At 44.0% G+C, this 138,716-nt stretch overlaps 5 protein-coding genes and 1 long non-coding RNA gene across 9 annotated transcripts; 4 read left to right on the top strand and 2 right to left on the bottom strand.

The window, feature by feature from the left end:
• The first annotated feature begins 12,604 nt into the window (after positions 1–12,604).
• Positions 12,605–16,313, top strand: LOC115116432 (NSFL1 cofactor p47-like). Of its 2 annotated transcripts, none has more exons than XM_029644930.2 (9): positions 12,605–12,745; positions 13,513–13,616; positions 13,803–13,880; positions 14,319–14,484; positions 14,652–14,747; positions 14,880–14,989; positions 15,184–15,321; positions 15,637–15,807; positions 15,911–16,313. In XM_029644930.2, the coding sequence occupies exons 1-9, from the start codon at positions 12,644–12,646 to the stop codon at positions 16,071–16,073; spliced, it is 1,128 nt and encodes a 375-aa protein (XP_029500790.1). In that variant the 5' UTR covers positions 12,605–12,643; the 3' UTR covers positions 16,074–16,313. The 2 variants fall into 2 exon arrangements, with proteins under 2 accessions (XP_029500790.1, XP_029500789.1); XM_029644929.2 differs by having other exon boundaries at positions 12,613–12,745; positions 14,877–14,989.
• A 1,104-nt stretch (positions 16,314–17,417) lies between these two features.
• On the bottom strand, positions 17,418–22,281 carry LOC135562812 (uncharacterized). Of its 2 annotated transcripts, none has more exons than XR_010460124.1 (2): positions 20,541–22,281; positions 17,418–18,659 (listed from the first exon to the last, which is right to left on the bottom strand). It is a non-coding gene; the product is annotated as an uncharacterized LOC135562812 (long non-coding RNA). The 2 variants fall into 2 exon arrangements; XR_010460123.1 differs by having other exon boundaries at positions 17,418–18,646.
• A 2,244-nt stretch (positions 22,282–24,525) lies between these two features.
• On the top strand, positions 24,526–40,651 carry LOC115116433 (sodium-dependent lysophosphatidylcholine symporter 1). Of its 2 annotated transcripts, XM_065005204.1 has the most exons (14): positions 24,526–24,770; positions 24,879–24,998; positions 25,819–25,943; positions 26,192–26,324; positions 30,541–30,619; positions 35,256–35,419; positions 35,774–35,864; positions 35,980–36,101; positions 36,229–36,312; positions 36,417–36,500; positions 36,606–36,718; positions 39,025–39,168; positions 39,475–39,651; positions 40,079–40,651. In XM_065005204.1, the coding sequence occupies exons 1-14, from the start codon at positions 24,684–24,686 to the stop codon at positions 40,119–40,121; spliced, it is 1,566 nt and encodes a 521-aa protein (XP_064861276.1). In that variant the 5' UTR covers positions 24,526–24,683; the 3' UTR covers positions 40,122–40,651. The 2 variants fall into 2 exon arrangements, with proteins under 2 accessions (XP_064861276.1, XP_064861277.1); XM_065005205.1 differs by lacking the exons at positions 30,541–30,619; positions 35,256–35,419 and having other exon boundaries at positions 24,530–24,770.
• Positions 40,652–40,749: 98 nt separating this feature from the next.
• On the top strand, positions 40,750–47,244 carry LOC115116435 (peptidyl-prolyl cis-trans isomerase FKBP1A-like). The gene is made up of 5 exons (XM_029644932.2): positions 40,750–41,101; positions 41,321–41,368; positions 44,546–44,658; positions 45,562–45,709; positions 45,848–47,244. The coding sequence occupies exons 1-4, from the start codon at positions 41,065–41,067 to the stop codon at positions 45,688–45,690; spliced, it is 327 nt and encodes a 108-aa protein (XP_029500792.1). The 5' UTR covers positions 40,750–41,064; the 3' UTR covers positions 45,691–45,709; positions 45,848–47,244.
• A 1,326-nt stretch (positions 47,245–48,570) lies between these two features.
• Positions 48,571–77,134, top strand: LOC115116436 (syntenin-1-like). The gene is made up of 9 exons (XM_029644933.2): positions 48,571–48,736; positions 56,924–56,975; positions 61,989–62,100; positions 68,695–68,789; positions 72,839–73,003; positions 73,695–73,870; positions 74,395–74,566; positions 75,774–75,865; positions 75,951–77,134. Exons 2-9 carry the CDS (start codon positions 56,925–56,927, stop codon positions 76,003–76,005), a joined length of 918 nt encoding a protein of 305 aa, XP_029500793.2. The 5' UTR covers positions 48,571–48,736; position 56,924; the 3' UTR covers positions 76,006–77,134.
• Positions 77,135–77,558: 424 nt separating this feature from the next.
• LOC115116438 (syntaphilin-like) lies at positions 77,559–115,558 on the bottom strand. Its single transcript, XM_065005203.1, has 8 exons — positions 115,426–115,558; positions 97,549–97,668; positions 93,701–93,799; positions 91,078–91,197; positions 86,640–86,750; positions 83,988–84,140; positions 82,215–83,604; positions 77,559–81,962 (listed from the first exon to the last, which is right to left on the bottom strand). The coding sequence occupies exons 2-8, from the start codon at positions 97,596–97,598 to the stop codon at positions 81,552–81,554; spliced, it is 2,334 nt and encodes a 777-aa protein (XP_064861275.1). The 5' UTR covers positions 97,599–97,668; positions 115,426–115,558; the 3' UTR covers positions 77,559–81,551.
• Positions 115,559–138,716: the final 23,158 nt, after the last annotated feature.

Here is a 138,716-nt window from a genome sequence, read left to right as displayed (position 1 = left end):
GACCAATAGCTGCTTGTAGATTATCCCTCACCTTGGTGTCATGAACCAAGTCACGCAGAGGGAGACCAGTGAAGGACAGGATGTCTGGGATCCTTTCTAGACTATTCAGACATTTTTTGAAGCCTTCAGAGTCTGGTTTGGTCATGGAAACCTCACCCATCCAGCCATCCCCACCTGTTACCTCAGTGCTGTGACTCAGGAAACCCTTGTCATAACCTGTAATACTGTCTTCATTATTAAAGACCTTTGAACCCTGCCCACTCAACACATTTAACAACCCCATGCCATCAGACAACCCCATACTAAGACATGTCTGCACCTGGGACACAGACACCTGGTTCAGGGTGGCCAAGCAGGTGCGGATTCCAGTCACCCTCTTCATCCTCCCCCCAAGGTCCACCAGGTGAATGTAGTGGGCTCCATAAGTGTCAATGAACTGCTGGTACGGGTCACTGCTGTTGGACGTGAACTCCTTTGGGAGAGAAGCTATGTTGAACTGCTGGTACGGGTCACTGCTGTTGGACGTGTACTCCTTTGGGAGAGAAGCTATGTTGAACTGCTGGTACGGGTCACTGCTGTTGGACGTGTACTCCTTTGGGAGAGAAGCTATGTTGAACTGCTGGTACGGGTCACTGCTGTTGGACGTGTACTCCTTTGGGAGAGAAGCTATGTTGAACTGCTGGTACGGGTCACTGATGTTGGACGTGTACTCCTTTGGGAGAGAAGCTATGTTGAACTGCTGGTACGGGTCACTGATGTTGGACGTGTACTCCTTTGGGAGAGAAGCTATGTTGAACTGCTGGTACGGGTCACTGCTGTTGGACATGTACTCCTTTGGGAGAGAAGCTATGTTGAACTGCTGGTACGGGTCACTGCTGTTGGACGTGTACTCCTTTGGGAGAGAAGCTATGTTGAACTGCTGGTACGGGTCACTGCTGTTGGACATGTACTCCTTTGGGAGAGAAGCTATGTTGAACTCATTTGGGATCTAGAATGAAGAAAAAGGGTGCTGTGAGGGTGGGTGGTGTTGACATGGTACTGTGAGGGTGGGTGGTGTTGACATGGTACTGTGAGGGTGGGTGGTGTTGACATGGTACTGTGAAGGTGGGTGGTGTAGACATGGTACTGTGAGGGTGGGTGGTGTTGACATGGTATTGTGAGGGTGGGTGGTGTTGACATGGTACTGTGAAGGTGGGTGGTGTAGACATGGTACTGTGAGGGTGGGTGGTGTTGACAGGTTAATGTGAGGGTGGGTGTTGTTGACAGGTTAATGTGAGGGTGGGTGGTGTTGACAGGTTAATGTGAGGATGGGTGGTGTTGACAGGTTAATGTGAGGGTGGGTGGTGTTGACAGGGTATTGTGAGGGTGGGTGGTGTTGACAGGTTAATGTGAGGGTGGGTGGTGTTGACAGGTTAATGTGAGGGTAGGTGGTGTTGACAGGGTATTGTGAGGGTGGGTGGTGTTGACAGGGTAATGTGAGGGTGGATGGTGTTGACAGGGTACTGTGAGGGTGGGTGGTGTTGACAGGGTAATGTGAGGGTGGGTGTTGTTGACATGGTACTGTGAGGGTGGGTGGTGTTGACATGGTACTGTGAAGGTGGGTGGTGTAGACATGGTACTGTGAGGGTGGGTGGTGTTGACATGGTATTGTGAGGGTGGGTGGTGTTGACATGGTACTGTGAAGGTGGGTGGTGTAGACATGGTACTGTGAGGGTGGGTGGTGTTGACAGGTTAATGTGAGGGTGGGTGTTGTTGACAGGTTAATGTGAGGGTGGGTGGTGTTGACAGGTTAATGTGAGGGTGGGTGGTGTTGACAGGTTAATGTGAGGGTGGGTGGTGTTGACAGGTTAATGTGAGGGTGGGTGGTGTTGACAGGTTAATGTGAGGGTGGGTGGTGTTGACAGGTTAATGTGAGGGTGGGTGGTGTTGACAGGTTAATGTGAGGGTGGGTGGTGTTGACAGGTTAATATGAGGGTGGGTGGTGTTGACAGGTTAATGTGAGGGTGGGTGGTGTTGACAGGTTAATGTGAGGGTGGGTGGTGTTGACAGGTTAATGTGAGGGTGGGTGTTGTTGACAGGTTAATGTGAGGGTGGGTGGTGTTGACAGGTTAATGTGAGGGTGGGTGGTGTTGACAGGTTAATGTGAGGGTGGGTGGTGTTGACAGGTTAATGTGAGGATGGGTGGTGTTGACAGGGTTTGTTGTTTTTGTTAGCAATGAAGAAATGTGAATTATATTGCACTGGTAGGCCTCGTCATGTACTGTGAATTTACATTCCATTCTTAAATAATCTTGTCATGCAGTTTATGTGCATGAGTTACACTGATCACAAACTGATCATTCAGACATGACCTGACCTGTAGTGAGAGCAGGCAAACTGGTGGAAGGTGAAGGAGGACTTGTCTGTCTTGAAGTACGAGGATGCAGCACTTTGCTGCCCACCAGCTGCAACCCTACATCCTTCAGGTTGAGCCCCACCTTCCAGTCATTCTGTATTATAGAGGTGGAGCTCTGTACAAGAGAGCGGACAGGTGTAAATGAGGACCAGTGAATGTCCTTCCTACAGTTGTTTTGGGATTGCCAGGCCACCATGTAGAGAGGGAGTTTCTCCAGCTGACTTCCCATAAATGGCTTATTACATACAGTGCATGAGTTGGTAGTTGGGCTCCCGAGTGGCGCAGCGGTCTAAGGCACGGCATCTCAGTGCTAGGGGCGTCACTACAGACCCTGGTTTGATTCCAGGCTGTATCACACCGGTCGTGATTGGGAGTCCCATAGGGCGGCGCACAATTTGCCCAGCGTCGTACTGGTTAGGGTTTGCTAGGCCGTCAATGTAAATAAGAATTTGTTCTTAACTGACTTGCCTAGTTAAATAAAGGTTCATAAGTAGTTATAAACATCAAGCACATAGGCCCCTTTGCTCTGCAGAGTCACCACATCATAGCCCTCCCTAGCTAGTTTGTAGCCAGGCACAAAGAGAAGAGAATTACATTATTTTGAGGTCCCTGGGTGACAGGTGAACACTCCATCCAGTTGAGAGAGAGCCAAGAGACCCAGGAACACCAGGGGAGAGAGGAGGTTTGATGCTGTTATTATTGTCACTCCTGATTGGTCAATCTAAAAGAGATGATGTAATAACTAAGGTGATGGATTCTGTGTGGGTTTGTAGAAATGGTACAAACAATTTTGTTGGAAAAGTACCAAAACTGTACAATTAGAACAAATGTGAATATGTACAGTCTAGAAAATGACAGTTTGTTTCGTAGTCAATACACTAACATTAGATCAAAATGTATTTCGTTTTATAAAACGGGTTGTTTGGATCCTGGATGCTGATAGGACGAGCAGCGTTCCAACCCGTGCTGTATTGGCTGTCAAAGACACACCTATGACTTGCAACAGCTCCATCTGAAATGTATCACTTCGCCTCGATATGAATACCATGTTCATGTTCCTATCCAAATAATGAAATCAAATGTATTTATATAGCCCTTCTTAGATCACCTGATATCTCAAAGTGCTGTACAGAAACCTAGCCTAAAACCCCAAACAGCAAGCAATGCAGGTGTAGAAGCATGGTGGCTCTGAAAAACTCCCTAGAAAGGCCAAAAACATAATCTCTTGTATTTATCTCAACTTGCACATTAGTTTCCCTTGCTTCCAGCCTAGCATTTAGTTTGGTACAGCGGGCTAATATAAGCCTAGCATTTAGTTTGGTACAGCGGGGTTAATATAAGCCTAGCATTTAGTTTGGTACAGCAGGCTAATATAAGCCTAGCATTTAGTTTGGTACAGCGGGGTTAATATAAGCCTAGCATTTAGTTTGGTACAGCGGGGTTAATATAAGCCTAGCATTTAGTTTGGTACAACGGGCTAATATAAGCCTAGCATTTAGTTTGGTACAGCGGGGTTAATATAAGCCTAGCATTTAGTTTGGTACAGCGAGGTTAATATAAGCCTAGCATTTAGTTTGGTACAACGGGCTAATATAAGCCTAGCATTTAGTTTGGTACAGCGGGGTTAATATAAGCCTAGCATTTAGTTTGGTATAGCGGGGTTAATATAAGCCTAGCATTTAGTTTGGTACAGCGGGGTTAATATAAGCCTAGCATTTAGTTTGGTACAGCGGGGGTTAATATAAGCCTAGCATTTAGTTTGGTATAGCGGGGTTAATATAAGCCTAGCATTTAGTTTGGTACAGCGGGGTTAATATAAGCCTAGCATTTAGTTTGGTACAGCGGGGTTAATATAAGCCTAGCATTTTGTTTGGTACAACGGGCTAATATAAGCCTAGCATTTAGTTTGGTACAGCGGGCTAATATAAACCTAGCATTTAGTTTGGTACAGCGGGGTTAATATAAGCCTAGCATTTAGTTTGGTACAGTGGGGTTAATATAAGCCTAGCATTTAGTTTGGTACAGTGGGGGTTAATATAAGCATTTAGTTTGGTACAACGGGCTAATATAAGCCTAGCATTTAGTTTGGTACAGCGGGGGTTAATATAAGCCTAGCATTTAGTTTGGTACAGCGGGGTTAATATAAGCCTAGCATTTAGTTTGGTACAGCGGGGGTTAATATAAGCCTAGCATTTAGTTTGGTACAGTGGGGGTTAATATAAGCCTAGCATTTAGTTTGGTACAGCAGGGTTAATATAGGCCTAGCTGTCTAATTGTCCGACATCGATCTCTGTAGTATCATACCACCAAAACCCCTGACATTTCCTTCCCTAACTATAACATTTTCCACCAAGATAGAACTGCCAAAGGGAGTGGAGTTGCAATCTACTGCAGAGACAACCTGCAGAGTTCTGTCATGCTATCCAGGTCTGTGCCCAAACAGTTCAAGCTTCTACTTTTAAAAATCCACCTTTCCAGAAATAAGTCTCTCACTGTTGTCGCTTGTTACAGACCCCCCTCAGCCCTGGACACCATATGTGAATTAATTGCCCCCCATTTATCTTCAGAGTTTGTACTGTTAGGTGACCTAAACTGGGATACGCTTAACACCCCGGCCATCCTACAATCTAAGCTAGATGGCCTCAATCTCACCCAAATTATCATGGAACCTACCAGGTACAACCCCAAATCTGTAAACTCGGGCACCCTCATAGATATCATCCTGACCAACCTGTCCTCTAAATACACCTGCTGTCTTCGACCAGGATCTCAGCGATCACTGCCTCATTGCCTGCGTCCGTAATGGGTCTGCGGTCAAACGACCACCCCTCATCACAGTTTAACGCTCTCTAAAACACTTCAGCGAGCAGGCCTTTTAAATTGACCTGGCCCAGCTATCCTGGAAAGATATTGACCTCATTCCGTCAGTAGAGGATGCCTGGTTATTCTTTAAAAGTGCTTTCCTCACCATCTTAAATAAGCATGCCCCATTCAAAAAATGTAGAACCAGGAACAGATATAGCCCTAGGTTCACTCCAGACCTGACTGCCCTTGACCAGCACTATAACATCCTGTGGCATACTACATTAGCATCGAATAGCCCCCGCGATATGCAACTTTTCAGGGAAGTTAGGAACCAATATACACAGGCAGTTAGGAAAGCTAAGGCTAGCTTTTTCAAACAGAAATTTGCATCCTGTAGCACAAACTCCAAAAAGATCTGGGACACTGTAAAGTCCATGGAGAATAAGAGCACCTCCTCCTCAGAATAAGAGCACCCACCTCCTCACTGCACTGAGGCTAGGAAACACTGTCACCACCGATAAATCTACGATTGTTGAGAATTTCAATAAGCATTTTTCTATGGCTGGCCTTGCTTTCCACCTGGCTACTCCTACCCCGGTCAACAGCACTGCACCCCCCGCAGCAACTTGCCCAAGCCTCCCCCACTTCTCCTTCACCCAAATCCAGATAGCTGATGTTCTGAAAGAGCTGCACAATCTGGACCCCTAGAAATCAGCTGGGCTAGAAAATCTGGACCCTCTCTTTCTAAAATGATCCGCCGCAATTGTTGCAACCCCTATTACTAGCCTGTTCAACCTCTCTTTCGTATCGTCTGAGATCCCCAAAGATTGGAAAGCTGCTGCGGTCATCCCCCTATTCAAAGGGGAGACACTCTAGACCCAAACTGTTACAGACCTACAAAAAGATCACCGACCATTTCGAATCCCACCATACCTTCACTATAAAATCTGGTTTCCGAGCTAGTCATGGGTGCACCTCAGCCACGCTCAAGGTCCTAAATGATATCATAACCGCCATCGACAAAAGACAATACTGTGCAGCCGTATCCATCGACCTGGCCTCAACGGCCTTGGTTTCTCAAATGACTGCCTCGCCTGGTTCACCAACTACTACTCAGATAGAGTTCAGTGTGTCAAATGGGAGGGCCTGTTATCTGGACCTCTGGCAGTCTCTATGGGGGTGCCACAGGGTTCAATTCTCGGGCCGACTCTTTTCTCTGTATACATCAATGATGTCTCTCTTGCGGCTGTTGATTCTCTGATCCACCTCTACGCAGACGACACCATTCTGTATACTTCTGGCCCTTCTTTGGACACTGTGTTAACTAACCTGCAGACGAGTTCAATGCCATACAACTCTCCTTCCGTGGCCACCAACTGCTCTTAAATGCATGCTCTTCAACCGATCGCTGCCCACATCTGTCCACTACTAGCATCACTACTCTGGATGGTTCTGACTTAGAATATGTGGACAACTACAAATACCTAGGTGTCTGGTTAGACTGTTAACTCTCCTTCCAGACTATATTAAGCATCTCCAATCCAAACTTAAATCTAGAATCGGCTTCCTATTTCGCAACAAAGCATCCATCCCTCATGCTGCCAAACATACCCTCGTAAAACGGACCATCCTACCGATCCTTGACTTCGGTGATGTCATTTACAAAACAGCCTCCAACACTCTACTCAGCTAATTGGATGCAGTCTATCACAGTGCCATCCGTTTCATCACCAAAGCCCCATACACTACCCACCACGGCGACCTGTATGCTCTCGTTGGCTGGCTCTCGTTTCATATTCGTCGCCAAACCCACTGGCTCCAGGTCATCTATAAGCCCTTGCTAGCTAAAGCCCCGCCTTATCTCAGCTCACTGGTCACCATAGCAGCACCCACCGTAGCTCCAGCAGGTATATTTCACTGGTCACCCCCAAAGCCAATTCCTGCTTTGGCCGCCTTTCCTTCCAGTTCTCTGCTGCCAATGACTGGAACGAATTGCAAAAATCACTGAAGCTGAAGACTAATTTCTCCCTCACTATCTTTAAGCATCAGCTATCAGAGCAGCTTACAGATCATTGCACCTGTATGTAGCCCACCTGTAAATAGCTCACCCGTAAATAGCCCATCCAACTACCTCATCCCCATATTGTTATTTATTTTATTTTTATTTTATTTTTTGCTTCTTTGCACCACAGTATCTCTACTTGCACATTCATCTTCTGCATATCTCACTCCAGTGTTAATTTGCAAAATTGTAATTATTTCGCCACTACGGCCTATTTATTGACTTTCCTCCCTAATCTTACTTCATTTGCACACACTGTATATATACTTTTCTATTGTGTTATTGACTGTATGTTTGTTTATTCCATGTGTAACTCTGTGTTGTTGTTTGTGTCACACTGCTTTGCTTTATCTTGGCCAGGTCGCAGTTGTAAATGAGAACTTGTTCTCAACTGGCTGAATAAAGGTGATTTTTATTTATTTTGAAATACTGTATGTGGAAATGTCTTATGTCCGTCCTATATGTAGTGTTGGTACATGGAATATTCCTCAACTGCACATATCATAAATTGCTATTGCAAATAGAAGTATTATGTTCAACAACTGACATTTTCAGATATTAATTTGACAAACACACTTTGGTGCTTACAATTCATTCTCTATTGTCATAGATTTAGTGGGCACTGTCATCTGGGATCTTTATGATATGACTTTCTTTAAGCACGTACTGATGAAACTGGCACTTAATATTTTTTTCTTAAAGTCTACAAACACTACATTTATTCACTCTGTGATAGGGTTGGATCCTATATGCTACTTGTATTACTGTCCTGTAAATGGTTCAGTGCCTATAACTTAGGCTGTGTGTAGAATGGAGCATAAAGGAAATTACCTCTACTAATAAATACTACTAGATTATAGTGATAAGGAAAACAGCATACACATTTGGCTTTTGTATTCATTTGCCTATAACTAATCATAATTCCATTAGTTTTACATAAAAAAGAGAATACTTCAAAATGAGAAGATGGAAAAGACGACTGGGTGGACATAAAGTGGAAAGGAGGGGAAATAACTCCCACCATGCAGCAGGACACCTTCAGCTGTGGGGTCTTTGTAATGCAGGCTTGATAGTTATATTTTCAATAATGAATGGTTAGCTGTTATGTGACAATTAGGTCAAAAACTCTATTGGATTTTTTTGGTATAGATGGCCAAGGAAGTTGCACAGAACTTCCCCAACATCCCAAATTGATATGGAACCTTCAAAAACACATGGAGCAACTGCGAAAAGAAATGTCTGAGGATATACTAAAAATGTCTGGTATGTAATGACATTTAATTCAAAGTAAATGTAAAGTCTTTATTTTTATGTAGTTGTGTGGGACAGCCATGTGTTCAGTTCATGCCTATGATTTCAGAGTTCAACAAAGCCAACAACTGCTTCATGTGTGCCACTGATAAAGAACCTGGATGTGGCCCAAAGACTGACTGGGTTAGTAACTTTATTTAACATGTTTATAATCTTTTGACAACAGTGACGGCGTGTAAGACAATTTATGATACAACACAATGGACGGCTAATTCGTCATTCGTCATACCGCATTGATATCTGATTTTATTTATAACGTGTTACGCTTGGTTTTGTTTTGATTGAATGTTTGGCATGCCAACGGTGGTTCCATGTGCTGTGCCTAGGAATGAAGACAAAAGAGTTCACCAGAGTAAAGAACAAAAACTGGAAGTGCAGTATTGGTTGTTGAAAATGTATGCTATACCCCATCCACACTGAAGAGGCTCTGACATGTACATCAACCAGGGACAAAGAGAAAGTTAACACTGTAAAATGTTTCATACTTAATTGAAGTTAAGTGTCTGTTGACATGTTGGAAAAGATTAAAGGTCTACAATTTGTTTAATTTGTCAATATGACATTTTTATTCATTGATTTACTGGCCACCATGACTGTGGTTACATGATCAGTATATGTATTGACCAGTAAACCCACTGCAGCCTACCTCACCAGCTCACTCTCCATCCCTGCTTTGGACAATTAATAGCATGACTCTCGTACTTTGCCCTTTTCCTTTATGGTTGATATTAACGACGAAAGGAGATATTATCTGTCTCTCTCCTATTGTGTACCACTGTTAAATACTGTGGAAAAATTTAAAACAGATCTGCAAATTTGAAACTATGAAAAATGTACGTTTCACCTCATGATTTTACAGTACACAAACAAGAGTGTGCAATATAGAAGGGTTGTCAGCAGACATTAGGTCACATGACCAAGGAGCTATTGGAATTCTACATTTTGACAAATTCATGTAAAACCATGTGAGATGAAAATGGACAAACTAAAGGGTGTGCAATGTGTGTCTATGCCATGGGGTTAGATACAACCAGTTTTTAAAGTGTTAGGAGTAATGGTTAAAGAGCTATTGACATTGGACAAATGTTGATTTGTCACTATGTTGACGGTCCCTAACTGCGGTGGACGTAAGGAAAACTACAGGCGAATATCCGTCGAATATCCAATGTGAAACTGTTTTTACCTCGGCGGTGTCCAGACGAGACGAGACAACTTTTTCTGAGCCAGTCGAAATCAAGCATCAACATCGTTATCATGGACATATCCAAGTAGATACAAATATATTTAAAAAAGTGTACTGTAATCCTAGGTTCAATGTTTGACCTGACTGAGTTAGCTAAAGTTGGCTAGCTATCTAGCAAGTGACAATAACGTTATCCGGCCTGCATAGCAACCATTTAGTTTAGAACGGACGACCAGGCCTTTTGCATAGCAAACATTTTGTTTAGAACGGAAGACCAGGTCTTTTGCATAGCAAACATTTGGTTTAGAACGGAAGACCAGGTCTTTTGCATAGCAACCATTTGGTTTAGAACGGAAGACCAGGTCTTTTGCATTGCAACTATGCAAAATGAATTAATGACGTCTGTAGCAACTTGACCAAAAGAACCAACAACCTGAATTTTGTCCGGACTATATCTTCTGGTGGAAGAAGTTTGACTTGTCAGAATAAGGTTTTAATGAAAACATGTCATTCATTGTTATTTTATTTTAATATGTTGTAAAACGTTTTATTTAAGCATGATAATGCCCTATAAGCTGATATTTGGAGGATATATTTGCACAGGTGTTGCAAAACGTGCCAATATTTCCTCCAAACACCAGCTTATCGGGCATTATCACTTATATACAACTTTTAGATGAAGTTGTAAAGACTATAAACTAGCTTCACTTCATTTCGTTGTACCTTTTTTTCAACTGACATTTCTTTGTATGTATCCATAAAAATGATACCCGCTGATTAATGATTTCGACTGGCTGATAAACGTTACCTGTCTGTCTCGTCCCGACACCTACACATACATTACTATGGGACCATTTGAATATTGAAACAATGTTGCAAATGTCAGAGAGACAGACAAGATTTATACAAATCTCTGCTGTTGAAAACTAACTGTTAGTCTAAAAGAATTGTGAGATAATGTCTAGATACCTTTTTATAGTGGAGAACAAGTTTGTAATTTGCCAGGCTGGGCTGATGAGACAGTGGTTTGCCCAGTCAGATGGAATAGGGGCGGCAGGGTAGCCTAGTGGTTGGACTAGTAACTGAAAGGTTGCAAGTTCAAATCCCTGAGCTGACAAGGTACAAAATCTGTCGTTCTGCCCCTGAACAGGCAGTTAACCCACTGTTCCTAGGCCGTCATTGAAAATAAGAATTTGTTCTTAACTGACTTGCCTAGTAAAATAAATAAAAAAAATTAAAAAATTGAGTAAATAGGCATTATAAGGTCATAGATTTTCAAAATGTCTCTTCTCTCTCATGGTAGCCAAAAGTCTTCATGAAATGATCTATTTTTCCGCTCTCTTATATAGTACGAATATGAAAGTACTAAACACATTACACTAAAGGTGCATCAGAAAACATTGTGTAACTTGATATTGTTATTGATAATAACGTCTTCCTCATGGTTTTTGAAAGATATGATACATAGCCTAAATATTTGAAATTATTTAGCGCTACTCTTATCTCACCATTACAACCCCAAAAACATTAGTTGCAGGGATATATTAGATATTGTTTGTTTACATTTTCAACAAGAACAAGAAGCAAAATAGACTAAGATGCATAATACTTTACTATTATCACAGACACCTAATCAAAATAAATACTGCTGCATCATGAGTCCAAAGGGTACATCATCTCATATCTAGTTATAAAGCCAAATCATAAACACAGATTAAAATGAGCAAACATGTCTATTGATGTGAAGGCTATGTAAAACTGTTGTCAATATAAAAATGCCACTCCGTAGTACATTTTAGTCATTTAGCAGAGCTCTTATCCACAGCGACTTACCGGAGCAATTAGGGTTAAGTGCTTTAATGAATGATTTATTGTTCTACTTGGGCAACAGGGTTGACATATCGACCCGCTCAGTTGACTGTTAGATGTTAAATGTTTATTTTGAAAAATAATATTTAAAATGGAATAGTTTTCCAATTTTAAAATTAGTTATCAGTTACAGAGCTGACCTTTAAACCTGGGGGACAAATTTAAATGAATCACATCAAATAAATAATAGTTTTCTGAAACGACTTTGTTAAAGCAAATAACTAGGGCTTTACAACGACGGTGAAAATATTACTATAAGTGAGACAAACATGATTCCTGTAGGCTATCAGTCATAAATTGTGTTTAGGATTTGTGTAATGCTGGCTCAGGTGTTTTAAAACCTGTGTAGAAGAAAACAGGAACAGTAGTGTTTCTTAAGTCCTCACGGGGCGAGCACTAGGGTCCATTCATTATCCTACCAATCTTTATACTGGATGAGTTAGTGTTTAAATGTCCACGTTATTAGAAACAATGAAAACATTTAAATACAAATTTCCCAAAGAGTCTTGAAGAATATCACTTATAAATGCCCAAATTGGCTCAGTATAACTATTGTAACCCATCAGAACTCAAAATATAAGCTTGTTTTAATTGTAAATAAACATCAATATAGCTTCAAAACATAGTTGTTGATCCCATGTATTGTCAGTCCTTGCATCATAGCTATGAATTTGAGAGTGGTTACACTTCTCCACTCCAATCCCTCAGCTGTTAACAAAAACAAGTGGCGGTGTCTGAATTGTTATTTTGCAAATCCCAGATTACCCCTTTGCTTAGGCAGAAAATATAGGTGTATTTGTTATGGTAATACAAAAGAAGAAAAAAATGTTAGATATAAATGTCAAATATATGTGAAATATTATTCCTTCAAATCAAATGTATTTACTTTGTGCTAAATACAACATTTCATTAAAAAACATTTCTCGCAGATAGGAACCACAGTTTGCTCGGATAGGAACCAAGTTGGTAGTTGTTTCCCCAGTTGAGGTCGGTGCTTTCATTGAATGGGCATATCAAAATGGCGGACCAAGAAGTCTCGGTGAGGGAGTTCGTTGCTGTTACAGATGTTGATGAGGAGAGGGCCCGTTTTTTCTTGGAGTCTGCCGGCTGGGATTTGCAGGTATGTACAAGTTGTACTAAATGGGATATTTGATTTGAACTCACAACGATATACGAATGACAGTAGTTAGCTAGCTGCCAGACCACCACTGCTAGCCGGTACTAGATAACTAACGAAGCTAGTTTGTAACGATTTGTGCAAGTCACTCTTTCTCACGACAAAAGCTTGAATGACCATTGTTGTCTATCTACCATATCTACCAATGAGTTTACAATGTTTTACTACCACTGTCTAATAGTTAGCTTGGCTAACGTTAGCTAACTTGCAGATAGAATTGTTCAGCAGTTTTTTTTAAATTCTTTTTTAAATTTAACTAGGCAAGTCATTTAATAATGTCTCTTCTCTCTCAACCACAGTAATCTAATAACAAATTCTTATTTACAATGACGGCTTAGGAAGTTAACTGCCTTGTTCAGGGGCAGAATGACAGATTTGGTCAGCTCAGGGATTTGATCTGGCAACCTTTTGGTTACTAGTCCAACTCTCTAACTACTAGGCTACCTGCCGCTCCAGTTAACCCAGTTCAGAATCATAACTAGCTAACATTAATCTTCATCAAGTGACTGAGATGATAGCTAATTTATCAGATTTTCGCATCCTATCTACTTTCTAGTTTAATAACATAATTTTTAGTTAGCTACCTTTTAAAAAATTTGCCAAGTTCACAATTAAACTCTAGCAAAGTAGTTGGCGATCAAGTTTAGACTGTTTCTAGACCCTGACATCTTGATGTTTGGATGACATGGCGTTTTGGTCTGTTTCCTTAGCTTGCCCTGGCCAGTTTCTTTGAAGATGGTCCTGAGGATGACATCGTGACACTTCCTCAGCCAGAGAGTGGTGGATCCTCTGTGCCTCGTCCTACGGGGCCCAGGTACATAGCTAACTAACTGACCTCCGTATATCTGTTGTTAGTCTCGGTATAATTTAGGATAGGCAATATCTAAGTCATTTCAGTGTTTCTCTTGTCAAACTTAAAATAAAATAAAATCCTATGAAGCATTTCATGTTACATGATAGATGTTGATGGTTCTTTTTTGTGTGTTTCTGTTGTGTAAAGGAGTGAAAAGAGGGTGACCTCCTTCAGAGATATGATGCATGAGGAAGTAGATGACAGTGATGAGGAGGAAGGGCAAAGGTAGGTTTGACTATACTTATGTGACTTTGGGGTATTTTCAATGAATTTGAAAATGAATTGTAGTAGTCTATGTGCATTTTGGACAGTAGTGTAGTGAGGCTCTAGGTCCCAGATCTGTTTCTGCCTACTCCAGTGTCATTGTCAAGCCAAACAGCATGACAATTCCATGAGGAGTTGGCAAGAGAGCAGAAACACAGAAACCTACTGGTACCCAGGCTAGTGATCCTCCAGAATGTTTATGTAATTCGGTTCTCTGTAGGCTGGTATTGCTTTCTGCTGCATCAACAGATTCTTCTGGGTGGGTCCCTGTGTTATTGTTTTCATCGTCCACACAATTGCAGCACTGGTGTTGTAACCAGAAGCTTGGACTGGATCCAAAATCCATGTTGTGTTGTTTCCCCTCTTCAATGGCCACATCCTCCCTTGGCTTCCCACCAGGTTCTTTGCTGGGGGCTCTGAACGCAGTGGGCAGCAGATAGTGGGACCCCCCAAAAAGAAGAGCTCTAATGAGGTGGTGGAGGACCTCTTCAAGGGGGCTAAGGAGCATGGGGCTGTACCCGTGGAGAAGGCTGGGAGGGGCCCAGGAGAGCCGAGTCGAGCCAGGGTATGAAAAGCTTCTCAGTGATACGTTCTGCACCGGGATCATTCTTTTTTAATTTACTGATCATATGTATGTGTTATTAGCCCTGTGTTTTGGGATTGATGGATCCAATGGTGTATGATGTTAGTTGTCATGTTTTTCAAACTCTTATCTCTCCTCTTTCCCTCTAGCCCTTTATTGGTGGGGGCTACCGGCTTGGTGCAGCGCCTGAGGAGGAGCCTGTTTACGTGGCTGGGGAGAGAAGAGCAGCTAACAGCCAGCAGGATGTGAGTGTTTGACAGTGAATTTTTTTTGTTTATTTTTTTTGTATTGCTCGTATACATTAGATCTCAGAAAAATACATTTACTTCAGTTTACTTCTTTACTTACTTATGTATTTTCTTTACTACGTGCTGAAGGTGCATATAGTCCTGAAGCTGTGGAAGACAGGTTTCAGCCTGGATGACGGTGAACTCAGAAACTACAGCGACCCTGGAAACGCCATCTTCCTGGAGTCCATCCGCAGGGGGTGAGTACACTGTTTGTACCGTATCCTTGTCATACTATTTATATGACGACAGCTCATGTCACACATCACCATTTTTCTCAATCCAGTCTAAATGCATTTATGGCACTGGACAGCTGGAGGCTACATGTCCCTCTCTGAAGTCTGTTTTCTTATTGCTGGAGCATTGTAATAACAGAAGTCCTTCGTCCTTTCAGGGAGATTCCTTTGGAGTTGAGGCAGCGTTCCCGAGGGGGTCAGGTCAACTTGGATATGGAGGACAATCGGGATGAGGACTTCTCCAAACCCAAGGTTGCCTTCAAGGCATTCGGTGGGGAAGGACAGAAACTGGGCAGGTGGGTGAGTTCTATTTTAATAGAATTCAACACAGAGGAAAGGAATGAAATGGTCCCCCCCTTTTCAGCACAATGCTTTAATAAGGTGACTGTTACACCTTATTACCACAAGGTGGTAGTAAGGGGTATTTTGGCACAAAGTGATATTGTATTTGATGGACTTTTGAAGTTAAATTGCTGGGTTACATTTAGATTTTTTCAAAACTTGATATTATCTTCTGGGAAAATGTGCACGTATAATATTTTCTTCAAGTTTATTTAAAATACAATATAATCACAATAAATGTCTCTTTCCCACCTCACCCTTCCATTCAGTGCCACCCCTGAGCTGGTGTCTGCTCCGTGTATGGGGGACCAGGATCTGGTAGCCAGTGAGACCCAGGCCATCGCCTCTGTGAACCTGGACGCCTCCCAGCCTGTGACCAACATCCAGATCAGACTGGCCGACGGGGGGAGACTGGTGCAGAAGTTCAACCACACTCACAGGTCAGTGATGAAGCCATGAAGCTCTACATCACCCCCTCAATGAAGGGCATGTCCAACCCCATATTACCTACTTTCTCCTCGTCATTTCTCTTCCCATCCTCAGGGTGTCAGACGTGCGTCAGTTTGTGGTGGGAGCTCGCCCTTTGATGGCGGCGACAGAGTTTGTGCTCATGACAACCTTCCCCAACAAGGAGCTTACTGACGAGAGCCAGTCGCTGCAGGATGCCAACCTGCTCAACGCAGTCATTGTGCAGCGACTAAAGTGATGGAGCCCCCTGGTTGCCAAGCTGGTTCACAGCTCTTTTACCTCCTGGAGGAACGAGACACCATGGACTTATGGACTTTCTTTTCTTTCTATAGTGATGATACATTTTCCCTCTTCGGCTGTTTGCGAGGGGACGTGGGGAGCGGATAAGGCTTTTGATGAAAGACAGATCTGGTGGTAAAACCTGTTTAGAAAGTAGCAGTTGAACATGCACAGTAACAATAAAGCTTTCTTAACAGTTTCAGAGATTGCTTTAGATGTTTATAATACTGTCATTTTTGTTTTGTTCATCTTCCAATCATCTCTTCTTTGGCTCAACTCTTGCTTGCTTTTTCCACACAAGTTTCCATCATCTCAACTGAAAATGTACCCCTGCATCCCCGACGTACACCAATATCCTGCTTCCATCAATTCACAACAAACCATCAACAACAAAAGACAGAATGGTTTTATTGAGACTTTCTTTTACCAATATAAACTGGGTGTATAACACATTAAGGACACCTTCCTAATATTGAGTTGCAACCCCCCCCCCCCTTGCCCTCAGGACAGCCTCAAATCATAGAGGAATGGACTTTTTAATTTATTAAAAAATATATTATTTACAATGACGGCCTACCCCAGCCAAACCCAAACCTGGACGATGCTGGGCCAATTGTGCGCCGCCCTATGGGACTCCCAATCACAGCCGGTTTTGATACAGCCTAGAATCAAACCAGGGTCTGTAGTGATGTCTCTAGCACTGAGATGCAGTGCCTTAGACCGCTGCACCACTTTGTTGACTTCAATACTTCCCACTGTTGTGTCAAGTTGGCCGGATGTCCTTTGGGTGGCAGACCTTTCTTGATACACACGGGGAAACGGTTGAGCGTGAAAAACCCTGCAGGGTTACAGTTCTTGACACAAACCGGTGCACCTACTACTACAACCCGTTTGATTTAATATATTAGGATCCCCATGGCAACGCTAATGGCGACAGCTAGTCTTACTGGGGTCCGAGACATAACGAGAAAGACATCACAATTGACATTTAAAAACATAAACATGTAATGTGTGTGTGCATCTATCAGTTACACATACTGTACATGTCAGTACATAAACACAAGTGGGTCACATTTGGAGAGAGGCGTTGTGCTGTGAGGTGTTGCTTTTTTGAAACCAGGTTTGCTGTTCACTTGTGCTATATAAGATGGGAGTTCCATGCTCTCATAGCTCTGTATAATTACTGGACGTTTCCTTGAATTTGTTCTGGACCTGGAGACTAAAAAGAAGTGTGTGTCAGTGCTTTGTGTAAGTTGACTTTCCAACACAATGCTTCTTATAAAAACAAGAAGTGACGCAATCAGTCTTTCCAGAGCATCTCTTTATTACGGACAGAACTCTCCTCCATCTTTACAACCATTTAATTTATATGTTTTGACCATGACCGTTTACAATCGAAGGTAACTAAGTGAATTTTTTCTCAACTTGTTCAACAGCCAGTCCATTCATTACCAGATTCAGCTGAGGTCTAGAACTTAGGGAAGAAGAGAGATCACGACACGGGAAGAAGAGAGATCACGATAGAGAAATACACAGGAAGAAGAGTGATGCAGTCAAAGAAGTGAAAGCAACAATGCTCTTAGTTTTAGAGCTGTTTAAGACCAGTTTATTACTGGCCACCCATTCCAAAACAGACTGCAACTGATGCGTATATCGATGAATAATCAGGATACATGGGCACACATGCTTTGTTTAATGCCAGTGGCATGTCATTGGTAAAAATAGAAATGAGTATAGGACCTAGAGAGCTGCCTTGCGGTACAGCACAATTTACATGTTTGACATTAGAGAAGCTTCCATTAAAGAAAACCCTATGTTATATTAGATATCTCTTAATCCACGATATGGTTGAAAAGCTTGAACACATAAGTTTTCTCAACAACAGGTTATGGTCAATAATATCAAGGCTGCACTGAAATCGAACAGTACAACTCCCACAATCTTCAAAATGTCTTTCAACCAATCATCAGTCATTTGTGTCAGTGCAGTACATGTTGAGTCCCCTTCTCTATAAGCATGCTGAAAGCCTGCTGTTAATTTGATTACAGAGAAGAAGCATTGTATTGGTCAAATTAATTCATAAAGCCCTTCTTACATCAGCTGATGTCACATAGTGCTGTACAGAAACCTAGCCTAAAACCCCAAACAGCAAGCAATGCAGGTGTAGAAGCACAGTGGCTAGGAAAAACTCCCTAGAAAGGCCAGAACCTAGGAAGAATCCTTGAGAGGAACCAAGCTATGAGGGGTGGCCAGTCCTTTTCTGGCTATGCTGGGTGGAGATGTTCAAATGTTCATCGATGACCAGCAGGGTCAAATAATAATAATCACAGTAGTTGTTGTGGGTGCAACAGGTCAGCACCTCAGGAGTAAATATCAGTTGGCTTTTCATAGCCGATTATTCAACTGCTGTCTCTAGAGAGTTGAAAACAGCAGGTCTAGGACAGGTAGCACGTCTGGTGAACAGGTTGAAACTGGAGCAGCAGCACGGCCAGGTGGACCTGGGACAGCAAGGAGTCATCAAGCCAGGTAGTCCTGAAGCATGGTCCTCCGAGAGAGAGAAAGAAAGAGAATTAGAGAGAGCATACTTAAATTCACACAGGGCACCAGATAGAAAGGATAAACACTCCAGATATAACAGACTGACCCTAGCCCCCCGACACATAAACGACTGCAGCATAAATACTGGAGGCTGAGACAGGAGGGGTCGGGAGACACCGTGGCCCCAACCAACAATACCCCCGGACAGGGCCAAACAGGCAGGATATAACCCCACCCACTTTGCCAAAGCACAACCCCCACACCACTAGAGGGATATCTTCAACCACCAACTTACCATCCTGAGACAAAGCCAAGTATAGCCCACAAAGATCACCACAGCACAACCCAAGGGAGGGTGCCAACCCGGACAGGAAGATCACGTCAGTGACTCAACCCACTCAAGTGACGCACCCCTCCTAGGGATGGCATGAAAGAGCACCAGTAAGCCAGTGACTCAGCCCCTGTAATAGGGTTAGAAGCAGAGAATCCCAGTGGAGAAAGGGGAACCGGCCAGGCAGAGACAGCAAGGGCGGTTCATTGCTCCAGAGCCTTTCCGTTCACCTTCACACTCCTGGGCCAGACTACACTCAATCATAGGACCTACTGAAGAGATTAGTCTTCAATAAAGACTTAAAAGCTGAGACCGAGTCTACGTCTCTCACATGGGTAGGCAGACTATTCCATAAAAATTGAGCTCTATAGGAGAAAGCCCTGCCTCCTGCTGTTTGCTTAGAAATTCTAGGGACATTAAGGAGGCCTGCGTCTTGTGACCATAGCGTACGTGTAGGTATGTACAGCAGGACCAAATCGGAAGGATAGGTAGGAACAAGCCCATGTAATGCTTTGTAGGTTAGCAGTAAAACCTTGCAATCAGCCCTTGCCTTAACAGGAAGCCAGTGTAGAGAAGCTAACACTTGAGTAATATGATCAAATTTTTTTGGTTCCAGTCAAGATTCTAGCAGCCGTGTTTAGCACAAACTGAAGTTTATTTAGTGCTTCATCCGGGTAGCCGGAAAGTAGAGCATTGCAGTAGTCTCACCTAGAAGTAACAAAAGCATGGATACATTTTTCTGCATCATTTTTGCAATGTTACGTAGATGGAAAAAAGCTGTCCTTGAAACAGTCATTTACATTTACATTTAAGTCATTTAGCAGACGCTCTTATCCAGAGCGACTTACAATGATATGTTTGTCAAAAGAAAGATCAGGGTCCAGCGTTACGCCGAGGTCCTTCACAGTTTTATTTGAGACGACTGTACAACCATCAAGATTAATTGTCAGATTCAACAGAAGATCTCTTTGTTTCTTGGGACCTAGAACTAGCATCTCTGTTTTGTCCGAGTTTAAAAGTAGAACATTTGCTTTTATGTCTGAAACACAGGCTTCCAGGGAAGGCGATTTTGGGACTTCACCATGTTTCATCGAAATGTACAGCTGTGTGTCATCCGCATAGCAGTGAAAGTTAACATTATGTTTCCGAATGCAATTGTCAAACGCAATTGTTTCCAACAGTTTTCTAAGAGCTGGCAGCTGATAGGTCTGCTCTCAGAACCAGTAAAGGCCGCTTTACCACTCTTGGGTAGCGGAATGACTTTGGCTTCCCTCCAGGCCTGAGGACAAAGACTTTCCTCTAGGCTCAGATTAAAGATATGACAGATGTGAGGAATGGCTATAGAGAGCTGCCATCCTCAGTTGCTTTCCTTCTGCACTGAACAAAAATATAAATACAACATGTTAAGTGTTGGTTTCATGAGCTGAAACCGGGGACACAGTTTTGTGACACAACATCACAGATGTCTCAAGTTTTGAGGGAGCGTACAATTGGAACGCTGAATGCAGCAATGTCCACCAGAGCTGTTACCAGATAATTGAATGTTCATTTCACTACCATAAGCAGGCTCCAATGTTGTTTTAGAGAATTTGGTAGTACGTCCAACCGGCATTACAACCGCAGACCAGGTGTAACCACGCCAGCCCAGGACCTCCACATCCGGCTTCTTGACCTGCAGGATCGTCTGAGGGGGAGAACTCAGTCAAATCTGTGAAATTGTTGCATGTTATGTTATATTAAAAAAATATATATCTTGATTTGTTTAACACTTTCTGTTACTACATGATTCCAAATGTTATTTCATAGTTTTGATGTCTTCACTATTATTCTACAATAAAGTTAAAACCCTTGAATGAGTAGGTGTCCAAACTTTTGACTGGTAACTGTATATTTTGCATAAACACTCCACCCTTAGGATTGTTCAGCATGTCAACAACCATTTCAACAGTAACATCTGTTAACCCCAATATCTCTTTTGCCATCTCCACAATAACCTTCAACCTGGTATTTATGCTTTCCACAACCTGAATCGTATTGATAGCCTTACTAATAAAAGCTATGATGTCAACTTTATTCATTATTAAAGTGTTCTTTGACACCACACATTCATGAACAAGATTTCTGAACAGTCCTTGAAACCATGACAGGACCATCAGAAGCATCAGTCTTACAGTAGGTCTACTTACTACAGGTACATCCATGTCAGCTCCATCAGTCTGACTGTAGGTCTACTTAATACAGGTACATACATGTCAGCTCCATCAGTCTGACAGCAGGTCTACTTACTACAGATACATCCATGTCAGCTCCATCAGTAGGTCTACTTACTACAGGTACATCCATGTCAGCTCCATCAGTAGGTCCACTTACTACAGGTACATCCATGTCAGCTCCATCAGTCTGACAGTAGGTCCACTTACTACAGATACATCCATGTCAGCTCCATCAGTAGGTCCACTTACTACAGCTACATACATGTCAGCTCCATCAGTCTGACAGTAGGTCCACTTACTACAGGTACATCCATGTCAGCTCCATCAGTAGGTCCACTTACTACAGGTACATCCATGTCAGCTCCATCAGTCTGACAGTAGGTCCACTTACTACAGGTACATCCATGTCAGCTCCATCAGTAGGTCCACTTACTACAGGTACATACATGTCAGCTCCATCAGTAGGTCCACTTACTACAGATACATCCATGTCAGCTCCATCAGTAGGTCCACTTACTACAGATACATCCATGTCAGCTCCATCAGTCTGACTGTAGGTCTACTTACTACAGATACATCCATGTCAGCTCCATCAGCTCCATCAGTCTGACAGTAGGTCCACTTACTACAGGTACATCCATGTCAGCTCCATCAGTAGGTCCACTTACTACAGATACATCCATGTCAGCTCCATCAGTCTGACAGTAGGTCCACTTACTACAGGTACATCCATGTCAGCTCCATCAGTAGGTCCACTTACTACAGGAACATCCATGTCAGCTCCATCAGTAGGTCCACTTACTACAGGTACATCCATGTCAGCTCCATCAGTAGGTCTACTTACTACAGATACATCCATGTCAGCTCCATCAGTATGTCCACTTACTACAGGTACATACATGTCAGCTCCATCAGTCTGACAGTAGGTCCACTTACTACAGGTACATCCATGTCAGCTCCATCAGTAGGTCCACTTACTACAGGAACATCCATGTCAGCTCCATCAGTAGGTCCACTTACTACAGGTACATCCATGTCAGCTCCATCAGTAGGTCCACTTACTACAGGTACATACATGTCAGCTCCATCAGTCTGACAGTAGGTCCACTTACTACAGATACATCCATGTCAGCTCCATCAGTCTGACAGTAGGTCCACTTACTACAGGTACATCCATGTCAGCTCCATCAGTAGGTCCACTTACTACAGGTACATACATGTCAGCTCCATCAGTCTGACAGCAGGTCCACTTACTACAGGTACATACATGTCAGCTCCATCAGTAGATCCACTTACTACAGGTACATACATGTCAGCTCCATCAGTAGGTCCACTTACTACAGATACATCCATGTCAGCTCCATCAGTAGGTCCACTTACTACAGCTCCATCAGTCTGACAGTAGGTCCACTTACTACAGCTCCATCAGTCCGACAGTAGGTCCACTTACTACAAATACATCCATGTCAGCTCCATCAGTAGGTCCACTTACTACAGCTCCATCAGTCTGACAGTAGGTCCACTTACTACAGGTACATCCATGTCAGCTCCATCAGTAGGTCCACTTACTACAGGTACATACATGTCAGCTCCATCAGTCTGACAGTAGGGCCACTTTCTACAGGTACATACATGTCAGCTCCATCAGTAGGTCTACTTACTACAGATACATCCATGTCAGCTCCATCAGTAGGTCCACTTACTACAGATACATCCATGTCAGCTCCATCAGTAGGTCCACTTACTACAGGTACATCCATGTCAGCTCCATCAGTCTGACAGTAGGTTCACTTTCTACAGGTACATCCATGTCAGCTCCATCAGTCTGACAGTAGGTCCACTTACTACAGGTACATCCATGTCAGCTCCATCAGTAGGTCTACTTACTACAGATACATCCATGTCAGCTCCATCAGTAGGTCCACTTACTACAGGTACATACATGTCAGCTCCATCAGTCTGACAGTAGGTTCACTTACTACAGGTACATACATGTCAGCTCCATCAGCAGGGCCACTTTCTACAGATACATCCATGTCAGCTCCATCAGTCTGACAGTAGGTCTACTTACTACAGGTACATACATGTCAGCTCCATCAGCAGGGCCACTTTCTACAGATACATCCATGTCAGCTCCATCGGTCTGCACTGTAGTTCTACCAATCTGTTTTATGGCCTCTGAGTATGATACATCATGACTGATCCTTTATCTCTGATCCCCTCTAGCCTCTCTCTGTACCTGCCATCCACCCAATGCTGCACTGTGTACTCCCTCCTCAATTACAGCACTTAACCTTCACATTGCTTCCACATTCACCATAATCATGTTCTCCTCCACACTTGGCACATCTTTTCTTTCCTTTACATTGAGCAGCTACATGTCCCATTCTTTGCCATTTAAAACAATGCACTGCATATGGGACAAATTCTCTAACATTGAAACTAAGGAATCCTATCTGTACTTTTCCCGGCAAGACTTTCTCAAACCTCAGCATCACTGATAAGCTTCCACTTCTTTGACTGCATCTCTGTGTATTTCGCTATCGTGATCTCTCTTCTTCCTGTGTATTTCTCTATCGTGATCTCTCTTCTTCCTGTGTCTTTCTGTATCATGATCTCTCTTCTTCCTGTGTCTTTCTGTATGATGGTCTCTCTTCTTCCTGTCTTTATCATGATCTCTCTTCTTCCTGTGTATTTCTCTATCGTGATCTCTCTTCTTCCTGTGTATTTCTCTATCGTGATCTCTATTCTTCCTGTGTATTTCTCTATCGTGATCTCTCTTCTTCCTGTGTATTTCTCTATCGTGATGTCTCTTCTTCCTGTGTATTTCTCTATCGTGATCTCTCTTCTTCCTGTGTATTTCTCTATCGTGATGTCTCTTCTTCCTGTGCATTTCTCTATCGTGATCTCTCTTCTTCCTGTGCATTTCTCTATCGTGATCTCTCTTCTTCCTGTGTCTTTCCACTACCGGCCATTCCAGCCCTTGACCCTCATCCTCCCACTCCATACCATCAGAAGTGACACCCATATTGTTTGCATTCCAGCACAGCTGTTGCTTCACAAAGCAGGCTAACGGTCTTGTGGTGCAGATGAGACCCGGGTTTGAACCATAGCCTAGTTGGTCAACTAATCTGCTTTAATATGGAATGCTGTTTGTCTATTAGTACATTATAGTGCTATTTCTGTAGGGTAAGCCCATTAAAACGTTTATTATTTTTTATTTTAGTTGTATGCAACTTTTGTACTCCAGCCATAGTAATCGGAACCTTCTGGTGGTGTTGTCATCTCAACAAGGAGTGGTTACTGGTGGTTTCACAATATTCCGAAAGACATAGCATCAATACCCTGTGTTGAATATCACCGCAAATTGCAAACCGGCTTTAAACCGATGCGAGCATACGCCACTCACTCTATTGAAGTTCAAATCGCTTACTAATAATACCATACCACGTAAAATTATAGTTATTTTTAAGTTGTGAACGAGAGAATGGCACATACCACGGTGATCAGTGATGGGTCACCCTATGAGGACAAAAATGAGTTGGCTACAACGAAGGATGGAAACGCAACACTGGTAATGTTATTTTGCCCGTTATTTTGTAACCTTTCTCAATTTGTATCCACCGAACTTCGGACTAATGCTAATTGAGCAGGCTAAATAAACCATGTAATATTCTTGCAGAAAACCAGAGGCATTCCTTTCTCCAGGAAGATAAGTTATGCAGTTGGTGGCATGCCCTATCAGATGACGGCCAACGCAAAGGGATTCTTCTTGCAGATTTTCCTGCTGGATGTTGTACAGGTCAGTGCTGGGGGTCGGATGAGGTCTGCCTGGATGACACTGATGTTTAACCTCAACTATTGATCTGAGATGGAATTTTGTAGAAAAGATTTACTTCCCCCGCCCACCCATATTAATAATGAGGATTATAATGTCAGTGTAATCAACAAGGATGGTAGTAATATATTGATGTTGTTTTTTTCTTCTGAAGACTATTCCAAGTTGACTGGAATAGTGTCCTCAGTTCAATTCTTATAGCATGTTTTGTAATGCCTGTAGTGTGTGTGTGTGTGTGTGTGTGTGTGTGTGTGTGGGAATGCAACTATTTGCATTATTACTGTACCTCTCATCCCTTCTCCAAAGAAAGTTGTTTGTATAATGCAGAAAATGATCAAATAATTAATCTGCCTCGAACATCATGGCTGAAGTTTAGTTATTGGCATCAAATGCTCTTTGTTGAGTTGTTTAACAAAAGTTATTTCATAACTTCCCCTTTATGTGTAGCCTTGGCTATAAACCCCTCATTAGTACCTCCTAGAAATGCAATGTAAGATTCTACTACTTTAGGCCGACTATACCAACCAAACAGCACCGTATATGATGGTAATAGCATAGTGTCTATTTTAGATTCTGCTTTTGTTATATATATTTATTGGTGTGGTATTGCACTCAGCCCTCATCCCATGATGCAACAGAGCAGCCACCCTCTGTAATTTAACAACACTGTCACCTCCATTACTTTAGTTAGTGAGTTCTATTAACACCAGGCAGAGGCTCATTTCTTAACAACCCCACCACCTTCACCACTACCCAGTAATGATTATTTATACTGCACCTCTAGATGGGGGCCTTCTATGCATCTCTCATCCTCTTCCTTGGCCGGGCATGGGATGCCATCACTGACCCTCTGGTGGGATATATGGTCATCAAGAGTGGTAGGACACGCATCGGCAAACTCATTCCCTGGTTAGTGACTTCAGAAGAGCAACGCCCATAATATCTGCAGCCCCCCGCACCTCTTATTCAGAGGGGTTGTGTTAAATGCGGAAGACACATTTCAGTTGAATGCATTCAGTTGACTAGGTATCCTTTCTTTCTTCCTCTGCACACCACATCACTGATTTAGGATACATTCTGATGATAAAACACGATTAAACTGCCCATGATTTCACCATTCAAGTAATGTGCGATATTCCCTCCCTTTCACCCCTCAGGATCGTATTCTCCATGCCTCTGGGCGTCCTGGCCTACATCATGATGTGGTTCACGCCTCAGGAGTCCATGTCTCCCTCCTCCAGTTTCTTCTGGTTCTTCATCTGGAGCTGCCTCTTTGATGCCTTCATGACTGTAAGCTCAAATTAAATTAAATGTTATTTTGTCACATGCTTCGTAAACAACAGGTGTAGACTAACAGTGAAATGCCTACTTACGGGCCTTTCCCAACGATGCAAAGGAGTAAAAAAGAGAAATAATAGAACAATTTTTTTTTTAAATAACACAAGAAATAAATACACAATGAGCAACAATAACTTGGCTACATACACAGGGTACCAGTACTGAGTTGATGTGCAGGGGTATGAGGTCATTGAGGTAGATATGTACATATAAACTGCATTTGGAAAGTATTTAGACCCCTGGACTTTTTCCACATTTTGTTACGTTATAGCCTTATTCTAAAATGGATTAAATAAAATTTTAAAATCCTCTACAATCTACACAAAATACCCCATAATGACCAAGTGAAAACAGATTTTGAGATTTTTGCAAATGTTATATGTAACAACTGAAAAACCTTATTTACATAAGTGTTCAGACCCTTTGCAATGACACTCGAAAATGAGCTCAGGTGCATCCTGTTTCCATTGATCATCCTTGAGAAGTCCACTTGGAGTCCACTTGTGGTAAATTCAATTTGAATGGACATGATTTGGAAAGGCACACACCTGTCTATATACAGTGGCTTGCAAAGTATTCACCCCCTTGGCATTTTTCCTATTTTGTTGCCTTACAACCTGGAATTAAAATTGATTTTTGGGGGGGTTAGTATCATTTAATTTACACAACATGCCTACCACTTTGAAGATGCTAAATATTTTTTATTTTGAAACAAACAAGAAGTAAGACAAAAAAACAGAACTTGAGCGTGTATAACTATTCACCCCCACCAAAGTCAATACTTTGTAGAGCCACCTTTTACAGCAATTACAGCTGCAAGTCTCTTGGGGTTTGTCTCTATAAGCTTGGCACATCTAGCCACTGGGATTTTTGCCCATTCTTCAAGGCAAAACTGGTCCAGCTCCTTCAAGTTGGATGGGTTCCACTGGTGTACAGCAATCTTTAAGTCATACCACAGATTTTCAATTGGATTGAGGTCTGGGCTTTGACAAGGCCATTCTAAAGACATTTAAATATTTCCCCTTAAACCACTCGAGTGTTGCTTTAGCAGTATGCTTAGGATCATTGTCCTGCTGGAAGGTGAACCTCCGTCCCAGTCTCAAATCTCTGGAAGACTGAACCAGGTTTCCTTCAAGAATTTCCCTTTATTTATCACCAACCATCATTCCTTCAATTCTGACCAGTTTCCCTGCTGATGGAAAAACATCCCCAAAACATGATGCTGCCACCACCATGCTTTACTGTGGAGATGATGTTCTTGGGGTGATGAGAGGTGTTTGGTTTGCACCTGACATGTGTTTTCCTTGATGGCCAAAAAGCTACATTTTAGTCTCCTCTGACCAGAGTACCTTCTTCCATATGTTTGGGGAGTCTCCCAGATGCCTTTTGGTGAACACCAAACGTGTTTGCTTATTTTTTTCTTTAAGCAATGGCTTTTTTCTGGACACTTCCGTAAAGCCCAGCTCTGTGGAGTGTACGGTTTAATGTGGTCCTATGGACAAATACTCCAATCTCCGCTGTGGAGCTTTGCAGCTCCTTCAGGGTTATCTTTGATCTCTTTGTTGCCTCTCTGATTAATGCTCTCCTTACCTGGTCTGTGAGTTTTGGTGGGCGGCCCTCTCTTGGCAGGTTTCTTGTGGTGCCATATTCTTTCTATTTTTTTAATAATCGATTTAATGGTGCTCCGTGGGATGTTCATTTAATGGTGCTCCGTGGGATGTTCATTTAATGGTGCTCCGTGGGATGTTCATTTAATGGTGCTCCGTGGGATGTTCATTTAATGGTGCTCCGTGGGATGTTCAAAATTTCTGATCTTTTTTTTTATAACCCAACCCTGAACTGTACTTCTCCACAACTTTGTCCCTGACCTGTTTGGAGAGATCCTTGGTCTTCATGGTACCGCTCGCTTAGTGGTGTTGCAGACTCTGGGGCCTTTCAGAACAAGTTGTAAGGGTTTTCTTCTGGTGAAAGAAAAGCGGACCAAAATGCAGCGTGGTGGTTATTCATGTTTTTAATAAAGACGACTATACATGAACAGACTATACAAAACAAGAAAAGTGAAAACCTAAACAGTCCTATCTGGTGCAAACACAGAGACAGGAACAGTCACCCACAAAACCCAACACAAAACAGGCTACCTAAATATGGTTCCCAATCAGAGACAATGACTAACACCTGCCTCTGATTGAGAACCATATCAGGCCAAACATAGAAATAGACAAACCAGACACACAACATAGAATGCCCACCCAGCTCACGTCCTGACCAACACTAAAACAAGGAAAACACATACGAACGATGGACAGAACGTGACACAAGTGTATATATACTGAGATCATGTGACACTTAGATTGCAAACAGGTGGACTTTATTTAATTCATTATGTGACTTCTGAAGGTAATTGGTTAAACCAGATCTTATTTTGGGGTTTCATAGCAAAGGGGGGGGAAATACATATGCACACACCACTTTTCCATAAAAAAATAATAATTTTAAAACAAGTTATTTTTTTCACTTCACCAATTTGGACTATTTTGTGTATGTCCATTACCTGAAATCCAAATAACAATCAATTTAAATTACAGATTTGTAATGTAACAAAATAGGAGAAACGCCAAGAGGTGGTGATAATAACTTTTGCAAGGCGCTGTAAGGTCCCACAGTGCATGTCAGAGCAAAAACCAAGCTATGAGGTTGACGGTATTGTCCGTAGACCTCTGAGACAGGATTGTGTCGAGGCACAGATCTAGGGAAAGGTACCAAACATTTCTGCAGCCTTGAAGCGCCCCAAGAACATAGTGGCCTCCATTATTCTTAAATGGAAGCAGTTTGGAACCTCAAACTCTTCCTAGAGCTGGCTGTCCGGCCTAAATAAGCAGTCGGGGGAGAAGGGCCTTGGTCAGGGAGGTGACCAAGAACCCGATGGTCCCTCTGACAGAGCTCTACAGTTCCTCTGTGGAGATGGGAAAACCTTCTAGAAGGACAACAATCTCTGGAGCACTCCACCAATCAAGCCTTTATAGTAGAGTGGCCAGACGGAAGCCACTCCTCAGTGAAAGGTACATGACAGCCCACTTGGAGTTTGCCAAAAGGCACCTAAAGACTCTCAGACCATGGGAAACAAGATTCTCTGGTCTGATGAAACCAAGATTGAACTCTTTGGCCTGAATGCCAAGTGTCACGTCTGCTGGAAACCTGGCACCATCCCTACAGTGAAGCATGGTGGTGGCACCATCATGCTGTGGGGATGTTTTTCAGCTGCAGGGACTGGGAGACTAGTCAGGATTGAGGCAAAGATGAATGGAGCAAAGTACAGAGCGATTCTTGATGAAAACCTGCTAAGGACCTCCGACTGGGGCCAAAGTTCACCTTCCAACAGGAAAATGACCCGAAGCACACAGCCAAGACAATGCAGGAGTGGCTTCGGAACAAGTTTCTGAATGTCCTTGAGTGGCACATCCAGAGCCCGGACTTGAGCCCAATAGAACTTCTCTGGAGAGACCTGTAAATAGCTGTGCAGCAACACTCCCCAACAACCTGACTGAGCTTGAGAGGATCTGCAGAGAAGAATGGGTGAAACTCCTTAAATACAGGTGTGCCAAGCTTGTAGCGTCGGGTGCCAAGCAGTTTCCGTAACAAGCGGCGATGCAGCCATTCAAGATTCTCTCTCTCAATGGTGCAGCTGTAAAACATGACACATCTTTTCAGCCTCCTGAGGGGGAAGAGGCGTTGTTATGCCCTCTTCACGACTGTGTTGGTGTGTTTGGACCATGATAATTCCTTAGTGATGTGGACACAGAGGAACTTGAAGCTCTTGCCCTGCTCCACTACAGCACTGTCAATGTAGATGGATGTGTGCTCGGTCCTCTGTGGCGACTACTAAGCTAGTAGCCACAATCTATTCCATTTTGCAAGCGGTGCTTATAATGTTTAGGTGCACCCAACTTCTAACAGAACTATGGTTACAGCCAAATACTCTACCGTTCTTTGTGCATTGTTCCTGTGGTTAAAGTCCATCTCTTCCCTCTCCAGTGCTATCATGTCCCCTACTCTTCACTCAACATGTTCCTGTGGTTACAGTCCATCTCTTCCCTCTCCAGTGCTATCATGTCCCCTACTCTTCACTCAACATGTTCCTGTGGTTAAAGTCCATCTCTTCCCTCTCCAGTGCTATCATGTCCCCTACTCTTCACTCAACATGTTCCTGGGGGGTGATCAGAAGGACAGAGACTCTGCCACCGGCTACAGTAAGGCATCCTCTGGAGTTAAATCACTCATCAGATATTGTTTCAGGTTTCCCTTGGAAACTATGATTTCATTTAATTTTAGCAGAACTTCCCGGATTAAATTATTAGTAAACACATTCTTATGATAATGATGATGGTACAACCATCACTGAAACTCTTAATGTACTCCGTTGTTGTGATGTAGCCTATGTAGTGGTTATCACTATTATTATTATTTGTATAGAGACGTAGGCAGGCCAGACAGGATGTCAGTTTCATGCCTGACTGCTGAGGGTTTGGTTTCCTGGCAGTGACTGACTCTGTTTGCTGTGGACGGGGTGTTTGCTGTGAAAGCAAGCTAAAGTTAACAGGTCAAGGATCAGAGACACAGACACATTTCCTGAACTTCAGTGTAAAAAAAAAAAAGACGCCTAATTTAAGAAGTGTTGTGTGCATTAGAGATAATATAAATACTGGCTTGGTTTCAGTCTATGGACAGTATGCCTTGAATGGCAATTCTGCCACTTTTCAACCTCATATTCATTATCTCCAGCACCAAACCAGTGTCTGAAAACAGCAGTGTTTCTAAATTCAGCAAAAAAAGAAACGTCCCTTTTTCAGGACCCTGTCTTTCAAAGATAATTCGTACATATCCAGATAACTTCACAGATCTTCATTGTAAAGGGTTTAAACACTGTTTCTCATGCTTGTTCAATGAACCATAAACAATTCATGAACATGCTCCTGTGGAATAGTCGTTAAGCCACTAACAGCTTACAGACGGTAGGCAATTAAGGTCACAGTTATGAAGATTTCGGACACTAAAGAGGCCTTTCTACTGACTCTGAAAAACACCAAAAGAAAGATGCCCAGGGTCCCTGCTCATTTGTTTGAACGTGCCTTAGGCATGCTGCAAGGAGGCACGAGGACTGCAGATGTGGCCAGCGCAATAAATTGCAATGTCTGTACTGTGAGACGCCCAAGACAGCACGACAGGGAGACAGGATGGACAGCTGATCATTCTCGCAGTAGCAGACCATGTGTAACAACACCTGCACAGGATCAGTACATCCGAACATTACACCTGCGGGACAGGTACACGATGGCAACAACAACTGCCGAGTTACACCAGGAACACACAATCCCTCCATCAGTGCTCAGACTGTCTGCAATAGGCTGAGAGAGGCTGTACTGAGGGCTTGTAGGCCTGTTGTCTGGTGAGGACCTGCCTTACATCACCGGCAACAAGGTCGCCTATGGATCCACTGTCGCTGGACCAGACAGGACTGGCAAAAAGTGCTCTTCACTGAGTTGCGGTTTTGTCTCACCAGGGGTGATGGTCGGATTTGTGTTTATCGTCGAAGGAATAAGCATTACCCCGAGGCCTGTACTCTGGAGCGGGATCGATTTGGAGGTGGAGGAGCCGTCATGGTCTGGGACAGTGTGTCACAGCATCATCGGACTGAGCTTGTTGTCATTGCAGGCAATCTCAACGCTATGCGTTACAGGGAAGACATCCTCCTCCCTCATGTGGTACCCTTCCTGCAGGCTCATCCTGACATGACCCTCCGGCATGACAGTTCCACCAGCCATACTGCCCGTTCTGTGCGTGACAGGAATGTCAGTGTTCTGCCATGGCCAGCAAAGAGCCCGGATCTCAATCCCATTGAGCACGTCTGGGACCTGTTGGATCAGAGGGTGAGGGCTAGGGCCATTCCCCCCCTGAAATGTCTGGGAACTTGCAAGTGCCTTGGTGGAAGAGTGGGGTGACATCTCACAGCAAGAACTGGCAAATCTGGTGCAGTCCATGAGGAGGAGATGCACTGTAGTACTTAATGCAGCTGGTGGCCACACCACATACTGACTGTTACAGAAGATGTAGCCAACCGCTGTTTAGAGCACACAGCTTCACACTGTTTGAGTGAAACAGAGATGCTGGCAGCTGAAAAAAACAAAACACTTGTCATAAAAAATACGTATTCAGAAAATTCTCCATATCTGTTGCCCGAGTACTCAGCACACGCCTATTTCTAAGCAGCTTGACATCCTTTTATTTATTTAGTTATTATTATTATTTTAAGTAGAACCTTTCATTTAACTAGGCAAGTCAGTTTAAGAACAAATTCTTATTTACAATGACGGTCTACCCCTGCCAAACCCAGATGATGCTGGGATGATTGTGCGTCGTCCTATGGGACTCCTAATCACAGCCAGATGTGATGCAGCCTGGATTTTAACCAGGTACTGTTGTGACACTGAGATGCAGTGCATTAGACCGCTGCGCCACTCGGTGAGCACTCAGTGGTACCGTGAACCGGATATACAGTTGAGCTCGGATCTATAGTTGAGCTCAGCTCAACGCTGGGGTCGCTGTTGAGTATGTTTGAGGGGTGGATGGAGCACATAGGGATGTGTGAAACTCCTTAGCCTGAAGTTTCGTGCTTGCTTCACCTCATTAGCTAGCTTTTGAGGTGGCACGATCGTCTAAGACGCTTGAGGGCGGAAGATTGTGTGTGTTTGTGAGGCAGAGCGGCAGGTAGCCTATTGGTTAGAGCGTTGGGACTAGTAACCACGTGCTTTTGCCTGTACGAAGTCGAGCAAAAATAATATGCCTACACATTTTAGGCTGGCATATTTTAGACTGGCGTTATTGCATGCTAATTGTTTCTGATTAGTGATAGATGAGCAAATACATAAACTAGAGCTACTTTAATTTGATTTATTGAACCTTTATTTTAACTAGGCAAGTCAGTTCAGAACAAATTCTTATTTACAATGAAGGCCTACCAGAAGGCAAAAGACCTCCTGCGGGGACCGGGGCTGGGATATAAAATGATAGGACAAAACACACATCACGACAAGATACACTACATAAAGAGAGACCAAAGACAACAACATAGCATGGTAGCAACACATCATGGCAGCAGCACAACATGGTAGCAAAACAACATGGTAGCAGCACAAAACATGTAATAAACATTATTGGGGTGCAGACAACAGCACAAAATGCAAGAAGGTAGAGACAACAATACATCACGCGAAGCAGCCACAACACGAAGCAGCCACAACACAAAGCAGCCACAACACGAAGCAGCCACAACACGAAGCAGCCACAACACAAAGCAGCCACATCACGAAGCAGCCACAACACGAAGCAGCCACAACACGAAGCAGCCACAACACAAAGCAGCCACAACACAAAGCAGCCACAACACGAAGCAGCCACAACACAAAGCAGCCACAACACGAAGCAGCCACAACTGTCAGTAAGAGTGTTCATGATTGAGTCTTTGAATGAAGAGATGGAGATAAAACTGTCCAGTTGGATTGTTTTTTGCAGCTCGTTCCAGTCACTAGCTGCAGCGAACTGAAAAGAGGAGCGACCCAGGGATGTGTGTGCTTTGGGGAAAGAAACCAATTAACCAAATCCTCTCTATACACAGAAGGAGCTTCAGTGAAACAAAATCACAGTCAGTGACAAGTCAGTGAAGTCGAAGGCTTTTGGTCGGGAGTAAGCTAAGGCTATTAAGGGACTGCGAAATAATCCACTTGTTAAACTACATAACATGCTGGTAAAATGTTGTAATAAATGAGCCAACTAGACAAGATGATCATGAGCAGCACTCACCTCAATTTAGCTAACATTTCCCCAGTCTAATTGTAGCCTAACCAACATACAAACGGAGATTCGGTGAAAATGTTGATTGATTTATCAGGATGAGACCCCACAGAATTGTCTCAAAGCAGCGTGCTGGCGCTGTCCCAATAAAAACGCTGCATAAATGTTCTTGACCACACAAGGGAATACCTTTACAACGATTGCTGCCTCAGCATTGCGGCAAAATGTTATGCTAAGCCTTAGGCCAAAGTTTATCGAAATGATTAGTTATGCAGAAATAAAAGTTTTGACATTGATACCGGCAATACCTTTCAGATATAAGGAAGATGCTGGATAAAAGTTGACGGTGTGGTGAAGTTGGTGGGAAAAACGTCTTAGTATTGTAACGACCCTGGGTTTATAAGCGGAAATCGACCCTGCCGCACAAGGATTCTTTTTGCGGCACAGTCGATAGCACGCCGGACCTCGGGCTCCAAGGTCGAGGGTTCGAGACCTGCTCGCTGCTGTTTCATTACAGTATGAAAGGGATAATAGTGTTTGAAAATCACTGTTTTTAAAACGTTTAAACTTTTGATGTTATCAGGTAGAACTATATACTTTTTCTTCTACAAAATGTAGAAATGGACCGTTTTCACATATGTTGACACTGGTATTGTGCTGTAGGTAAAGAAGTGGTGGAGTTGCCTCATACAGTAATATTGTTTTTAAAAAGAGCATCTTTGGTTTTAACCCCCAAAACACCTGAGGTAAAAATGTTTTTCCTCTCCATTTCCTCTTCACTGTTCTCCATGTCAATGTTTCCCAAACTTTTCTCTGTTACTGTACCACCAAGTACATTTTGCTCTGCCCAGAGTACCCTTGAAGTACCCCTTTCGTGTGCCTTTTACCAGTTAACCTATGGTCTCATGAGTCTTCTCAAGTACCCCCTGTGGATAGACCAGGTACTCCAAGGGTTCCAAGTACCCCTGGTTGGTTAATTCCATGTCACTGTTTTCATTGTATATGTCTCCATCCTCTTCAATAGTTATTTTCCCTCAGGAATGGGGATGGAGGTGTTTGCAACACTGGCAGGTGCAACCATTCAGGGTCAGATTGTGGGGGTGTACCATGCTAAAAGTGCACAAGTCTGCAGCCAGCTGAACTACAGCGAGGCCTCCCTCCGTAACGTCTCCTCACCCCTCACTGATACCCTTCAGAACACGGTTTGGTCCATCATATCCATAACCCCCACCGTCTTTCTCTTCTCGCTCTTACAATAACCACTATCACACTCTTCTGTAACCGAGAAGACAATTTTGCATCACTTCCTCTCTGCAATATGTCAAAAGTGTGAAAGAGAACTTATCAACTAGAATTTGCCTGCACTGTAGAAATTCAGGAATAGCATTGCATTTATAGGTTCTTCCCTATTTGTGGTCATTACAGGAAGTGTAATCTTGTCTTGTCTGAACTGACAAGTATTTTTTTGACGTTTTCCCCTGAGCTTGTTGTTGTGTGTCTTAGTACAGACACGCTGATTTAATATTCATTTTGTTATTTTTCTGTCTTGACTTCAGAGGAGAGCTTACGTGCTTGCTGCTTTAGTTTTGGGAGGAATCTATTTCCTGTGTTGTGTTGTGCTCTTCCTGGGTGTGAAGGAGCAGTTGGGTGAGTATGGTTTCTTAGGTGCTTCTGTTGTATGTAGATTTTTGTTTGTTTTTTTGACTGGGGTACGAGAGACATCAGGCTATTTATTGATGATTTGTTTCACTTTCCACCCCAGCTCCTCTCAGTACCCTGGACCGTATCCGTATGCCCTACCTGGCAGGTATGAAGATGGTGGTGGGACACACCCCTTACGTGAAACTCGTATTCGGGTTTCTCTTTGCCTCGCTTGCCTTCCAGGTGAGGGTCGCCCTAGGGTCTGGACTGTGTGTTTTGTGTGTATGATGATGATGATGATGATGATCATGGAGATGTTAATGACTTTTAAATTATTCTCTTTCTTTCCTGTCACGGCGACATTACCCAGATGGCTCAAGGAAACTTTGCCCTCTTCTGTACCCATGCTGCAGGTCTGGGGGCCTACTTCCAACACCTCGTCCTTATCCTGCTAGTGAGTAAAGTAACCACGTTTGACACTCATTCAGAGCAGGTTCATGCATTGATTTAGGTAACAAGAGTGTCTTTTTGTTGTTGTATGTGTGTGTCCTTGTCTAGACAGCTGCCACCTTGTCCATCCCTCTGTGGCAGACATTGCTTTTGAGACTGGGGAAGAAGACGACGCTGTACATAGGACTCTGTGTAAGTTCCCTTTTACAAGAACGTGGTTATGTATATGTTTCAGCTGATCCTTAACATTTCTGAACTTCCTTCATCACTCTGTCTGTTGTTTCTCCTTTTTTTCAGATGTATGCACCAGCCCTTGTGATCATTGCGTCCATACAGAGCAACCTGCCTGTCTTCATCATTATGTCCGTCATATCTGGGTCTAGTCTATCGGCACTCTACCTGCTGCCCTGGTGAGAGTTTGTGTTTGTACACATACAATGCCTTCTGACAGTATTCAGACCCCTTGACTTTTTCCACATTTTGTTACGTTACAGCCTTATTCTAAAATTGATTAAATTGTTTTTTTTTCTCTTTCCCTCATCAGTCTACACACAATACACCATAATGACAAAGCAAAAACAGGTTTTTAGAAATATTTGCAAATTTACGAAAAATGTCAAACTGAAATATCACATTTACATAAGTATTCAGATCCTTTACTCAGTACTTTGTTGAAGCACCTTTGGCAACAATTTACAGCCTTGAATTTTCTTGGGTATGACGCTACAACCTTGTCAAGGGGTCTGAATACTTTCCAGATGCACTGTAGGTCAAAACACAATAAATGTGATGACTAAAATGATGATAGTATTAACAAGCATTAGAGATACAGTACCATTACATGTTCAATGGTGTAGGGCTCCCGAGTGGTGCAGCGGTCTAAGGCACTACATCTCCGTGCTAGAGGTGTTACTACAGACCCTGGTTCGATTCCAGGCTGTATCACAACCGGCCGTGATTGGGAGTCCCATAGGGTTTGGCCGGGGAAGGCCGTCATTGCAAATAAGAATTTGTTGGTGCCTCCCGAGTGGCGCAGTGGTCTAAGGCACTGCATCGCAGCAGCTAGCTTTGCCACTAGTCCAGTAGCTCTGTAGCAGCCGGCCGCGACCGGGAGACCCATTTTGACCTGATTTGGCGTCACACTTTTACCCCCATCCCTAGGGCCTGATTGGTGTCACACTTTTACCCCCATCCCTAGGGCCTGATTGGTGTCACACTTTTACCCCCATCCCTAGGGACTGATTGGTGTCACACTTTTACCCCCATCCCTAGCAAACACAGCTGTTGTAAAACTAATTGTATTTTTAACTGAAGATCATAATTAGGTGATTATTGGAGTCAGGTGTGTTAGCTTGGGGCTGGGGCAAAACTGTGACACCAGTCAGGCCCCCGAGGACTGGAGCTGCCCAGGCCTGCCCTAGCACTACACAACTGATTCAAATAATCATTAACCTTTGTTGATTTGAAACAGTGGTGTAGTGCTAGGGCAGAAACCAAAACGTGCACCCCTAGGGGTCCCGGGGACTGAGTTCAGGAAACAGTGCTCTAGAGTATCTTGAAAGCCACTATATAAACAGTTAGGTCAGTATAGCCTATCATAATGGCCCTGTCTCCCTGGTAACTGGACTGGTGCTTCCCTCCCACACACTCTGTACTGGGGCTTCCCTCCCACACACTCTGGACTGGGGCTACCCTCCCACACACTCTGGACTGGGGTTTCCCTCCCACACACTCTGGACTGGGGCACTTCCCTACCACACACTCTGGACTGGGGCACTTCCCTACCACACACTCTGGACTGGGGCACTTCCCTACCACACACTCTGGACTGGGGCACTTCCCTCCCACACACTCTGGACCGGGGCACTTCCCTACCACACACTCTGGACTGGGGCACTTCCCTACCACACACTCTGGACTGGGGCACGTCCCTACCACACACTCTGGACTGGGGCACTTCCCTACCACACACTCTGGACTGGGGCACTTCCCTCCCACACACTCTGGACCGGGGCACTTCCCTCCCACACACTCTGGACTGGGGCACTTCCCTACCACACACTCTGGACTGGGGCACTTCCCTCCCACACACTCTGGACTGGGGCACTTCCCTCCCACACACTCTGGACTGGGGCACTTCCCTCCCACACACTCTGGACCGGGGCACTTCCCTACCACACACTCTGGACTGGGGCACTTCCCTACCACACACTCTGGACTGGGGCACTTCCCTACCACACACTCTGGACTGGGGCACTTCCCTCCCACACACTCTGGACTGGGGCACTTCCCTCCCACACACTCTGGACCGGGGCACTTCCCTCCCACACACTCTGGACTGGGGCTTCCCTCCCACACACTCTGGACTGGGGCTTCCCTCCCACACACTCTGGACTGGGGCTTCCCTCCCACACACTCTGGACTGGGGCTTCCCTCCCACACACTCTGGACTGGGGCACTTCCCTACCACACACTCTGAGATTCTTATTTTTCCACAGCTATTGGAGACCACACTTCTAAAGACTTGAAAGTTAAGAAATGGTCTGCAGTGCTCTCTGAGCTGAGAAACATCTGTGTTTTACTACAACTATTAAATCATCTACTAAAGGAAGGAAGGAAGGAAGAAGAAGTGGACAGTAATAAATGTGTTATTTATTTAGTGAAATAGTCTACAATGTATTCTCACACAGTACCTTGTCATCCTGTCTGTGTGCAGGTCTATGTTGCCGGATGTAGTTGATGACTTCAAGGTGAAGAATCCCACCAGTACAGACCTAGAGCCCATGTTTTACTCCTGCTACGTTTTCTTCAACAAGTTCGGAGGGGGGATGTCTGTGGGCATCTCCACCCTGGCATTACAGTGAGTTCCACCTGCAGGGATTGGAGACTACAATCCTAAGTATTGGTACAAATATCATTTGAATCATGTATGGATTTATTTTACATCAACATGACTCTTCATTTGGGTGCTGTTTAGACCGTTGTCATGTCTCCAAACAGCACCCAACGAAGAGTCATGTTGATGTAAATAAATCCATACATGACTCAATCTATATTTGTACCAATGCTTGGATTCTATCTGTAGTGCGGCGGCACTTTCAGAAGCGTTTCCCCTCTTCTGTAATTGCTTGTCTACCGAGTGTAACCCTCCTCTCCCCACCCTCAGCTTTGCAGGGTATAAGCCTGGGGCCTGCAGGCAGAACCCAGCTGTGATCACAGCGTTGCGGGTCCTGTTCGCCCCTGTGCCCGTCGTCCTCCTCCTCATTGGTCTGGTGCTGTTTTATTTCTACCCCATCAATGAGGAGCGGCGCGGCCAGATCCAAAAGGAACTGCAGAAAGCAGAGTGAGTTTCCATCCTGTTGATAGTCCCAATACCCTACAGTGGATCTACATTACTTGGATTAATTGGTTGAGCTGATTGTATGCTAGACTGACATCTAGTGGTAGATCACTGTAGCTGTCTAGTTTTTGTTTTTCTCACAAATCAAATAAAAGTTTATTGGGCACGTGCACATGGTACAGCCATTTGCTTACTTGCTAATGCTCCTCAGCAATGACAAATAAAAGAGTACCAAAATAACAAGTAGTAAATAAAAGTAGATTCAAAAAATGTAATACAAATAGTAATATGAAAATAATGTACATAATATAATCTACAGTATGATTTTATAAAAAATATAATTAATTATTATTATTTTATGAAAACATGTAAGCTTTCCTGATAATTCTATGACATTGTTTCACTTACAAAGCCATTTTGTTCTTTACAGGAAAGTGGATGGAAACCAAGAAATGGAGGTAGTGGGATTGTAGACTCCGCTCAGACACAGCCAGCCTGTCTAGCTGGAAACTTCCATCTGTCAGTGTCTTTTGTCTGACATGGTGCATGACTGTTCACACCTCATCTGACACCATGCTAGGACACTGCTTCCTATTTCACTGAAGACGATTGTCATGGTCACAGGCCGAAACACAGACATTTGACTCAGCCTATGTATTGTATCTCTGCATGTGTGTGTGTTTTCTTATCCAACCATTGTAATCACTTTTGTGTACAACAGTGGTTCCCAACCTTTCTCTGTTAATGTACCACCAACTTAATTTTTCTCTGCCCAGAGTACCCCTGACGTACCCCCTCATGTGCGTTTTACCAGTAAGCCTATGGTCTTATGGATCTTCTCAAGTACCCCCTGTAGGTAGACCAGGTACCCCCTGTGGATAGGGCAGGTACCACCAGGGGTCTTAGTAGCTCTGGTTGGGAACCACTGGTGTCCAGTACTGTTCACTGGATGCAAGGACCTCAGAGTAATATGTTTGTAATAAACCACTTATATTCAAAGGGATCAAGATCTCCATTTTATTTGAAGAATTTTAACCCAGTATACAGTAGGCCTAAATTCTACTCTAGTCTGGGATGCTGGTGCTTCATTACAGATCAAATATATTAAAATAAAGAAATGGGGAAGGTAAATCTAACATCCAACAGAAGAAGAAAAAACACCACGCGATCGTTTAATGGTGCGTGCATTGTTATTACATTGTTATTACATTGTTATTATTTATGAACAGAATAAAAAATAAAAAAATCGCGCTCAAAATGTGACGAACACTCCCACTTTTTTTTTCTCCGGTTTAACCGCTACATTCACATCACGTGGTAGACGCCGCTGCACGGAGACAGACGACAACAGCCGCTGAAATAGCAGATTGAAGGAAGATAGTCTCTTGGTAGGGTTGAGGGATATTAACGAAGGAAATGGGAGTAGAAATTGAGACAATAACCCCGGGCGATGGTAAAATATGTTTATGCATATCTTTAGCTCAAGATTTCTGATGGATTTCCGTTAATTCATTTTAATTTCCACACAAAAAAATGCAGCTTCTCTTAGTCTTCTCATGCGGTTATCCTGTTTTAGCGTCGCATCGTCTTTTCATGCCCGTTATCCTGTTTTAGCGTCTCTTCGTCTTTTCATGCCAGTTATCCTGTTTATCTATGGCTTTTTCTCCCACAGGAAGGACCTTCCCTAAAAAAGGACAGACGTGCGTGGTGCATTATGTTGGTGAGTTTGGGAGATTCATTTCCAGTGTCTGTTTGAATGCAAGCACCAATGCAAATTCCCTTAAATCTCAGGCCACAACCTTGGCGATTGAGTGCATTTTTTTTGTTTCAATAGTAATATTTTCATTCAGGGGAATTTAATTTGGATGCAATTGAAAATACATCTTTAGCTCTGGCCACCCAACAGTGTGTTTGTTGCGTTACGTCTTTCAGTACAAGGGAGGCAGGTGGCTTCTTCGTATTGGAATGCGGTTATTACTACATTGTATAAATTGAGCAACATTGTAACATCGCGTGCGAAGTCAAGACTACTTTGTTACAATGTAGCCACTGGACACTTCATAGGTGATTACAGTAGGGTAATATAACATGCAGGTAGGTGTCTGTGTTGAGCGTTCAGACGTCGGCAGCTGCAGGGTTCAATCCGAGGTCGAGACAGCGAGGGATTTAAACGCAGTCTGATACCCTGCCTTTGTTGAAGTTGAGGGGATTGGTGACGTCGGATAGAACTGAGTATTGCTGTCTGATGTCTTTTTATGGACCCCCCCCCCTTTCGTTGTAATTGTTTACTAATGAGTTAGTGTGTTACTGTAATAGTTGCAGGGGTTGTTATATTTTAGAATTTTCTCAAATTTTCTCCATACGATGTAGACTATTCAATTGTCAGCTATCTAGTTGTAGGATAGCTGCTATTGTAGTCCTAACACTCGTATTGGATTATCATGTAACTTCTATTATACTCAGATTCATGCATACACAACATATTTACACCACTGGCAAGATGCTACATGTTTTACTACGTTTGCTATAGCAACAGTAGTTTTTTTTTCCACTTTATGATTTCCTGCCAGAAAATGATATTTTCCTGTTATTCATGTGTGAACTGTACCCCCATGCAATAGCTGGTGCTTGAGTTAAATCACTGAGTTAAATCACTGAGTTAAATCACTGGGGAAGCTAAGCCAGTAAAAAAAGTCATATTTACAACCTGTGATAATTGTGTTGTTTGCTCTATAGCCCTTAGTTCATACACCACTCTGATATGCAATATGGCCGAGACAACAAAAAAGACAACAGTCACAGTGGTGGAATAAATTAGACTACGCATATACTTGTTTCATCACAATACCAGAAAGCAACACATGTCCCGGTGTCCACAAAAACAAATATTGCATGTAACAAATAGTTAAATGACCTACAGCATGGTCCATCAAGTGAATGTTTTCTACAGTTTACAGTTTACTAAACAACCATTTACACTTCAACATGAAAACGTCGTCAAATCAACTAGGCTATAATACAGTGAAAACAAATGGAAAGATACGAAAGACAATTTAGTCCAATCAATGTTGCTAATTTATCATGTGACTGTCCATGGTACAGCTTTCTCTCTCTTTCGCTCTGTGTGTGTGCGTGTGTGTGTGTGTGCATGCAAGTTTAAAAAAAAGTTGACTCGCCATACTTGTAGACTAGTTGAATGACAACGTCATTCTCCTCTCTTTCATATATAGTTTTTAGTTTTTGTTGTCATAGGCTACCTAGCTAAAATGCTTGCTAGCCTAACTTCCTTGCATGGGCAACAATGAACCAGCTAGATTAACGTGAGACTACTAGACTACATATTGCATTTCAATCATCTCAGGCCCGTGGCTCAATATATGAATTTATGGTTAGATCAGAATCACCATCATTGAGTCCAAATCTCCATCCATTTATTTATTTATTTAACTAGGCAAGTCAGTTAAGAACATATTCTTATTTTCAATGACAGCCTAGGAACAGTGGGTTAACTGCCTGTTCAGGGGAAGAACTACAGATTTGTACCTTGTCAGCTCGGGGGTTTGAACTTGCAACCTTCCGGTTACTAGTCCAACGCTCTAACCACTAGGCTACCCTGCCGCTCCAGGACTTAGGAAAGGGCTTATTTAGCAAGCTAGCTACGGCAGGACAACGACACAAGCAGACCAGGAACGGACAACGTTTTTCTGACAACCTTTTGCTTTGGATGTGATTTGATTGGTGTAAATCCAAACTGACCTCCTTTTGGGGGACATTTTGCATGTGGCTGGACAACCGACAGTTGAGCTCAGCTTTTTAAAATGTATTAACGGAGGTGAAATGCTTGCTGGCATCAATCAATCAAATGCTGTGGCGGCAACATGTGATACTCTTTTGGTCCAGACAGCATCAGATACATGGGCTACAAATACTAAGACAGAGGGGGCGCTGTTTCCCTCGCTCTGATGATTTCTCCAGTGAGATTCAGCCATTTGCCAATTTTAAGGGAAAGTATGAAAACACAGAGAGATGAAAGATTAAATTATTTTATACTGTTTTTCTTTTTTTATTGGTCAAATATTTGGGGGAAGCCTGGCTTCCATTGGCATCAATGATTACACTCCTCTGCCCTCACGTAATGATGTCAGTCTCCTATTTGCATAAATCTGCTCCCTGACGGGATATTTTTGAGACTGTCAACAACGATAACGTTCGACGTCAAAGAAATTAAAACTGAAAAAGTTTTTGCATTATAAATTCCATCCCTAATAGATCATTATATTGGCCAACGCAGAGAGAGGGAGAGAGAGAAAATAAATAAAAATCTGGCCGCCCAACCCCGCCACCTCTGGGATTACTACTATCTATATCTTGCCCCCTGATGTTTCCGACAGCAGTGCACGCCAGAGATTAGCCCCCTCCTGGCCTGATTGGTGGTAACAACAACAGTACACAATGAACGCCTCCTCGGGATGGATTGCCGAGTGCAGACGCCCAAAATATGGCCACATTTTCCTGTCACTTTGCTGCCCACCCCCAGAGACAGCTGCAGGGCCTATTTCTGCTATCGGTGGAATCCCTTCATTTCCATTCAGGGATATAGTTTTACATTAGCTCAGCAGATATATTGTTAATGCTTCGTTAACTGTCGGTTTTGTCCCTTGTTGTGTTGCATAACAGTAGATATGGAAGTAGACCGACAAGAGCCACAGGATGTACGTCTTTCACCCTAAGTGTTCGTCTGCCTGCTGGAACTCAAGTTAGTTTGGGTTTTAGTACAGGAATTGCACCCCTAGTCCAGTTCTGAAATGATTGCGTTGAAACGTAACAAGACATGCCACCATCTCTATTACAGATTGTCAAAATAAATCCTCTCTGCCTCTCATTTCCTCCTTCTCAGGCTCTCTGACGGATGGACGCAAGTTTGACTCCTCCCGTGACAGGGACAAGCCCTTCAGGTTTAAAATAGGAAAACAGGAAGTGATCCGTGGCTGGGAAGAGGGAGTTGTGCAGGTAGGTGTACTGTGCAGACATTTCTGGTGTCTGTCTGCCCCTACTTCTAGGAAGTACAGGAGAAGGGTTTTTACAATGAAATTACCACGTCCTTGTAACGGAGAGGTTGCCATTTTTGCCAAAGCACAGAATGTCCCATCGGTGTATTTCTTTGCTGTGCATGAGCCCTCGGGCAAGATTATCCAGAGCAAAAAACATTTATTTTACTCTGTGAATTGAACTGTTCCAGGTACCACCGTCTCTATCAGTAGGAACATAATGACCTTCATACATAGTATTTCTCTGAACATATGACATGCTTTGTGTGGGCTATACAAGACGGTTTGAAGTATTTGCATAAACCTTTACATTAGTTTCACTGTTACTAGGGCAGTACACACAGTCCGGTCTGTTTGTTGTACAGCTCTGTGATGTGTAGCTGCAGCAGATTGAAAGGGAAATGTGTGCAACAGGAGAGAGAGACTGAGGCATTGTGTTGTACTTCAAAGCAGTTTGCTGGGCTTTTGCCAGGAGGTTGATTACATAATATTCTTATCAAGGGCGACAGATGCGGTGAAGAGACGTGCCCGTATTAGTCTTTGTTGTGTTGGCTAGACATTCTCCCAGCCAATGGCAGTTCTCCACAAGAGCCCTCAGCGTTTTCATCAGAGGCTCCACACTTACAGCATGACAAACCGCTCCCCCAATTACACAAACACACACTAAGCATCTGGTCTGGGGTCAATTGCTGCTTTATGTACAACCAAAAAGTGATGCATAAAATGAACACAATTTGAACAAAAAAAAGTTGTCAACAGTATCATAAAGTAAATGCTTCTTTCTGAAATAAAGCATAGAGGTTCTTCTTATCTGCTTATCTCAGTGTGGCTGTGCTTGACCTATTTCCCCCTCACTTCCTTGCAGATGAGTGTCGGTCAGAGAGCCAAGCTGACCTGCTCGCCTGACTTTGCCTACGGAGCAAAAGGCCACCCGGGGATCATTCCACCCAACGCCACCCTCATCTTTGATGTTGAGCTACTGAGCCTTGAATGAAGATTATTATTATTTTTTTGTAAGTACTTTTTTTGGAAGATTTTCTAAGTGTGTTTTTGTTTGTTATTATCCGTAGTTGAAATAATAGCACAAATGCATCTACAAGTCTATAGATTCAATCTAATCCCTTTCTCCTCTTCCTCCTCTGTCTTTGCAGGCTCCTTTCTACCTAGGAAACATGTAGAAAGGCTAAGAAAGTCTGTACTTGATTCTATAAGAGACCTGAGTCTATAATTCCACCACTTTGGTCATTATTTTATCCATATATACAAAATCTGCGTTATCAATGACTCAGTTATTTTGTTTTTCTTTAAAAACCTATGGGCCATAACCTTAAAACCTTACAAACCTTGATGTTTTTAAATCTTGAATTTTTAAATTGTGCTTTACTTTGTTTTGTGAAATTATTGGTTGTGCATGGTTATATGAGTAATGCAAAATACCAATGAAATATTAGCAGCGACATTCATCTCTTTTCAAGAGAACCTATTAGCAACATAGAGGGCTGGTGCTTGACGTGAAGCCTACCCGACGAACAAAACTAAGAGAATATGAAAAGTACATGTTTGCATCCATACCTCTCCCAGCTGAAAGTAGAACAAATATGAATAGATTTTTTTTTAGAGTTGTAGGGCTTAGTGTAATGTTGAGAGGCATAAGTGTAGTAAAATATTGAGTCATGGGATGTCTTAATGGTATAAAACAGGAACATTGTTTTGATATGTTGTATTTACCCAGACTAAATAGTGATGTTTTCTTTCATTTTGATTAACTTTATTAGGCGCTAGTGAGCATTCTGCACAGAGAAACCAGTACAGAAGAGAATGGTTGTATCATATTGCGTGTCTCTCATTACGAGACGATATGCAACCAATTAGCCGGTTCTGCATGTCCTACATAATGATATCCTGATCTATACGTGTCAAAGCTTTGCATTTTTATATTTTTGGTTGTTGTTGTTGTAGCTTATGTTTTTTTCCAAGTCAAATCTTTAACCCTGTTGAAAGCCATACATCTGTTATTAACAGTGATGGGAACCATATTGTATACGTACATTAATTGGAGTAGTGATGATTTTGAAAAGGGGGTTGAGGAATCGATTCAATTGTGACCTCCCCCACCTTATTTTGTCTCACAACTTGACATTATATATTTTTCAGATGCCATCTTTCTAAAATATGTGTATGCGACCAATACAATTTGACTTGATAACTAAGAATGACTTCTACTTTGACCTGTAATTGAATGGTAAATCTTTTTTTGGTCAGCGTCATTAGACTGACTCCACACTGCCTAAATAAAAATGCTGTGTTGTGGTAGTCAGGTGACGGAGACATCCATGTTTTGTATCACATTTAAAAGTCTGTTGAAATAGAGTTAAATCTAATGCATATAGAACATGTTCAGATGCTGGCCATCATTGCTCTTGATGTTACAGCTGTCTAGGCGCATGGCACAAATGCAGTCCTATGTACTGTGTATTTGTGTGCTGAGTTACATACGCAGGCACAACCAATAAATGTTTTGCAGTTGCAATAAAGTGCTCTCTACCTGCTTTGTGTGAAAGTCAATTTTTTTCTTAAATTACCGGGATATCTGGCATTAATGAGGTTGGGGTTATTAAATAATGTTTTTTTTTGTTGAAATGTTGTGTTGTAATTTTAGAAAATGTACATATCTGCAGTAATAGTATTATTTACCCGCCAGTGTTGTGATTGGCTGTGATATTCGCCTGTTGCTTTCTCCTATCGGAGCGGCCGCCGCGGTCGAAGCTGCTTAACTTTGTGCCTGTGTTATCTAGTGGAAATGGCTCTTTTCGTGGTTTGCTAAAATAATACACTGTTCGCTCAAAAACAAGCACTGAGTAATCGTGTAAGGGATCCTTGTACCATCTAAATCCCTGTGAAATGTATTTTTCAATAGCAAAACATTTTTGTTTTTACAGCTGTTTGAAACCGGTGAACCAAAACCGAAACTAAAAGGCTCACGCCTCACAATCACACCGAGTGTTTTGAATGTTGGTACACCAGAAGTACTGTACATTCATTTCAAATGGAACTTATCGAAAGTATGAATCAAACTGTATGTCTATACGGCTTACATAAATGGTAGCAGAAGGAGAATGTTTTAACTTTTTGTTGCATACATATCCACATGATACGAGGCGCCAAGCCCGTGTCTCTGCCATGTTGCGGGTGAGGGGGAGATGTGTTTTTAATACAGCCTACTTAGTGCTGTTGCAATTCACCTAGCTTCAACATAGGGGAGACATGCTGAGACATTCTAGGTGTAGTGGCACCTTTTAAGTATCAAGGTGTTCAATTAGTGTCTGCTTTGCTATAGAAACCGAAGTGGTATCTCGGGATTGGAATAGGGTTTTATGGATCATCGTTCATATTCATAGAGATTAGAATATATATGAGCCATCACCCAGCAAGACGTAGAAGAGTGGCAAAGTTGCTCCACAGTAGTAGTAGTAGCAGCACTATGCCCCATTTTCCACTGATGAACAGTTACTGAACTAACAGAATTCACAGATTGTCTTTAACCACCTCATATCGCACAATTTCAAGTACTTGCGAAAAATCTTTAAAATGAGATATTCCTGACCATAGCTGCATGCTGTATGTATGTATTGCGTATGTATGTATTATCTATGTCTGCATTATGTATGTATGCACTATCTTTGTCTGCATTATGTATGTATGCATTATCTATGTCTGCATTATGTATGTATGCATTATCTATGTCTGCATTATGTATGTATGCATTATCTATGTCTGCATTATGTATGTATGCATTATCTATGTCTGCATTATGTATGTATGCCCTGAGACGGCAACAGCTGATGGGCGGTCATTGGTTGTGTCACCGCCTCTGATTGACTTGGGTTTTCTCGACCAGGACATTAGCGGTGACTCAGAATATCACTTCTCAACAGCGGTGCTTTCGTCCCAAGTACGAAGCAGAAAAAGGAGTATAGTAACTAAAAGTCGGAGGTTTTTTCTCCCCCCCCCTGAGACATTCACCATCAAAAACTTTTAAGGTGAGTTTACATATGTCCAACAATATTTCCCGTTAGCTAGCGTAGCTCTCCCGGTTAGCTTGCTAGCAAATGTATCGAAACAAAGGTGGTGATTGAACATAAGTGAGTAAAGTTATTCACCAGCGACGTGTTAGCCGAGATTGGAGGAATAAAGAAAAGAGTAACATCTTGTCTTGATACATTTAGCTAACTAGGTAACCAGTTAACCTAGGTATCTAGGTAACCAGTTAACCTAGGTAACCAGTTAACCTAGGTATCTCATCGTTTAGCCATAACTGCTTGTTACTTTGCTGATGAAAATCTGTAGCTAGCATATATATAGCTAACTAGCCAAGTTAGCTATAGCTAGATGCACTGTGCCTTCCATGTGGTTGTCTTTTATTATATGGTGTCACAGTGAGGCTATTCGCCTGGTAAGTACAGTTAACTGGCTAGCAAACTACATATTCAGCTACATACCTAACTAATGTTTAAACTATATTTGTTTAGAAATGTTAAGTAAATCTCAATGTTTTTGAAACCTCTGACTCATGACATCATGTGATTTCTTGACTCATGCTACACAAATGTCTGTCACACTAGAGAGATGTGTAAGTTACTGTAGAGCTCCCCCAAACAATTAGCCAGCTGTAGACCGTCTTAGCAAAATGTGTGATGTCTTATTAAGTATGAGCTGTATGGAATGTTTTAATTTTATTTTTTATTGAAACTTTATTTAACCAGACATCTAGGTTAATGTTTTGGGAGAATATCAACCATTCTGATTTAGAAGCGTATAGTGACCTAGGTCAGTCTAGTCACTGATCAGCTCAGACAGCACTGAAACAGATGAATGAATATGGATGTCAATGCTTTAGTTCAGTGTAGCTTTGTCCTGCGAAATAGCCATTTTAAATGACCATTTTATATCTAATACAAAATAAGTAACTTTTAATGTTGCAAATGGGTAAGCCATCTGTAAAATAAATTAAAAGTCAAAATTGTTACTACAAATGGTCATTTTAAATGGCCTAGTTGAGGGATGAAGCTAACTTCAGTACTGTAGGACTGCACAGAAGAACATTCTGAATGGGGTAGCTAGGCATATATTTGATCACAACTTGGTAAACACTGGTTGAAAACAAAGAGGAAGGTGAGTGAACATAACATGTCATTAGTTATAATAGTGGACCTTGTGATCATTGTCATAGTCTCTACCCCCCCCCCCTTCTCTGGCCGGTTGGGGTGGGGGGCACATTTCAAGGCACTTCCCATGTTTTCATTTGGTGTTCAGAGACATAATGGAGTGTGTGTCTCTCTCTCTCTCTCTGGTCTGTGAATTGGATGTGTAGTGTACAGTAGTATTGCCTTTAGTAATGTGATTGTTGGGCATGTTTAGCTTGGCTCAGTGATTGTGCTAAATGTTCACATGATGTGCTTTATTTTTATCACTTGTTTTTTAAACTTTGTAGTAGTGTCAACCACCTGTTAGTAGGAATGTGTTAGTAGGGTTATGTCTTTTCACAATTGTGTGTTGTCTTGTATGTTGTTCTTGTAGAGGAACAAGGATTTGGCTATTTTCATGGTGTGCGGTTTGACAGTGCTACACGTGTAGGAGTGAGTAACATTTGTATCAATGTTGTGGGATAGGGTGTATACACGTGTAGGAGTTTTTTTTTTTGTTCTCTAAGTTCGCTGTGTAGTTTTTTTCATTTCGTCGTGTGTGGGGGGGAGAGAACTTGGACATTGACACTGACTGTGGTCGACATGGTAGCAGTGTATCTTTGACTACCTCTAAGTTCCTGTTTCCTGTTCATGGCTTATCTTGTGATTTGTTCACAAAGTGGGATGCCACAGTGTATAATATAAAAAGGAACAGCATGTGACATGAACATCTCTCTTGTACTTTTCCTTTTCAACACCATTCTCAACAACACACTGGAGACACCAACTTATAAACAAACCGTCATTCGCAGTGATTCTGATGTCGTACCGGAAATGCGACCAGACCAGTTCATGTCTTCTCTTCTTCCTGGAATGACCCGTATGGCTCAGGTGACATCTTAACGAATGTACGCAAAGGCCTACGGCAACAATTTGATCAGAAGGACACCATAGCCAAAGGCCTGGTCCTTAAAGGCAAGGCTTGTATGTTTGAGTAGTTGAGGATGATGAGTGACTGGGCTCTTACTCCTCGGCATGGTAGGTGTCTACTGTAGACTCTGGGACAGTTTCACCTGCCACACCCTATAGTACAGCTGATCTCTATTTACTCTGTACTGGAAGTGTGTACTCTGTCATGTGATGCACTCTGTCATTCCCTCCCTCTCTCATTCCCTCCCTCTCTCATTCCCTCCCCCTCTCTCATTCCCTCCCTCTCTCTCATTCCCTCCCTCTCTCTCATTCCCTCCCTCTCTCTCATTCCCTCCCTCTCTCTCATTCCCTCCCTCTCTCTCATTCCCTCCCTCTCTCATTCTCTCTCTCTCTCTCTCTCTCTCTCTCTCTCTCTCTCTCTCGCTCTCTCTCTCATTCCCTCCCTCTCTCTCTCTCTCATTCCCTCCCTCTCATTCCCTCTCTCCCTCCCTCTCACCCCCCCTCTCATTCTCTGTCTCTCTCTTTCTAGTGGTTGTAAGTGAGCTTTTAGTTTCTTATTAACTCTGGCTGTAGGCCTATCTCTTCCAGTAAAAGGGAAACTGCCTCTCATCCTGTTTCTCTTGCTATTCCATTAGGCCTAGATCCATTAGTCTTGCTCCACCCTCAGTCCTGTGATTATGCTAGTTTTCCATGATAACTTGTGTGTATTTGTTTACCAGCTTTGAGAGAGCGAAGGCTTAGTACCAAAACACAGACCATATCAGCCCCAGTACATACTGTACATTGCCTTCAGAAAGTATTCATACCCAATGACTTAATTCCACATTTTATTGTGTTACAGCCGGAATTCAAAATGGATTAAATATACTTTTCTCTACACACAATACCCCATAATGACAAAGTTAAAACATTTTTGCAAATTTATTGAAAATGAAATGACATAAATATCTTATTTACATAATTATTCACACCCCTGAGTCAATACTTTGTAGAAGCACTTTTGGCAGCGATTAGAGCTGTGAGTCTTTCTGGCTAAGTCTCTAAGAGCTTTCCACACCTTTGCCCATTTATTATTAAAAAAAATCTTCAAGCTCTGTCAAGTTGGTTGACCATTTTCAGGTCTTGCCGTAGATTGTCAAATCAAAACAGTAAATTGGCCACGCAGGAACATTCACTGTCTTCTTGGTAAACAACTCCGGTCTAGATTTGGCCTTGTGTTTTAGGTTATTGTCCTGCTGAAAGGTGACCTCATCTCCCAGTCTCTGGTAGAAAGTAGACTGAACCAGATTTTCCTCTTGAATTTTGCCTGTGCTTAGCTCCGTTCCATTTCTTTTTTATTCTTGAAAAACTCCCCCGTCCTTAACGATGACAAACATACCCATAACATGATGCAGCCACCACTATGCTTGAAAATATGGAGAGTGGTACTCAGAAATGTATTGTATTGGACACTTTGTATTCAGGACAAAAGGTAGTTGCTTTGTAACATTTTTTGCAGTATTATTTTAGTGCCTTGTTGCAAACAGGATGCATGTTTTTTAATATTTTTATTATGTACAGGCTTTCTTCTTTTCGCTCTGTCATTTACAGTTGAAGTCGGAAGTTTACATACCCTTAGGTTGGAGTCATTAAAACACGTTTTTCAACCACTCCACAAATGTCTTGTTAATAAACTATAGTTTTGGCACGTCGGTTAGGACTTCTACTTTGTGCATGACACAAGTCATTTTTCCAACAATTGTTTAGACTGATTATTTCACTTATAACTCACTTTATCACAATTCCAGTGGGTCAGAAGTTTACATACACTAAGTTGACTGTGCGTTTAAACAGATTGGGACGTTCCAGAAAATGATGTCATGGCTTTAGAAGCTTCTGATAGGCTAATAGACATCATTTGAGTCAATTGGAGGTGTACTTGTGGATATATTTCAAGGCCTATCTTCAAACTCAGTGCCTCTTTGCTTGACATCATTAGAAAATAAAAAGAAATCAGCCAAGACTCCAGATTTTTTTTTATAGACCTCCACAAGTCTGGTTCGTCTTTGGAGCAATATCCAAATGCCTGAAGGTACCACGTTCATCTGTACAAACAATAGTGCGCAAGTATAAACACCATGGGACCACACAGATGTCATACTGCTCAGGAAGGAGACGCGTTCTGTCTCCTAGAGTACGTTGGTGTGAAAAGTGCAACTCAATCCCAGAACAACAGCAAAGGACCTTGTAAAGATGCTGGAGGAAACCGGTACAAAAATATTTATATCCACAGTAAAACGAGTCCTATATCAACAACCTGAAAGGCCGCTCAGCAAGGAAGAAGCCACTGCTCCAAAACCGCCATAAAATAACCAAACTACGGTTTGCAACTGCACATAGTGACAAAGATCGTACTTTTTGGAGAAATGTCCTCTGGTCTGATGAAACAAAAATGGAACTGTTTGGCCATAATGGCCATCATTATGTTTGGAGGAAAAGGGGGGAGGCTTGCAAGCCGAAGAAGACCATCCCAACCGTGAAGCACGGGTGGCAGCATCATGTTGTGGGGGTGCCTTGCTGCAGGAGGGACTGGTGCACTTCACAAAATAGATAGGCATCAGGAGGAAGGAAACTTATGTGAATATATTGAAGCAACATCTCAAGACATCAGTCAGGAAGTTAAAGCTTGGTCGGAAATGGGTTTTTCAAAATGGACAATGACCCCAAGCATACTTACAAAGTTGTGGCAAAATGGCTTAAGAACAACAACAGTCAAGGTATTGGAGTGGCCATCACAAAGCGCTGACATGAATCCTATAGAAAATGTGTGTACAGAACGAGCAAGGATCCTACAAACCTGACTCGGCTACACCAGCTCTGTCAGGAGGAATGGGCTAAAATTCACCCAAATTATTGTGGGAAGCTTGTGGAAGGCTACCTGAAACGTTTGACCCAAGGTAAGCAATTTAAAGGCAATGCTACCAAATACTAATTGAGTGTATATAAACTTATGACCCACTGGGAATGTGATAAAATAAATTATTATTCTCTCTTATTATTGAAATTTTAAAAAATAAAAATAATAAAATAAAAATAAAGTGGTGAAGCTAACTGACTGAAGACAGGGAATTTTATTAGGATTAACTGTCAGGTATTGTGAAACTGAGTTTAAATGTATTTGGCTAAGGTGTATGAAAACTTCCGACTTCAACTGTATGTTAGTATTGTAATTTGTGGAGTAACCACAATGTTGATGTTTTTCCTATCACAGCCATTAAACTCTAACTGTTTTAAAGTCACCATTGGCCTCATGGTGAAATCCCTCACGGTGAAATTTCCTTCCTCTCCGGCAACTGAGTTAAAAAGGATGCCTGTATCTTTGTAGTGACTGGGTGTATTGATAGACCATCCAACGTGTAATGAATATGTCAGCTTTAAAAAAAATATCCATCTACCAATAGGTGCCCTTCTTTGCGTGGCATTGGAAAACCTTCCTAGTCTTTCTGGTTGAATCTGTGTTTGAAAACCACTGCCCAGTTGAGGGACCTTACAGATAATCGTATGTGTGGGGTACAGAGGTAGTCGTTCAGAAATCACGTTAAACACCAATATTGCACACAGTCCATGCAATGACTTGTTAAATAATAAAAAATAAAAACATTTTATGCTCGCCATAACAAAGGGGCTGAATACTTATTGACTCAAGACATTTCATATATAATTGTATTTTTTTTTATCTCAAAAAACACAATTCCATTTTGACATTATGGGGTATTGTGGGTAGGCCAGTGACTCCAAAAAAATCTTAACTTAATCCATTTTAAATTCAAGCTGTAACATAACAAAATGTGGAAAAAGTCTAGGGGGTGTGAATACTTCCTGAAGGCCTTGTACCAGGTAGAAACCACCACAAGCTTCCTCAATAGGTTTCAGTGTTAATAGATGTAATGTACTTTCTTGTTTTTAGTTGATAGAAACTATTTTATGTTCCTTGACAAAATCTTTGATGTCAATGTTTTCTTCTTGATAGTAGACATCCGGAGATCAAAAGCCCAGCTCCTTGAGATTATGTTTCACTGTGTTGCTCGTTCAGTGACTGGGGACAAGGCAGCAGTCCAAACGGGCTGCAGGTTGAGGCTTACATAACATGTTTTTTAACTGATGGCGTGCCCTGGGGGATTGCTGTGTGTGAACAATGACACATTCTGCCTGCTGTATGTTTTGACTGTTACTTTAGAGTACAAACTGAAACTCTCAAATCAACCTACATTGTTTTACATGTCGAGGTTCGGTAACCTTGATGTTATGAAAATGCTTTTAGAACATAATAAAATATATATTTTTTCGAGCACCTAGCTCAGGATAGAAAGATGTGGCCTCGGCGCCTAGCTCAGCATAGAAAGATGTGGCCTCGGCGCCTAGCTCAGGATAGAAAGACGTGGCCTCGGCGCCTAGCTCAGGATAGAAAGACGTGGCCTCGGCGCCTAGCTGACTTTGGTCGACAGCTGTACAGTGTTTCCTCCGACACACTGGTGTGGCTGGCTTCCGGGTTAAGCTAGCAGTGTGTCAAGAAGCAGTGCGGCTTGGTGGGGTCGTGTTTCAGAGGACGCATGGCTCTCGACCTTTGCCTCTCCTGAGTCCGTACGGGAATTGCATCGATAGGACAAGACAGTAACTACCAATTGGCTATCACAAAAAAAGGGGTAAAAAAATATTATAAAATAAACCACTTGCAAACGTTTTTGAGCTCATTCAGCTGTAGGCTACATTAGTGTTTTTTCACATGGACAGTGGCATCATATCAACTGTTACTCAACATTAGCAAGCTAGCTGAATGCATGATGTCCACAATAACACTGCCGGTAGCTAGCATAGAATTACCGGGAGCCTCCTTCTAGATAGCTAGGTGTCTGTTCTGCAAGAGTTCGCTCCAGACATGTAGTGTTGCTAACAGTGTCCACTTTTATTAAATCAATTGCAGCTAGTTGTGAGTCTTTAGATTTTTTTTTTTTACCTTTTATTTAACTAGTCAGTTATGAAGTAGTGGGAACAGAACAGCCTTCTTCGGTTACAAAATGATGCTGCCAATGTCGCTAGGCTACCTAGCAAAATATCAATGGTAGCTGAGCTTGCCGTGGTTTCGGACTAGTTGGCTAGCTAGCCCACCTTGCACGGTGTGTATATATATATATATATTTTTTTTGTCAATTTATCGTTCATACCATTTTACCTGGCTAGTCTCTTAATTAACAGGATAGCCTTCTATAAAGGCACTTATTTTCATAATTTTTGTATTGTCAAAATTTCAAACATTCTCAATGAGGCTACAAACATGCAATCTAATCTGGGCTGCTTGTCAGACGAACCATTCAAGTGATGTCATTGATGACACGTTATCAAGATGGAGGCACGCAGTAGTCAGATGAGGCCATTTAAAAAAAAAAAAAAGGTTATAACATTAAATATGAGCTTTCGGCATTTTTAAGGGTAGGAACATTCTTCTTTATCACATTTTTCTTATCAAAACCACCTTAACTTACTACAGTCAGTTTCTAGCCTACATTGTTTGTTCTAGAACTCGCCCAGCCTACAGTATGTGGATAAGAAGGGTATCTCTGACTTGTTAGTTAGGTCTTTTATAGGGTGTTCTGACCACACCCACTTTTCAGCTTACATCACATCTTTGTTGCCGTTAGCTACCCTTCTCTCTCTTTACCGTCTCACAATAAGAAAAGGATGGGTGATTATGGGAAGGGGTCTGGAAGTGCAGAAATGGATCATGGTGGATTAGTGGTGAAAAACTTAAGCCTCAATTGAAAAACAGGAATCTCATTATGAGCTTTATGGCCTGGGAGTCCCCATGCCATGTGTGTCACTCTTTCAGAGCTGTGTATGGGCACGGGTCTATGGACAGACAGACAGACCGACAGACCGCTCTGTTCTCCAACCCTCTCTCTGTGTGGTCCAGAACCCCCCCCCCCCCCCCCCCTAATCCTGTCTTCCGCCACATTATTCTCAGCTAGTGATCTGCCATCAAAGGTTAGCAGTTTATGGGTGAGATTCTCTCTCCTTTGTATTGTGGTATTTACTCTTCTCATGCCAACATTGACAGTTTCCTTTGTGTTCTTCCCACAGAATGTCTCTGTATCCATCCCTCGAGGATCTTAAGGTGGACAAGGTCATGAAGGTAAGGAAAACCCAGTATCGGACAGAATACTGGACTTTTTTTAAAAAGTAGGCTACTCTGACCTCCCGGGTGGCTAAAACCAAATGAAAATCGACATTGTTCTTTGTTAAAGAGAGGAAGAAAAATACAAAGCTTCAGCCAAAGTGTTCTAGTGTCCATTATATTTTCTCTAGGCAGCAGGTAGCCTAGCGGTTAAGAGCGTTGGGCCAGAAACCAAAAGGTTGCTGGTTCGAATCCCCGAGCCGACTAGAGTGAAAAATCTGTCTGTGCCCTTAAGCAAGGCTCTTAACCCTAATTGCTCCTGTAAGTTGCTCTGGATAAGACCGTCTGCTAAATGACTAGAATGTAATGTTTAGTGACGTTTTATTTTCCAAATGTCAGTGTCTGTTACTCTGTCTAGGCTCCAGGTGTTCTAGTGTCCGTTACTCTGTCTAGGCTGCAGGTGTTCTAGTGTCTGTTACTCTGTCTAGGCTCCAGGTGTTCTAGTGTCTGTTACTCTGTCTAGGCTCCAGGTGTTCTAGTGTCTGTTACTCTGTCTAGGCTGCAGGTGTTCTAGTGTCTGTTACTCTGTCTAGGCTGCAGGTGTTCTAGTGTCTGTTACTCTGTCTAGGCTGCAGGTGTTCTAGTGTCCGTTACTCTGTCTAGGCTGCAGGTGTTCTAGTGTCTGTTACTCTGTCTAGGCTCCAGGTGTTCTAGTGTCTGTTACTCTGTCTAGGCTCCAGGTGTTCTAGTGTCTGTTACTCTGTCTAGGCTCCAGGTGTTCTAGTGTCTGTTACTCTGTCTAGGCTCCAGGTGTTCTAGTGTCTGTTACTCTGTCTAGGCTCCAGGTGTTCTAGTGTCTGTTACTCTGTCTAGGCTCCAGGTGTTCTAGTGTCTGTTACTCTGTCTAGGCTCCAGGTGTTCTAGTGTCTGTTACTCTGTCTAGGCTCCAGGTGTTCTAGTGTCTGTTACTCTGTCTAGGCTGCAGGTGTTCTAGTGTCTGTTACTCTGTCTAGGCTCCAGGTGTTCTAGTGTCTGTTACTCTGTCTAGGCTCCAGGTGTTCTAGTGTCTGTTACTCTGTCTAGGCTCCAGGTGTTCTAGTGTCTGTTACTCTGTCTAGGCTGCAGGTGTTCTAGTGTCTGTTACTCTGTCTAGGCTGCAGGTGTTCTAGTGTCCGTTTCTCTGTCTAGGCTGCAGGTGTTCTAGTGTCTGTTACTCTGTCTAGGCTCCAGGTGTTCTAGTGTCTGTTACTCTGTCTAGGCTGCAGGTGTTCTAGTGTCCATTACTCTGTCTAGTGATGTCTTCCAAATAAAGGTTGTAATGGATATGTGTCCAGCTGCATGTTATCGTACAGTGTGATGAATTCTTCCCTTCCAAAAAGAATGAGGTGTCTGTTCTTATTGGCATGTGCAAGCTTAATGTTGTTCTTTATCGAGGGGGGGTTAGGGTTACCATCATAGTCAGAGTTGTAGTATTGAGTTTCAGTCTGGGGGTACCATCATACTGTAAGAGTTGTATTGAGTTTCAGTGTGTGTGTGTGGGGGGGGGTTGTATTGAGTTTCAGTGTGGGGGCGTACCCTCGTACTATAAGAGTTGTATTGAGTTTCAGTGTGGGGGGGTACCCTCGTACTGTAAGAGTTGTATTGAGTTTCAGTGTGGGGGGGTACCCTCGTACTGTAAGAGTTGTATTGAGTTTCAGTGTGGGGGGGGTACCCTCGTACTGTAAGAGTTGTATTGAGTTTCAGTGTGGGGGGGGGGGGGGGGTACCCTCGTACTGTAAGAGTTGTATACACAGTGAGTTAGGACTGTGCACTAATTCCAAAAAGTTCTGGGAGACTAAAGTCCATGGAGAAGCATCTTTCTACGGCTGGCCATGCTTTCCACCTGGCTACCACTACCCCAGTCAACAGCTTTGCACCCCCCACAGCAACTTGCCCAAGACCTCTACAAATCAGCTGGGCTAGACAATCTGGACCCCGTCTTTCTAAAATGTTCTTCCGAAGTTGTTGCAACCCCTATTACCTATTACTAGCCTGTTCAACCTCTTTCGTACCGTCTGAGATACCTAAAGATTGGAAAGCTGCCGTGGTCATCCCCCTCTTCAAAGGGGGACACACTCTAGACCCAAACTGTTACAGACCTATATCTATCCTATCCTGCCTTTCTAAGGTCTTCGAAAGCCAAGTTAACAAACAGATTACCGAACATTTCGAATCCCACTGTACTTTCTCCACAATGCAATCTGGTTTCTGAGCTGGTCATGGGTGCACCTCAGCCACGCTTAAGGTCCTAAACAATATCATAACCAGCATCCATAAAAGACAATACTGTGCTGCCGTCTTCATCGACCTGGCCCAGGCTTTCGACTCTGTCAATCACCGCATTCTTATCGGCAGACTCAAAAGCCTTGGCTTCTCAAATGACTGCCATGCCTGGTTCACCAACTACTTCCCAGACAGAGTTCAGTGTGTCAAATCGGACGGCCTGTTGTCCGGACCTCTAGCAGTCTCTATGGGGGTGCCACAGGGTTAAATTCTCAGGCCGACTCCTTTCTCTGTATATATCAATGATGTCGCTCTTGCTGCTGGTGATTCTCTGATCCACCTCTATGCAGACGACACCATTCTGTAAACATCTGGCCCTTCTTTGGACACTGTTAACAAACCTCCAAACGAGCTTCAATGCCATACAACTCTCCTTCCGTGGCCACCAACTGCTCTTAAATGCTAGTAAAACCAAATGCATGCTCTTCAACCGATTGCTGCCCGCACCCACCCGCCCAGCTAGCATCACTACTCTGGACGGTTTTGTCTTAGAATATGTGGACAAATACCTAGGTGCCTGGTAAGACTCTTAACTCTCATTCCAGACTCATATTAAGCATCTCCAATCCAAAATTAAATCTTGAATCAACTTCCTATTTTGCAACAAAGCCTCCTTCACCCATGCTGCCTAACATACCCTTGTAAAACTGACTATCCTTACCGATCCTTGACTTTGGTGATGTCATTTACAAAACAGCCTCCAACACTCTACTCAGATAATTGGATGCAGTCTATCACAGTGCCATCCGTTTCGTCACCAAAGCCCCATATACTACCCACCACTGCGACCTGTATTATCGTTGGATGGCCCTCGCTACATATCCGTCGCCAAACCCACTGGCTCCAGGTCATCTATAAGTTTTTGCTAGGCAAAGCCCCGTCTTATCTCAGCTCACTGGTCACCATAGCAACACCCACCCGTAGCATGCTACCCAGCAGGTATATTTCACTGGGCATCCTCAAAGCCAACTCCTCCTTTGGCCACCTTTACTTCCAGTTCTCTGCCAATGACTGGAACGAATTGTAAAAATCACTGAAGCTGGAGACTTATATCTCCCCCCACTAACTATAAGCATCAGCTGTCAGAGCAGCTTACAGATCACTGCATCTGTACATAGCCCGTCTGTAAATAGCCCACCCAACTACCTCATCCCCATGTTATTTTTTGTTGTTGTTGCTCTTTTTGCTCCCAGTATCTCTACTTGCACATTCATCATCTGCACATCTATCACTCCAGTGTTAATGCTAAATTGTAATTATTTCACTACTATGGCCTATTTATTTCCCTATCTAATCTTACAATACCCTGTACATTTTTTTATTTAACCAGGAAGGGCTCATTTGAGATTAAAATCTCTTTTTCAAGCGCGCCCTGGCCAAGATAGGCAGCACCAAGTCATTACAAAAAAAATGACACAGACAACATGAAAAACTACAAGTAGTCTAGTAAAAACCATTTAATTCACAAGAGCATAAAACAGCAAATTAAAAACATTGACAGGTCAGGGAATCAGCCTCAAAATCCTTCATCAGTGATTTTAAAACCCCAATCGGGACAAGTTCTTCCAGTTTAAAAGTATTTTGTAAGGTGTTCCAAGACGATGGCGCAGAGTACATAAAAGCCCTTTTACCAAATTCAGTTCGGACATTTGGAACAGTTAGCAGGATAAAGTCCAGCGAATGAAGAGTACCCACCACATGTCTGAACAATAAAAATTAAAAATGCACAAATAAAAAGTTAGTAAACCCAAAATGGCTTTGTAAATAAAAGTATACCAGTGACTGAGCCTACGAGTGACTAGAGAAGGCCAGCCAACCCTGGTATACAAAGTGCAGTGGTGCATAAGGGTTTTGCAGTTTTAAAATAAATCTCAAAGTGCCATGGTAAAGAGTGTCAATTGATCTAAAACACTGAGCGGAAGCATTCATATATAAAATATCTCCATAGTCTAGTAAAGGCATAAATGTAGCTGATACTAGCCTCCTTCTGGCTTCAAAAGAAAATCAGGCCTTATTCCTAAAATAAAATCCCAATTTCAGCTTCAATTTCAATGTAAGTTGTTGAATATGCAATTTAAAAGAGAGGCCGTCATCAATTAAAATGCCAAGATATTTATATGTTACAACCTCAATCTCCTTGCCCTGACAGGTAGTCATAGGTGAAAGGTTCAGAGGTCTATTTCTTGCATTAGAAAACACCATTAGTTTAGTTTTGTCAGTATTGAGGATAAGCTTCAATTGACACAAGGTATGTTGAACAGTATAAAAAGCAGTTTGCAAGCTCTGGAAAGCTTTTGTAAGAGACGAGGCACAACAGTAAATAACAGTATCATCAGCATAAAAATCAAGTTGTGTATTTTGGACATTTTTGTCTATCATTTATATAAATAGTGAATAAGAGAGGACCAAGTACAGAGCCTTGGGGCACACCATTCAAGACCATTCAATTTAACAGACATAAGCCCATCAAATTGACATAGATTTTTCAATTGTGTTATCGTCTGCATGTTTGTTTATCCCATGTGTAACTCTGTTGTTTGTGTCGCACTGCTTTGCTTTATCTTGGCCAGGTCACAGTTGTAAATGAGAACTTGTTCTCAACTTGTCCTACCTGGTTGAATAAAGGTGAAAAAAATAAATATATATATAATATATATATTTCGTTTCAGTGTGGCGACTTAATAAACATCTTTACTGTCTTTCTCCTAGGCTCAGACCCAATTTGCCCATACCACTGTTACCCCAGCCATCGCTGAGGGGACCTACCAGCCGCAGGCTGCTGTGCTGGGGATGCCATCATCAGGGGACTCCACTGCCTTCGGTGAGGCCTATACCACATGTTAAAGGGATACCTCTGGACTTCCACAGTGTCGTATGAACACGTGGATATCATTTTGTTATGTCTTCCAGTCATTGCACTAAAGTTACTGTGCAACTTCCTTCAAACTGCACGCAGAGATACGTTGAGTATCACAGACCATATTCTGTAGTTTCCCTGTTGGTTTGCCCTCCTCCAGACCAGGGTGTTCCTATTTACAAAACCTCTCAGAGTAGGATTGCTGCTCTTTGGATCAGGTCCTTCCGTGTCCATGTAATCTTATTCATTATGATCTGAAAGGAAACACTGATCCTAGAGCAGCACTTATACTCTGAGACACTTTATGAGCACAGTCCCTGGTCTCTCACTTTCTTTCTACTCTCCCTTTCGTCTCTTGGCTTCCCTTTCCATCTTTGTGTCTGTTTTGGGGCTCTTCTCTGAATCAGGCTGTTGTTAGTGGTGAAAGGCCTTTTGGCTCTGTAGTGTGGTGTTGAGAGGAGATAAAGACACACTGAGGATTAGAGGCAGTTGGAGGGTATGGGGTCTCATTGAATGTTCTTTAGCTCAGCTCCTACTCTGTGGATCGGTCTCCGCTCAGTCTGTGTCTTTCATTGAGTGAGGGGGAAATGGGCAGGGAGACCACAGTGAGCAGGGATTCCAATAGGGAGAGGGAGGGAGGACTACCAGATAAAAGGAAGGGGGACAGGGCCCACACAGGGAGGGTGAAATGGGCAGGGAGACCACAGTGAGCAGGGATTCCAATAGGGAGAGGGAGGGAGGACTACCAGATAAAAGGAAGGTGGACAGGGCCCACACAGGGAGGGGGAAAAAGGTGGTTTTCTGCTCTTTTTCACTTGTTCCCCTCTTCCACTCTCTCATTCTCTCTTTCTCAGTATGGGATGTGCTCTGGGCTTTGGTTTTCTCCCAGTGGAGCTAGCTAATGGTTGACATGGAGACGGCTGGCCTGGTAGCAGCGCTGGGAGGGGAGTTTTTCTTCCTCAGGCCTGAAGGGGACAGACAGGAAAGGTGGTGAAGGAAATGGCCCTGCATGACATCACCACTGGACCTCAGCCCAACCACAGCTCTCACTGCCTCCCGCTTCCTCATTTCCTCCAATCATGTCTTATCTCTGCATCCCCTCTCATTGCTCTCCCTTCATTCCCTCACATCACCACCTCTGTTCTGTTATTACACATCACCCCCTCCTCTGTTCTGTCATTACACATCACCACCTCCTCTGTTCTGTCATTACACATCGCCGCCTCCTCTGTTCTGTCATTACACATCGCCGCCTCCTCTGTTCTGTCATTACACATCACCACCTCCTCTGTTCTGTCATTACACATCGCCACCTCCTCTGTTCTGTCATTACACATCTCTGTTCTGTTATTCATCTTTCATATATTTTCATTCCCCCCCCCCAAAAAAAATCCTTCTCTCTTACATTTTCATAATTCTTCCTCTCGGCAAATGTCCCCATGCTGTGATCTGTAGAGGCCAGTGTTGTCGTCAGGCTCAGCCCCGGTGATCCGTAGAGGCCAGTGTTGTCGTCAGGCTCAGCCCCGGTGATCCGTAGAGGCCAGTGTTGTCGTCAGGCTCGGCCCCGGTGATCCGTAGAGGCCAGTGTTGTCGTCAGGCTCGGCCCCGGTGATCCGTAGAGGCCAGTGTTGTCGTCAGGCTCGGCCCCGGTGATCCGTAGAGGCCAGTGTTGTCGTCAGGCTCGGCCCCGGTGATCCGTGGAGGCCAGTGTTGTCGTCAGGCTCGGCCCCGGTGATCCGTAGAGGCCAGTGTTGTCGTCAGGCTCGGCCCCGGTGATCCGTAGAGGCCAGTGTTGTCGTCAGGCTCGGCCCCGGTGATCCGTAGAGGCCAGTGTTGTCGTCAGGCTCGGCCCCGGTGATCCGTGATCCGAGGCCAGTGTTGTCGTCAGGCTCGGCCCGGTGATCCGTAGAGGCCAGTGTTGTCGTCAGGCTCGGCCCCGGTGATCCGTAGAGGCCAGTGTTGTCGTCAGGCTCGGCCCCGTGATCCGTAGAGGCCAGTGTTGTCGTCAGGCTCGGCCCGGTGATCCGTAGAGGCCAGTGTTGTCGTCAGGCTCGGCCCCGGTGATCCGTAGAGGCCAGTGTTGTCGTCAGGCTCGGCCCCGGTGATCCGTAGAGGCCAGTGTTGTCGTCAGGCTCGGCCCCGGTGATCCGTAGAGGCCAGTGTTGTCGTCAGGCTCGGCCCCGGTGATCCGTAGAGGCCAGTGTTGTCGTCAGGCTCGGCCCCGGTGATCCGTAGAGGCCAGTGAGGTCGTCAGGCTCAGCCCCGGTGATCCGTAGAGGCCAGTGTTGTCGTCAGGCTCAGCCCCGGTGATCCGTAGGGGCCAGTGTTGTCGTCAGGCTCAGCCCCAGTGATCCGTAGGGGCCAGGGGTGAGGTTAGATGAAAGAGTAAAACTAACACTGAGACATCATTTAATCCCTGGGGTTTACAGATCACTGCAACTCTGAGAGGTAATGGTATTGCAGATTACACCAGGCCAAGGTCAGTTCATATCCTATATTAGCTGAGTGATAGTTGTGTGTGTGAGAAGAGAGGCCAATAGTTAAATTATTAAATGAGTATGTGTGTTAACCAAACCAATGCGTAGACTGAGCAGTGCTTGGTCTTTTATATATATATTTTCCTGTCCAATAGGAAGAGATCCTCTAATGATGCGTGTAGGCGGTGGTTAGTTGAATCACTGACAGCAAATTCGTCTCCCATGCAGCATCTGTGGACCGTGTGGGTGGATGTTCTGTGTCAATCATGTGTATTCCTTAGTTTGAACCAAAAATAGTGTCCTATAGCCTATGCCTTTTAATGTTTGTGGGGGTGCTGTGTGACTGTCTGGCTGATCGTGTCAATCTCCCACATGCCTTGGTATACGTTCTTTAACTTTCCACCCAAACTTTATTCCTAAAAACATATATTTATTGTTTTTCACATTTTACGATCAGAAATAGTTCACATGAATACAATTCAACATTCACATCAATATATTTGAGTTCATAATGACATAATTTACAGATGCAATAGTCGGTCTTATTTCTTTTTACTTTTTTATATTCTGTTTTGTAAAAAAAACACCACAGTGTTCATAATGCACCTCGTCTTCCAGATGTTACTGTCAACCGTAAACCTTTAGTAATGTCAACCGTAAACCTTTAGTAATGTCGACCGTAAACCTTTAGTAATGTCTGTCATTACACATCACCACCCCCTCCTCTCACCCTTAGGTAAGTCGTCCACGTCGATCGTAAACCTTTAGTAATGTCGACCGTAAACCTTTAGTAATGTCGACCATAAACCTTTAGTAACGTCGACCGTAAACCTTTAGTAATGTCGACCCTTTAGTAATGTCGACCGTAAACCTTTAGTAATGTCGACCGTAAACCTTTAGTAATGTCGTCGACCGTAAACCTTTAGTAATGTCGTCGACCGTAAACCTTTAGTAATGTCGTCGACCGTAACCCTTTAGTAATGTCGTCGACCGTAAACCTTTAGTAATGTCGACCGTAAACCTTTAGTAATGTCGTCGACCGTAACCCTTTAGTAATGTCGTCGACCGTAAACCTTTAGTAATGTCGACCGTAACCCTTTAGTAATGTCGTCGACCGTAAACCTTTAGTAATGTCGACCGTAAACCTTTAGTAATGTCGACCGTAACCCTTTAGTAATGTCGACCGTAACCCTTTAGTAATGTCGACCGTAACCCTTTAGTAATGTCGACCGTAACCCTTTAGTAACGTCGACCGTAACCCTTTAGTAACGTCGACCGTAACCCTTTAGCAACGTCGACCGTAAACCTTTAGCAACGTCGACCACGTAGACCGTACACCTTTAGTAATGTCGTTCATGTGAAATATCAAAGACACAGTAAAAGACAGACTTGGGATTTACAGTGGATTTGGAAAGTATTCAGACCAATTCCATTTTTCCACAAAAACTATTTCTTCAATCTATAATGACAAAGCAAAAACATTTTTATTAAAAATAAAAAAACAGAAATATTTTATTTACGTAAGTATTCCGACCCTTTGCTATGAGACTCGAAATTGAGCTCGGGTGCGTCCTGTTTCCATTGATCATTCTAGATGTTTCTACAACTTGATTGGGGTACACCTGTGGTATATTCAATTGATTAGACATGATTTGGAAAGGTTGCGTGTCGGAGCAAAAACCAAGCCATGAGGTCGAAGGAGTTGTCCGTAGATTGTGTCGAGGCACAGAACAACAAAAAATGTCTGCAGCATTGAAGCTCCCCCAAGGACAGTGGACGCCATCATTCTTAAAAGGAAGAAGTTTGGAACCACCAAGACTCCTAGAGCTGGCCGCCCTGCCAAACTGAGCAATCGGGGGAGAAGGGCCTTGGTCAGGGAGGTGACTAAGAACCCAATGGCCACTTTGAAAGAGCTCCAGAGTTCCTCTTTGGAGATGGGAGAACATTCCAGAAGGACAACCATCTCTGCAGCACTCCACCAATCAGGCCTTTATGGTAGAGTTGCCAGGCGGAAGCTACTCCTCAGTAAAAGGCACATGACAGCCCGCTTGGAGTTTGCCAAAAGGCACCTAAAGTACTCTCAGACCATGAGAAAGAAGATTCTCTGGTCTGATGAAACCAAGATTGAACTCTTTGGCCTGAATACCAAGCATCACGTCTGGAGGAAACCTGGCACCATCCCTACGGTGAAGCATGGTGGTGGCAGCGTCATGCTGTGGGGATGTTGTTCAGCGGCAGGGACTGGGAGACTAGTGAAGCATGGTGGCAGCAGCGTCATGCTGTGGAGATGTTGTTCAGCAGCAGGGAGACTGGTAGACTAGTGAAGCATGGGGGCGGCAGCGTCATGCTGTGGGGATGTTGTTCAGCGGCATGGACTGGGAGACTAGTGAAGCATGGTGGCAGCAGCATCATGCTGTGGGGATGTTGTTCAGCGGCAGGGAGACTGGTAGACTAGTGAAGCATGGTGGCGGCAGCGTCATGCTGTGGGGATGTTGTTCAGCGGCAGGGAGACTGGGAGACTAGTCGGGATCCAGGTAAAGATGAATGGAGCAAAGTACAGAGATCTTTGATGAAAACCCTGCTCCAGACCGCTCAGGACCTCCGACTGGTGCAAAGGTTCACCTTCCAGCAGAAGAAACGACTCTTAAGCACAAAGCCAAGACAACGGAGAAGTGGCTTCGGGACAAGTCTCTGAATGTCCTTGAGTGTTCCAGCCAGAACCTGGACTTGAACCAGATCGAACATCTCTGGAGAGACCTGAGAATAGCTGTGCAGCAACGCTCCCCATCCAACCTGACAGAGCTTGAGAGGATCTGCAGAGAAGAATGTGAGCAACTCCCAAAATACAAGTGTGCCAAGCTTGTAGCATCATACCCAAGAAGACTCAAGGCTGTATTCGCTGCCAAAGGTGCTTCAACAAGGTACTGAGTAACTGAACTACAGAGGACCATGCTCTACCAACTGAGCTACAGAGGACCGTGCGTGCTCTACCAACTGAGCTACAGAGGACCGTGAACTACAGGGTCCTTAGCTTAGTGATGAGCTAAGGACCCAGGGACTAAACGCCTCCCTTTGCAACTGGATCCTGGACTTCCTGACGGGGCACCCCCAGGTGGTAAGAGTAGGTAATAACACATCTGCCACGCTGATCTTCAACACGGGGGCCCCTCAGAGGTGCATGCTCAGTCCCCTCCTGTGCTCCCTGTTCACCCATGACTGCATGGCCAAGCACTACTCCAACACCATCATTAAGGGGCTGTAGTGGAGCAGGTTGAGAGCTTCAAGTTCCTTGGTGTCCAACAAACTTTCATGGTCCAAACACACCATGACAATTGTGAAGAGGGCACAACAAAGCCTATTCCCCTTCAGGAGAAGATTTGGCATGGGTCCTCAGATCCTCAAAAAGTTATACTGCTGCACCATCGAGAGCATGGTTTCATCACCGCCTAGTTTGGCAACTGCTCGGCCTCCGACCGCAAGGTACTACAGAGGGTAGTTCGTACGGCCCAGTACATCTCTGGGGCAAGCTTCCCGCCGTCCAGCACCTCTATACCAGGCGGTGTCAGAGGAAGGCCCCAAAAAGTTGAGACTCCAGCCACCCTAGTTATAGACTGTTCTCTCTGCTACCACACGGCAAGCGGTACTAGTCCAAAAAGCTTCTAAACAGCTCCTATCCCCATGCCATAAGACTCCTGAACAGCTAATCAAATGGCCACCTGGACTATTTGCATTGCCCCCACCCCAATTTTTACACTGTTGCTTCTCTGTTACCCATGCATAGTCACTTTAGCTCTACCTACATGTACATATTACCTCGACTAACCGGTGCCCCTGCACGTTGACTCTGTACCGGTACCCCCTGTATGAAGCCTCGTTACTGTTATTGCTCTTTAATTATGATTTTTTTTAACTTCAGTTTATTTTAGTAAATTCTTTCTTAACACTTTTTTTCCCCCTTGTTGGTTAAGGGCTTGGAAGTAAGCATTTCACTGTAAGGTCTACACCTGCTTTGTACTAGGTGCGTGTGACAAATAACATGTGATTTTTAAAAATATATTACCTGTGTGTTGTTATCTCCTAGCCCTGTACCCTAACCTGGAGGAGCTGGGAGAGTACATGGGCCTGAGCCTCGACAGTGATGAGGTGCAGAGGAACATGGCCTCGGTGGCAGATAATGTAAGTTGTGCGTGTGGAGGATTTAGGCCTACTTCTTGTTGCTGATGTATGTCAGATGGTGTCCCTATGTGTCTGTAATGAAGGATGTCAGTTGTGACCTCATTTCAGCGGTACTTCCTCCTCATTGGCTGAGTGAGGGATAAGATGCCTGAATGTCATATTATGTAAGGTCTATTTTTACTGGGTGATATTTCCTCTGTGTGATGCTCAGACGTCAGCAGAGCAGACCCCAGTGCCATCAGGCCAGCTAACACCAGTACACAACACATCCTGTAGGTCTTTGGAGAAGACCGCACGGCCCTGGATAAAGTTCCCTCTGCTTCACAAAAACATTCTGAAGTGTATACACTGCGACTCAGACTGTAGTTAGTAAATATACATTCAAACCACAGGGTTCAACGAGATTAGATCACATTCAAACCACAGGGTTCAACGAGAGAGATCACATTCAAACCACAGGGTTCAACGAGATTAGATCACATTCAAACCACAGGGTTCAACGAGATTAGATCACATTCCAACCACAGGGTTCAACGAGAGAGATCACATTCAAACCACAGGGTTCAACGAGAGAGATCACATTCAAACCACAGGGTTCAACGAGATTAGATCACATTCAAACCACAGGGTTCAACGAGAGAGATCACATTCAAACCACAGGGTTCAATGAGAGAGATCACATTCAAACCACAGGGTTCAACGAGAGAGATTACATTCAAACCACAGGGTTCAACGAGAGAGATCACATTCAAACCACAGGGTTCAACGAGAGAGATTACATTTAAACCACAGGGTTCAACGAGAGAGATTACATTTAAACCACAGGGTTCAACGAGATTAGATCACATTCAAACCACAGGGTTCAACGAGAGAGATTACATTCAAACCACAGGGTTCAACGAGAGAGATTACATTCAAACCACAGGGTTCAACGAGATTAGATCACATTCAAACCACAGGGTTCAACGAGATTAGATCACATTCAAACCACAGGGTTCAACGAGAGAGATCACATTCAAACCACAGGGTTCAACGAGAGAGATTACATTCAAACCACAGGGTTCAACGAGAGAGATTACATTCAAACCACAGGGTTCAACGAGAGAGATTACATTCAAACCACAGGGTTCAACGAGAGATGCTTGATTTGGTTCGTCAGAGTTGTACATGAATGAGACATGTAGCCTAGGTTTTATAGGGTGGGGCAGGAGGGACAGTGGTTTTGGATGAGCTCTCAGTAGTGGACTCATAGTGTCGGGACGATACCAGTATCTGTATTGGATTTTTTTTTTCCATGGCAAAAATGAAAACACAAAGCTAACCAAACTCTTTGGTCCTTTTAAAAACCCGCTGTATGTCAAATATTGTGTTCTATAACCTGGGAAATAAATACATGTGACTGGATGACCATGTTTGTTTCCAACATTAGGGTTGTGTTCTTAAAAAAGTTAAATCCGCTTTGTGTTTTGTTTCCTTGCCACGATACTAACTCGTACTGCGATACTGGTGTCGTCCCGGTCCTACGGACTCCTAGCAGGCTCTTTAGAAACCGGAATACAGGCCTCCCGAGTGGTGCCGTGGTCTAAGGCACTGCATCACAGTGCTAGCTGTGCCACTAGAGATCCTGGGTCCAAAGTCCAGGCTCTGTCGCAACCAGCTGCGACCGGGAGACCCATGGGGCGGAGCACAATTAGCCCAGCGTCGTCCGGGTTAGGGGAGGGTTTGGCTGGCAGGGATGTTCTTGTCCCATCAGGCACTAGCGACTCCTGTGGCGCGCATGGCGCAGTGCACATTGACACGGTCGCCAGGTGTACGGTGTTTCCTCCGACACATTGGTGCGGCTGGCTTCCGGGTTAATCGGGCATTGTGTCAAGAAGCAGTGCGGCTTGGTTGGGCTGTGTTTCGGAGGACGCATGGCTCTCGACCATCGCCTCTCCCGAGTCCGTACGGGAGTTGCAGCGATGAGACAAGACTGTAACTACCAATTTGGATACCATGGAAAAAGAAAGAAAAAAAGAAACCAGAGTACAGTGTAGCATAGCACTGTTTTCCCAGAGCAGCACTGATGGACTCCTCAACAGCCTGGAGTGTCTGGGAGGCCTCTGTTCCTCTTTAGTGTGTAGGCTAGTGGGAGTGTCTGGGAGGTCTCTGCTCCTCTTTAGTGTGTAGGCTAGTGAGAGTGTCTGGGAGGTCTCTGCTCCTCTTTAGTGTGTAGGCTAGTGGGAGTGTCTGGGAGGCCTCTGTTCCTCTTTAGTGTGTAGGCTAGTGGGAGTGTCTGGGAGGTCTCTGTTCCTCTTTATTTAGTGTGTAGGCTAGTGGGAGTGTCTGGGAGGTCTCTGTTCCTCTTTAGTGTGTAGGCTAGTGGGAGTGTCTGGGAGGCCTCTGCTCCTCTTTAGTGTGTAGGCTAGTGGGAGTGTCTGGGAGGCCTCTGCTCCTCTTTAGTGAGTAGGCTAGTGGGAGTGTCTGGGAGGCCTCTGCTCCTCTTTAGTGAGTAGGCTAGTGGGAGTGTCTGAGGTCTCTGCTCCTCTTTAGTGAGTAGGCTAGTGGGAGTGTCTGGGAGGCCTCTGCTCCTCTTTAGTGAGTAGGCTAGTGGGAGTGTCTGGGAGGCCTCTGCTCCTCTTTAGTGAGTAGGCTAGTGGGAGTGTCTGGGAGGCCTCTGCTCCTCTTTAGTGTGTAGGCTAGTGGGAGTGTCTGGGAGGCCTCTGCTCCTCTTTAGTGAGTAGGCTAGTGGGAGTGTCTGGGAGGCCTCTGCTCCTCTTTGGTGTGTAGGCTAGTGGGAGTGTCTGGGAGGTCTCTGCTCCTCTTTAGTGAGTAGGCTAGTGGGAGTGTCTGGGAGGCATCTGCTCCTCTTTAGTGTGTAGGCTAGTGGGAGTGTCTGGGAGGCCTCTGCTCCTCTTTAGTGTGTAGGCTAGTGGGAGTGTCTGGGAGGCCTCTGCTCCTCTTTAGTGAGTAGGCTAGTGGGAGTGTCTGGGAGGCCTCTGCTCCTCTTTAGTGAGTAGGCTAGTGGGAGTGTCTGGGAGGCCTCTGCTCCTCTTTAGTGAGTAGGCTAGTGGGAGTGTCTGTGAGGTCTCTGCTCCTCTTTAGTGAGTAGGCTAGTGGGAGTGTCTGGGAGGCCTCTGCTCCTCTTTAGTGAGTAGGCTAGTGGGAGTGTCTGTGAGGTCTCTGCTCCTCTTTAGTGAGTAGGCTAGTGGGAGTGTCTGGGAGGCCTCTGCTCCTCTTTAGTGTGTAGGCTAGTGGGAGTGTCTGGGAGGCCTCTGCTCCTCTTTAGTGGGTAGGCTAGTGGGAGTGTCTGGGAGGTCTCTGTTCCTCTTTAGTGTGTAGGCTAGTGGGAGTGTCTGGGAGGCCTCTGCTCCTCTTTAGTGTGTAGGCTAGTGGGAGTGTCTGGGAGGCCTCTGCTCCTCTTTAGTGTGTAGGCTAGTGGGAGTGTCTGTGAGGTCTCTGCTCCTCTTTAGTGAGTAGGCTAGTGGGAGTGTCTGTGAGGTCTCTGCTCCTCTTTAGTGTGTAGGCTAGTGGGAGTGTCTGGAAGGCCTCTGCTCCTCTTTAGTGAGTAGGCTAGTGGGAGTGTCTGTGAGGTCTCTGCTCCTCTTTAGTGAGTAGGCTAGTGGGAGTGTCTGGGAGGTCTCTGTTCCTCTTTAGTGTGTAGGCTAGTGGGAGTGTCTGGGAGGCCTCTGCTCCTCTTTAGTGTGTAGGCTAGTGGGAGTGTCTGGGAGGCCTCTGTTCCTCTTTAGTGTGTAGGCTAGTGGGAGTGTCTGTGAGGTCTCTGCTCCTCTTTAGTGAGTAGGCTAGTGGGAGTGTCTGTGAGGTCTCTGCTCCTCTTTAGTGTGTAGGCTAGTGGGAGTGTCTGGAAGGCCTCTGCTCCTCTTTAGTGAGTAGGCTAGTGGGAGTGTCTGTGAGGTCTCTGCTCCTCTTTAGTGTGTAGGCTAGTGGGAGTGTCTGGGTGGCCTCTGCTCCTCTCCATCTCCAACTGCTTATTGATGGAAACGTTCCACTACCATCTATTTTTCCAATCTCCGCCCTCTTATCTTAATGTCACCTCCCTCTCTCCACAGCAAGTGGCGGTGTCCTCTGGCATGGGAATCAGTGGCATGGTGTGTCCCGTGACGGGGTCAGACATGGGCATCAAGAGGGCAGAGATCCGTCCCGGCCTGCGTGAGATCATCCTCTGTAAGGACCAGGATAGGAAGGTCGGCCTGAGGCTAAGAGCCATCGACAATGTGAGTCATTATCATATCCCTAATCCGTAGTCTGGTCGTAAAGTAGGCTATCTGTCCTCAAACCAGACTACAGATTACGGTTATTCATCTGTCCTCAAACCAGACTACATATTACGGTTCTCCATCTGTCCTCAAACCAGACTACAGATTACGGTTATCCATCTGTCCTCAAACCAGAATACAGATTACAGTTCTCCATCTGTCCTCAAACCAGACTACAGATTTCAGTTATCCATCTGTCCTCAAACCAGACTACAGATTTCAGTTATCCATCTGTCCTCAAACCAGACTACAGATTTCAGTTATCCATCTGTCCTCAAACCAGACTACAGATTACAGTTATCCATCTGTCCTCAAACCAGACTACAGATTACAGTTCTCCATCTGTCCTCAAACCAGACTACAGATTACAGTTCTCCATCTGTCCTCAAACCAGACTACAGATTACAGTTCTCCATCTGTCCTCAAACCAGACTACAGATTACAGTCTCCATCTGTCCTCAAACCAGACTACAGATTACAGTTATCCATCTGTCCTCAAACCAGACTACAGATTACAGTTATCCATCTGTCCTCAAACCAGACTACAGATTACAGTTATCCATCTGTCCTCAAACCAGACTACAGATTACAGTTATCCATCTGTCCTCAAACCAGACTACAGATTACAGTTCTCCATCCGTCTCCTCAGGGCGTGTTTATCCAGCTGGTTCAGGCCAACTCCCCGGCCGCCCTGGGGGGCCTGCGCTTCGGGGACCAGGTCCTTCAGATCAACGGGCAGAACTGTGCTGGCTGGAGCCTGGACAAGGCCCACAAAGCCCTGAAGGTTGCTGCGGAGACCCGCATCGAGCTCATTGTCCGGGACAGGTAAGGAGGTGACGACCACCGTTATTCCATGCAGATACTATTTTATTTATTTAACCTTTTTTTAACGAGGCAAGTCAGTTTAAGAACAAATTCTTATTTTACAATGACATCCCCTACCCCGGCCAAACCCTCCCCTACCCCGGACGACGCAGGGCCGCAGTGTAGTCCGGTCTGATTAGTTTGGTGTAGTTCCTTGGATTATGTCATGAGGTGTTGATGTTCATCAATATGTCTGGCCATTAAGAGGGAATGTTTGAGTAAGTGGAGTATAAAAATGTTCTTAGTTGCTCTGTGAACCTGACAAACACTACAGCTCTGGCTCCTCCTGCTGGTCATATCACAACACTACATGTTGTGGTGTTTTGCTATTAATCAGAGGTTGTTTGTTTGGTCAGTATGATATTTTGAGAAAAGGCAAAGGACACGATAAAAAACAATGGAGGATTTGGACTGTACTACTACTAAGTGGTCGTCTTGAGTATTAACTACCTCATGAGTCTTTTGTGTTTGTGTTCTGACTTCAGGCCGTTCCAGCGTACTGTCACCATGCACAAAGACAGCTCAGGCCACGTTGGGTTCATCTTCAAGTCGGGCAACATCACCTCGCTGGTCAAGGATGGTTCGGCCGCTCGCAACGGCCTGCTGACGTCCCACTACATCTGTGAGATCAACGGACAGAATGTTATCGGCCTCAAGGTGAGCTTTGACTTCAAATGTTGATGGTGACTTCTCCCTGACGATGAATCAGTGGCCAGTTTATTAAGTCTATTACAGGGTCTGACCCCCGCTTTGACTCCAGAACAGCCTGAATTCTTCAGGGCATGGATTCTTCAAGGTGTCTTAAACGTTCCACAGGGATCTTGCTCCATGCTGACGCAATGGCATCATGCAGTTGCTGTAGATTGGACGGTGACACATTCATGCTGCCAACAGCCCATTCCATCTCATCCCAAAGACTCTCTTATTGGGTTTGGTCGGCAACAACGTTCAGATTCACTGTGGCGTTCAATCGTTGCTCGATTGTTATCGACGTGTGCCAGGAAAACATTCCCCACACCAGTACACCACTGCCACCCGCCTGTACCGTTGACACCAAGGCAGGATGGGGCCATGGACTCACGCTGCTTACACCAAATCCTGACTCGGCATGACGCGACAGGAACTGTGATTCGTTGGACCAGGCAGTGTTTTTCCACTCCTCAGTTGTCCAGTGTTGGTGAACGCATGCCCACTGGACCTATTCTTGTTTTAGCTGATAGGAGTGGAACCCGGTGTGGATATATGCTGCAATAGCCAATCCGTGACGAGGATCGACGAGTTGTGTGTGTGTGTTCCGGGATTTGTGGCCCGCCTGTTAGCTTGCACATTTCTTGCCATTTTCTTTCGACCTCTCTCATTATCGAGCTGTTTCCGCCCACAGGACTGCCGCTGACTGGTTTGTTTTGTTTTGTCGCAGCATTCTCGGTAAAACCTCGACCCCGCAAACTCAACTCTGGACCTCGAAGCCAGTTCCACTGTATATTCATTGTTCCCTTCCCTAAACAGGGACTGACTTTAGACCTGGGACACCCAGGTGTGTGCAATGAATTATCAGAAAACCAGCAGGCTTGTAAGGTCAGAGTTGAATTCCCATGCCCTAGACACTGTCATACGTGAAAAGCCGAGAGACCGGCCATGTCTGAGATACTGTATCCGGCGAGCCTGGCACCGACGATCATGTCACTAGTTTTGTCCATTCTAACGTTCAATCCAACACTAACTGGATGCCTGTCTGCCTGCTTGTTATAGAAAGCCACGGCCACGTGACTCACTGTCTGTAGAAGCGATCCAGTTTCGCGAACAGAGTGGTGTACCTAATAAAATGGCCACTCAGTATATGTTAATACTGTTTGTTGATGTGCAGGATGCTCAGATCAAGGACATCCTGACCACCTCTCCTACAGCCATGACCATCACCATCATGCCCAAGTTCATCTACGAACACATGGTCAAGAGGTAAGCAGTTAGGAGTTTTAAGGAATCGCGTTATAAGGTCTCAGGTTGGTTCATTTGGATTAATAGAATGTGTTTGTCTTTTTAGAATGTCCAGTGGTCTGCTGCGGTCAGCCATGGACCACTCTGTGCCAGAGGTGTGAAGGCCGGAACGAGACCACGTCTCCTACAGGATGCCTACAATCTCCAGAGTTCCCATTGGGCCCCCAAACAGCCAATAGGGTCAACTCGCTCTCTGTACTGAAAAACTTATTGTATCACAGTCACCGCCTTCGTCTTTCATCGTAGCATAATCTAAATATACCTTTTTTTTCCTCCGATGGCTCAAATATTGTTATTCGATGTAGTTCCTTTTCTACTTCTATCCCTTTTGTTTATTTTTACATAACTCTTGTAGTCCAGTATTGTTTTCTTATAATTATGTTTGTGGCATTGCATTGAGGACACCTTTTTGTTTTAAAGCCATGCGCACTATCATGAGTCCAGAGCTTCCTCATAAAGAGCAAGGAAATGGTTAATTGGCTCGTGACCTTTCACCTTTTGTGTCAAAATGCTGTAAAAGCCAATGATCTCCATGGTTGTTGATCATAAGCCTGTTCCCCTATGCAGCTGGGACATTACGCTGGGCGGACCCACTAAGTGCACTTTCCTGTAACCATTAAAATGTTTTTTTTTATTGATCCAAGTCGAGTCAAAATTAACTGGGAATGGATTTGTTTGCACAAATTAATCAAGAAACTGAAGTTATTAATATGTACGTTATCTAGGGGTTCAATCAATCATTCCCTCTACTTGTTGATTGATGTGCACGGCAAGACAGAAAACGTGACCTGGGCTCAGAATCACAAAACATTTCTCACGCAAAAACTTAAGAAAACAAAAGCATTAACATTTCCAGTAACCTTTTTGAGGAATAGCAACTTTGCTTAAATCTCTTCATAAGTCTATAGTTAAGGGAAGAAAAAAATGTCAGTTAAGAAGAAATTTCTTCTTAAGGTTTTGTGAATCTGGGCCCTGATCGGTGAGTTTCTTTTTAATATTAGAATGTTCTTGTTTGGAAGCGTGTTTTGTATTGCATTTTTATATCATCTTTAATAAACAACACACAGCCATCATTCTGTAAATGCTAGAACCTAAATGTTTCTATACGAATGTAAAGGGGGAAGGGAGACACCTAGTCAGTTGTACAACTGAATGCATTTAACACAACCCCTTCGTAATTAATGTAAAAACAAATAAATAATAATTTTGTTCATATTTTAAATTCTGCTATATCAGTGTCCCCTCCCCTTTGTTCACAGAAGATATATCCTTCGACATGTCAACTAAATGTGTACCCATTTCCTGCCTGGAGGAGGAAGTAGCTAGACACTTTGGATTCTATTATTGTTCTTCTCAATTGGTAGTTATCGTCTTGTCCCATCGCTGCAACTCCCATAAGGGGGGGGGCGAGCCTTGCGTTCTCTGAAACACAATCCCCCAAGCCGCACTGCTTCTTGACCCACTGCTAGTTTAAACCCGGAAGCCAGCTGCACCAATGTGTCTGAGGAAACACACTGTACAGCTGGTCGTCAGAAGCCAGCTGCACCAATGTGTGAGGAAACGTTCCCTTTCTACAGCTATTTTAAATGACCTCCATTTAGGTGAAAACTGGGTGTGTACCTGAACAGAGAAAGGGATGAAAAAGAGACGACTGTCAGTTGTTCTCCATGCTGTTTTAATATAGAGTCATTTGGTTTTTATTCAGTATGGTGGGAGTGAAAATGGATCTGTACTGAAGAACAGTGATGTTGCTACTATTGCCATTAAAGATAATTGATCTAACTAGCTACAGCTATTAATATTGATTGCTGTTTTATCCCCATACAAGGCATTTAAGGAGGGAAAATACCTTTTCAGGTACAGATATTATAGAACTCAACCATCTTGGGTATAGATCCCATTACACATAGAACAAATAATTGGACAATTAAAGAAAGAAAATAAGAGTGCACATTCAATACAATAGCTCATAAGGAGAACTTCAAATGATTTCCCCCAAAGATTGTACTGTATATCTCAGAGAAACACACAATCTCAGATCTGACTATAGCCTCACTCTTCCACTGCTAATGACCCAGCCAGTCTCAGACTTAACACTAAAGTGCACCAGGTCTACTTGGGGTGAACGTATGAAACACAGACCATTTCTGAGGTAATATATCTTTCAATCCTATTGTGAAATAAGATGAGTGAAATGGATGTAGGATACAGTAACACAGTAGGAAAACCTGTTAAAAAAGACAATATTCTTTAGTTTCCAAAGCAAAAGACTAGTCTACCCCTTTAGCAATGTCACAACAATAAAAAAAAATCCTAAAACATTGACAGTGTTTAGTGCTATATATAGCGATGACACTACATGAACTATGTACTAATGCAAGCTCTGATGACTCCAAATGTGATTTGGGACATTATTTTCGAGCCACCAATAAAAGCCTGATCGTCTATGTTGATGCTAAAAGCTTTTCACACAAAAACAGGTACACTGGAGACTGGGAATTATTCCCAAATAAAAGTCACAGGACAGATGACACTTAACATCATAGACAGTCCATTACCAAATGAAATGATGCTTCAGAGCAGCGGGTGGAACAGTGTACATGGAAAGAACTGGGCTTGTTAAAGTGCTATGCTGGCAACGCCAGAACATCAGAAATCACACGATGCTTCAAAACCCAGAAAAATACAAAGCTGTTGGGCAATAACAAGCAATTAGCAGACTGTGATTCTAACATAAACATTACCTATAAAAGCCTTTTAATTAACGGAATACCCCAGAGACAAACAATACAGTTCATTAAGCTTATTTTGTGCAGGGCTGGTGTTTTACTGTTAAAAGGGAGAGAAAAAAATCCCCTCAAATGTATATATATATATTTTATTAGTCCACTGTTGATACGGTCCCAACATGTTTTACATGTCAGCAGTCAAGTTTACAAGATATTGGACTTTCAAGAAGCAATGTGTCACATGCCACATTACTGTGACACATTGCATGTGACATGTAAAACATTTTGGGACCGTATCAACAGTGGACTAATGAAAACAAATAACAAAATATACATTTACGAGGGGATTTTTTCCCTTTAAAAACACCAGTGAATTGCTCAAGAAATGTATAAAATAATTGAGTTCCCGCCCGACTACATTGCAGATGTATGCCAGATCATACAATGTCTGGATAGGTCTATAACATAATATCAGCTAACCACATCATATGATGTAGCAATCTGATGCCAAGACTGCACAGTGTGATGACGTGGCACGCAACGCCTGCGGAATCTAGTCTAGGTCGGGCAGGAACTCCCGATCGATCAATAACCCAGCCTGAGTGAGGTTGGCCCTGCACGTCATGTTCTGTCGGGGAGACTTCAGCTGAGTCAGTCTATAAAACGCATATCGATATGATTCTCACTCACACTATACTTTCATGATTGGGATTCTGCTAGAGATATTCTCAAACACCTATGGCTTTTACAGAAACATTTAGAGGCCTTTACCAAGCAGGCCTCACAAATGACGGGGGGGGGGGCATTCATAGGTAATGATGATGATACATGAAGGGGGAGAAACTATAGCAACACAGAATATCGAGTCATATTCCAAATCCCAACAGTGGAAAGCACACGACAACAGTGAAACGTGTGTAAAGAGGCCTTCAAGCAGTTCATCCATTCACCAGACAATCTATTTTGTCATTGCTGCTTGTGATTTTACTACTCATAAGTGCCGGAGGTCGTAGCGAAGAGGTTAAATAAGCAAAACCACGCAGAGGAGGGATTGTCAAGCAGAAGAAAATGAACAGGAATTACAGAGCAACAACACAAACGCACATCCAGCACCTTACAGAAAGCAAACTATTGTGTACAAGAAAGAAAGTCATGGAAGGCAAATGTTTTTCAGCATTCAGAGGTAAATGGCCTGTAATGGTCAGGATCTTCAACTATGCTACAATCTAAATTCAAATTCAATGTTTCTTGGTTACAGTTGATTATTTCACTTTAGCTTTGGAAACGTATTCCCATAATACAGTTATTGAATAGTTATGGAATATCAAAATGATATTGCACAAAACAACAACGACAACTCTGAAGAAAAACTGCAGACATAAGGTGTGGCGCAGTGGTCTAAGGCTAGAGATTCTGGGTTCGCGACCCGGGAGACCCACGGGGCGGCTTACAATTGGTCTGGGTTAGGTGAGGGTTTGGCCGGCAGGGATGTCCTTGTCCCATCGCGCACTAGCGACTCCTGTGGTGGGTCGGGTGCAGCGCACGCTGACACATTGGGTTAAGTCTGGGTTAAGTGGGCATTGTGTCAAGAAGCAGTGCGGCTTGGTTGGGTTGTGTTTCCGAGGACACACGAATCTCAACCTTCGCCTCTTCTGAGTCGGTGCGGGAGTTGCAGCGATGAGACAACACTGTAACTACCAAGTTGGTTACCATGGAAACCGTAGACGTATTAGACTTTGGAAACACAAACTTGACTTCAAGCAATTGGGGAAAAGGGAATTGCTTAACTTCATAAAGTGAATAATAGTGCAGAACAAAATGGCGAATGGATGACTAAAGACCTGTCCCTGTTTCCTCTCTGAACTTCAACTCAAAGGACTGTTCTTGCTGGTTGCATCACAATCTTATAGGACATCAGTTAGCTCATTAGTCCCTAGCAAAGACTAAGTACAGCGTCTGCTTGCTCAGCCTTTCAGTTATATTACATCTCAACGACTTTACATTCATTACAGCCCAAAATAACAAGACACTAAAATCCTGCCAACTCAGTCATAATTTGATTTCAATGCAAACATTCAAATAACAACAGATTACAAATAACAACAGATTACCGTGACAATCCTCACACCAAATCCATAATACTCCCCCCCCCCCTATTTTTAACAGAACAATAAACTTTGTTTGAATTCTTTTATCTCTATAAATGATTCCTTCTTAAGATGTTTCCGGTTCATGGGTCTGGAATGACTAACTCTTGGACCGTGGACATGGACTGAATGCTACAAGAGTGATTGTTAATCTAGGACACCAGTGACAGGAAGCAGAAATGTACAGCAGCAGCTTGCCTGGTACCTTTAGGGGGAAAGGCCATATGTCCCATCATTCACTCCAAAATGAGCAGACCAACTACTGCACAGCTATGGCTGTGATTGCCTTCAGACATCCAGGTGCTTTGGCTACACATCGACACAACAGAGAAGAACACACACGCAACACACTCACACACACCTTGTGTGCACATATACTTACACACCACGAGTCAAAATTGAACTGGACCAATGAAGAGACTCACAGAGACTGACAGACCGTTCAGTCTCCCTGCACACTAGAGAGAGGAGTTACAATCAGCATCAATCACACCCTCCGGTCATTCAGTGTCCATTCAATCATTCAGTTCTACCATTCAGTGTCACTTCAGCACATCCCGGTGTCTCTTCTCAGTCCAGCAGAGGAGGTGGAAGAGGTCACCAGGAGCAAGGCTCAAAGGAGAGAGTTATACGGTTTGCTAGGAGGCTGTCCTGTCTTCAGAATCATTCCTCCACTCATTCCTTTACCCAGTACATCAGGTGGAGGACGACCCAGGACCAGAGAGGGCAGGGTTGTGTGTGTGCAGCTCCCAGGGTGTCATGGGGCCTGTCTCAGATCTCTGTGCCTCCCATGGCTCCCCCACCTGTGCCTGCGGGGTAGTGCCTAACACCCCCGGCCCTGCGCAGGGAGCTGAGGGCCACGGTGCAGCAGCCACGTAGCAGGGAGCCGAAGTGGTAAATGGGCAGGGCATCGCCCCGCGGCCCCCGGCACAGCCATGCCACCGTGGGCACCACGGGTACCGCCACCGCCAGCAGGTCAACCAGGAAGTGGCGGCTCCAGTAGCTCTTCACTGCTGGTCCAGACCCAGACGAGGTAGACTCCTCTTCTCCCCCTTCTGCTCCCTGAGCCTGATCTTCATCATCATCAACCTCTACCACAGTCACCCCAGCGATCTCCTCCTGTTGTAACAAACTTCTGCTGGGCTGGGAGGTGTGGGGCCGTTCCTCCACTGATCTCACCTCCTCCACCTCTACTGAGCTCACCTCCTCCCCCTCCACTGACCTCACCACCTCTACTGACCTCACCTCCTCCACCGACCTCACCTCCTCCACCTCTACTGACCTCACCTCCTCCACCGACCACACCTCCTCCACCTCTACTGACCTCACCTCCTCCACCTCTACTGACCTCACCTCCTCCACCTCCACTGATCTCACCTCCCCTGACCTCACCTCCTCCACCTCTACTGACCTCACCTCCTCCACCGACCACACCTCCTCCAAATCTCCCTGATTCCTCACCTCCACTTCCTCCCTCTGACTATCTACATCTAACTCCTTTACCTCCTCCTGCTTTCCTTCCCCCAGCAACCCCAGGCCCTTTACCTCCTCCTGCTTTCCTTCCCCCAGCAACCCCAGGCCCTTTACCTCCTCCTGCTTTCCTTCCCCCAGCAACCCCAGGCCCTTTACCTCCTCATGCTCACACAATTGTACCAATCGCCCATGCTCCTTCTGCTTGCCTGCCTCTACCATCACCCCGGCACTCTCCCCCTCTACCGCTGTCTGCCTCTCCAACTCCCCCACCACCTCCACATCCTCCTCCACTGAGAGGGAGGGCATATCAACTGAGAGGCAGGAAGAGCTGGGTAACGGAGGGACAGGACCGGGCTCTGTTGTAGCTGTGAGGGTTGTTGGGGTAACCGAGTCCAGGTCGTCTCCCTCGTCTGAGACCCAGGTGGAGGTGGGGCTGCAGGCCTGAGAGCGGAATGTGCGCTCTGCAATGGTGTCCAGGTCAGAGGCGTAGCCCACCACCCCGGGGACGGGGCAGCTCTCTGTCTGGACGGCCTGCTCCCTGGGGTGGTGCAGGTAAAGGTGGTGGGACAGACAGGGGTGGCTGGCGCTGCCCGCCCCACCCATGGCACAGCGAAGGGGCGCCACCCTGTCCTTCCCGGGGCACAGCTTGTCGTAGGTGGAGAAGTGTGGCAGGAGGGAGTAGGTGCTGAGCAGAGAGGCTGTCTCCTCAGACAGGAAGGCTGCCTCCAGAAGCAGATCTGCCCTGTGACTGCTGGCTGCACTGCGACTGTGACTATGACTGCTGGCTGCACTGTGACTCTCCCCACAGCACACAAAGCCACTGTCATGGTTCTCCTCCCCTAAAACGCTGTTCCCGTTCTTATCCGCCAGCGCATGGTCGCTCAGCTTGGTGTAGGTGAAGCTACGGGGCAGAGAGCGGGCGGGGGAGCCGTCACAAGACCCACACAGACTCTTGGAACCACCCCATCCAGTCCCTGATGCAGCGGGACTACTTCCAGGCCATGACCCTGCAGTCCCAGGCCTCCCAGCCCACCCTGCCGCTCCTCGTGCTGCAGCAGCAGCCTCCTGCTCCTTGGCCACCCCGTTCTGAGCCAGCTCCATGCTGAGCAGCAGGGTCTCCAGCTTGTGGTTCTGGACGTTGATGTCCTGGAAGTATTTCTGGACGCCGGTGTCGGTGGAGTCGCTGGAGCTGAGGTTGGTGCGCACCACGTCCACCACTTCCTTGAGCTGCTGGATCTCCCTGCGTGCCTCCTTCAGAGCCAGCTGGGCCTCCACGCGGTGACACTCCTCTTCAACCCAGTCCTCCTGCATACGAGACAACTGGGTCCTCAACTCATCGATCTCAGAGTCCCTGAGACAGACATGCAGAGAGTAAACAAGGATGGTTGTGAAAGAGAGAGAGAGAGACAGAGAGAGACAGAGAGAGACAGAGAGAGAGAGAGATGTGGGGGCAATTGTCAAATTAATGTATTTGGCAAAAATGTTGAAACATTTATATATCAACATAATTACAAAATTAAATAATTATTATGGTAATTTGATGGAAATGAGTAGCAGTTGACTGATTACAACTTCAAAGACCATAACATTTCCAAAACATAAAATGCTAAAATCTAAATGTAATTGACATAATGTGCGTTCAGAAAGAGAACCAGTTTAATGAGCCCATGGTTACTCTGGGAAAATGTCTATTTGTCTTGAGCTGTATTATCAGTGTGTGTCCCTGCGTCTCACCTGTCCTGCAGCCTGTCGACGGTTTCCTTGAGGCGGGCCCGCAGGTGTCTGATACACACCTCTTTCTGCTGCAGGGGTGTGAGGTACTGCTCTGGGGGAGGGGGGCGGATGCCATGGTTGTCTTTACACGAGGTGTATGCCTTCATATGACGCCTTAGAGAGAGAGAGAGAGAGAGGACAGAGATGGAGAGAGACAGAGAGGGAAGGAGACAGAGAGAGAGAGCGAGGAGAGAGAGACAGAGAGAGAGACAGAGAGAGAGAGAGAGACAGAGAGAGGGACAGAGATGGAGAGAGACAGAGAGGGAAGGAGACAGAGAGAGGAGAGAGAGAGAGAGAGAGAGAGAGACAGAGAGAGAGACAGAGAGACAGAGGAAACAGAGGACAGGTATAGAACCCGTTACCTCCTGTAAGCCTGCAGGCAGCGTTAGGTTAATCCATGATAAAGGGCAGTACACATTCTGCTGTTCTATGACGCCTGTGATGATGTCAGCGGGGAGAGTTGTAACACATTCTGCTGTTCTATGATGATGTCCTGTGCTGTTCTATGATGTCAGCGGGGAGAGAGTAACACATTCTGCTGTTCTAACATGATGTCATTGTTCTATGATGCCTGTGATGATGTCAGCGGGGAGAGTTGTAACACATTCTGCTGTTCTATGATGCCTGTGATGATGTCAGCGGGGAGAGTTGTAACACATTCTGCTGTTCTATGATGCCTGTGATGATGTCAGAGTTGTAACACATTCTGCTGTTCTATGATGCCTGTGAGATGTGATTCTGCTGTTCTATGATGCCTGTGATGATGTCAGCGGGGAGAGTTGTAACACATTCTGCTGTTCTATGACGCCTGTGATGATGTCAGCGGGGAGAGTTGTAACACATTCTGCTGTTCTATGATGCCTGTGATGATGTCAGCTTGTAACACATTCTGATGATGTGATGATGTCAGCGGGGAGAGTTGTAACACATTCTGCTGTTCTATGCGCCTGTGATGATGTCAGCGGGGAGAGTTGTTCTGCTGTTCTATGACGCCTGTGATGATGTCAGCGGGGAGAGTTGTAACACATTCTGCTGTTCTATGACGCCTGTGATGATGTCAGCGGGGAGAGTTGTAACACATTCTGCTGTTCTATGATGCCTGTGATGATGTCAGCGGGGAGAGTTGTAACACATTCTGCTGTTCTATGATGCCTGTGATGTCATGGAGAGTTGTAACACATTCTGCTGTTCTATGACGCCTGTGATGATGTCATGATGTTCTATGATGATGTCAGTTGTAACACATTCTGCTGTTCTATGACGCCTGTGATGATGTCAGCGGGGAGAGTTGTAACACATTCTGCTGTTCTATGACGCCTGTGATGATGTCAGCGGGGAGAGTTGTAACACATTCTGCTGTTCTATGACGCCTGTGATGATGTCAGCGGGGAGAGTTGTAACACATTCTGCTGTTCTATGACGCCTGTGATGATGTCTGTCAGCGGGGAGAGTTGTAACACATTCTGCTGTTCTATGACGCCTGTGATGATGTCAGCGGGGAGAGTTGTAACACATTCTGCTGTTCTATGACGCCTGTGATGATGTCAGCGGGGAGAGTTGTAACACATTCTGCTGTTCTATGACGCCTGTGATGATGTCAGCGGGGAGAGTTGTAACACATTCTGCTGTTCTATGACGCCTGTGATGATGTCAGCGGGGAGAGTTGTAACACATTCTGCTGTTCTATGATGCCTGTGATGATGTCAGCGGGGAGAGTTGTAACACATTCTGCTGTTCTATGATGCCTGTGATGATGTCAGCGGGGAGAGTTGTAACACATTCTGCTGTTCTATGATGCCTGTGATGATGTCATGTCTGCTGTTCTATGACGCCTGTGATGATGTCAGCGGGGAGAGTTGTAACACATTCTGCTGTTCTATGATGCCTGTGATGATGTCAGCGGGGAGAGTTGTAACACATTCTGCTGTTCTATGACGCCTGTGATGATGTCAGCGGGGAGAGTTGTAACACATTCTGCTGTTCTATGATGCCTGTGATGATGTCAGCGGGGAGAGTTGTAACACATTCTGCTGTTCTATGATGCCTGTGATGATGTCAGCGGGGAGAGTTGTAACGTCTTTGTCGTTGTAATATCCCAAAACGGACCGTTTCACCAAGGATTAGAGCTTTTAAAGGTCAATACATTCTTATAACAAGTTATAAAGGCCTTAGAATACCATGTCCTCATCGTTCAAAAAAAGGCACTCATTCTCCCATGTAGAAGCACGATACCAACATGAGGCATAACTACCTTGGCTTAGGGCTCCATTCAATACGTATCACTGAAGATTCACTGTACAGCACGTTTTTTATTTAACTAGGCAAGTCAGTTAAGAACAAATTCTTATTTACAATGACGGCCTAGGAACAGTGGGTTAACTGCCTTGTTCAGGAGCAGAATGGCAGATTTGTACCTTGTCAGCTCGGGGATTCGATCTAGCAACCTTTCGGTTACTGGCCCTCTAACTACTAGGCTACCAGCCGCACCAAAGACCACGTTCCTGCGTTTGGCTGGATTCACAGTAAACGCTGCATAGGTCGTTATAATGCTGACCTATCAGGGGCATCGAGCCCTGTCTTAAAGATTGATGCGGAGGCCATTTTGAATCTTACCCCTTGGTGGGGCTGCAGTCACTGCCCTTGCAGGAGCCAGAGTTAGTGCTGCTGCTGCTGAGAGAGGCGTTGCCATGGGGATCTCTGTTGCTGACTGGGGCAGCTGTCCGTCTGTTCCAGAGTGAGAGGGACATAGTTACTACATCATACAACACAGACACCAATGATCCGCTTAAACCAACAGTAATCATGGCCACAAAAACAACACGAGACAGAACTTGCCAAGACATAAAAGGCCATTATGGAGGAAGACATACAGTTGAAGTCAGAAGGTTACATACACCTTAGCCAAATACATTTAAACTCAAGTTTGTCACAATTCCTGACATTTAATCCTGTTTTTTAGGTCATTTAGGATCACCACTTTATTTTAAGAACGTGAAATGTCAGAATAATAGTAGAGAGAATGATTTATTTCAGCTTTTATTTCTTTCATCACATTCCCAGTGGGACGTTTACATACACTCAATTAGTATTTGGTAGCATTGCCTTTAAATTGTTTAACTTGGGTCAACCGTTTCAAGTAGCCTTCCACAAGCTTCCAATAATAATAAGTTGGGTGAATTTTGGCCCATTCCTCCTGACAGAGCTGGTGTAACTGAGTCAGGTTTGTAGGATCCTTGCTCGCACACACTTTTTCAGTTCTGCCCACAAATTTTCTATAGGATTGAGGTTGGGGCTTTGTGATTGCCAATCCAGTACATTGGCTTAGTTGTCCTTAAACCATTTTGCCACAACTTTGGAAGTATGCTTGGGGTCATTGTCCATATGGAAGACCCATTTGCGACCAAGCTTTCACTTCCTGACTGATGTCTTGAGATGTTGCTTCAATATATCCACATAAATTTCCTCCTTCATGATGCCATTCATTTTGTGAAGTGCATCAGTCCCTCCTGCAGCAAAGCACCCCCACAAAATGATGCTGCCACCCCCGTGCTTCACGGTTGGGATGGTGTTCTTCAGCTTGCAAGCTTCACCCTTTTTCCTCCAAACATAACGATGGTCATTATGGTCAAACAGTTCTATTGTTGTTTCATCAGACCAGAGGACATTTCTCCAAAACGTACGATCTTTGTCCCCATGTGCCGTAGTCTGGCTTTTTTGTGGTGTTTTTGGAGCAGTGGCTTCTTCCTTGCTGAGCGGCCTTTCAGGTTATATCGATATAGGACGCGTTTCCTTCCTGAGCGGTATGACGGCTGCGTGGTTCCATGGTGTTTATACTTGTGTACTATTGTTTGTACAGATGAACGTGGTACCTTCAGGCGTTTGGAAATTGCTCCCAAGGATGAACCAGACTTGTGGAGGTCTACGATGTTTTTTCTGAGGTCTTGGCTGATTTCTTTTGATTTTCCCATGATGTCAAGCAAAGAGGCACTGAGTTTGATGGTAGGCCTTGAAATACATCCACAGGTACACCTCCAATTGACTCAAATGATGCCAATTAGCCTATCAGAAGCTTCAACATAATTTTCTGGAATTTTCCAAGCTGTTTAAAGGCACAGTCAACTTTGTGTATGTAAACTTCTGACCCACTGAAATTGTGATACAGTGAATTATAAGTGAAATAATCTGTCTGTGAACAATTGTTGGAAAAATGACTTGTGTCATGCACAAAGTAGATGTCCTAACCGACTTGCCAAAACTATAGTTTGTTAACAAGAAATTTGCGCAGTGGTTGAAAAACTAGTTTTAATGACTCCAACATAAGTGTATGATAACCTCTGACTTCAACTGTAAATTATGTTCTGTAACACAGACCATTAAATTAGACTTTCTGAATGGATGAAAGCGAAAACAAAGCAGGACGTCAACAATGTCATCGATAATAAATTAGAAAGGTGAAAGGTTATAATCCAGCCAACAACAGATCAGCTTGCGTGTGATGGTTTTAGAAAATGTCTGGATTCAATCTACATCATGCCATGGACTTCGTAGCATAATTGTCGTTGTTCTAACATACTAACATGTCTAGTGATATTCAATTATATAATTTTTTAAAAAGTAAATCAGAAGTTCCAATTAATATTCAAAAAATGTATATTCAACGACAAAGCATCTTGGCATTAAGACCAAATCCACGCCTAGGGAACAGAGAGCGATAACAAAGAGACAATGAGAGAGGAGGGATAGAGGGAGTGATAGAGAGAGAAAGGCATATAGAGAGAGGGCTAGAGAGAGAGGGGTAGAGAGAGAGGGATTAGAGAGAGAGGGATATAGAGAGAGGGCTAGAGAGAGGGGGGTAGAGAGAGAGGAAGAGAGAGAGAGACAGGGATAGAGAGAGAGAGAGAGACAGGGATAGAGAGAGAGGGATATAGAGAGGGCTAGAGAGAGAGGGATAGAGGGAGTGATAGAGAGAGAAATGCATATAGAGAGAGGGCTAGAGAGTGATAGAGAGAAAGGCATATAGAGAGAGGGCTAGAGAGAGAGGGCTAGAGAGAGAGGGATATAGAGAGAGGGATATAGAGAGGGATAGAGAGAGAAAGGCATATAGAGAGAGGGATATAGAGAGGGATAGAGAGAGAAAGGCATATAGAGAGAGGGATAGAGAGAGAGGGATATAGAGAGGGCTAGAGAGAGAGGGATATAGAGAGAGGGATATAGAGAGGGATAGAGAGAGAAAGGCATATAGAGAGAGGGATAGAGAGAGGGGATATAGAGAGGGCTAGAGAGAGAGGGCTAGAGAGAGAGGGCTAGAGAGAGAGGGAGAGAGAGGGGAGAGAGAGAGGGAGAGATAGAGAGGGGATAGAGAGAGAGGGATATAGAGAGAGGGCTAGAGAGAGCGGGGTAGAGAGAGAGGGAGAGAGAGCGGGATAGAGAGAGAGGGAGAGAAAGGCATATGGAGAGAGGGATAGAGAGAGAGCGAGAGGGAGGGAGAGAAAGAAAGAGAGAGGTGTATATATATATATATATATATAGAGAGAGAGAGGAGGTGTATATATAGAGAGAGAGGTATATATATATATATATAGAGAGAGAGAGAGAGGGAGGTGTATATATATATATATATATAGAGAGAGAGAGAGAGAGTGTATATATATATATATATAGAGAGAGAGAGGGAGGTGTATATATAGAGAGGTGTATATATATATATATATATATATAGAGAGAGAGAGTATATATATATATATATATATAGAGAGAGGGAGGTGTATATATAGAGAGGTGTATATATATATATATATATAGAGAGAGAGGTATATATATATATATATATATATATATATATATATAGAGAGAGGGGAGGTGTATATATATATATATATATAGAGAGAGAGATATATATATAGAGAGAGGTATATATATATATATATATATATATATATATATATATATATAGAGAGAGAGAGAGGAGGTGTATATATATAGAGAGAGAGGGTATATATATATATATATATATATATATATATATAGAGAGAGAGAGAGGGAGGGAGGTGTATATATAGAGAGGTGTATATATAGAGAGAGAGGGAGGTGTATATATAGAGAGGTGTATATATATATATATAGAGAGAGAGGTATATATATATATATATATAGAGAGAGAGGGAGGGAGGTGTATATATATAGAAAGAGGTGTATATATATATATATATATATATATAGAGAGAGAGAGAGAGGGAGGTGTATATATAGAGAGGTGTATATATATATATATATATAGAGAGAGAGGTATATATATATATATATATATATATATATATATATAGAGAGAGAGAGAGGGGAGGTGTATATATATAGAGAGAGGTGTATATATATATATATAGATAGAGGTGTATATATATATATATATATATATAGAGAGAGAGAGAGGGAGGTGTATATATATAGAGAGAGGTGTATATATATATATATAGATAGAGGTGTATATATATATATATAGAGAGAGGGAGGTGTATATATAGAGAGGTGTATATATATATATATATATAGAGAGAGAGAGAGAGAGAGAGAGGGAGGTGTATATATATATAGAGAGGTGTATATATATATATATAGATAGAGGTGTATATATATATATATATATATATATATATATATAGAGAGAGAGAGAGAGGGAGGTGTATATATATAGAGAGAGTGTGTATATATATATATATATAGAGAGAGGTATATATATATATATATATATAGAGAGAGAGAGAGAGAGGGAGGGAGGTGTATATATATATATATATATATAGAGAGAGAGAGGGGAGGGAGGTGTATATATATATATATATAGAGAGAGAGGTGTATATATATATATATATATATATATATATATATATATATAGAGAGAGAGGGAGGTGTATATATATATATATATATATATAGAGAGAGAGAGGAGGGAGGTGTATATATATAGAGAGAGGTGTATATATATATATAGAGAGAGAGAGGGAGGTGTATATATATAGAGAGGTGTATATATAGAGAGAGGAAGAGTTGTGCTGACCGACAGTGCCGCTCCGGAGACTTGGTAGTGAGATATCCTCGATCCGTTGGGCGCATTGAAACCATAAAGCCTGTCTCCATTGGAATGTGGTCTAGCTCTATAAACCTGCAGTAGTCAAACCTGACCAAAGACAACAGGCTGATATGGTGAGGTGGTGTTGATAGTGGTGTCTGTGAGACTGAGATGCAGGCTAGAACCAAGTGACCAACATCAATAGTACTTAGGACTTATGTCCTGTGTTGGCCAAACACGTGGACCATGGTCTTCATGGGATAAGTAAAGGGAACATCTCTAGTCTGATAGGGAGAATCTTCACAGTCATTAAAGACTGTGGCCTGGGTTGTTCAGAGCAGAAGCACTGGTTAATAGTGGATTCAAGTATTACCGCTCCTTTAAAACTGGCTCATTATAATGTATTCTTTATGCCTGGGAGATACCTTCACACTGGTTAAGTGTACATACATCAGCTTTGTTATTTTATGAGAAAGATCGAAGGCAGAGAAACAACTACTAATGATGAACTTGCCCAGTCAAGGTCTGCTATAGGCTAACAGGGCATCTGAAGAGGACTTCACCTCAACATTATTCTCCTTAACGAAGACATGATTAAACCATGATTAATGGTAATCAAACCATGATTAAGACATGCTGACATGGCAAACATATGTCTGGTCCACTTCTCAGTCTGTTCTTACCTGTCCCCCCCCCCCCCCCCTCAGCACGAAAGGTGAGCCTTTTATTTTTGCAGTTTTGCATCAGATCTGAAAATATCCCTATAGGCTGCATGATTCTCATCCCAAAGTCACACCAAAAATATGCTTGTAATATCTGGGGAAATTCTTACCTCACATAAACCCGTAGGAAGAAAAAACACACACAGCAAAAAGAACTAACTAAAAAGGCATCAGAATTCAAAAGAAAAAAAGAAATAAAATCTCCCCAAAACATTTGAAGTATTAACTTCTGTTGAAATTATATTCATGTACAGGTAACTGCCAAAATAAAGGAAACACCAACATAGTGTCTTAATAGGGTCGTTGGGTCACCACCAGCCAGAACAGCTTCAATGCACCTCGGCATAGATTCTACAAGTGTCTGGAACTCTATTGGAGAGATGAGACACCATTCTTCCAGGAGAAATTCCCCTAATTTGGTGTTTTGTTGATGGTGGTGGAAAACACAGTCTCGGTCGCCGTTCCAGAATCTTCCATAAGTGTACAATTGGGTTGAGATCTGGTGACTGACACGGCCACGGCATATGGTTTACATCGTTTTCATCAAACCATTCAGTGACCACTCGTGCCCTGTGGATGGGGGCATTGCCAAAATAATGGCCTGTCCGGCATTTGTAAGCATGATGAGATACTTATGGCTTTATTAACTCAGCCACCACACCTGCTTGGAAGCACCTGCTTTAAATATACTTTGTTTCCCTCATTTACTCAAGTGTTTCCTTTATTTTGGAAGTTACATGTCGTTTTCCAATGCTATTAGTGAGGGGAAGGGGCACTGTGATGGTCAACTCCTGTACCGTATTCATCTGTCACTGTTGACCAATTGGTCGATTTACTAATGACAGCCAATTAAACAAAGCAATCAAAGGCTGTCTGTTATCTAGGAGGACAGAGGTTTTGCCCAATCACTGGCTTCCAGACTGGGTGGGAGGAGATAAGCAAAACAGATATGACAGATATAGCAGCCTGGGGATTGTAGGAAGGGTCAAGATAGGGTATGACAGGTTATGACGAAGGCCAACAGCATACAAACAGAGAACACGGTCAAGCTGAGGAGAGCAGTGGAAGCAAGCCTGGAGAGAAAGGTAGAACATGTCAAATATATGGACTAAATAAGGGGTTTGGCACAACTGGAGTCCACCATTACATGTCCAGCTATGTTTATAGCATTTTGTGACATCTGCTGATATGAAAATGGCTTTATAAATACATTTGATTGATTACATCTCTTCTCCTTTGAGATGGACCCTGGTAGGTAAGTGGTGTGAGGAAGGCTGGTGTTATTATGTGTAGGAAGGCTGGGTGGTATAAGAGAAGGCTGGGTGGTATAAGAGAAGGCTGGGTGGTATAAGAGAAGGCTGTGTGGTATAAGAGAAGGCCGGGTGGTATAAGAGAAGGACGGGTGGTATAAGAGAAGGACGGGTGGTATAAGAGAAGGCTGGGTGGTATAAGAGAAGGCTGGGTGGTATAAGAGAAGGCCGGGTGGTATAAGACAAGGCTGTGTGCAGAATACTCCTATACAGAATGGTTGCAAGAAGTGAGACGAGAATGTGGACAGAGACAATGCTCTTATAACTAACATACAGTAACTAACTGTGGTCCTGTTTGAAGAGGGTTTGAGATTGTCCAGCACTGTCACTTTAACCACAGCTGTACAGTACATCTACTGTTGTCAATCACCTCATCAAGCTATTGGCTATAATATTGGCGATGTCAGTGTACCACCCAATCTGTTTAGTGCATCTGAGGGTTTATCAGTGAATATCAGAGATCAATCAGCTATGACTACAGCACATCTCCTCCTCTCCATGTACAGTACATTCTAGTGGTTCTGCAGCTACAGCTACAGAGCATGCTCTCTGGGATAGTATAACATAATTGTGTCTCACGCAGGGCGCGTGGGTAGCGGTACGGGTACGGGCGAGGAGGACGACGACGGCATTTGCTGCAAGCGGCGTTTGGGCTGCAGAGGAGTCAGAGGGTTGAATCTGGGAAGAGAGACAAGAGACAGATTTCATGCTACCGCTGCTCTGTAGCTAGGACATTGCACATTAGAGTTATTCATTTAGGTGAAAGATCAACGTAAAGACATGGAGTGCAAGGTGACAGTAACAGTAACACTTATGTTGAATAAATGAACTAGTGACCAGTTATTCACTCCATTTATAGAAACTCTACGCACCACCACATTCACTTTAGATAACAAAACAATTACATGGTCCAATCACTGTCAGATAAAAAGAGAGAAAAGCACATCTCTCAAGTGCTGACACAATCATGACTGCAGAGTGAGGGAGGGACCGAGAGAGAGAGAGAGAGAGACAGAGAGAGAGGGAGACATAGAGAGAGGGAGACATAGAGAGAGAGAGAGACAGAGAGAGAGACAGAGAGAGAGGGAGACAGAGAGAGAGGGAGACATAGAGAGAGGGAGACATAGAGAGAGGGAGACATAGAGAGAGAGAGAGACAGAGAGAGAGACAGAGAGAGAGGGAGACAGAGAGAGAGGGAGACATAGAGAGAGGGAGACATAGAGAGGGAGACATAGAGAGAGAGAGAGAGACAGAGAGAGAGACAGAGAGAGAGGGAGACATAGAGAGAGAGGAGACATAGAGAGAGGGAGACAGAGAGAGAGACAGAGAGAGAGGGAGACAGAGAGAGAGGGAGACATAGAGAGAGAGACAGTGAGAGACAGAGGGACAGACAGAGAGAGAGAGAGAGAGAAATGAGAGAGAGAGAAATGAGAGAGAGAGAAATGAGAGAGAGAGACACAGAGAGAGAGAGAAATGAGAGAGATAGAGAGACAGAGAGGGACAGAGATGGAGAGAGACAGAGGGACAGAGACAGAGATAGACAGAGAGAGAGAGAGACAGTGAGAGAGAGAGACAGTGAGAGAGAGAGAGATAGTGAGAAAAAGAGAGAGATAGTGAGAAAAAGAGAGAGAGCGAGAGAGAGGGAGGGAACGGAAGAGAGAGAGAGAGAGAGAGAGAGAGAGAGAGAGAGAGAGAGAGAAGCATTGGCCTATAACCATTTATGGAGCTCAGCAGCTGACGGGACAGAAGCAAACGCTGAGCCTCAGCTCTCTCAGGAGATTATGAGCCCCTGTACTGTAGCAGTATAGACAAACACACGTTCACACTAGAGGTCGACCGATTAATCGGAATGGCCGATTAATTAGAGCAGATTTCAAGTTTTCATAACAATCGGAAATCTGTATTTTTGGGCGCCGATTTCCGATTATTATTATTTATTTTTTTAAAATATTTTTTTGTATACCTTTTATTTAACCAGGCAAGTCAGTTAAGAACACATTCTTATTTTCAATGACTGCCTAGGAACTGTGGGTTAACTGCCTTGTTCAGGGGCAGAACGACAGATTTTCACCTTGTCAGCTCAGGGGTTCCAATCTTGCAACCGCACAATTAACTAGTCCTAGGCTCTAACCATTGCACTCCACGAGTAGCCTGCCTGTTACGCGAATGTAGTAGAAGCCAAGGTAAATTGCTAGCTAGCATTAAACTAATCTTATAACTACTGATCCAGTTTAGCAGGCAATATTAACCAGGTGAAATTGTGTCACTTCTCTTGCGTTCATATGCAACAGTTTGGGCTGCCTGGCTCATTGCGAACTAATTTGCCAGAATTTTACGTAATTATGACATACATTGAAGGTTGTGCAATGTAACAAGAATATTTAGACTTAGGGATGCCAACCGTTAGATAAAATACCGAACGGTTCCGTATTTCACTGAAATAATAAAAGTTTTGTTTTCGAAATGATAGTTTCCGGATTCGACCATATTAATGACCAAAGGCTCGTATTTCTGTGTGTTATTATGTTATAATTAAGTCTGATTGGATAGAGCAGTCTGACTGAGCAGCAGCAGGCCCGTAATCATTCATTCAAACAGCACTTTTGTGCGTTTTGTCAGCAGCTCTTCGCAAGCACAGCACTGTTTATGACTTCAAGCCTATCAGCCTAATGGCTGGTGTAACCAATGTGAAATGACTAGCTAGTTAGCTGGGTATGCGCTAATACTGTATCAAACGTCACTCGCTTTTAGATTTGGAGTAGTTATTCCCCTTGCGCTGCAAGGGCCGCGGCTTTTGTGGAGCGATGGGTAACGATGCTTCGAGTGTGGCTGTTGTCTATGTGTTCCTGGTCCGAGCCCAGGTAGGGGCGAGGAGAGGGATGGAAGCCATACTGTTACACTGGCAATACTATAGTGCCTATAAGAACATCCAATAGTCAAAGGTATATGAAATACAAATGGTATAGGAGAGAAATAGTCCTATAAATAATATATTAACTACAACCTAAAACCTCTTACCTTGGAATATTGAAGTCTCATGTTAAAAGGAACGACCAGCTTTCATATGTTCTCATGTTCTGAGCAAGGAACTGAAATGTTAGCTTTCTTACATGGCACATATTTTTACATGGCACATATTACTTTCTTCTCCAACACTTTTTTTTTGCATTATTTAAACCAAATTGAACATGCTTCATTATTTATTTGAGGCTAAATTGATTTTATTGATGTATTATATTAAGTTAAAATAAGTGTTAATTCAGTATTGTTGTAATTGTCATTATTACAACAAAAAAAAAAAAAAAAAATTGGTATCGGCTTTTTTGGTCCTCCAATAATCGATATCGGCGTTGGAAAATCATAGTCGGTCGACCTCTAGTTCACAACATTTACTATTCAAGGAGACTCCCCATCATTAGAAATGGTCCCTGGGTGGGACAGAACCATTATCTTCACCACTGACTATTTCTTGTTGGGTGATAATAAGATGACGAAATAGAGGAGGTATGGAGAACAACAGAGAGATGCAAGAGAGAGAGGGGTTAACTAAGAGGTTGACTAAGAGGTTAACTAAGGGTTTGGCAAAGAGTTTGACTGAGAGGTTAACTAAGAGGTTAACTAAGAGGTTGACTAAGAGGTTAACTAAGGGTTTGGCAAAGAGTTTGACTGAGAGGTTAACTAAGAGGTTGACTAAGAGGTTGGCAAAGAGGTTGACTGAGAGGTTGACTAAGAGTTTGACTAAGGGGTTGACGAAGAGGTTGACTAAGAGGTTAACTAAGAGGTTGACTAAGAGGTTGGCAAAGAGGTTGGCAAAGAGGTTGACTAAAAGGTTAACTAAGAGGTTGACTGAGAGGTTGACTAAGAGGTTGACTAAGAGGTTAACTAAGGGGTTGGCAAAGAGGTTGACTGAGAGGTTAACTAAGAGGTTAACTAAGAGGTTGGCAAAGAGGTTGACTGAGAGGTTAACTAAGAGGTTGAATAAGATGTTGACTGAAGGGGATTGACTGAGAGGTTGACTGAGAGGTTGACTGAGAGGTTGACTGAGAGGTTGACTGAGGAAGGTTGACTGAGGAAGGTTGACTGAGGGAATTGACTAAGAGGTTGACTGAGAGGGTTGACTGAGGGGGTTGACTGAGGGGGTTGACTAAGAGGTTGACTGAGGGGGTTGACTGAGGAAGGTTGACTAATAGATTGACTAAGATGTTGAATAAGAGGTTGACTGAGAAGGTTGACAGAGGTTGACCTAGGGGGTTGATTGAGGAAGGTTGACTGAGAGGTTGACTACATAAGAGTTAAGTTAATCTAAAAAGAAAGTGAAAGGAGAAAGATTGCGGAAGATTTAGAGAAATGACGACAGACAGAGAGAGTATGAGTTTTAGATAGGTAGGTAGGTAGGTAGGTAGGTAGGTGTGTCTGCAGTGCTGTACCTGCGTGAGCCAGACGCAGATCTCCGACTGGAAGGGACAGGAGCAGACATGGAGGCAGACTCCTCTCTCCTCCTCTCGTCTTTCTCCGTGTCTCTCTATCACTCTGCAGTGACAGCCAGCCTGAGAGGAAAACAAACGACACACAAACAGGTACTGACTCTGTGGACGAGGCAGGACATGACATCACATACTGTTTTAAACCAACAAAACAAGCTATTATATTCAAGTACGAAGAAGACAGTGAGGTCACACACACACACACGCACACACACACTTCCTTGGTGAGAACTATGGATGTCTCAGCATTGTGCTGAGAGCTGACACAAGATGGCAGGAGCCAGGGATGGCACAGATCTGGGATCAGCCCAGCCAGACAGAACATCAGGGAGAAGCAGCCAATCACCACTCATTCGTCTGACAGTGTTTGTGCTTCAACAGAAAACAATTCTGTATTTGATTTAGTGATAATAAACAAAACCTAAATAAAGTCTGTCAAGACAGTTGTTTTGATCTTTCAATACGACCTAATAAACATGCTGTCAAAGCTCAGGTTGAAATTCATCGCAATGTTGGGTGAAGGCCAATTATAAGATATGGGTCTGAAGGTACACAGTCTGTCTAGTGATCAAGGTACACAGTCTGTCTAGTGATCAAGGTACACAGTCTGTCTAGTGATCAAGGTACACAGTCTGTCTAGTGATCAAGGTACAAAGTCTGTCTAGTGATCAAGGTACAAAGTCTGTCTAGTGATCAAGGTACACAGTCTGGGGAGACAATCAGTGATGGATTGAGAGAGACAGACCTGATTGGGGAGGTAGAAAGGGAGAGATAGATTGATCAGCAGGCATAATGAGAGGAGAGAGAGGGGGAGAGGTAGGGTGATCAGCAGGCATAATGAGAGGAGAGAGAGAGAGGGGGAGAGGTAGGGTGATCAGCAGGCATAATGAGAGGAGAGAGAGAGAGGGGAGAGGTAGGGTGATCAGCAGGCATAATGAGAGGAGAGAGAGAGGGGGAGAGGTAGGGTGATCAGCAGGCATAATGAGAGGAGAGAGAGAGAGGGGGAGAGGTAGAGTGATCAGCAGGCATAATGAGAGGAGAGAGAGAGAGGGGGAGAGGTAGAGTGATCAGCAGGCATAATGAGAGGCATAATGAGAGGAGAGAGGGGGAGAGGTAGGGTGATCAGCAGGCATAATGAGAGGAGAGAGAGGGGGAGAGGTAGGGTGATCAGCAGGCATAATGAGAGGAGAGAGAGAGGGGGGAGAGGTAGGGTGATCAGCAGGCATAATGAGAGGAGAGAGAGAGAGGGAGAGGTAGGGTGATCAGCAGGCATAATGAGAGGAGAGAGAGCAGGCATAATGAGAGAGAGAGAGAGAGAGAGGGGGAGAGGTAGGGTGATCAGCAGGCATAATGAGAGGAGAGAGAGGGGGAGAGGTAGGGTGATCAGCAGGCATAATGAGAGGAGAGAGAGGGGAGAGGTAGGGTGATCAGCAGGCATAATGAGAGGAGAGAGAGGGGAGAGGTAGGGTGATCAGCGGGCATAATGAGAGGAGAGAGAGGGGAGAGGTAGGGTGATCAGCAGGCATAATGAGAGGAGAGAGAGGGGAGAGGTAGGGTGATCAGCAGGCATAATGAGAGGAGAGAGAGAGAGGGGGATAGGTAGAGTGATCAGCAGGCATAATGAGAGGAGAGAGACAGTGAGAGGTAGGGTGATCAGCAGGCATAATGAGAGGAGAGAAAGAGGAGAGAGAGAGAGGGGAAGAGACAGACCTGACTGGGGAGGTAGAAAGGGAGAGGTAGGGTGATCAGCAGGCATAATGAGAGGAGAGAAAGAGGAGAGAGAGAGAGGGGAAGAGACAGACCTGACTGGGGAGGTAGAAAGGGGTGAGGAGGTAGAAAGGCAGAGAGGTAGAGGGAGTGATCAGCAGGCATAATGAGAGGAGAGAAAGAGGAGAGAGAGAGAGAGAGAGGAAGAGACAGACCTGATTGGGGAGGTAGAAAGGGAGAGATAGATTGATCAGCAGGCATAATGAGAGGAGAGAGAGAGAGGGGGAGAGAGAGAGGGGGGTAGAGTGATCAGCAGGCATAATGAGAGGAGAGAGAGAGAGGGGGAGAGAGAGGGGGGTAGAGTGATCAGCAGGCATAATGAGAGGAGAGAGAGAGAGGGGAGAGAGGGGAGAGAGAGGGGGAGAGGGGGAGAGGTAGAGTGATCAGCAGGCATAATGAGAGGAGAGGGGGAGAGGTAGTGATCAGCAGGCATAATGAGAGAGAGAGAGAGAGAAACAGGGGGAGAGAGAGGAGAGAGGGGGAGAGGTAGAGCGATCAGCAGGCATAATGAGAGGAGAGAGAGGGGAGAGAGGGGGAGAGAGAGGAGAGAGAGAGAGGGGAGCGATAGAGTGATCAGCAGGCATAATGAGAGGAGAGAGAGAGGGGGGAGAGAGAGGGAGAGAGAGGGGGAGAGAGAGGAGAGAGAGAGAGGGAGCGATAGAGTGATCAGCAGGCATAATGAGAGGAGAGAGAGAGAGGGGAGCGATAGAGCGATCAGCAGGCATAATGAGAGGAGAGAGAGGGGAGAGAGAGAGGAGAGAGAGAGAGGGGAGCGATAGAGTGATCAGCAGGCATAATGAGAGGAGAGAGAGGGGGGAGAGAGGGGGAGAGAGAGGAGAGAGTGAGAGGGGAGCGATAGAGTGATCAGCAGGCATAATGAGAGGAGAGAGAGGGGGGAGAGTACATGCAGGGAAAGAGGGGATTAAACCCATCAATAATAGAACACAGGATTTAGTGAGCTCAGGAGCCAAGTGTCCACCCTAAGGATGCGCCCTAAACCTCCCTCAGGCTTCTCCATAAACCCACCCATCCTTCTGTCTGTGTGGGCTCAGAGCTAGAGGTGGCCTCCTTTTGCTCCCTGTTCTGACTTCAAGAGGCCTTCTCAGTCTCCCAACCCTCCTTACTCTCTCACGACTGGTCTTGACCTCCTCCTCTCCTCCTCATCCCCTCTCTTCCTCTCCTCCCGTCTTCTGAAAATACTCTCCAATATAGTTATTTCTTTCTTGTCCATCTTCCTTCCCTCTGTTATCAGTTATGTGTTGTATGTGGAACCATAGTTTGGCTAGGAGGCGGGATCTAATGTGGAGGTGGGGTCTACTCTATCCATCCATCCATCTGTGGTCCCGTGTGGCTAAGTTGGAAGAGCATGGCACCTGCAAAGCCAGGGTTGTGGGTTAGATTCCCACGGGGGGCCAATATGAAAATGTATGCACTCACTACTAGATTAGAGTGTCTCCTAAATTATATATATATCTATATAGTGTTTTTGATCATGAAAGGGCCCTACTCTTATGTGAACACAGCCAGTCCATTAGACTCTCAAAGACAATGCTACACTGTAGTTTATGTTGTTCCACTTGCCCTGCAGGATTGAGCAGTAATGTACTGTTTGTTCCAACCCTGCAGTGTAGAGTAACTGTGCTGAATCACCCTTTGACAGAGAGAGACCCAGCTGGTTGTCACCTTATCTCATCACTCATAACCCCCTCTGGGATCTCTACAGCCACAGGGCGTGAGCTAGGAGGAGGAAGCCATGATGGCTTTCCTGTTATTGGCTGTCACTTAGCAACGTCAAACCCTCTGCGCCAATCAAAGCCTTTTGATTCGGAAAAAAGGGTAACATGATTAAATACAAAAATAAACAATCCCTCTTACACACACACACACACACACACACACAAAGTAGTAGTAAACAGAGTAAAGAAGATCAGATCGATAGGAGCTCTCTGGGATGTTTGCTGCCGTGCTGAGCAATTAGTGCTTTTTGAGGTCAGTTTTGGTTAGGTTCGATTATTAAAAAATAATGTTTTAAAATGTTGGTTTCAATATTTTTTTTGACACGTTAAATGCATTATGAAATAATGGCATTAAAATAATTTTAGATCTTTTTAATGGAAATTCCAAAGCCAAAAATAGTGGGCATTCAATTGCCAAAACAGAAAATATTCCATTGTCTCTGTCAGCTCCACATTGGGTAGACATCGATATAAAAATAATAAATCACTATGAAATAATAAAATATGTATATATTACTTAGTTTTTATTTGATTACTTTATTATTTGTCTCTTCTCAAAGTCATCATCTCTGCTCAGACAGTAGCAGCCAGCTAGACAACGTTCTCTGTGCTCCCCATACTGTACCGTCTGTAGTCATCATATTTATCTAGGCTGCCAAAGTATGCCGCACAGCTGTCTGACGAAATCATTTGACTAGTTCTTCAAAGTAAATATGGCATAGTTTCACGAACTGTCACTCTCTATCCCTCTCATTGTTGTGTTGTGTAGCCTACATTCCTCTCTCATGCGATCTGTGCGTAAAAGTGCATTCGTCAGCCTCAATGGATTATGGTTAGTGTAGTTAATTACCACGTTTCTGCGCTGAACTAGGATGTATATTTGCTTAATGAAAACTACAACTCCCTTAAGCCCAGCGTCAAACATCATTCTTGACTTAATTTCTCTCGTGAATGATTTTATTTCTCTCTAGAGTATTGCTGCGTTGGGCTCACACAAAAAAACAGAAATGGAATTCAAGTAATTGAACCGACATCGGACAATTAGTTGTTTAATAAGCGGGGAAAAAAACGACATCTGTGTTAATCACTCAGCACTAGACTTTCCCATCCTCTTCTTCTCTGCTCCAGCCTACAGCACCAATATCCCTGGTTGACAGGAGCAGGCAGGCAGGATTTCCTACTACTTACATCATAAGGCATTCATACAGGATTTATTAAGCTCTCTTATGTAACAGCATCCCCAGCCAGAACCACTGGCAGCATCAGAAAAGTCCAGCAACATGCAAGAAGCTTCAACGCTGATGACAGAGACATGTGGACAGAGAGAGAAGAGAGGGAAGGAGGCCAGAGATCGATGGAGAGTCTTCATATATTAGAGAGAGAAAGAAATAGAGAGATTGTTCATGTTCTCCCGGGGAAAGGTGACCTCGACTAATCTCATACACAACCAATAACGTCCTGTACAGGACGCTGCAGCGCACATGTGTTTGAGGAAGAAAGATAATAGATAGAGAGAGAGGGAGAGAGAGAGATGGGAAGAGAGAGAGAGAGATGGGAAGAGAGAGAGAGAGATGGGAAGAAAGAGAGAGAGATGGGAAGAAAGAGAGAGAGAGGGGAAGAAAGAGAGAGAGAGAGGAAGAGAGAGACGGGAAGAAAGAGAGAGAGATGGGAAGAAAGAGAGAGAGAGAGACGGGAAGAAAGAGAGAGAGATGGGAAGAGAGAGAGAGAGAGATGGGAAGAAAGAGAGAGAGAGATGGGAGGAAAGAGAGAGAGAGGGGAAGAGAGAGAGAGAGAGAGAGGGGAAGAAAGAGAGAGAGAGAGAGATGGGAAGAAAGAGAGAGAGAGAGATGGGAAGAAAGAGAGAGAGAGAGATGGGAAGAGAGAGCGAGAGAGATGGGAAGAGAGAGCGAGAGAGATGGGAAGAGAGAGAGAGAGATGGGAAGAGAGAGAGAGAGATGGGAAGAGAGAGAGAGATGGGAAGAGAGAGAGAGATGGGAAGAGAGAGAGAGATGGGAAGAGAGAGAGAGAGAGATGGGAAGAAAGAGAGAGAGATGGGAAGAGAGAGAGAGAGAGATGGGAAGAAAGAGAGAGAGATGGGAAGAGAGAGCAAGATGGGAAGAGAGAGAGAGAGGTGGGAAGAGAGGGAGAGATGGAAAGAGAGAGAGAGATGGGAAGAGAGGGAGAGATGGGAAGAGAGAGAGATGGGAAGAGAGACAAAGAGAGGGGGAGAGAGAGAGAGAGATATGGGAAGAGAGAGAGAGAGAGATGGGAAGAGAGAAAGAGAGAGATGGGAAGAGAAAAAGAGAGAGAGAGATGGGAAGAGAGACAAAGAGAGAGGGAGAGAGAGATGGAAAAGAGAAAGGGTGTTTTTCCTGTCACTCACAAGTATACATGTTGATGAACATGGAGTGGGAGTCTGACACGTGTGATGAACATGGAGTGGGAGTCTGACACGTGTGATGAACATGGAGTGGGAGTCTGACAAGTGTGTTATACGTGCTGCTGTACATACAGAGATGTACAAAAGTATGGTGGCACCTGCTCGTTGAACATCTCATTCCAAAATCATGAGCATTAATATGGAGTTGGTCCCCCCTTTGCTGCTATAACAGCCTCCACTCTTCTGGGAATGCTTTCCACTATATGTTGGAACATTGCTGCGGGGACTTGCTTCCATTCAGCCACAAGAGCATTAGTGAGATGGAGCACTGATGTTGGGCGATTAGGCCTGGCTTACAGTCGGCATTCCAATTCATCCCAATGGTGTTCGATGGGGTTTAGACCAGGGCTCTGTGCAGGCCAGTGAAGTTCTTCCACACTGATTTCAACAAACCATTTCTGTATGGACCTCGCTTTGTGCACGGGGGCATTGCATGCCGAAACAGGAAAGAGCCTTCCCCAAACGGTTGTCACAATGTTGGGGAAGCAGATAATCGTCTAGCATGTCATTGTATGTGTTAAGTCACTGGAACTAAGGGGCCTAGCATGAACCATGAAAAACGGCCCTAGATCATTATTCCTCCTCCACCAAACTTTACAGTTGGAACTATGCAGTCAGGCAGGTAGCGTTCTCCTGGCATCCGCCAAACCCAGACTCATCCATCGGACTGCCAGATGGTGAAGCGTGATTCATCACGCCAGAGAACGTGTTTCCACTGCTGTCAGAGTCGAATGGCGGTGAACTTTACACCACTCCAGCCGACGCTTGGCATTGCGCATGGGGATCTTAGGCTTGTGTGCGGCCGCTCGGCCATGGAAACCCATTTCATGAAGCTCCCGACAAACAGTTCTTGTGCTGACGTTGCTTCTAGAGGCAGTTTGGAACTCGATAGTGAGTGTTGCAACCGAAGACAGATGATTTTTATGCGCTACGCACTTCATCACTCGGCGGTCCCGTTCTGTGAACTTGTGTGGCCTACCACTTTGCGGCTGAGCCGTTGTTGCTCCTAGACGTTCCCACTTCACAATAACAGCACTTGCAGGTGCCCGGGGCAGAAATTTTACGAACTGACTTGTTGGAAAGGTGGCATCCTATGACGGTGCCACGTTGAAAGTCACTGAGCTCTTCAGTAAGGCCATTGTACAGCAGATCTTTGTCTAGGGAAATGTCATGGCTGTGTTCAATTTTTGTACACCTGTCAGCAACGGGTGTGGCTGAATTAGCTGAATAAACTAATTTGAAGGGGTGTCCACATACCTTTGTATATATAGTGTATATTAATGTGCTTGAAAAATGAAACAACGCAGGTTAATATTTCTCTCTTCTGTGTTTCAGTAGACTAGTGAAACTCTCTGTGGCTTCTGACTCACAATGTACAGTACACCCTACGGATTGGATAGAGAGACAGAGTGACTCATAGCAGCTCTATCACTGTCCCTGGGTACACACACACACACACACAGTATGGGCCTGAGGGCACACACCTAGTGTTGTGAATTCTGTAATGAATGTATTGTAATGTTTTAATAACAGAAAAAGTAGCAGTCACACCAGAAATCTAGCACAGCATCCTAGCTCTCTCTCTCGCTCAATCACTGTCTATACCCACACTCATCAGTCTAGTATTTACGAACCTGGTAGCTGGTTTCTGAATATCTGAGCAGTTGTGGTGGAACAGCTGCTATAGAATAAGTTACATACGTTTGCTTTAGGCCCAATAGTTGATCTGACAGTTTTTCTAAAGCATAATAGATCTATGTTTGTTTTCAGCGCTGCACTTCTCCTCCCTGGATGATGATAACTCACACGCTCTTATCAGGACGGCCGGCACAGCCAGCAGATAGTGGAGCATGTCCCCGCTCACAACACCAGCCCAGCACAGCTCCTAATGCCACAGATATTAACATCATCACACTGACAAAATGTATGAGTGGAGAGTACACTCCCAGTCACAACCAAAAGATCAAAACAACTTTAAGTAGGACTCCCAGCTAAGTAGGACTCCCAGCTAAGTAGGACTCCCAGCTAAGTTGGACTCCCAGCTAAGTAGGGCTCCCAGCTAAGTAGGGCTCCCAGCTAAGTTGGACTCCCAGCTAAGTTGGACTCCCAGCTAAGTAGGACTCCCAGCTAAGTAGGACTCCCAGCTAAGTAGGACTCCCAGCTAAGTAGGGCTCCCAGCTAAGTTGGACTCCCAGCTAAGTAGGGCTCCCAGCTAAGTTGGACTCCCAGCTAAGTAGGGCTCCCAGCTAAGTTGGACTCCCAGCTAAGTAGGGCTCCCAGCTAAGTAGGGCTCCCAGCTAAGTAGGGCTCCCAGCTAAGTAGGGCTCCCAGCTAAGTAGGACTCCCAGCTAAGTTGGACTCCCAGCTAAGTAGGGCTCCCAGCTAAGTTGGACTCCCAGCTAAGTTGGACTCCCAGCTAAGTAGGGCTCCCAGCTAAGTAGGGCTCCCAGCTAAGTAGGACTCCCAGCTAAGTAGGACTCCCAGCTAAGTAGGACTCCCAGCTAAGTAGGACTCCCAGCTACAACCCTAAAGACATGGTTCGGCTCTGACAGGACACAGCTCCAGTGCAGTAGTCTGCCTCTAACTGGTTTCAGGTATTCTTCTCCTGTATGTCCAAAGGGGACAGTGTGAGCTCTGAGGCCAAGTGGAGAGTAGCTTGCGGCACTCGGCAGGACAACACATTTCATTACGAAGAATCTCAAAAAAATCCTGCCTAGTCACTGCACTGCAGAGCAGCTTACAGCAGCAGAGCTCTGTACACCCATCCACGAAAATGCTACGAGAGGGGAGGGGGAGGAAAACGGGAGAGGGAGGGGGAGAGGAGTGAGGGAAGAGAGGTTTGGAGAGGGGGAGAAGAGGGGGTGGAGAAGAGGGGTGAGGGAAGATAGGGGAGGGAGAGGGAAGAGAGGGGAGGAGAGGTGGAGAGCGGGAGGAGGAGAAGCGAGGTGGAGAGGGGGAGAAGAGGGGGTGGAGAAGAGGGGTGAGGGAAGAGAGGGAAGGAGTGCGGGAGAGGGAAGAGAGGGGGAGGAGAAGCGAGGTGGAGAGGGTGAGAAGAGGGGGGTGGAGAAGAGAGGGCAAGGAGAGCGGGAGAGGGAAGAGAGGGGGAGGAGAAGCGAGGTGGAGAGGGGAGTTAAGGAGAGGGGAGAAGAGGGGAGCCATGTTGGGCTGACATCTGGATATAACAGGTCAGGAGCCAGCACCGGTCCCCTTCTGAGAAACAGCAAGAGCACCTCCACTAAAGTGACACAGATTATCGTAACAAATGTTGCACATGCAATATTTATGTGTTGCCATCTTTGTTAACATATTCAGGAACCTCTCCTCGCCCTGGAATTGTGGTTTAAGCAACCAGGCCTGATATATAACAATGTATACATATTAGGACTGGGAATTGCCCCCAGGGACCTCACAATACCATATTATCACCATACTTCGGTGCTGATACGATATGTATGGCAATTCTCACGATTCTTACGATCCTATATGTATTGCGATTCGATACTGCGATTTGCTGTACCAGACATTGCTCACCATATGTCTGGTACAGAGGCACAAAAGACATCCATTAGGAAACGAGTTTTGATCAGTATGGGAAATAAAAGTACAGATTTGTTTTGTTTTTAAGTAGATAGAGAACACGCTTTAGGAGGAAAAATACCAGCCTTTTGGTGCAGGTACATCTGACTAGCACAAAAAAATAACATTGCAATAATGTAAAATATAACATTGCAATAATGTAAAATATAACATTGCATAATGTAAAATATAACATTGCAATAATGTAAAATATAACATTGCAATAATGTCAAATATAATATTGCAATAATGTCAAATATAACATTGCAATAATGTAAAATATAACATTGCAATAATGTCAAATATAACATTGCAATAATGTAAAATATAACATTGCAATAATGTAAAATATAACATTGCAATAATGTCAAATATAACATTGCAATAATGTCAAATATAACATTGCAATAATGTAAAATATAACATTGCAATAATGTCAAATATAATATTGCAATAATGTCAAATATAATATCCCGATATGTAACTGCATGGATTTTTCCACCATCGCTACTACATATACAACTACTGTAAGTGCCTATGTTACAACCATGTTGCTTCTCTCTCCATACGTTGTGTTTTGAAACCACTGAAATAACTTTGGTACGAAGAGGGAAATTCCAACCATTGGACAGTGGAGATCCTAAACAGATGAGTCACAGCCAACATTTGTATTGCTAACCATGATTTGCTCTAATCTGTTGGGTCCAGAGTTAAGATGTGTTTGAATACCCATACTAATATACTGTATACTTAATGATTATATACTATTAGTTAATTTTAGTACACTGTAAACGAACAGTATCCTTTCAGTTGAGCGTACTAGCTCTTCGCCTGTCTACTGGAAGTCGATGCTCTTCCAGCAACGTCTTACTAGCTTACTAGCTTCTTAGCATAACAAATGACTAGCTAGACATTTTACGACTTCGTGTGTGTGTTCTTAAATACAAACTGGAGTACCAGAGGGTGCTCAGAGTGCGCTCTCGCCGTTTGGAGCGTTTGTTTCCACACTGGAACGCTCTGGCCGAGGATTAGGGTTGACCCGAGCGTTCTAACGTTGGCTAGCTTGCCAGCTACTTCCAGAAACAAATTAGAGAACACGTCACTGTGACCATTTTACTCGCCCTAGCAGAGCTGGTTAGGTAGTTTTCATGTTATCAGAGCGTTGGTGACTGTAACTGTGCTGCTTTCAACAATGTAATTATGCTCTTTTTGCTCCAGCCATATTCAACGGGTGTTCAGCGTTCGTAAATTCATCAGTTACTCTGCGCTCTGGTACGTTCGTAAATTCATCAGTTACTCTGCGCTCTGATACGTTCGTAAATTCATCAGTTACTCTGCGCTCTGGTACGTTCGTAAATTCATCAGTTACTCAGCGCTCTGGTACACTCAGATGAGAGTGCTCTGAAATCGGAGTAGATAACCAGAGCGAATTTACGAAAGCACCAGAATGTCCATTGAGAAGGCACAATTGACTATACCACTTCGCTAAGCTAAGAATGACAAGATTCATCATGTCAATAAACGTTTGGTAGTTAGTTAGATAGCATATAGTTAATATACTGGCAGGTTTGATGTATTAGTAGGCAACTAACGTTAGGTAGCTAGCTAACATACTGGTACATACTGCTGTAATGATGTGGTTCGTAAGGACAGCATAGCTAACACATTTTCAGCCAACATAACGTGTAAGGTAACTTATTTGACAAATTATTACATTGCCCAACATTTTCTTAACATTTGTCATAATTAGTTAAAGCAATGAATTTGTATCCTCTCTCTTTGGATATTTTCTTCAAATCTGAAAACTATGTGAAGCCACGCCCATTTTCTGAAGAATTGCATTATGGGCCCTAAAAGCACGGAAATAGTGTCCACTGCTTGTATACTTTGTATTTTCGCTGTTGTTGTACAGCATACGGTAACTTTTGGCATACTAACTATATCCATACTATGACCAATAAGCATCCTACATACTCAATTTACATCACAAATAGTACGGTTAGTAAGGTTAGTATGAGTATTTGAACACAGCTTTAGTTTTTCAATTTGAGCGCTCTCCAGAAAGATCCTGACATCCCGTTGCAGCATCCTGCCCCTAACTGACCAGAGACCCCTCTCGCTGAGCAGTCTATCTGTGATGTTATCAGGACCTCTAGAAACCCTGTTGAACCAGAGACTGTGCGAGTGTACTGTACATGTGCCCAATGGCCATTAGCGCTCCCTGTTAGCTCCATACTGCTGTTAGGAGTGTTATTTACAGGCTTGGCTTGGGGCATTGTCCACTGTGATTCACCTCCATTGCCAAGAAAGCAACAACAACAAAAATATGAAGTACATGTGGATTCGTAATCTCACTAAGCACAATATTTCTCTCTGAGCCATGATCAGTGTAGGGACATGGTGGAACAGGAAATACATGTTTTCTACATTCAATCTTTCGATTAGATTGCCTTCAGGATGAAGATGGCATCGTGTACAGGGACATCACATTATTAACAAAGAAGAAACCAAAAGTAGCTTGTTGCGAAAACATGCAAAACTGGGACAAATTGAAAAAGATGTCCCAAAGAGACAAGTTCACAGGAAATGAACCTGTCAAAATGAACTAAACTGGAGGACTATGTTGACTTTGTCAAGTTTAAAAAGGTCCGATGTTGAAAAAAAAAAAGAATACCCTGAATAAGCGGTAATATGGCGATCTCTGTTTCAGCACTATTGACAAATGCTTGGAATTCCAGAGTTCAGCATTTGTACTGTGGAGAGCGACCGGCTCACAGGAATAATTACATAAAAAGGTCTTTCCAGGAAGAAAGAAGCTTGGAAGAGGAAGGCTCCACTAACTAGAACGTTGGTAGCCCGTTTCAGCATATTGACTTATCCAACTAAACTTTAGGATTGTGAATAATAGAGAAAAGATAGATGCAGACATCCAGAGAGTAAGATACTGTGGGTTCAGTGGTTAGAGTGCTATAGGAGAGGGTCACTGGCTCAGATTACATTCCTGTTGCCCTTCAACAAGATGGTGTTATAGTTGGATATCACTGCATGCAAATCCCCCAATGAAACAAAGAACAAAGAATCAGTCAGATAATGCAAATTAAATCAACCCATCTATCCGTCAGTCATTCGGACTGCTTTCATTTAGCATGAAATGCAATTCCCTTGCCTGGAGTCACTGCAGTAATTGTCTTATATGTCTTATGTTATCTTATATAGTGAGCAGTGTCCGGGTGAAATCTTGGAGCACATTGAGACAATAAGGCCGGTGAAAAGACTACTGCTTAATGGACTAACAAAGCTGCTTGTGGGTCTAGGAGGAGAAGTCAATCACAATCAAATCAAAGCGAATACAACAGGTGCAGACCTTACCGTGAAATGCTGATTTACAAGCCCTTAAACAACAATGCAGTTCCAGAAATGGAGTTAACAAAATATTTACTAAATAAATTATAGTAAAAAATGTAATAAAAAGTAACAGAATAAAATGACATAGCAATAACAAGGCTATATACAGGGGGTACAGGTTAGTCAAGGTAATGTTGATGTAGGTAGGGGTAAAGTGGCATAGATGCATAGATAATAAACAGCAAGTATCAGCAGTTTTAAAACAAAACGGGGGTCAATGTAAATTGTCCGGGTGGCCATTTTATTAATTGTTCAGCAGTCTTATAGAAGCTGTTAAGGAGACTTTTGGTCCTAGACTTGGCGCTCCGGTACCGCTTGCCGTGCGGTAGCAGAGAGAACAGTCTATGACTTGGGTGACTGGAGTTTTTGACCATTTTTGTACATTTTTTTAACTAGGCAGTTAAGAACAAATTCTTATTTTCGATGGCGGCCTAGGAAAAAGTGGGTTAACTGCCTTGTTCAGGGGCAGAACGACAGATTTTTACCTTGTCAGCTCTGCGATTTGATTATTGGCCCAACACTCTAACCACTAGGCTACCTGATGCCTTCCTCTGACACCACCTAGTAAATAGGTCCTGGATGTCAGGAAGCTTGGCCCCAGTGATATATTGGGTCGTATGCAACCGGTCAAGATGCTCTCGATGGTGCAGTTGTAGAACCTTTTGAGGATCTGAGGACCCATGCCAAATCTTTTCAGTCTCCCGAGGGGAAAAAGGTGTTGTCATGCCCTCTTCACAACTGTCTTGGTGTGTTTGGACCATGATAGTTTGTTTGTGATGTGGACACCAAGGAGCTTGAAACTCTCAACCCGCTCCACTATAGCCCTGTCAATGTTAATGGGGGCCTGTTCGGCCCTCCTTTTCCTGTAGTCCACGATCAGCTCCTGTGTCTTGCTCACATTGAGGGAGAGGTTGTTGTCCTGGCAGTGTCTGATCTCCTCCCTATAGGCTGTCTCATTGTTGTCGGTGATCAGGCCAACACTGTTGTGTCGTCAGCAAACTTAATGATGGTGTTGGAGTCGTGCTTGGCCCCGCAGTCATGGGTGAACAGGGAGTAAGCACACATCCCTGAGGGGCCCCGGTGTTGAGGATCAGTGTGGTATATGTGTTATTTCCTACCCTTACCACTTGGGGGGCGGCCCGTCAGGAAGTCCAGGATTCAGTTGCAGAGGAAGGTGTTTAGTCTCAGGGTCCTTAGCTTAGTGATGAGCTTTGTGGGAACTATGGTGTTGAACAATGGAGTTTGTCCGGGTGGGAAAGGGCAGTGTGGATTGCGATTGTGATTGGGTCATCCGTGAATTTGTTGGGGCGGTATGCAAATTGGAGTGGGTCTAGGGTTTCCAGGATTATGGTGTGGATATGAGCCATGACCAACCTTTCAAAGCACTTCATGACTACTGTGAGTGATATGGGGCGGTAGTCATTTAAGCAGGTTACCTTAGTATTCTTGAGCACAGGGACTATGGTGGTCTGATTGAAACATGGGGGTATCACAGACTCAGTCAGGGAGAGGTTGAAAATGTTAGTGAAGACACTTGTTAGTTGGTGCGCGCATGCACTGAGTACATGCTCTGGTAATCCGTGTGGCCTTGTGAATGTTGACCTGTTTAAAGGTCTTGCTCACATCGATTACGGAGAGTGTGATCACACAGTCGTCCTTAACAACTTGTGCTCTCATGCATGCTTCAGTGTCGCTTGCCTCAAAGCGAGCATAAAAGGCATTTAGCTCATCTGGTATGCTCGTGTCACTGGGCAGCTCGCGGCTGGGTTTCCCTTTGTAGTACGTAATAGTTTGCAAGCCCTGCCACATCTGACGAGCATCAGAGCCTGTATAGTAGGAATCAATCTTAGCTCTGTATTGATGCTTTGCTTGTTTGATGGTTCATCTGAGGTCATAGTGGGATTTCTTAAAAGTGTCCGGTTTAGTGTCCCGCTACTTGAAAGCGGCAGCTCTAGCCTTTAGCTCGGTACGGCTGTTGCCTGTAATCCATGGCTTCTGGTTGGGATATGTACTTATGGTCACTGTGGGCATGACATCGTCAATGCACTTATTGATGAAGCCGGTGACTGAGGTGGTATACTCCTCAGTGCCACTGGATGAATCACTTATATAGCTGGTCTTAGTGCCAGCATTGGTTTGTGGTGGGAAATAGACGGCTATGAATAATATAGATGAGAACTCACTTGGTAGATAGTGTGGTCTACAGCTTATCATGAGGTACTGTACCTCAGGAGGAGTTGGAGAGAGAGATATGTACAATGGAGACTGACAGGAAACAGCATGCTATGACAGTGATGGCCAAGCTACCATGGAGACAGTCATTCCGCCACTTATCCAAAAGGTGAGCTGCCCAATGCCCAGTAACAGACTGGATCAAGGGTGTGTTTTTAATATCAGGATGTGTGTAGCTAGCGAATATGATACTGGCAGTGGATTGGTCATTCGTTCACTGGGATTGGACAGCAGAAAATTGCCTGACCGGCAGGCCTGGTCCAACCTCTAGCCCTTACACCTTCAGTGTTTGCAGATCTGAAGGGAAAGCATCACTGAGTCCATTGAAGGCTATAGGTGGTGGCACAATAACTGGACAGCTTCTACCCCCAAGTCATAAGACTGCTAAACAAGACTGCTAAATAGCTAATCAAATGGCTGCTACTGTTGCCTAGTCACTTTAACCCTACCTATATGTACATATCTAGCCCAATTATCCCGTACCCCTGCACATCGACTCGCTACTGGTACTTCCTGTATATAGCCATGTTATTTTCTACTTCCTGTATATAGCCATGTTATTTTCTACTTCCTGTATATAGCCATGTTATTTTTACTCGTCATTGTTATTCATTATTCACTGTGTATTTATTAATTGGGTCACTATTTAAATTTTTATATATATATTTTTATATTGTGTCTCTGCATTGTTGAAAAATGACCCTGTAAGTAAGCATTTGACTGTTTGTTTATGACACGTGACAAATAAAATGTGATTTGATGTGATCAGTCCGGTGACAGTCCTCTCCAATCTGCAAACACTAAAGAGGATGTTGTTAGACAGGAAAGGACCAGGCTATGGTTGTTTTGGAAACAAGCAGAGGTTGTTTTGGAACCAGGCAGAGGTTATATGTGGGGTGAATGCAGGGTGAATGCAGGTTGTATGTGGGGTGCATGCGGGGTGAATGCAGGTTGTATGTGGGGTGCATGCGGGGTGTATGTGTGGAGCATGTGTGGTGTATGTGTGGAGCATGCGGGGTGTATGTGTGGAGCATGTGTGGTGTATGTGTGGTGTATGTGTGGAGCATGTGTGGTGTATGTGTGGAGCATGTGTGGTGTATGTGTGGAGCATGTGTGGTGTATGTGTGGAGCATGTGTGGTGTATGTGTGGAGCATGTGTGGTGTATGTGTGGAGCATGCGGGGTGAATGCAGGTTGTATGTGTGGAGCATGCGGGGTGTATGTGTGGAGCATGTGTGGTGTATGTGTGGAGCATGTGTGGTGTATGTGTGGAGCATGTGTGGTGTATGTGTGGAGCATGTGTGGAGCATGTGTGGTGTATGTGTGGAGCATGTGTGGTGTATGTGTGGAGCATGCGGGGTGTATGTGTGGAGCATGCGTGGTGTATGTGTGGAGCATGCGGGGTGTATGTGGGGTGCATGCGGGGTGTATGTGGGGTGCATGCGGGGTGTATGTGGGGTGCATGCGGGGTGTATGTGTGGAGCATGCGGGGTGTATGTGGGGTGCATGCGGGGTGCATGCAGGGTGAATGCAGGGTGAATGCAGGTTGTATCTGTGGAGCATGCGGGGTGTATGTGGGCTGCATGCGGGGTGTATGCGGGGTGCATGCAGGGTGAATGCAGGTTGTATGTGGGGTGCATGCGGGGTGTATGCAGGGTGAATGCAGGTTGTATGTGGGGTGCATGCGGGGTGTATGTGGGGTGCATGTGCTCTCAACAACTGGGCCCTTTACCCCTAAGGTCATCAACATATGCACCAACAACCACAATGCAAAGCTGAGTCACTGCAGACTCCTGGGAAAACAACATATATTTCTAGAGGACATTTGGAGAGAGTGTGAGTAACCTGACCTACAATCTAGAATGTCCCCACCAACAACCACAATGCAAAGCTGAGTCACTGCAGACTCCTGGGAAAACAACATATATTTCTAGAGGACATTTGGAGAGAGTGTGAGTAACCTGACCTACAATCTAGAATGTCCCCACCAACAAACACAAAGTCCAGAGCCCTTTCACAAGCCAGATGTTTATATTTCCGTGAGATTTCCTATTTTACTGAAAATCGAAAACTACTGCAAGGTCAAATTGCATGCCAGGAGACCAGTCACGACTTTAGTAGGCTACTAAAATGGCAGGTGTTAGGCTTGAGATTACTGTGCTTTTTCCCAACGCTTACTGAACCTGCCATTTAAATGAACCATCTCTATCAAAAGCTTTCCAAATAGATCGCATCAATAATGTATAACGCCAATTCTCAAATGACCGACGCGTAATCTGCAAGGGTTGCGATCACCTGGCCGGAGAATAGCCTAGTACCGCTACTACCAACGTATAGCGCAGGATGACAAGGTAAACACACATCTGCGCTGCATCCTAGCAGCAGCAGGCTCGCTGCTGGACAGCGACACAAACAAACAACCAACCATCATAACATTAGGCCTATGCTATAAGTGCGTGCGTAACTCTGCTCTTTATAAACAATATTATTTTCGGCTTGGCAACATCTTGCAGCTCTCTCTGCATGTCTCCATTTCTCAAATACTCTATTCATACTTATTCACAGTCGTTGATGTGCCCTACACCGGAGCATCCTTAGTAAAATGACAGCAAAGCCAAATGGCATTAGGCTACAACGTCTTGAATCGAAAAAGAATGAGGTTTACCTGTTCCCCCTTCTGTATTTATTTTTACGGTTCCATCGTTATAGCCCGGGATGGTTTACCGCCTGCCTTCTTGATTACCCCGCGATTCCCGTCTCCGGTAAGGACTCGGTGTGCCTCTGCTCAGGCGCTGGAGGTGGATGACCGGAATGCCTGAGTTGCGTTTGAGAGCCGCACGGAAAGACAAGTGCATTGTTGAAAGCAGATGCGTAATGCTACGTTGGTTCTTAAAGGGAAACACCGATCCTCATATCAAACGTGCATCTTAATAACAGTCCTGGGCACAAACAAAGACTGAATCAGGAGTGAACTCATGTGTCTGCAGTTTATACAATTCTTCACATAATTTATGGTCTCAACAAACTATGCACTGAACAAACATTTAAATGCAACCTGTAAAGTGTTGGTGCCAAGCTGAAATAAAATACCACAAAAATGTTCCATAAGCACAAAAATATTATTTCTCTAAAATGTTGTGCGCACGTTTGTTTACATCCCTGTTTTTGAGCATTTATTCTTTGCCAAGATAATCCATCCACCTGACAGGTGTGTCATATCAAGAAGCTGATTAAAAAGCATGCCATTACACAGGTGCACCTTGTGCTGGGGACAATAAAAGGCCACTCTAAAATGTGAAGTTTTGTCACACAATACAATGCCACAGATGTCTCAAGTTGAGGGAGTGTGCAATTCGCATGCTGACTGCAGGAATGTCTGAGCTCGACCTGTTGAGGTAAAAAAAATACAAATAATAATAAGAATTGTTTGAGCCCCACTTGTTGCCTGTTTTGCATGTTATTTTGACATTAGTATGTGTCACATATCGTCATATCTACCGTAGTTTTGATTGGACTGATCATGTCAACATAATACATTCAAAATCTTAGCTAGCAAGCTAGCAGTCATCATCATGAATTAAGTTGACAATCTACTGGCAAAACCTTTTCAATCCTTGTCATATGAAGATTAATAATGAAGAGAAATGATAGATAAAACGTATTGGTGCTCATTGGCAATTGGACATGAACATTACACAACAAGTTGGAAATCGCAAATTTAACAATGAGTGGTTTGAAGGAATCAACTGCAAGAGTTGCAAAGCAATCACTAGCCTGCTATTCAATGGAGTGGGTGTGTGGTCTAAATCTGGGTTTAAGGGTCTCTTTTCCAAGATTAAAAGGATAAACATGCCATGGGGCAAGAAAAGGGTGAATACATTGGCCATGCTGTCATTCCACAATTTATTCTGCCGTGTTCAAAACAACTGGAAACTCGGAACTGGGAAATCTCAGACTTCAGTGAGTTTAAGATAACTGGGAACTCAGAAAAAAACTAGCTCCGACTAGGAAAATATGTTTTGAACTGTCATCCAACTCGGAATTCCAAGTCAGGAACTCAAATCAAATCAAATTGTATTAGTCACATGCGCCGAATACTTACTGCGAAATGCTTACTTACGAGCCCCCAACCAACAATGCATTTTCAAAAAATACGGACAAGAATAAGAGATAAAAGTAACAAGTAATTAAAGAACAGCAGTAAAACAGCAATAGCAAGACTATATACAGGGGTGTATCAGTAAAGAGTCAATGTGCAGGGGCAGCGGTTAGTTGAGGTAGTATGTACTGTAGGTAGAGTTATTGAAGTGACTATGCATAGATGACAACAACAGAGTAGCCACGGTGTAAAGAGGGGGTTGGGGGGCAATGCAATTGGTCTGGGTAGCCATTTGATTAGATGTTCATGAGTCTTCTGGCTTGGGGGTAGAAGCTGTTTTGAAGCATCTTGGACCTAGACTTGGCGCTCCGGTACCGCTTGCCGTGCGGTAGCAGAGAGAACAGTCTTTGACTAGGGTGGCTGGAGTCTTCGACAATTTTTAGTGCCTTCCTCTGATACCGCCTGATATAGAGGTCCTGGATGGCAGGAAGCTTGGCCCCAGTGATGTACTGGGCCGTTGGCACTACCCTCTGTAGTGCCTTGCGGTCGGAGGCCGAGCAGTTGCCATTGCGACTGTGCTTCCCGTTGTATTCTGTAATAGCAAGCCCTGCCACATCCGACGAGCATGAGCGCCGGTGTAGTACGATTTGATCTTAGTCCTGTATTGATGCTTTGCCTGTTTGATGGTTCGTCAGAGGGCATAGCGGGATTTCTTATAAGTTTCCGGGTTAGAGTCCCGCTCATTGAAAGCGGCAGCTCTAGCCTTTAGCTCAGTGCGGATGCTGCCTGTAACCCCAACCAGAAGCCATGGATATGTACGTACGGTCACTGTGGGGACGACACCATCGATGCACTTATTGATGAAGCCATTGACTGATGTGGTGTACTCTTCAACATATTTTAGTCTGTGCTAGCGAAACAGTCCCGTAACTTAGCATCTGCTTCATCTGACCACTTTTTTATTGATGTAGTCACTGGTGCTTCCTGCTTGTTAGCAGGAATCAGGAGGATAGAATTATGGTCAGATTTTCCAAGTGGGGGGCGAGGGAGAGCGTTGTATACATCTCTGTGTGTGGAGTAAAGGTGGTCTAGAGGTTTTTTTCCTGCTGGTTGCACATTTAACATGCTGATAGAAATTTGGTAAAACGGATTTAAGTTTGCATTAAAGTCCCCGGCTATTAGGAGCGCCGCCTCTGGTTGGGCATTTTCTTGATTGCTTATGACGGAATACAGCTCATTCAATGCTGTCTCAGTGCCAGCCTTTGACTCTGTGTGTATGTAAACAGCAACTAAAAATACAGATGAAAACTCTCTAGGTAGATGGTGTGGCCTACAGCTTATCATGAGATACTCTACCTCAGGCGAGCAATAGATCGAGACTTCCTTAGATACTGTGCACCAGCTGTTATTTACAAAAATACATTGTCCGCCACCCCTTGTCTTTCCAGACGCCGCTGTTCTATCCTGCCGGTATAGCGTGTAATCAGCCAGCTCTATGTTGATATTGTCGTTGTTCAGCCACGACTCCGTGAAGCATAAGATGTTACAGTTTTTAATGTCCAGTTGGTTGTTTAATCATCCGCTTAGCTCGTCGATTTTATTCTCCAAAGATTGCTAGCAGAATGGAGGGAAGTGGGGGTTTATTTGATCGCCTACAAATTCTCAGAAGGCAGCCTGCCATTTGGCCCCCTTTTCTCCGCCTCCTCTTCATGCAAATCGCGGGGATCTGGGCCTGTTCCAGAGAATGCAGTATATCCTTCGTGCCGGGCTCGTCAGAGTCGTGAAAGGGAAAAAATGATTTTGCTAGTCCGTGGTGAGCAGTCCTGATGCCTAGAAGTTATTTTCAGTAAAAAGAGACGGTAGCGGCAACATTATATACAAAATAAGCAAAAAACAAGTTACAACAACGCAAATAAACAGAAAAAAAACACAATAGTTTGGGGACACGTAAAACGTCTGCCTTCCTCTCCTGTGCCATCTTATCTCAGGCCTTTTTCTAGAGCTCCGACCTGAAGATCACTGACGTCATGATTCAACCTGTTTTTTTTTCAGAGTTCCCAGTTGTCTTGAAAGCACCATAAATCCAAAGACTACCAGACTTTGATGACAAAGTTTGATGAACAAATTTGACCACAAGAAGGACTTGTTCAACTGAGCACTTCCTGTTCAACTGAGCACAGCACAACAAGGTGAGTCAAAACATGTGTTGTATACTGCTACATAAATGATGTAATATGCCAGGGAGATATGTATGCTGTAGATAAGAAAGTAATACTAAGTGTATGTTGTGTAATAAGCTGTCAGTAGCCAATGTGCTTCATCCTAATAATTTGGTCCCATTCCCCCCCCATAACCTAGCCTACTGTTCTGACTTGGTGGTGCACATGTAGCCTGTAACCTGTTTTAGAGAAATGAAATCATTCAATATTGTAAGAGCTTTCAATGTCTGCTTATATGCCACTTTTATTTATTCTGAGTTGGTGTACAGGGAGAATACTGTAAGAACGGCCTTTGTTCTGAATTCTGTCGCAGTACATTTACAAAGTGCTGAACGTATAGTTATATTGACTACGTCCATCCTAGCTTGCTCGTTAATGTCTTAATTGAAATGACGGACTGCCTCTTATCCGCTTGTTGTTCCCTTATGCCATAGTTTGTACATCTCCATTGTCAGTACAAACCACATTTGTTTAACCTCTATGGCATCGGTGTCCCCTCGCCCCCCAGGGACGGTTGAGCTAACTTAGGCTAACGTGATTAGCATTTAGTAACAATACATTTTTCCAGGACATAGACATATCTGATATGTCCAATTTATAGTAGCTATTACAGTGAAATAATACCATGCTATTGTTAGAGGAGAGTGCACAGTTCTGAACTTGAAAATGTATTAAAAAACCCAATTAGGCACATTTGGGCCAACTTGAATCAGTCTAAGACATTGAACAAACAATGCTGCCATCTAGTGGCCAAAATCTAAATTGCTCCTAACCTGTAATAGTACATTATGGCCTTTCTCTTGCATTTCAAAGATGATGTCATTTTTTTTTACCAGATCTAATGTGTTATATTCTCCTACATTACTTTCACATTTCCACAAACTTCCTTTTAAATGTTTTCAAGAATATGCATTTCCTTGCTTCAGGTACTGAGCTACAGGCAGTTAGATTTGGGTATGTCATTTTAGGCGAAAATTGCGAAAAGGGGTCCGATCCTTAAGAAAGTCAGCCATATCATCTATGTTTTTTAAAAGGCAGTAAATGAGGCTGAATGAATTGTTTGGCTACCAGACAAGGCTCTGCTGATAGCCAGGTGGAGCTGTGGTAGATAGCCATGTGTAGTGGTGGTAAGGATTCACTCCATGGTGCTGAAAAGAAAACTCTGCTGATGGGACAGCTTTATGTAGGTCCTAACAGTTTGTGGGCACCTCATGTCACTGTTATAGTGCAATTCATGTGTTGTGTAGTGTAGTGGCTTTGCTGGCATGCATCTAAAACATTTTTTTTTTTTAAAGTTTGCCCCACTAAGATTTGCATGCTAATATCGCCACTGATGAGACCCGTTAGCTGTTAGCTACTTTTCATCACTAAACTCTGACAAAACTCAAGGAACATTATTTTCTGTGAAAGAATCTCTCTTGTCTTATATTTGAGGAGGTTGAAGCACTTCCGAAACCATATTATGTACTGTGTAGCAGAGCATGAGCAAATGGCTCCACTTCAAAAGGATTTCGTGATCAATTTAGTGATAGCCGAGCTCTACCGTACTCTAGTTATTGATGGAAAAAAACAGGCCCTACCCGGCCCTAACCCGATGCATAACGTCAGAGCCCGTCGTGGGGAACATGTCAGGAAACAGATCTCTGGCTGGAAGAAGGTTCAGTGAATGGTGAGGTGCAGTGTGAGGTAATACAGTAGGTGGACTGCTGGCCTAGGAACAGTGGGTTAATTGTCTTGTTCAGGAGCAGAACAGATTTTTTTTTTCAACCTTGCAACCTTTCTGTTACGAGTCCAACGCTCTAACCACTAGGCTGATTGAACAGGTCCAACACTCTAACCACTAGGCTGATTGAACAGGTCCAACACTCTAACCACTAGGCTGATGGAACAGGTCCAACACTCTAACCACTAGGCTGATTGAACAGGTCCAACACTCTAACCACTAGGCTGATTGAACAGGTCCAACACTCTAACCACTAGGCTGATTGAACAGGTCCAACACTCTAACCACTAGGCTGATTGAGCAGGTCCAACGCTCTAACCACTAGGCTACCTGCCGCTACCTGTCACCCCTCCCGCAAATGTAAGTCGCTTTGGATAAAAGTGTCTGCTAAATGGCATTTATTATATATGACCTTGTATTCTTATATTTCAGAAGTGATTTCCCCATAATTCAGTACTATTTCTCTGCATGTAGCCATACCAATGCACCAGAAGGAATCAGTTGGAGGGGTGTTTGATTTCTATATTTTTCATGGGACCTCCTATGTGTGCACATGCATTTCGAAAACGGGTGTTTTAATAAAGACCATAGGCAGACAGCTTGTGAGTTTCAAAATTCTGGTTCTTTCAATCACATTCATCTCTATTTTCTGCCTGACTGCCTCCCTTTCTATCTGTCTTGACTTGAGCTATTGCTAGTGTTCAACATTTGTACCAAATTATCACATCAACAGCCTGAAGTTGTAGCTAACGAACTTGCAACAGTGTCAACTAGCCTATTTCGGGCTCTCAAAGTTTCCTGCACCTGTGAGCTCAGAACAGAAAGCTTAAAAAAGAAATACATTTCCACTGGATATATGGGCTCATCAGATCATGATATTTGGCTCTTTCACACCGAGGCTTGGTGATTGAGGTCAGGAGTGTTGGAAAGATTTTTCAAATACTGAGGAACTATCATTCGCAATGGATGTTAAAAAAACAGACTTTGTTGACTTGTGTGAGGCGAAGAAAAAAAACTAGTGGTGTACGTGGTGAGTTAAGACACAGAAATAAGACGTTGCCAAATGGGCACTTTCCTGAGATGCACCATATCTGGGCAAACATTCCTGAGATGCACCATATCTGGGCACACATTCCTGAGATGCACCATATCTGGGCACACATTCCTGAGATGCACCATATCTGGGCACACATTCCTGAGATGCACCATATCTGGGCAAACATTCCTGAGATGCACCATATCTGGGCAAACATTCCTGAGATGCACCATATCTGGGCAAACATTCCTGAGATGCACCATATCTGGGCAAACATTCCTGAGATGCACCATATCTGGGCAAACATTCCTGAGATGCACCATATCTGGGCAAACATTCCTGAGATGCACCATATCTGGGCAAACATTCCTGAGATGCACCATACCTGGTTAAACATTCCTGGAGATGCACCATATCTGGGCAAACATTCCGGAGATGCACCATATCTGGGCAAACATTCCTGGAGATGCACCATATCTGGGCAAACATTCCTGGAGATGCACCATACCTGGGCAAACATTCCTGGAGATGCACCATACCTGGGCAAACATTCCTGGAGATGCACCATACCTGGGCAAACATTCTGGAGATGCACCATACCTGGGCAAACATTCTGGAGATGCACCATACCTGGGCAAACATTCTGGAGATGCACCATACCTGGGCACACATTCTGGAGATGCACCATACCTGGGCAAACATTCTGGAGATGCACCATATCTTCGCCACACCCCGCCCCCTTTTTCTTTATGCAACATTTAAAATGATACTCCAGACACATTATCTTCACACATACCATAGTGCCCACAAAGTTCATCACTAAACTACGGACCCTGGGACTAAACACCTCCCTCTGCAACTGGACTTCCTGATGGGAATGCTCCCAGGGGGTGAAGGTAGGCAACAACACATCTGCCACGCTGATCCTCAACACTGGGGCCCCTCAGGGGTGCGTGCTTATTCCTCTCCCGTACTCCCTGTTCACCCATGACTCCGTGTCCAAGCACGACTCCAACACCATCAAGTTTGCTGACGACACAACAGTGGTAGGTCAGATCACCGGTGGTGACAGCTATAGGGAGGAGGTCAGAGACCTGGCAGTGTGGTGCCAGGACAACCTCTCTCTCAATGTGAGCAAGACACAGGAGCTGATCGTGGACTACAGGAAAAGGAGGGCTGAACAGGCCCCCATTAACATTGAAGGGACTGAAGTGGAGCAGGTCGAGAGTTTCAAGTTCCTTGGTGTCCACATCACAAACAAACTATCACGGTCCAAACAGACCAAGACAGTTGTGAAGAGGCTACGACAGCACCTTTATCCCCCTCAGGAGACTGAAAAGATTTGGCATGGTTCTACAGCTGCACCATCGGGGGCATCCTGACCGGTTGCATCACCGCCTGGTATGGCAACTGCTCGGCATCTGACCGTAAGGCATAAGGCCCAAGCTGGGGGCCAAGCTGGGGGCCAAGCTTCCTGACATCCAGGACATATACAGTACCAGTCAAACGTTTGGACAAACCTACTCATTCCAGGGTTTTCTTTATTTGTACTATTTTCTACATTGTATAATAATAGTGAAGACATCAACTATGAAATAACACATATGGAATCATGTAGTAACCAAGAAAGTGTTAAACAAATCAAAATATGTTTTATATTTGAGGTTCTTCAAAATAGCCAACGTTTGCCTTGATGACAGCTTTGCACACTCTTGGCATTTACTTTAGTTTATTTAGTTAATATTTTATTAACTCTATTTATTGTACTGCGTTGTTGGTTAGGGCTTGTAAGTAAGCATTTCACGGTGAGGTCTACATCTGTTGTATTGGCGCATGTGACAAATACAATTTGATTTGATCTTCCTAAACACAAATATAAGCTAATGATCCCCGTGGCTAAGTCATACTCCCTGGTGAAGTATTTTATTTAGATAGGAGTAATTATATAATTTAGGCGAAACATCAATTTACTTTAGGGCAATCCAGCATCCTAACAGTGCACCCGCATACATTCCTTTCCAATTCACAAGAGGCTGAAACCAGAGACCTGTTTATAATGATGAGATGCTCATGTCTCCGCCCTAACAATGGGACTCCTTGTCCAAAAGTCGAGAAGGCAGGCAACAAGCTTAGGTCTGCAAATTATTCCCATAGAAACGCATTGGATTTATACTGGACAGATTCTGGCGAGAGTGAGCCCTTTTTAGCTTCGCCTCTTCCTCTCGGTTGAAACTATGGTAGATCACCGGAGAAAGCATAGCGAAACAGCGCCCCACTATGTAGCCAATGTATCTGATATACATAGTCCACATATACTGAGACAGAGGGGCGGTGTTTTGCTCTCTTGGCTGCTTTAACTGAGATTGATGCGACTTTCTGTCGGCCTGCGTCTCGATCAAATAAATGATCAATATTTCTATATTTTATTTGGATAGGCAAGGAGGTACGGTAGGGCGGGCCAGGCCCCCTAAGGCCTGCCCATAACGGCATCCGTGTGTAAAGTCTACCTTACAGGCCTTCACCAGGCCCCCTAAGGCCTGCCCATAACGGCATCCGTGCCTGGCCCCCTAAAGCCTACCATCCGTGTGTAAAGCCTACAGGCCTTCACCAGGCCCCCTAAGGCCTGCCCATAACGGCATCCGTGTGTAAAGCCTACCTAACAGGCCTTCACCAGGCCCCCTAAGGCCTGCCCATAACGGCATCCGTGTGTAAAGCCTACCTTACCTTACAGGCCTTCACCAGGCCCCCAGGCCCCCTAAGGCCTGCCCATAACGGCATCCGTGTGTAAAGCCTACCTAACAGGCCTTCACCAGGCCCCTAAGGCCTGCCCAGGCATCCGTGTGTAAAGCCTACCTTACAGCCCCCAGGCCCCCTAAGGCCTGCCCATAACGGCATCCGTGTGTAAAGCCTACCTTACAGGCCTTCACCAGGCCCCCTAAGGCCTGCCCATAACGGCATCCGTGTGTAAAGCCTACCTTACAGGCCTTCACCAGGCCCCCTAAGGCCTGCCCATAACGGCATCCGTGTGTAAAGCCTACCTAACAGGCCTTCACCAGGCCCCCTAAGGCCTGCCCATAACGGCATCCGTGTGTAAAGCCTACCTTACAGGCCTTCACCAGGCCCCCTAAGGCCTGCCCATAACGGCATCCGTGTGTAAAGCCTACCTTACAGGCCTTCACCAGGCCCCCTAAGGCCTGCCCATAACGGCATCCGTGTGTAAAGCCTACCTTACAGGCCTTCACCAGGCCCCCTAAGGCCTGCCCATAACGGCATCCGTGTGTAAAGCCTAAAGCCTACCTTACAGGCCTTCACCTTCACCAGGCCCCCTAAGGCCTGCCCATAACGGCATCCGTGTGTAAAGCCTACCTTACAGGCCTTCACCAGGCCCCCTAAGGCCTGCCCATAACGGCATCCGTGTGTAAAGCCTACCTAACAGGCCTTCACCAGGCCCCCTAAGGCCTGCCCATAACGGCATCCGTGTGTAAAGCCTACCTAACAGGCCTTCACCAGGCCCCCTAAGGCCTGCCCATAACGGCATCCGTGTGTAAAGCCTACCTAACAGGCCTTCACCAGGCCCCCAGGCCCCCCTAAGGCCTGCCCATAACGGCATCCGTGTGTAAAGCCTACCTAACAGGCCTTCACCAGGCCCCTAAGGCCTGCCCATAACGGCATCCGTGTGTAAAGCCTACCTTACAGGCCTTCACCAGGCCCCCTAAGGCCTGCCCATAACGGCATCCGTGTGTAAAGCCTACCTTACAGGCCTTCACCAGGCCCCCTAAGGCCTGCCCATAACGGCATCCGTGTGTAAAGCCTACCTAACAGGCCTTCACCAGGCCCCCTAAGGCCTGCCCATAACGGCATCCGTGTGTAAAGCCTACCTAACAGGCCTTCACCAGGCCCCCTAAGGCCTGCCCATAACGGCATCCGTGTGTAAAGCCTACCTAACAGGCCTTCACCAGGCCCCCCTAAGGCCTGCCCATAACGGCATCCGTGTGTAAAGCCTACCTTACAGGCCTTCACCAGGCCCCCATAACGGCCTGGCCCATAACGGCATCCGTGTGTAAAGCCTACCTTACAGGCCTTCACCAGGCCCCCTAAGGCCTGCCCATAACGACATCCGTGTGTAAAGCCTACCTAACAGGCCTTCACCAGGCCCCCTAAGGCCTGCCCATAACGGCATCCGTGTGTAAAGCCTACCTTACAGGCCTTCACCAGGCCCCCTAAGGCCTGCCCATAACGGCATCCGTGTGTAAAGCCTACCTTACAGGCCTTCACCAGGCCCTCTTCCTCTTTTTCGTGACAATGTTGCCATCTAGTGGATTTAGCTAATCATCCTTCAACATCATTGAAATTCCAGTTTTGAGTGAGCTATTGAGTCGGATACATTCACCAGACAATTTTCAACCATTCTATGGTTGGTTCCTAATAATGTGACTCTTATTGCGAAAGAAATGCATCTGGGAATTTGCTGAGGTTTTAAGTGACCTGCTGAAGTTTGAACCTGAGGTCTCTTGCACTTCAGAAGAGTGTGTAAGCCTGTTATCACAGATATATATTTTTTTCTTCTGCAGGGTGTACTGCAGAAGCATGGAGTTTTGAGCGGGTAGTACTAGTTATTCCGATTAATTGATTAGTTGCAAACGGTTGTAAAATGTTGTGATCCTGAACAACCCCCCTGGTTTATAAACTGAAGGTGTAATACTACTCAACTACCAGTAGATGTCAGTATACGATCACTCTCATACTCGTGTCTCCATTCATTCACGGCTATGACGTCTACCAAGAACATACCTGTTGAGAGACCGGTGTTCGTGTCCCTTGGACTGGATTACAAAACCGTTATTTCAGCTAAACTCTCCAGCATCTTACATGTTGTGCATTTGGACGTGTGTACAAGAAGAATACAGGCTGTGAATTAACTTGTGAATGAGCAAAACAGGTCCTTGAGCAAATAAGAATATTAATCCTGTGTTATTTTCTGTCATTAATGCTGTCTATTCTCAAACATGTAAACATTTTCTTTAAACTTTTTGAATTTCATCTACGTTTTCTTGACAATATTGTTATCTTTCTAGGGCACTTGGGAGCTACAATCCGATCAACCATAACATACCAGGCTGGGCACAAACTGGTCGAATCAACGTTGTTCCAACGTAATTTGTCAACATATTGTGACATTGAATCTATCTTTGAAATACATTTGGATTTGCAAAAAGTCATCAGCCAGTACTGTTTCCATATCATTTCAACCAGCGTTGCAAACATTGAAATTAGGGTCAACTTTCAACTTAAATACAATGTCTTAACCTGACTAACAGGCTGTTACATCAATCAAATTTCAACATAATCATCAAACTACGTATATGTTGTCATCTGCGTAGCTACGCTCGACCTAAATAACGATGAATAGTTGAAAGTAACTCCTCTAAACTTGTTTTACACAAGCTATGTGAAAGTGAATTTGGAGTGATGTTGGGTTTATGTAGAATGCTACATTGAATGTAGTACATTGACATCTAATTTGCCCAAAGGACAACATCATTTCAACGTGTAGCTTGGTATATCGTTCATTCATGATTGATCTTTAGACGTTTTGAAATAGTCACCATTAGCTTTATTAAGGATGCCAAATTCGTGATATTAATAATAATGATTTACCTTTGGATAATGCCTTTTTATAAACATGTTATGCATAATATACTGTATATGGATAAGACAATATCCCAATGTAAATCGTTTTTATATTAATATAATGTATTTAGCGTACTATTTATAGTGCTAAGTCTCACACTAGTGAGAAAGGTGTCTTCTCAACCTGTTTGTGACGTTGTGTGACCGCTGCACCCTACTGACCTGATTGCTTTATTGTTATAGTAATTAACACTGATGACGGCGGCACAAGGAAGCTGGATGGTCGGACGGAATGGAGACGCCAGATACAATGACAGGGCGAGAAGGGTGACGGTTACCGGAGTGGAGTGATATGGAAGGTGGGATGGACGAGCTTGAGTCTGATGGCACATGGAGCAGAAATTTTTAAGAAAAATTGTGGAAGACCAGTGATAAAGGAACATGTTATCAAAAATTGATAAAGTTGTAAATGAACGTATGTTTTTTTTTGTTGGAGTACGATTCACTAACAATTCAGCTTTTTTTGGAGATCCATTTGAAATATCGAGGAAAGGTAAAGGATGTATTAGGAAAGGTGTCAGTCAGAGTGACCCGAGGTGGGTTTGTTTATTCAGAAGGAAAAGGCAATAAGGCTCTACAAATATCAACGTATGAAGTGGAGAGTTAAGATTTTTGGAGCAGAACACGGTTAAAAGGTGTCATTTCTGGGGTTGAGTCGGATGTGGAGGCCTTGTGGTTTACAAGGAACATACCAGGAATAGTTGGAGCACGCCGTCCGAACCGTGTAGTGGACGGTAGAAAAGAGAACCTGTCCATATAATTGATGTTTGACAAAGAGTATCTCCCTTCACATGTGAAGCTGAGATATGTGAGATATGCGCTGAGAGCTCTCGTGCCCAAGCCGTGCACCAAGCCGTGCACCAAGCCGTGCACCATGCCGTGCACCAAGCCGTGCACCAAGCCGTGCACCAAGCCGTGCACCAAGCCGTGCACCATGCCGTGCACCATGCCGTGCACCATGCCGTGCACCAAGCCGTGCACCAAGCCGTGCACCAAGCCGTGCACCAAGCCGTGCACCAAGCCGTGCACCAAGTGTGTGCTGAAGTAATAATGTTGAAGAATCTGAGTATATACGGTATTGTAATTGTGCTGGAAATCACGTTTCCCAGAGTGCCCGATTAGGGTAAAGGAATTTGAAGGGTTAAGGGTCAGGGCTGTACAGCAGGTCCCCTACACAGAGGCACACAAAATAGTTGAAGGAGCCGAAGGGAGCTGAAGATATGGTGGTGGATGCCCCGTAGCCTGTGGAGATTCACTGTCGTTCAACAGTTGAGGGAAACTGACATGCTGCTCGTGAAGAAGGTTGATTTTATGGCATGTGATTCGTTGTACTGCCCAAACGAGCAAGAAGTCCCAGAAACTGGCCATAATTGTATCTCCAACTGAAAAGTGTTTGGGTCTCCAGGACTTTATGGCTGAAACAAAAAATACTGTTCGAAGATGCTCTTGTTAATTTCCCGGAATATGTTAAAAAAAAATAGTTTAAAAAAATAGTGTATACTACCCCATACAGTGGGTAGCAGCATGCACCTCTAACATATGTTTGCAGACCGCCATAATACCATAGAAGAAGAAAATGAACACAGAGTACAACCAATTTCAAGTTAATCAAGCCCGGTGGACAAGAAGACGATCTTTGAAGAGGTAAAACACACTAATTTTGTCACCTGTAAAGGCAAATGGGACTTAGTTTGATTTGTTGGGACTACTGCAATTTAGCTGTGTCTTATCATAAATGGTGTCTTACCATAAATGGTGTCTTATCATAAACGGTGTCTTAGGTGTCTTAGAATAAACGGTGTCTTAGCATAAACGGTGTCTTACCATAAACAGTGGAGTAAATTCCACGTGGATGTTTTAGAATCTGTCAGAGTCTAGCAATTAATGGAACTTCTGACATTTCTACTGAAACTAGTGTAAATGGTCACTTAAGTGACACTTTCTCGATGTGATCGTACTAAAATATTGTTTGACACACGTATGCATTCACCCAGAGAGTACAACACTATTGAGAAATGTCAGGGTAACAATGATTTTTTTCTGGTGTTGAGCAGGTTATAGTGAAGTTCATTGAGGTTTATTTGAAAATCAACATTGATGGTGTTTTTCTCTTCAAATCATCTAGCTGTCAACTTTAGCCTATTTTATGCAGCATTAATGATTTCCATCCATTCATTGGAGTGACTAAGCCTGCTGCGGATGATTACCTGAGTGGTGTCCTGTCTCAGTTGAAGGTGCTCCTGGTTTCAAGTGTCAATCGGACAAATGGCCATGTCACAATCAAAGCTTGTCTTTGTGATACGCCAGTGAGAGCCATGCCAGAGTGCATCAAATCCCATAGTAGATATTTAGCATGAGAAAGGTCAGATTAAAGGCTCTGGGAACGGAAGGGTAGTGTTGCACTCTGAGGGCACACATCCGGAGTGAAATGATGGTGAATTCAATAACTTGGTCTACCTGGCTAGCCATCAGGTAGCTACATCCATCGATAGACGCTAGAGTTTATTTTATTTCAGGGTTTCCATTAGATTCTATGCATATGGTGTGCTTGGTTGTCATGAGGAAGATGTTGATTTCCCTTAAACCAGGATCTAGAACATGCAGACTTTTTTTCTCTCAGGAAACCAAGTTGTCAGAGGCTCTGATCTCTTTTCCAGGCTTATTGCCAAAAAAAGAATTTGCCCGAAAACCTCGGTAACTGGCAGAACTTGACCGATGGACAGCCACTGAGTTCAGGCAGTTCTCTGCTCTACACGGGTCCCATAGAATTGAAGGATTTTGTTTCCAAAAAGGTCTATCGCTGCTGTCCCTCAGTGTAGCCATGTCAGATCGATCCAGAAGATGGCCGGAGGAGGCATTATGCAGAACAGCTGCTGATGCACTTTGAGATGAGCAAGAATGTCTATGATGATTCATTTACAGTTTACAATGTACATGGTCTCACTCACTTGGCAGTTGATGGTTGCATTTCACAACTGCTCACTCAATGACCTCAATTGCTTTGAGTTTGAGAACCATTTGCAGTGGCATAAACGTGCCATCAAAAAGCCCACATAATCCCTTGGTACAAAGTGATGAGGCGACTATCTGACTCAAGCCAAGTGAAACATATTGCCAAGAACATCCAACCATGCATCAAGAATAACATGCCAGATGGTTGGTTCCTCGTCCGGGACAAATATGGATCTGTCAAATAAACAAGAGGCAATGGAAACCTTGTCTGTGATGTCATTCACCAAACTCAAACTGACCATCTTTCTTCCATGTGCCCCCAAAGTTGTCAACATCATCAGTATCTCAAATATCCACAAATGCAAAAGAAAAGGGTTTTATCCGGAGGACCTCGTCAGCCACGCTGTGTCTGCACTGTCGTAGGCAATACATAGTGATCGCTCTCGTCATTGACCTCGTCAGCCACGCTGTGCGTCTGCACTGTCGTAGGCAATACATAGTGATCGCTCTCGTCATTGACCTCGTCAGCCACGCTGTGCGTCTGCACTGTCGTAGGCAATACATAGTGATCGCTCTCGTCATTGACCTCGTCAGCCACGCTGTGCGTCTGCACTGTCGTAGGCAATACATAGTGATCGCTCTCGTCATTGACCTCGTCAGCCACGCTGTGCGTCTGCACTGTCGTAGGCAATACATAGTGATCGCTCTCGTCATTGACCTCGTCAGCCACGCTGTGTGTCTGCACTGTCGTAGGCAATACATAGTGATCACTCTCGTCATTGACCTCGTCTGCACTATCGTAGGCAATACATAGTGATCGCTCTCGTCATTGACCTCGTCAGTCACGCTGTGTGTCTGCACTGTCGTAGGCAATACATAGTGATCGCTCTCTTGCACAGTTTTGCCAAGTAAGATCAGATGTATTGGAATAGTTTTATATTGTTTAATAATGTATTTTTCCGCAGGTTGTAATCTCAGAGGATGTGGGCCAGAGCAGCGTGGATGGGCAATGAGAAGGAAGTGTTATTCCAGAGCATTGGATCAAACAACCGAACTGTGTGGTGTCCCCCAAATCAATATGAGCAGTAAAGCGATTGGTCCACAGCCTCTCTGAAAGGGAAGTCATTTCAGCTTCTGAGGATAAAACTGAAATCAGGTAAATAGCAAATATATTTCAACTTGAAAACGCAATATAAGTAAAAACTGTTGGTTGTTAGAAATTACTGTTAAATTGTTCGAACCCTCACCCAACCATTCAGAATCAAAACAGCAATGTGAAGATGTTGGAAATCACAGACGCCAGCGAGGTGGAGGAGATCTCCAAGAGAAACCAACAACAAAAAAACCTATTCAAATCATTTATAACTGGTATGTTTAAACAGATTGACAGTTTGTTTACATAAAATTGACTCGGCATGCTTTTTATACAGTATATTGTTGTGTGTTTTAGAATCACATGAGGAATCTAATCTCCCACCCCCAGCCACTACTGCCTCCAAGTTATGGAAGCATGGTAGCCTGCAATGCTGATTACTAATCAACCCTTTGTCTCTAAACCCTAGCCCCCAATGCCTTTTGATAGACTGGGAGGATCTTGTCCTGTATCACTTGAACTGGTCCTTTCAAATCTACAAGCCTGTGGCTAGTGGGAAGATGTGTTCAACCCAGACTGAGTCCCTCCATGTTTCACCACTGTCAGTGTAAGGTCTTCTCATTGTAAAAACAACTGGCAAGATGTTGTCCAATCTTTTATTGCAGAGTAAAAATAACAAAATGGAGAGATCAGTGTCCAGAGTAGCTGGACGTCCTTCACAGTTTTATTTGACTGTTCAACCATGGAGATTCATTGTCAGATCTGAAAGCAGATTGTTTCTTGGGACCAGCATCTCTTTTTGGTCTGAGTTTAACCGCGTAAGGTTGATGTCCTCGCCCCCAGCGGAAATCAGATTGTTTCTTGGGACCTAGAACAAGCATCTCTTTTTGGTCTGAGTTTAACCCCGTAAGGTTGATGTCCTCGGAAATCAGATTAGCATAATAAAGAAATCAACAATAAAAATCTGTCAATTTAAGAGAGATATCTCAGTCATTTTATTTTGTAACTTTTTTATATATATTTTTGCTTTAGTTTATTTGGTTCATATTTTCTTAACTCTTCTTGAACCGCATTGTTGTTTAAGAGCTTGTAAGTAAGCATTTCACCGGTAGTTCTACATCTGTTGTATTCGGCGCATGTAACAAATAACATTTGGTTTGATCCACCTATGTCTGACTTCCGCATCTGCAGTGAAAGAGCGATTTTATTTAACTAGTTAAGAACAAATTCTTATCAAATTCTTACCCCGGCCAAACCCTAAACCAGACAACGCTGACTCCCAATCACAGTCAGTAGTGGTACAGCCTGGAATCAAACCAGGGCCTGCAGTGATGCCTCTAGCACTGAGATGCAGTGCCTTTGACCACTGCGCCACTCGGGAGCTAGAGCGGTGTTTGTCAAACCATGAGACATCCTGAAAATCAGTCTTCTCACAAAATCGTCTGTAGCGTCCAAATGGTTTGGCCTACAAAATATGCCCCCATTCTGGTAAGACGAGACTCTTACAAACGCGATGGTGTTCTCCGTTTTGTTCTACAACCCCCCCACAAACATCTTTGGACTTCTCTGAAGTCAGTACAAACACACACCCATTAGCCAACTTCTGCCTGTTGCGTCCAAACAGGTTGTTCTACACACTAATATGGAAAGGTGAGACTCTCATGAACACGATGGTGTTCTCCGTTTTGCTCTACAACCCCCCCACAAACATCTTTGGACTTCTCTGAAGTCAGTACAGACCATTAGCCAACTTCTGTCTGTTGCGTCCAAACAGTTTGTTCTACACACTAATATGGAAAGGTGAGACTCTCATGAACACGATGGTGTTCTCCGTTTTGCTCTACAACCCCCCCACAAACATCTTTGGACTTCTCTGAAGTCAGTACAGACCATTAGCCAACTTCTGTCTGTTGCGTCCAAACAGTTTGTTCTACACACTAATATGGAAAGGTGAGACTCTCATGAACATGTTCATGTTGGTTGTTATCCTCTAGGATGCCCGCAGGCTTCACAAAACTAGTCTGAAGATCCCCTGGTACCAGTTGTAAAACATGAATGGAGGTACATATGGAGACTGTTAAGTCCCAAAAATAAGGGACAAAAATACATGGAAAAAAATTAAAATCTTTCTTATGTCTCTCAGATATAGGACCCAATAATAATTTAAATCAAATAATTTATAGATTACTTTTACTTCCAGGGGTCTTAAAATTCAAAAATCAAACAGCAAAATGATCCTTGGTAGGACCTTCTTAAAACAATTCCATATAGCTTAGTAGAACCCTCCTTCCCCCGGCTTAGACAGGACTTAGACTGTTTAGTGTCTAACATAATGGGTAAAAAAATATAAAATCCTGATCTTTCTTATATCTCTCAGATATAGGACAGACACTTCAGAACAAACTTCCTTCTGATGGGACAATCTGTTGTTCCATGAAGTGAATCTGTTATTCAATTGATTTGTATGGGCTAATAGCAGTACGGCCATCAAATATTTTTTAAGGGGTCTCAAAATTCAAAATCTAATAGCTAAAGGATCCTTGGTATGACCTTAATACATTTTCTTTTTTTCTGAAACACAGGCTTCCTGTGTAGGCAATTTTGTGGTTACACAATATTTAATCAAAATATAGAACTGTAGGCCTCCCGAGTGGTGCAGTGGTCTAAGGTACTGCATCGCAGTGCTAGCTGTGTTACTAGAGATCCTGGATTCGAGTCCAGGCTCTGTCGCAGCTGGCCGTGACCGGGAGACCCATGGGGCAGCGCACAATTGTACCAGTGTCGTCCAGGTTAGGGGAGGGTTTGGCCGGCAGCGATGTCCTTGTCTCATTGTGCACTAGCAAATCCTGTGGTGGGCTGGGCGTAGTGCACGCTGACACTTGTGTACGGTGTTTCCTCTGACAAGTTGGTGCGGCTGGTTTCTGGATTAAGTGGGCATTGTGTCCAGAAGCAGTGCGGCTTGGTTGGGTTGTATTTCGGAGGATGCCAGGCTCCTGACCTTTGCCTCTCCTGAGTCCGTACAGGAACTGCAGTGATGAGACTGCTGAAAAAATTAATGTTAGAACTGTGTGTCGTCTGCATAGCAGTAACGGTTGACATTGTGTTCCTGAATGACATCACAAAGAGGCAGCATATATAGTGAAAACAATAGTGGTTCTAGAACCGAACACCGGAACTTACCATTGATTTGTCAGAGGACAAACCATCCAGAGGCCAACTGATAACTTTCAGACAGATAAGATCTAAACCTGCATAGACCAATTAGGGTTTCCAATTACTCCGAAAGAATGTGGTGTCGAAAGTGACACTAAGGTCTGGCAGGACCAGGACAGGTGCAGAGCCTTGGTATGACACTATTAAAAGGTAATTTATCCCCTTCACGAATGAGGTCTCAGTTTTATGATGGGGTCTAAAAGAATTTCGTAGACATTATTTGTCCTCAGGAAGGCAGTGACTTTTTAATTAAACCTTTTTAGAATGGGAGATTTGATATAGGCCGATAGTTTTACAACAATTCCAGGACAAGTTTAGTCTTTTTAGGAGAGGCTTTATTACTTCCACTTTTAGTGAGTTTGGTACACATCCGAAGGATAGGGAGCCGTTTATTATGTTCAACATACTGTAGGAGGGCCAAGCACAAGAAGTTGCTCTTTCAGTAGTTTCATTGGAATAGGGTCCGGTAGACAGCTGGAAGGTTTAGAGGCCATGACTATTTTTGTAAATGTGTGGAGAGATACAGGATTAAAAAGTTAGAGTGTCTCTATTGATCCAAGGTCCTGGCAGTTCTGTGCAGACTCAGGACAAATTAGTTTTGAAGAAATACGCCTATCCTGTAATTTGTTTTCTCATGATTAAGATATTTTTGTCAAATAAATTCATGAATTCATCACTGCTGAAGTGAAGGCCATCCTCACTTGGGGAATGCGACAGTATCAAAAATACATTTTGTTTTTATTCAACTCAAGCAGATTGGAAAACTAGGCTGATCGAGCAGCAGTGAGGGCAGTCGATATTGTATGGTACTGTCTTTCCAAGCTAGTCGGAACACTTCCAATTAGGTGACGGGCCATTTCCGTTCCAATTTTCTGGAAGCTTGCTTCAGTGCTCGCATATTTTATGTATATCAGGGAGCTAGTTTCTTTTCGTTTTTATCGGTGCGACTGCATTTATGGTACTACGCAAGCTTAAATTTAGAGCCTAGGTTAGGTGGTTAACTTATTTTTGTACTCTGAATGTCCTTGGGTAGGCATCTAGGAATCTTGGGGAATGTCCAAGAATTTATAGCGCAGCTTTGGATAATCCTTGGTTAGAGTGTAAGCAAATTATTTGTTGCAATTGCTAACGTAATAAGATGGTGGTCCAATAATCCAGGATTATGAGGAAAAAACATTTAGCCTTTACGTTATTCCAGTGAAATTGCTAAAACGAACACCACCATGTTTACTTTTGCCCGACCTAGATCGAGGCACAGGCACATACTCAATGAAGAAAACTGAGCTGACTACACTGACTGTGCTAGGGGTGGACTCCACTAATCTGCCAGGCTGGCTAACAGCCTGCTGCCTGGCCTGTAACCTCATTGTGAGGAAAGAGGATCTCTGGTTAGTTTTCCCACATGGCCATGACTCCATGTTACAGCACATGTTTACGTAAGACAGCCGGAAGACAGAGAGGGACCACCTGTGCTAATTAGTTATCTAGCATGCTCCGAACACCTGTGTGGAATGGAAGAAGGCCGACAGAAATGTGTTGTCACTGAAAAATGCTGTAGGCTGCAACTGTGATAAAGCAGATTAAAACAGTGTACGGTAAGTATATATTTTGCATTTATTTAATTATTTTGATATGATATGAAAGTAAAGGGCTTTATGTTTCTAGAACCGTATTGCAATTGAGAATCGATTAATGTTTAGATAGAGTATTTGTCTCTTCTGGCTGTCAGAGAACCTCTGAAAATAACATATACATTGCCTTCAGAAAGTAGAACGTATTCATACCCGTTATTCCATATTTGGTCGTGTTACAGTCTGAATTCAAAATGTATTAAATAGATCATTTTTCTCACCTGTCTACTAACAATACCCCTTAATTACAAAGTGAAAACATGTTTTTAAACATTTTTCGAAATGTAATTGAAAATTAAAAACAGAAATATTTAATTTACATAAGTATTCAAACCCCTGAGGCACCTCTTGCAGTGATTACAGATGAGTCTTTCTGGGTAAGTCTCTAAGAGATTTCCACACCTGGATTGTGCAACATTTGCCCATTATTCTTAAAAAAAACAAGCTATGTGAAATTGTTTGTTGCTCATTGCTAGACAACCATTGTCACGTTGTACTATACATTTTCAAGTACATTTAGGTCCAGATTGTATCTCAGCCATTCAAAACATTCACTGTCTTCTTGGTAAGCATCTCCAGTGTAGATTTAGGTCCAGATTGTATCTCAGCCATTCAAAACATTCACTGTCTTCTTGGTAAGCATCTCCAGTGTAGATGTAGGTCCAGATTGTATCTCAGCCATTTAAAAACATTCACTGTCTTCTTGGTAAGCATCTCCAGTGTACATTTATGTCCAGATTGTATCTCAGCCATTCAAAACATTCACTGTCTTCTTGGTAAGCATCTCCAGTGTAGATTTAGGTCCAGATTGTATCTCAGCCATTTAAAAACATTCACTGTCTTCTTGGTAAGCATCTCCAGTGTAGATTTAGCCTTGTGTTTTAGGTTATTGTCCTGCTGAAAGGTTAATTCAACTCCCAGTGTCTGGTGGAAAGCAGACAGGTTTTCCTCTAGGATTTTGCCTGTGCTTAGCTCCATTCTGTTTTTTTTAATCCTGAAAAACTCACCAGTTCTTAACGATTACCCATAACATGATGCAGCCACCACTATGCTTGAAAATATGGAGAATGGTACTCAGTAATTACATTTTAGTTATTTTGCAGACTCTCTTATCTTGAGCAACTTACAGTAGTTAGTTCATACATTATCATACTGGTCCCTCATGGGACATTGCAAGTGCTATGCTCTGCCATGCTCTACCAACTGAGCCACAAGTATTGTAATGTGTTGTATTGGATTTTCCCCAAACATAACACTTTGTATTCAGGACTATAAGTGAATTGCTTTGCCTCGTTTGTTTTGCAGTATTAATTTAGTGCCTCGTTGCAAACAATATAAAAACGATGATTTTTTCCTTCTTTTCAATTTAGGCTGGTATTGGATATGTTGTTGATCCATCCTCAGTTGTCTCCTATCACAGCCATTCAACTCTGTCATTTAGGCTGGTATTGGGAAGTAACTACAATGTTGTTGATCCATCCTCAGTTGTCTCCTATCACAGCCATTCAACTCTGTCATTTAGGCTGGTATTGGGAAGTAACTACAATGTTGTTGATCCATCCTCAGTTGTCTCCTATCACAGCCATTCAACTCTGTAACTGTTTTTAAAGTCACCATTGGCCTCATGGTGAAATCCCTTAACTGTTTCCTTCCTCTCCACCAACTGAGTTAGGAAGGACTCCTGTATCTTTGTAGTCACTAGGTACAGTATATTGATACACCATCCAAAATGTACATCCAAAACTTCACCATGTTCAAAGGGATATTCAATGTCTGTATTTTTTTTTTACCCCATCTACCAACAGGTGCCCTTCTTTGTGAGGCATTGGAAAACTTCCCTGGTCTTTGTGGTTGAATCGGTGTTTGAAAATCACTGCTGGACTGAAGGACCTTACAGATAATTGTATGTGTGGGGTACAGAGATGAAGGACCTTACAGATAATTGTATGTGTAGGGTACAGAGATGAGGTAGTCATTCAAAATCATGTTAAACACCATTATTGCACAGAATGAGTCCATGCAACTTATTATGTGACCTGTTAAGTAAAGTTTTACTCCTGAACTTATTGAGGCCATAACACAGGCGTTGAATACTTCATGATTCAAGACATTTCAGCTTTTAATTTTTAATTCATTTGTAATTTTTGGGGGAAAAACCTCATTTCAATTTGACATTATGGGGTGTTGTGTGTATGTCAGTGACAATACATTTCAATATAATTACATTTAAATTCAGACTGTAACACAACATTTTGAAAAAGTCAATGGTTGTCAATACTTGCTGTGCTTTGGCAAAGTG

This window comes from Oncorhynchus nerka, linkage group LG20, assembly GCF_034236695.1.
Source record: "Oncorhynchus nerka isolate Pitt River linkage group LG20, Oner_Uvic_2.0, whole genome shotgun sequence".
NCBI classification, from domain to species: Eukaryota; Metazoa; Chordata; class Actinopteri; order Salmoniformes; family Salmonidae; genus Oncorhynchus; species Oncorhynchus nerka.
This window is presented reverse-complemented; position numbering and strand designations above follow the sequence as displayed.

Coding starts and splice junctions, on each gene's coding strand:
- LOC115116432 (XM_029644929.2), top strand. CDS start 12,644: ATGGCGGACCAAGAAGTCTCGGTGAGGGAGTTCGTTGCTGTTACAGAT. Junction 13,881..14,318: donor GATGAGGAGGAAGGGCAAAG/GTAGGTTTGACT, acceptor GCTTCCCACCAG/GTTCTTTGCTGGGGGCTCTG. Junction 15,808..15,910: donor AAGTTCAACCACACTCACAG/GTCAGTGATGAA, acceptor TCCCATCCTCAG/GGTGTCAGACGTGCGTCAGT.
- LOC115116433 (XM_065005204.1), top strand. CDS start 24,684: ATGGCACATACCACGGTGATCAGTGATGGGTCACCCTATGAGGACAAA. Junction 35,865..35,979: donor GGGTGTGAAGGAGCAGTTGG/GTGAGTATGGTT, acceptor TTTCCACCCCAG/CTCCTCTCAGTACCCTGGAC. Junction 36,102..36,228: donor TTGCCTCGCTTGCCTTCCAG/GTGAGGGTCGCC, acceptor GACATTACCCAG/ATGGCTCAAGGAAACTTTGC.
- LOC115116435 (XM_029644932.2), top strand. CDS start 41,065: ATGGGAGTAGAAATTGAGACAATAACCCCGGGCGATG. Junction 41,369..44,545: donor GTGCGTGGTGCATTATGTTG/GTGAGTTTGGGA, acceptor CCTCCTTCTCAG/GCTCTCTGACGGATGGACGC. Junction 44,659..45,561: donor GGGAAGAGGGAGTTGTGCAG/GTAGGTGTACTG, acceptor ACTTCCTTGCAG/ATGAGTGTCGGTCAGAGAGC.
- LOC115116436 (XM_029644933.2), top strand. CDS start 56,925: ATGTCTCTGTATCCATCCCTCGAGGATCTTAAGGTGGACAAGGTCATG. Junction 62,101..68,694: donor AGGGGACTCCACTGCCTTCG/GTGAGGCCTATA, acceptor GTTATCTCCTAG/CCCTGTACCCTAACCTGGAG. Junction 74,567..75,773: donor AGAATGTTATCGGCCTCAAG/GTGAGCTTTGAC, acceptor GTTGATGTGCAG/GATGCTCAGATCAAGGACAT.
- LOC115116438 (XM_065005203.1), bottom strand. CDS start 97,598: ATGTCTGCTCCTGTCCCTTCCAGTCGGAGATCTGCGTCTGGCTCACGC. Junction 84,141..86,639: donor GACTGCAGCCCCACCAAGGG/GTAAGATTCAAA, acceptor TCTCTCTCTAAG/GCGTCATATGAAGGCATACA. Junction 83,605..83,987: donor GTCGACAGGCTGCAGGACAG/GTGAGACGCAGG, acceptor TGTCTGTCTCAG/GGACTCTGAGATCGATGAGT.